The sequence below is a fragment of the Macadamia integrifolia genome, chromosome 13 (genome assembly GCF_013358625.1).
Source record: "Macadamia integrifolia cultivar HAES 741 chromosome 13, SCU_Mint_v3, whole genome shotgun sequence".
In the NCBI taxonomy this organism is placed as follows: domain Eukaryota; kingdom Viridiplantae; phylum Streptophyta; class Magnoliopsida; order Proteales; family Proteaceae; genus Macadamia; species Macadamia integrifolia.
This window is the reverse complement of record NC_056569.1, coordinates 15,649,020-15,793,198: the sequence shown is the minus strand read 5'-3', so window position 1 is coordinate 15,793,198 and position 144,179 is coordinate 15,649,020. Positions and strand designations below refer to the sequence as shown.

At 41.4% G+C, this 144,179-nt stretch overlaps 1 protein-coding gene across 1 annotated transcript; it reads left to right on the top strand.

Annotated features, from left to right (window-relative positions):
- The first annotated feature begins 36,049 nt into the window (after positions 1-36,049).
- On the top strand, positions 36,050-106,514 carry LOC122059206. Its single transcript, XM_042621893.1, has 10 exons — positions 36,050-36,595; positions 36,746-39,501; positions 39,604-39,708; positions 39,807-39,959; positions 65,441-65,604; positions 65,718-65,865; positions 66,718-66,840; positions 66,963-67,050; positions 105,682-106,100; positions 106,225-106,514. The coding sequence occupies exons 2-9, from the start codon at positions 36,973-36,975 to the stop codon at positions 105,846-105,848; spliced, it is 3,477 nt and encodes a 1,158-aa protein (XP_042477827.1). The 5' UTR covers positions 36,050-36,595; positions 36,746-36,972; the 3' UTR covers positions 105,849-106,100; positions 106,225-106,514.
- Positions 106,515-144,179: the final 37,665 nt, after the last annotated feature.

Genomic DNA, 144,179 nt, shown 5'->3' with positions numbered 1-144,179 from the left:
CATACATTTCCATACAATTCATATCATGATCATAATATGACAATTTCAATTAGACATATAATTCTAAGCATGTGAGCAATTAAATAATTAATAAATATTTAAAAATAAACATAGTCCATCCCTCACCTATTTTACGATTGGTCACGTTTGGGTTCAAGTATGGCCACCGATCGATCAATTCAATTCTGGCTTCAGGGCACGTGCACATCACTATCCTAGACACAGGGGAATCTTACATCAGTACATGTCAGAAACATCGAGAGGGACCCCCACAGGTCACCCCCAATGTGTACAGACACTGTCTCCCAATGACAGTAATGTCACCGAAAACAACCACCGAAAACAGGGCATTTCCTTAAAAAATATCAGACCTATTTCTAGTGGAGGTAACAGAGAGCATATAAAGCTCACATGTTCACCAGAAATATGCCGCAGGAAATAGATCCAGTGGATCCGGTGGGCTATTTTCGGTGGAGGTACAGGGTACTCCAACCAATTTAGGGCTTTTCGGCTCGGGCCAGATTACCGGGATTTATTCCATAGAGTTTGTAGGGGATGTTCCTAGCATCATTCTAAGCCAATAAAATCTCAATTCCACCAATTTTTTTGGGAGATACGTCGATCGAATGATCAAAACCCTAGTTGGTCTTTTGGCATTACATGTTGCCATAGCTCACCAGGCTTGATTCAAGCTCGACAACAACACTGGGAGGGTAGAACACCCATCCTACAACCCTAACATGGTATGTACACCATGATTCCATCCATACCTAGCTTTGTCTAGGTCAAAATAGAGAGAGAGAGTAGTATGGGAGGTTGTACCTACCTCTGGCAGCGAGTCCAGCAACAAGGCAGCAGCCGGCACCAAGGTAGGCCTTCAATCCCCTTCTCCTTCCTCTTCTTCTTCTTCCTCTCATCTTTCTCTCCTCTCCTACGTTGGGCACAAGGGAAATGAGGAAATGAATCCTCATTTCCCAACTTATAACTTAATTTGGGGCCTTAGGATCCATTTGGTTTGGGCCTCTTTTGAACCAATCGGTTCAAAATGAGTTTTGGGGCACGAGGACCGGCACATTTAGGTCCATAAGGTGTTCACACCAAGAGGAAAGTGAGGAGGATGATTTGGGATCATCCAGAACCATTTGCAATGCGAGTGGCGGGACCCACGAGCATCAAAACCTCGACAGTAGCCTGTGGACCCATTAAAAATAGGCATCGGATTCATACCTAGGATGCTTCCGGTGGGTTGTTTTCGATGGTCAAGATAGCCTACTGTCTTGACAGCTTGCTATCCCAGGGTTGGTCTTGCATGGGTGGTTACCCTCGGACATGCCCAAGGCTTTTCGACAATTATGATGCATGCCAAAAATCAAGTGTGGGGAGTCGGGTCACTTACCGTCTGGGATCAAAAGGTATGAGTCCTCTCCAATTGGACAGGCACGCGATACATGAATATGTGGGGTCATCTCTACCCCTTCAGCAATGTGCAGCCGCAAGCCAAAACCTGGTTGTACTTTTGATCTTTGATCCGAGGCCTATCACAGTAGTTCAAATTTGACCGGATTAGGGCATGGGTGTAACATCCCCCCCACTTTACAAGAATTTCATCCTCGAAATTGAATATACTTAGAAAATCAAACAATCTAGGATACTTCTTCATCATTTCATCTTTTCGCTCCCAGGATGCTTCTTGTTTGGGGTGTTTCATCCATTTCACCTTGACGAAGGAAACGGTGCGGTTGCGAAGAACATGATCCTTCCGATCAACAATCTTCTCTGGATACTCCACATAGGCAAAGTCCTCATCCAACTCATGGGGTATGTAAGTTAAGATGTGAGTCGGGTCAGGAATGTACTTCCTCAACATAGATACATGGAAGACATTATGTGTACCTTCCAACTCTGGCGGTAAAGCTATCTGGTAAGCTACCAGTCTGATCCTCTCCAGTACATCATACAGTCCCATAAACCTTGGACTAAGCTTCCCCTTCTTACCGAACCGCATCACCCCTTTAACTGTGGAGATCCGCAAGAAGACCTTGTCTCCAACACCAAACTCCAGATGTTTCCTCTTAACATCCGTGTAGCTTTTCTGCCTGGACTGAGCTACCTTGATCCTTTCTCTAATCACATTCACCTTCTCACTAGTAGCCTATATCAATTCCAAACCCAAAATATGCCACTCACCAACCTCATCCCAATAGAGTGGAGTCTGGCATTTCCTGCCATATAGTGCCTCGAATGGGGATATCCTGATGGTGGCCTGATAACTGCTGTTGTAGGAGAACTCAACAAGGGAAATATACTCATCCCAACTATATCTCATATCTAGGGCACATGCTCAGATTAGGTCCTCCAATGTCTGAATAGTCCTCTCTGACTGACCATCGGTCTGTGGGTGAAAGGCAGTGCTGAAAGCCAATTGAGTGCCCATGGCCTTTTGCACACATGTCCAAATCTTGGAAGTGAACCTGAGATCTCGATCACAGATGATACTAACTGGTATACTATGCAACCTGATGATGTTATCGACATACAACTTGACCAACTTGTCCATAGAAAATGTGATCTTGATTGGGGTAAAATGAGCTGCCTTAGTCAAGCGATCCACAACTACCCAAATGGCATCCATACCATTCTATGTACGGGGTAGGCCTGTGACGAAGTCCATGGTAATATTCTTTCATTTCCACTCCAGAATAGGCAGGGACTATAATAACCCATGAGGCCTCTGTCTCTCAGCCTTGAATTACTGGCATGTGAGGCATCTAGACACATACGTGGCCACATCATTCTTCATTCCTCTCCATCAGTAGGATCCTTTGAGCTCCTTGTACATTTTATTGTTGTCGGGGTGAATGGAGTATGGAGAGCTATATGCCTCTCTCAAAACCATGTCTCTCAAATCACCATCACTGGGCACACACAACCTCCCTTTGAACTTGAGAATCCTGCTTTCAGTCATCGAGAAATCTGGGTCCTTTTGGGTTCCTTCCTGGGATTCTGCTATTAGCTCCTGCAACTCTATATCAGTAACCTAAGCTGTAGTGATCCCATCCACCAGACTAGGTTGTACCACCAATGCTGATAGTGATAAGGTGACACCCTCCACAAATAGTTCCAAATCTAGTCTCCTGGCCTCCTCTAAGAGATAACCCATTGGTGGTCAGTGATGCAAGAGTCAGTGACTAGGATTTCTAACTAAGTGCATCAGCTACCACATTGGCCTTTCCTGGGTGATAGTGGATAGTACAATCATAATCCTTCATCAGCTCTAACCAACGCCTCTGACTCATGTTGAGCTCCTTTTGGGTGAAGAAGTACTTGAGGCTCTTATAGTCATTGAAGATCTCACTCTCCTCACCATATGGGTAGTGTCTCCAGATTTTCAGTGCAAAAATAATAGTTTCCAACTCCAAATCAAGGGTTGGGTAGTTCTTCTCATAATCCTTCAACTGATGGGATGCATAAGCAATGACTTTCCCGTGCTGCATCAATACACAACTAATCCCAGCTTGGAGGCATCACTAAAAACAACCATGCCACCTGTACCGGTCGGAGTAGTTAAAACTAGAGCTGATACCAACTTTTGCCTTAGCTCTTTGAAGCTTCGCTCACAAGCATCAAACCACTCAAATTTTACACCCTTCCATGTGAGTCGGGTCATAGAAGTAGCAATGCGGGAGAAATTCTTGATAAACCTCCATAGTATCCGGCCAATCCTAGAAAACTACATATGTCTGCTACACTCTTGGGAGTCTCCCATTCTAGAACTGCCTTCACCTTGCCTGGGTCAACCTCTATACCCTTGGCTGAAACAATGTGGCCTAGGAATGCCACTTGTGATAGCCAAAACTCGCACTTGCTGAATTTGGCATAGAGTTGCTTCTCTCTCAGCTGTTGCAGTACTAACCTTAGGTGAACAGCATGTTCCTCTGCACTTTTGGAGTAGACCAAAATGTCATCAATGAATACTATCATAAACTTGTCTAAGACGTCCTGAAATACCCGGTTCATCAAATCTATAAATACAGCCGGTGCATTGGTCAACCCTTGACATCACCAAGAATTTATAATGTTCATACCTTGATCTAAAGGCTATCTTACTGACATCACTATCCTTGATCCTGAGCTGGTGGTAGCCCGATATAAGGTCGATCTTGGAGAATGCCTTGGCACCCTGCAACTGATCAAATAAATCATCTATCCTTGGCAAAGGATACCGGTTCTTGATGGTTAGCTTATTAAGCTCCTAGTAATCAATTCATAGTCTAATACTTTCGTCTTTATTCTTGACGAACAATACCGGTGCTCCCCATGGAGACACACTAGGTTTAATGAATCCCTTCATCAAAAGGTCCTGAAGTTGCACCTGTAATTCCTTCAATTCCATAGGAGCTATGCGGTAAGGAGCTTTTGACACTGGTGCTGAGCCGGGGAGTAGGTCTATGGTAAATTCCATCTCTCGGTCCGGTGGTAAGCCTGTCAAGTCATCCGGGAATACATCAAGAAATTCCCTCACCACATCTAGCTCGGTCAATGGCCAAATCTCTACATCAGTATCCATCACAGATGCTAAGTAGCCTTGACATCCCTTATCTAGTAGCTTCTTCGTCTGGAGTGCGGATATGATAACTTTCTTGGGTTTCTTGGGCTTATACCCTTGGAACACAAACTCATCATCATCACGAGGTCTGAAAATGATAGCCTTCTCTGCACATAGCACACTGGCTCTATATGCGAACAACCTGTCCATTCCTAAAATCACGTCGAAGTCGATCATATCCAACTAGATCAAGTGAGCATTCAATTCATGATCACCTATGGTCACTGGGAAAGGCTCATAAACATAGTTCAAACCCACTACACCTCCTGTAGGGGCTGCTCACAACCAAACATTAAGTCAGTCCCTCAGGTGGAATTCTCATCTTCTTCGCAAATGTCGGTGACACGAACGAATATGAGGCTCCTGAGTCAAATAACACATGTGCAGGTAATAATGATATCAATAATGTACTTGTCACTACACCAGGAGTAGCCTCAGCATCCTCCGCCGTCATAGCAAACTGTCTACCCTGTGGTCTCTGGCCCTGTAGGGGCTATGCTGGCCTAGGGGTTGACTATGTCTGCTGGGGCCAGGTGGCAAAGTGTAGGGTGCATCACCTAGCCTTCAGTGGGGGCATGTGCTCGCCATGTGGCCCGACTGATCACAATGAAAACATCTTGGGCCCGATCTCAAAGACTAGGATAGTGCACTAGTTTGGGAGGATTGGGAAGTCTGACTAGCATCAGGCCTCCTAAACTGCACTAGAGTTGGGTTGACATAAGGCAATCGGAAATGTTTACTGCCTCCCCTACAATCATTAGATCCCATTGGCCTCTTTCCTGTTCCTTGTTGAGCCGTGTAGTTATCCCTATGTCAGTCCTCAATTGATTTGGCCACTTGGACCACCTCAGTATAGGTTTGCAGTTTCAACCCCACAATGGTTGACCCAATACCTAGCCTCAACCCTTTCTCAAACTTCTTTGCCTTGGCACTATCACCTTTCAGATGCTTAGGAGCAAAATGGAATAGCTCCTCAAAGCGTTGCTGATACTCGAGGACAGACCGGGAACCTTAAACCAACTGAGAGAACTCACTCTCTCTCCTATCTCAGTAGCTTTCCTGAAAATAGTTCTCAAAGAATGCCCCTTTGAAGTCTGCCCAAGTAGGGTTCGGGTTACTAGCCCTCAGAATAGGCTCAGTGGCACTACACCAATCATCTGCTTCATTCTGTAATTGATAGCCCGCACATAAAATTTTCTGCTCATCGGTGCAGCCCGTCAGTCTAAAAACCTTCTCCATTCCACCAATCCATCTTGATGGATACAACGGGTCTTGCCCCACCTTGGAGAAACATGGGAGCCTCAGCCGTTGAAACTTCCCCATCATCTTTGTCAAGTCTGTCTAGCCCTCTACATGGGGTTGGGCTTGATCCGACATCCGGTCCTGCACATGCCCATGCCCTTGTGCCCCACTAGATGTTTGAAGGGTACCCGATCTAGTTGGTATTGGAACGGGTGCCGGGGGAGTAGGAGGTGCGGGTGGTGCACTGCAGGCTTCCATTGTCGCTTGGATTATATTATTAATTCCAGCCATAAACTAATTTTGCCTTTCTTCCACTTCCTATTTTGCATTATGTTATTCCTGATGGATGCCACATCCTGGGCCATAAGTACAAGAAGGGCCGGTGGCATATTATGGGGTCTACCTCGATTCCGTTTAGGGGAAGCGGGAGGTGATGGGTGTGATTGGGAGTGGGATCAAGTGTTCCGGCGTGACATGATTCCTATGAAGGAATCTGATTAGTACACAAGCATAAATAAGATTACATGTAATTGGAACACATGCATACATAGTGGGTCCCACATGTACACAATTGGCAAAATTAGGGTTAGGGCATGCATAAGTGTGGTCCACACATATTAAGATCCAATCGTGCACCCATCCCAAAGAGGCACACCATCAAAGGAACCGAATTAAAACCTTAGATTTGGAAAAATAAATTGACTTATTTTTTAAAAGAGTCCACCAGAAATAGGGAGTCAAACCATTGGAAATATGTATTAATCCACCGAAAATATCAGTGTTTCCAGTGACTTGTTTTCAGTGGCACCAAATCGGCCATAAATAGGCTCGGGCATTGGGTTATTCACACAAAACCCTATTTTCTCTTGTGAGAAAGGTGTGGAAACAGCCAAGGAGTCTCTTGCTACCCATTCCCTACCTTCCTCGCACAATTTCAAGATCGATTGGTGCCACATTCGCATCTAAGGTATGTTTTCTCCCTCTGTAACCTAGCTTTTGTGATTTTCTTCTCTTTGAGTTTGAATGCAGCCATTTAACTAGGTTTTCCATTCCAAATCCCTAGAAATCATCCTGCAACAATGTCTGGATGTTGTGTACATTCCCAACGTGTTACACCAATGCCCTAATTTGGTAGAATTTGAAACTGTTGTGATAGGCCTCATATCAGAGATCAGAAGTACGATCGGATTTTGGCTCACGGCTATGCATTGCCAAAGGGGTAGGGATGACCCCACATGTTCATGCATTGCATGCCTATCTAACTAGAGGGGGTTCACACCTTCTGATCCCAAATGGTAAGTGACCCAACTCCCCACACTTGATTTTTGGCATGCGTCATAATTGTAGAAAGGCCTTGAGTATGTCCGAGGGCAACCACCTGTGCGAGGCCAACCATAGGGCAAAAAGATGTCAAGACAACAGGTTGTCTTGCCACCAGAAACAAGCCACTGAAAGTAGACTGGGTATGAATCCGGTGCCTATTTTCGATGGGTACACTGGCTGCTGTCGAGGTTTTGATGCCCGTGGGTCCCACCACTCACATCGTAAATGGTTCGGGATGATCCCAAATCATCCTCCACACCTTCCTCTTGATGTGAACACCTTATGGACCTCAATGTGTGGGTCCTCGTGTCCTGAAACTCATTTTAACTGGATTGGTTCAAAAGAGGCCCAAACCAAACAGACCCTTAGGCCCAACTTAAGTTATAAGTTGGGAAATGAGGAAAGCTCATTTCCCTTGTGCCCAATGTAAGAGAGGACAGAAAGAGGAAAGGAAGGAGAAGAAAAGGAAGGAGAAGGGGATTGAAGGCCTACCTTGGTGCTGGCTATCGCGCTATTATCAGAATCACTATCGGAGGTAAGTGCAACCTCCCATACCACTCTCTCTCTTCATTTTGACCTAGACAAAGCTAGGAATGGATGGAATCTTGGTGTATACACCATATTAGGATTGTAGGATGGGTGTTCTACCCTCCCGGTGTTGTTGTCGAGCTCAAACCAAGCCCAATGAGCTCCAGCAACATGTAATTCTAAAGGACTAACTAGGGTTTCGATCATTTGATCGACGTATCTCCCAAATGGCTGGGTGGAAATGGAATTTTCTTGACTTGGAATGATGCTAGAACCATCCCCTACAAACTACACGGAATAAATGCTGATGATCAGGCCCAAGCTGAAAAGCCCCAATTCAAGTTAGACCTTTCTGTGTCCACTGGAAATATAGCACAGGAAGCACTGTAGCTATTTTCGGTGGATTTTTTCCATTGGATAAATGAGCCTTATGTGCTCTCTGTCACCTCCACCAAAAATAGGACTGATATTTCCGGTGGAAATGCCCTGTTTCCGGTGGGTGTTTCCAGTGACAGTACTGTCACCTAAGAACTGTGTCTGTACCCTTTGGGGGTGACCTGTGTGGGTCCCTCCTGATGTTTTTGACGGGTACTAATGTACGATTCCATTTTTTCTAGGATAATGACGCACATGTACCCCGAAGCTAGGTGAGGGATGGACTGTGTTTATTTTTGAAATGTTTATTATTTATTAAATTGCTCACATGCTTAAAATTATATGTTTAATTGAAATTTTCATTTCATGATCATGATATGAATTGTATAGAATGTATAATGGGATCCAATGTGGCCGAGGTGGTACTGGTACCAAGATCGTCGTATATATGTTGGATGTATGTGTGTGTGTGTGATAGATTCCAACGTGGTCGAGGTGGTACCGGTGTCGTGATTGCCGTATGTATGTTGCATTTATGCATTAATTATGTGTATTAGAATTAGTTGTAGTCTCGGGTTACACTTTATGGCCAAGGTCTCACTGGTATCATGTACCTTGGGACTACATTTGGAAATGGATACACTTCATGGCCGAGGTCTTGTCAATGTTGCGTAGTCCATACTCAACTGTGATATGTATGTTAGATTAAGTAAACGGTCTCGGGTTTCACTTTGTGGCCAAGGTTTCTCTGGTATCGTGTACCTGGGACTGTATTTGGAGATGGATTACACTTTATGGCCGAGGTCTCTTAGGTATCGTGTAATCCATACTAATTGTATCATTATGAAGGCATATAGTATATATGTGGTTAGGTATCACTCCCTATGCTACGCACCCTTGCCAACAGGGGTTGAGGTGTTAGATAACCCATTGTGGTATGTTTGATGTGTCTTTCCAAAGTGCCACTCCCACGATACGATGTGATTGTTACCGGAGGTGGGAACCTGTCCCGCGTGGCCGATGTCTTACCGGTGCCGTGACTGCCAGGATGGGGTTATCAAGGGTTTTCTGGGTGACCCATGGACGCATACGGGGACCGACAGGCTTCTAATCATAGCTATGGTTTGTATCACTACGTAGTCGATGTCGTTTCTGAGACAAGGGATACAGCCTAATGCACCGTAGCAGCATTCACCAGACTTAGTTTGTATTGTTCGGTGAATTATAAATAAATGAACTGCATCACGAGCATTATGGACTATGTGTTTAATTTTCACAATCATGCATCATAAATTACTACTGCTATTGACTTTCTTGGATGTGCTTGACCCCACCCCTCATTGAGCAAGTTGGAAATCTCACCCTATGTATACACCCCTTCTTAGTTGATGATGCAGGTATCGTGGTGCTGATGGCAAGTGATCCAGTATCTTCTGGGTCGAAGTACAGTGTGAGCGATTGGTGGATGCTAGAAGCAGAAGAGCACGACCAGGATTGTGCTTGCGACCACTATGTTTACGCCACACCGTGAGATTGTATATCATATTTTGATATTTTTGGATAAAGTTATGGATTGTATATATTCTTGAGGTTATAATTATATGTCATGGATGGATGTAATAGAATAACTTGGTTATTGCTATTATATTACCATTAGATGTTTCCCCATTTTACTAATAATTGAGCTACTATACTCTGATTCTGCTACTTATATTGGTCTGTGATGTGAGATTATGAAAATGTTAAGGTACTACTATCAAAGATCCTAGTCGGTTGTAAGATAGGTACGTGTCTTAATCACACAGTCGGTATTCCTAATGGTAAGTTGGGTCTGCCAAGAGTGGGTCTGCCTTAACTCACAATCTCAGCCAAACCATGATTTTGGGGAATTTAGGATTTAATAAAAATCTCAAGACAACAATAATAGAATTTGCACAATTAGGAGACAAGTATAGGTGTTAAAGCCATTTCATTATAATGAAGAACTTGAATACACAACTTACACTTTTTATAAAATTAAAGTACGAAAAGCAGGAAATCCTAACTAGCCTAAGACTAGGAAATTAAACAACTAAAGCATATGACATAATGAAAATGTTCAACTAAACCTAAAACAACAAACTCAAATAAAACATAAAAACGGAAATCCTAAAAACTACAATGGCAAGCATGCCACTACTCTTGCTGCTGCTGGTTTTGTTCTTGACCCTAAGCCTGATTCAGCCATGAGTTCCTGTAGGAGGCACGGGGATACCCAGATGGAAGACCATCGCCTGCATCTGTGCCTCTAGGGAGGCCACTCTATTGTCCATAAGACAATAGGTCCTGTCCATGCTCTCGAGGCGGCTATCAATGCTCCTCATCAGTGACATAGTGGTGTCCAGTCAGGCCATAACGTCATTGAGACCATAAGGTCTCACACCCCTAGTGCTCTGAGATGTAGAAGTCACCATAGAACCCATAGCCTGGGGATCAGGTGGTGGAGCCCCACCAACCCCAGCAGCTTCTCCTCCTACGTCATTGGCACCGCCACCCTCTACCTCCATAGGCTGCTGACCCTCTCCTGGGATAGGTGTCACCTCCCTCAGATCTATGGTTATCTTCCTCAAGGAGTCTTGGTTGAAGTCTGTGACCTCTTCACCTAAGTGTGCCTCGCCCTCCAAGTCTCCCCCAAAGTAACGAAAAATGTCGGTCAATATCCTCCTGTAGCATAGGTTCCCTACCCGGCGATCTTGCCCTTCAGACCGAGTTACCATGGTCCACATTACGAGGTAAGGCAGACATATCTACACCCCCATGTACATGTAATATCTCACATAGGCTTGCAAAGTGGATACCTCATTATAATGTCCACAAGTGGGGAGGACATTCAGCTGAATTGCACGGTAGACAACCTTTGGAGTGGCAAAGTAGTTAACTGAATGGTTTCATCCCTGGGCTTCCTTACTCAGCATGTCATTGATCTCCTAGAAGGTGTCGGGACTCTGAAATTCATATGTCAGAGTCCGACGTGGGCAGTACACTAGGTCACCGACATTGCTGATCATCAAAATTTTTGCCAACTGCCCCATGTCAAAGGAGATCTCCACCCTCTTCATATAGGAGGTGATCCACATCTCTTCAGTACCCCAGTTCACGCATTCCATGTTGGAGTAGAATAGCCTGACCAGGGTGGGGTAGTAGTATCGGTTGGGTTTTAGGATGCGGTACCACTCAATCTCCTCAAACCATTGACGAAGATGAAATGCACAGAAGTAATTGGTCCTCACATAGACTCCTAGGTTGACATTGAGGTGCTCAAAGAACTCCCAACGGTCTCGCTCAACCATAGAACGAAACAGGATTGGGTTGAACTGCTCGGAAGCATCTTGCTTCTCTTGTTTAAGAGCACTTCGGGTATATACATGGCATCCAGACATTGTTGCAAGATGATCCCTAAGGATTTGGAATGGAAAACCTAGTTAAATGGCTACATGCAAAACTCATAGATCTTAATATGTGTGGATCCCACTTATACATGCCCTAACCATAATTTTGACTATGGTATACATGTGGGACCTATTGTGTATGCATGTGTTCCAATTACATGCAACCTTATTTATGTATGTGTACTAATCAGATTCCTTCACAGGAATCATGTCACGTCAGAACACCCGATCCCGATCCAATCACGCCCATCACCTCCTGCTTCCCCTACACGGAATCGGGGTAGACCCCACAATACACCTTCGGTCCTGCCTGTACTTATGACCCAGGATGTGGCATCCATCATGAATAACATGATGTGGGAAGTGGAAGAAAGAAAAAATCAGTTTATGGCCGGGATCGATAATAGAATCCAAGCGACAATGGAAGCCCACAATGCACCGCCCGCACCTCCTACTCCACTGGCACCCGTTCTAATACCCATTGGATCAGCTACCCTTCAAACATCTGGTGGGGCACAAGTGCATGGGCATATGTAAGATCCGACGCCGGAACAAGCTCAAGCCCATGTAGAGGGCTGGACACACTTGATAAAGATGATGGAGAAGTTTCAACTGCTTAGGCCCTCATATTTCTCCAAGGTGGGGTAAGACCCGTTGTATCCATCAAGATGGATTGGTGGAATGGAGAAGGTTTTTAGATTGATGGGCGGCACCAATGAGCAAAAAATTGTGTGCAAGCTATCAGTTACAGAATAAAGCAGATGATTGGTGGAGTGCCACCGAGCCTATTCTGAGGGCTAGTAACCTGAACCCTACTTGGTTAGACTTCAAAGGGGCCTTCTTTAAGAACTATTTTTTAGAAAGCTTTCGGGATAGGAGAGAGAGTGAGTTCTCTTAGTTGGTTCAAGGTTCCTGGTCTATGCTCAAATATCAGCAACGCTTTAAGGAGCTATTCCATTTTGTTCCTGAGCATCTCAGAGGTGATAGAGCCAAAGCAAAGAAGTTTGAGAAAGGGTTGAGGCCAGGTATTGGGTCAACCATTGTGGGGTTGAAACTACAAACCTATGCTAAGGTGGTCCAAGTGGCCAAGTCTATTGAAGACTGGCATAGGGATAACTACACAGCTCAGTAAGCAACGAGAAAGAGGCCAATGGGATCTACTAATTCTAGAGGAGGCAGTAAACCTTTCTGAGTGCCTTATGCCAACCCAACTCCAGTGCAGTTTAGGAGGCCTGATGCTAGTCAGACTTCCCAATCCTCCCAATCTAGTGCAGTATCACAGTCTTCGAGATTGGGCCTCAAGATGTTTTCATTGTGATCAGCCGGGTCACATGGCAAGGACCTGCCCATCGAAGGTCAGGTGATGCACCCTAGACCCCAGTAGACATATTCAGCCCCTAGGCCAGCATAGCCCCTACAGGGTCAGAGACCACAGGGCAGAGTGTTTGGTATGACTACAGAAGATGCTGAGGCTGCACCCGATGTAGTGATAGGTACATTATTGATATCATTATTTCCTGCACATGTGTTATTTGACTCAAGAGCCTCACATTCATTCGTGTCACCGGCACTTGCAAAGAAGATGGGAATTCCACCTAAGGGACTGGCTCAATGTTTGGCTATGAGCACCCCTACAGGAAGTGTAGTGGCTTTGAACTATGTTTATGAGCTAGTGACCATAGGTGATTATGAGTTGAATGCTCACTTGATCGAGTTGGATATGACCGACTTTGATATGATTTTAGGAATGGACTGGTTGTCCACATACGGAGCCAGTGTGCTATGTGGAGTAGGCTATCATTTTCAGACCTCGTGATGATGATGATTTTGTGTTCCAAAGGGATAAGCCCAATAAACCCAAGAAAGTTATCATATCCGCACTCCAGATGAAGAAGCTATTGGATAAGGGATGTTAAAGCTACTTAGCATCTATGATGGATACTGAGGTAGAGATTAGGCCATTAACTGAGCTATATGTGGTGAGGGAATTTCTCAATGTATTCCCAGATGGCTTGATAGGTTTGCCACCGTACTGAGAGACAGAGTTTGCTATAGACCTACTCCCTGGTTCGGCACCAGTGTCAAATGTCCCTTACCGCATGGCCCCCATAGAGTTGAAGGAATTACAGGTGCAACTTCAAGACCTTTTGAAGAGGGGATCATTAGACCTAGTGTGTCTCCATAGGGAGCAAAGGTTTTTTTCGTCAAGAAGAAAGATGGAAGTATGAGATTGTGCATTGATTATCGGGAGCTTAATAAGCTAACCATCAAGAACCGATATCCTTTGCCAAGGATAGATGATTTATTTTATTAGTTGTAGGGTGCCAAGGGGTTCTCCAAGATTAACCTCAGATCGGGCTACCACCAGCTCAGGATCAAGGATAGTGATGTCAGCAAGACAACCTTCAGATCAAGGTATGGACATTATGAGTTCTTGGTAATGTCATTTAGGTTGACCAATGCACCGGCTACATTTATGGATTTGATGAACCGGGTATTCTAGGATGTCTTAGACAAGTTTGTGATAGTGTTCTGACATTTTTGTCTACTCTAAGAGTGCAGAGGAACATGTTGTTCACTTGACGTTGGTATTGCAATGACTGAGAGAGAAGCAACTCTATGCCAAATTCAGCAAGTGCGAGTTTTGGCTATAACAGGTGGCATTCCTAGGCCATATTGTTTTAGCCAAGGGTATAGAGGTTGACCCAAGTAAGGTGAAGGCAGTTCTAGAATGGGAGACTCCCATGAGTGTAACAAATATACGTAGTTTTCTAGGATTGGTCGGATACTATAGGAGGTTTATCGAGAACTTCTCCCATATTGCTACTCCGATGACCCGACTCACATGAAAGGGTGTAAAATTTGAGTGGTTTGATGCTTGTGATAAAAGCTTCAAAGAGCTAAGGCAAAAGTTGGTATTAGCTCTAGTTTTGACTATTCCAACTAGTATAGGTGGTATGGTTGTTTATAATGATGCCTCCAAGCTGAGATTGGGTTGTGTATTGATGCAGCATAGGAAAGTCATTGCCTATGCATTCCATCAATTGAAGGATTATGAGAAGGACTACCCCACCCATGATTTGGAGTTGGAAGCTATGATTTTTGCACTGAAAATCTGGAGACACTACCTATATGGCAAGAAGAGTGTGATCTTTAGTGACCATAAGAGCCTCATGTACTTCTTCACCCAAAAGGAGCTCAACATGAGACAGAGGCATTGGTTGGATCTGATGAAGGATTATGATTGTACTATTCACCATCACCCAAGAAAGGCCAATGTGGTAGCTGATGCACTTAGTCAGAAATCCTAGTCACTGACTTTGGCATCACTGACCACCAATGAGTATCTCCTAGAGGAGGCCAGGAATCTAGACTTGGAGCTGTTAGTAGAGGGTGCCACCTTGTCACTATTGGCATTGGTGGTACAACCTAGTCTGGTGGATAGGATCACTGCAGCTCAGGTTACTAATGCAGAGCTGTAGAAGCTGATAGCAGAATGCTAGGAAGGAACCCATTTCTCGGTGATTGAAAGCGGGATCCTCAAGTTCAAAGGGAAGTTGTGTGTGCCCAATGATGGTGAATTGAGAGAAACAGTTTTGAGAGAGGCACATAGCTCTCCATACTCCATTCACCCTGGCAGCACTAAAATGTACAAGGACCTCAAAGGATCCTACTGGTGGAGAGGAATGAAGAATCATATGGCCACGCATGTGTCTAGATGCCTCACATGCCAACAAGTCAAGGTTGAGAGACAGAGGCCCCATGGGTTATTATAGTCCCTACCTATTCCGGAGTGAAAATGGGAGAATATTACCATGGACTTCATCATAGGCCTACCTCATACACAGAAGGGTATGGATGCTATTTGGGTAGTTGTGGACCGCTTGATCAAGGCAGCTCACTTTATCCCAATCAAGATTACATTTTCTATGGACAAGTTGGCTAAGTTGTATGTCGATAACATCATCAGGTTACATGGTGTACCAGTTAGTATCATCTCTGATCGAGATCTCAGGTTCACTTCCAAGTTTTGGACATGTGTGAAGAAGGCCATGGGCACACAATTGGCTTTCAAAACTGCCTTTCACCCTCAGACCGATGGTCAGTCGGAGAGGACTATTCAGACATTAGAGGACCTACTCTGAGCACGTGCCTTGGATATGAGTTATAGTTGGGATAAGCACATTTTCCTTATTGAGTTCTCCTACAATAATAGTTATCGGGCCACCATCGTGAGGTCCCCATTCGAGGCATAGTATGGCAGGAAATGCCGGACTCCACTCTATTGGGATGAGGTTGGTGAGCGGCATATTTTGGGTCCAGACTTGATACAGGCTACTAGTAAGAAAGTGAATGTGATCAGAGAAAGGATCAAGGCAGCTCAGTCCAGGTAGAAAAGCTACACAGATGTTAGGAGGAAACATCTGGAGTTTGGCGTTGGAGACAAGGTCTTCTTGTGGATCTCCCCAGTTAAAGGAGTGATGCGGTTCGGCAAGAAGGGAAAGCTTAGTCCAAGGTTTATGGGACCATATGATGTACTAGAGAGGATCAGACTAGTGGCTTACCGGATAACCTTGCTACCAGAGTTGGAAGGTACACATGATGTCTTCCATGTATCTATATTGAGGAAGTACATTTCTGACCCGACTCACGTCTTAACTTACATACCTTATGAGCTGGATGAGGACTTTGCCTATGTGGAGTATCCGAAGAAGATTGTTGATCGGAAGGACCATGTTCTTCGCAATCGTACTGTTTCCTTCGTCAAGATGAAATGGATGAAGCACCCCGAATAGGAAGCATCCTGGGAGCGAGAAGATGAAATGATGAAGCAGTATCCTGGATTGTATGATTTTTCAAGTATGTTCAATTTCGAGGACAAAATTCTTGTAAGGTGGGGGGATGTTACACTCGTGCCCTAATCTGGTATAATTTGAAACTGTTGTGACAGGCCTCAGATCGAAGATCGAAAGTACTATCGGGTTTGGCTCGTGGCTGCATATTACCAAAGGGTAGGGATGGCCCCACATGTTCGTGTATTGCATGTCTGTCTAACTGGATGTGGTTCATACCTTCCGATCTCAGACGGTAAGTGACCTAACTCCCCACACTTGATTTTCGGCACGCATCATAATTGCCGAAAGGCCTTGAGCATGTCCGAGGACAGCCACCCGTGTGAGGCCAACCATAGGATAGGAAGCTGTCTTGACCACTGGAAACAAGCCACCGGAAGCAACCTGGGCATAAATCTGGTGCCTATTTTGGGTGGGTACACTGGCTACTGTCGAGGTTTCGATACCCGTGGGTTCTGTCACTCACATCATAAATGGTTCTGGATGATCTCAAATTATCCTCCATACCTTCCACTTGATGTGAACACCTTATGGACCTAAATGTGTGGATCCTCGTGTCCCGAAACTCATTTTAACCCGATTGGTTCAAAAGAGGCCCAAACCAAACAGTCCCTTAGTTCTAACTTAAGTTATAAGTTGGGAAATGAGGATTCATTTCCTCATTTCCCTTGTGCCCAATGTAGGAGAGGAGAGAAAGAGGAGAGGAAGAAGAAAAAGAGGAGGAGAAGGGGATTGAAGGCCTACCTTGGTGTCAGCTACTGCCTTGTTACCGGAATCGCTACCGGAGGTAAGTGCAACCTCCCATGCCACTCTCTCTCTCTCTCTCTCTTCATTTTGACCTAGAAAAAGCTAGGAATGGATGGAATCTCGGTGTATACACCATGTTAGGGCTGTAAGATGGGTGTTCTACCCTCCCGATTTTGTTGCTGAGCTCGAACCAAGCTCGGTGAGCTCCAGCAACATGTAATGCCAAAGGACCAACTAGGGTTTTGATCATTTGATCAATGTATCTCCCAAACGGCTTGGTGGAAATGGAATTTTCTTGGCTTAGAATGATGCTAGAAACATCACCTACAAACTCCATGGAACAAATCCTAACGATCGGGCCAGAGCTAGAAAGCCCTAATTCGAGTTGGACCTTTCTGTGTCCACCAAAAATATGGCACAGGAAGCACTCTAGCTTTTTTCGGTGGGTTGTTTCCGGTGAAAAAATGAGCCTAATGTGCTCTCTATCACCTCCACCAGAAATAGGACTGATATTTCTGGTGAAAATGTCCTGTTTCCAGTGGGTGTTTCTGGTGACAGTACTGTCACCTAAAAATTGTGTCTGTACCCTTTGGGGGTGACTTGTGTTGGTCCCTCCCGATGTTTCCAATGCACCCTTTCCAACAAGGGTTAAGGTGTTGGATAACCCATTGTGATATGTTTGATGTGTCTTTTCGAAGTGCCACTCCCGTGGTACGATGTGATTGTTGTTGGAGATGGGAACCTGTCCGACGTGACCGATGTGTTACCAGTGCCGTGACTACCAGGAGGGGGTTATTAGGGGTTTGCTGGGTGATCCATGGACACATACGGGGATTGACAGGCTTCTAATCTTGGCTAGGGTTTGTATCGTTGTGTAGTCGATGTCGTTTCTGATATGAGGGATACAGCCTAATGTGCCGTAGTAGCATTCACCAGACTTAGTTTGTATTGTTAGGTGGATAATAAATAAATGAACTGCATCCTGAGCATCATGGACTGTGTTTAATTTCTGTAATCATGCATCATAAATTACTACTACTATTGACTTTCTTGGATGTGCTTGACCCCACCCCTCACTGAGTGAGTTGGAAAGCTCACCCCACGTATATACCCCTTTTTAGATGATGATGTTGGTATCGTGGTGCCGATGACGGGAGATCCAGTATCTTCTGGGTTGGAGTACAATGTGAGCGACTGGTGGATGCCAGAGGAGGAGCACGACCAGGACTGTGCTTGCGACCACTGTGCTTACGACACACTGTGAGATTGCATATCATATTTTGATATTTTTGGATATAGTTGTGGATTGTATATATTAGACCATTGGGAGTTCTTCGAGCATCGCAACGTCGACCCGGGACTCTATGTGAGGACCAACGACTTCTGCTTGTTTCATCTTCATCAATGATTTGAGGAGATCTGGTGGTACCGCATCGTGAAACCCAACAGATACTACTACCCCACATTGGTCAGGCTATTCTACTCCAACGTGGAATGCATGAACCAGGGTACCGAATAGATGCAAATCACCTCCTATGTGAAGGGGGTGGAGATCTCCTTTGACATGGGGCAGCTGGCAAATATTTTGATGATCAGTAATGTAGGTGATCTAGTGTACTGCCCACCTTAGACTCTGGCATATGAATTTCAGAGTGCCGATACCTTCCAGGAAATCAATGACATGCTAACTAAGGAAGCCCAGGATGGAACCGTTCAGTCAACTACTTTGCCACTCCAAAGGTTGTTTACCGTGCGATTCAGCTGAATGTCCACCCCACCTGTGGACATTATAATGAGGTATCTGCTCTGCAAGCCTACGTGACATACTGCTTGTACATGGGAGCGTAGATACATCCGCCTTACCTCCTAATGTAGACCATGGTAACTCAGTCTAATGGGTAGGATCGTCGAGTAGGGAACCTATGCTATAGGAGGATATTGACTGACATCTTCTGCCGCTTTGGGGTGGACTTGGAGGGCGAGGCACGCTTGGGTGAAGAGGTTACAGACTTTAACCAAGACTCACTGAGGAAGATGACCATAGATCTGAGGGAGGTGACACCTATTCCAGGAGAGGGTCACAACCTATAGAGGTAGAGGGTGGCGGTGTCGATGAGGCTAGAGGAGAAGCTGCTAGGGTTGGTGGGGCTGCACCACCTTATCCCTAGGCTATGGGTTCTATGGCAGCTTCTACATCTCAGAGCACTAGGGGTGTGAGGCCCTATGGTCTCAATGACGTTATAGCTCGTCTGGATACCACTATGTCATTGATGAGGAGCATGGATAGTCGCCTCGAGAGCATGGACAGGACCTATTGTCTTATGGACAATAGAGTGGCCTCCCTAGAGGCACAGATACAGGCGATGGTCTTCCATCTGGGTATCCCGGTGCCTCCTCCAGGAACGCATGGTCCAAACTAGGCTCAGGGCCAAGAACAGAACCAGCAGCAATAGCAAGAGTAGTGGCATGCTTGCCACTGTAGCCTTTATGATTTCCATTTTCATATTTTTATTTGAGTTTGATGTTTTAGGTTTTGTTGAACTTTTTCATTATTTCATATGCTTCAGTTGTTTGATTTCCTAGTCTTAGGCTAGTTAGGATTTCCTGCTTTTCGTACTTTAAATTTTTCATAAAAAGTGTAAGTTGTGTATTCAAGTTCTTCATTATAATGAAACGGATTTAACACTTATACTTGTCTCCTAATTGTGAAAATTCTATTATTGTTGTCTTAAGATTTTTATTAAATCCTAATTTCCTCAAAATCGTGGTTTGGTCAAGATTGTGAGTTAAGGCAGAGCTTCACACTCAGATACTATAGCCGTCACACCCCCCTCCCGGTCTGGATACCCATCATCCTCTCGAGAATCAGAGTCATCTCCATCCTTCTCATCTTTATTTTCATCCTCCTTGTCATCATTATCATCCTCTGTGTCGCTTCCTATGTGGATTAAGGAAGTGTATTCCTTAATCTGCTCCTCTATGGCCAATCTGATTACTACTCTGAGAAGATCAGCTATAATCTCTTCAATTACTTCTGGATTGTCTTTTGAGGCTACAACAGGCTGAATTAGAGAAGTGGGATCACTGTCCTAGTCTTCCCCTAATACATTTACTGACCCTGTTGATGAAGTCATCTTTGGGAAAGCTGGTAGTGCAAGCATATCCTTCCAATCGTACTCATCCGCCCATCCTTCTTTTGGGTATACACCGAACCTTGAGAATGGGATTAGTATGAGGGTGAAGAGTGATATGAAGTGGGATGGTATGAAGATGATGTAATGTGAGGGTAGGATATGAAGACTGTGGGTGATAGGATGAAGAGGTTCCTCCACTTTGATGGTGGGGGAAAGGTTGATGATATGGCGAAGGTTGATAATATAGTGGACATTGATAATATGGTGGAGGTTGATAATAGGGTGAGGGTTGGTAATACAGTGCAGTGGACCCTTCTATGGATGAGGAAGGATGAATGGTGAGCGTATGATCTTTTGATTCTTCTTCTGAGGGTCCTTATGACTCTAGCCTTTTGACTCATGACTCTTTTTTAAGCAGGGGCATTCATATGATTCTTCCAGGCTCTAGGTTGAGTGGGGTCACTCTCTGTAGTTTCTTCATCCAAATTATTGACATGATCAGGGAGTGGATTGGTATTAACATTGGGAGTTTGTTTGACCTTGACCTCAATGGTTCCATTGTCTACCAAGTCCTGAATTGCATGTTGTAAACCCAAACATCTTTTAGTGTTGTACCCCTTCTGAGTGTGGCAGGCATAATACTCATGATCCCTATACCAAGCTGGAGGAGGGTTGTTGATCACTCTTGGAGCCACTATCCCTAGCAATCCTTACTTCTTTAACTTCTTATATGTGGCCGTTACTGGAATTCCCAAATCAAAAAACTGCCTTCTTGGGCGAGGGGCCTTTTGGGCGGGTGCATCTGCTTGTTTTATGAAGGGATGTGAAGAAGAGGCTGGTGAGACTGACTGCTGAACTACACTCACCACATTAGTTTCTAGACCTTTTCCCCATCCAACTCGGGTATTCTTACTTGCATCTTGGGAGGATCCTTGATACTGGGCCTCTCTCAAAATTCTATTCTCCACACGCATTCTAGTGCCTATTAAGGCATCAAAAGTTTGCAAATGCTAATAGTAAAGAACATCATAATAGGGTTTTGACAGGTTTTCTATCAACATCTCTATATGCTCTGCTTCTGAAGGCCTATCTACCATCTTGGCGGCCTTGTCTTTGAATCTCATAAGAAGGTGGTGAATCCTTCTTTAAGTTGTTGCCTTAATGTCTCAAGCTCCCAACGTTTCACATCCACCTTAGTATTATAGGAGTACTACTTGGTGAAGGCTTTCACTATCGTTGCGCAGTTCTGAGTTTGTGATGGCTCCAACTATGTGAGCCACCTCAGTGCTGGACCTGATAGGGTTAACATGAAGGCCTACCCCATCTGGTTATCTGCAAGTTGCCACGACTTGGCAATGTGAGGAAGACTCTGAGATGAGCCTTGGGGTCTCCTGACCCATCAAACCTATTAGCCTGCCACTTGAATTTTTTTAGAATTCTTACCCCAGAGAAAAAACTCATTTCCTCAGAATCCACTGCTTGGCCTTCTGAGCCTTTTCCTACTCGAATCATGTTCTCCAACTTCTCTAATTTCTCTCTGAGTTTCTTTTCTTTCTCTCTCTCTGCAGGCTCAAAGCGGACGTGTGCTGCAAATTCCTCTTCTTAATCTTTGATCATTACCTTAGGAGGAGGGACCTTGGAATAGGCCCCTCGTTGACCATTTAGACGAGTAGGTGAAGATCCTCTCTGACCATTGGTCGGACATGCTCTGGTTCTTTTGAGTTAACTCGGGAAGAATTCCCACGATGACCTATAGCTCCATTATGTTCCACATCTCCCGTAGTCGATGTCGGCTCATTCCTGGGATCGGCTATGGGAGGGTTCTGAAGTGTATATAATATCGGATCTATCCCTCTCTTGACTTCAGATATTTTTGTCTACAAGGCCTCTACAGGATAGACCCAGGCCTGTTCGGGTGTTTCCGTGTTGGGTCGATCCATGCTTACGAGGCTATAATCACCTAGTAGTTGACAATCTCGAAGAGATGATGGAGGTGATTCTAGACTTAGGTGAGTCAATCGATTACCATGACGCGTCCAAAGGGACCACGGAGAATACTTAAGGTGTGGAATTATGCCTGAACCAAAAGTGGTTTATTTTAGGATTCTTGAATTCCCAACCCCTTGTTCATACATTCACTAAATTAACAACCATTGATTCATCCAAAGTTAGTCGGCTTAATGATAGGGGGTGGATAATGTTTGATGCCCTGGTCCACCCAATGTCATAAGTAGGAGGTTCATACAAATGGCTTGTTGAGAATATTCCGATATGACATTCCATATAATAAAGTCATGCTTTCCTTGCTCTTTTCCCACTAGGTGTCCTTCCTCTTGATTTTTCTCGGGACTTCTTGGGACTTAACGTGACTGCGACGGGATTGCCCCTGAGTCACATATTTGGACATTCTTCTTAAGGAGGAGGGACACCTTTTATCCGAAACCCACTTAGGAAAGAAATTCTTTATGCCAAGAATATAACATAGGAACATTCCTTTTCAAGACCACAAACAAGTCCTACAATTAGTTTGTGGCGCTCCTAGCTTCTTCATCTATTTTTTACATGATGCGAGCATGCGGTGGATGCAATAGGACCAACAAGGCTTCCTTGATAGGATCTAAATACGCAAGGTACGTGATCTTTTCGATATACCCGTAGGTACGAGATCAAGGGGGTGAGCTAAACATGGGGTTAGCCAAACATGTTTTCAAACAAATGTGGTGGAAAATATTCTTGCATTTAAAGGTAGCATCTAGTATCGGAAGCTTGACATTTATCCTCAGTGGAGTCACCACTGTGAGGGTAGCAGCCAGAGAAATGGGCTATGCCCCCGTCTTCTCTCCTCTCTCCTCTCTCCTCTCTCTCTCTCTCTCTCTTTCATATGAGGGGAGGGGTTCCTGTCGTGTGTACTTTGCTTGCGGGCCCCGTACCACCGTATCATCGCTTGGAGATACATGGAGCCCTATTTCACAAGAGTGTAAAATTCCTCATTTGAGACGAGGGTTTGATGATGGTCCAATTCGGGGATCAGGATCATACAAATGGGGTTTGGAGTCACCACCTAGACCTAGGACCCAGGGGTGGGCCCGATTCCTGAGAAAATTACCCAAATTTTGGTCTAGTCTAGAGATTTAGGGTAAGTGTTGGGTTATAGAATTGGAAAGGTGTTAGGCACCCAATCTGCCCGGTTCAACCGGTCTTCGTGCTAGATGCTTGAGAACGAACGTTTTCCATAATTATTACTATTCCACATGTATGGCTAAGTTATCACACATATATACATTAATTGAATTCAAACTAATATATACACTAAAACAAAGTATGTATAAAGTCTACATTATGACAAGTTGGTTGAGAAATTATACCTGAACATAACCCTTGTTTCGGGTCATGAGAGGTGGACCCCTGATTAGTATCGGCTCGGACTGTCTTTCGAATTCTCTTGGCTCAGGGGAAGATGGTCTTCACCTCCAACTTCCTTTCTTGAGAGATGCTGATTGTGATGGCATGCGGATAGGGTTCCGGCTAGGAATGGTTACTTTTGGATTGAGATTCGGATAGAGCTTCGGCTAGGGAAGGCTATTTCTGGATTTAGATTCTGACAAAGCTTCACTAGGGAAGGATATTTCTGGATTTAGGATGAGGTGGCACTCCAACAAAGCTTCTACTGGGGATAGGCTAAGGGAGGGCTAGGCTAAAGTGGCACTTTGGCAGAGCTTCCGTTGGGAATGGCTATTTCTGGAAAGATTCCAGGGACACTTGGACAGGGGTTCGTCTAGGAATGGCTATTTCTAAAAAGAAACAGGTTGACCTAAAAATGGATTGAAGAACTCCAAAGTCTCAAAGAACACTTTGAAGATCTGAATAGAGTTTCAAATCTTAACAAAGATCTCTTCGTAGACCCGAAGAACCTCAAAATGGGGGGGTTTCTATCTTAGGAACGCTCGAGAACACTCAAGAACACTCAAGGAAGGTGGCTCAAGAACTTACAATTTTTGACTAAAAACTGGATCTAACTAAGAATTTGGATTGAAGATCTTCAAGATCCCAAATAACACTTCTAACATCCGAATGAGTTTTCAGATCTTGACGAAGATCACTCTGAAGATCAGAAGAAAATCAAGAGGGCGAGGGGAGGAAAATTTCACTATAAAAGAGTGAAGGGGGATTCTGGTGTATTATTTTTTCTAAGGGAGGGGGGTATTTATAGTTTTTTCCGACCAAATAGGAGAGGGGGGAATCCCTTTATCCAGTGGACGAAAGGGGGGCTCTTACCTAAAGTGAGGGGGTAGGGTTTTTATCCAGTGGGTAGAGGGGGGAGTTGAAGGCAAAAATGGGTGGGGAGGGCTTTCCTCCAGTGGGTTAAAGGGGGTTTTCAAAAAAATGGGAGGAGAGAAATTTTAGCTGAAAAAGGTAGTTTTTGAAAAAATAGGAGAGAGAAATTTTAGCTAAAAAAAGGGGCTTTTCAAAAAAACGGAAGAGAGAAATTTTATCTGAAAAATTGATTTTCAAAATAATGGGAGTAGAGAGGAACACCAATCCCAGCCACTGATAGCGCCACACAGGACCAAGCCAAAATGGTCGAGGTATGGTTAGTTTAGGCAGGTAGTGCAGGTGACGTCATGGGTGTGCGACGGATGAAGTGCATGTAATGGCCAAGGTGGTGCGACCATGGGCAGTGGGCGCGTGCATGCATGGGTGTGCAGGCAATGTGCACAATGTGTGCGGATTAGGCTGGCATGGGTGTGCGGGCAACATACGCACGGTGCAGGTAAGGTGTGCACGGCCATGCAGTAAGGGCACGCACAGCGTGCGGCGGGGGTGCACAAGCCATCTAACAGAGGTGCGCAGGCTGTGCAATGGGGGTGCATAGGCTGTGCAATGGGGGCACGCAGTAGGCAGCAGGCAGCAGGGGCACGCAGGCCAGTGGCGGGAGCGCTAAGGCTGTGCAGCTGGGGCAGGTAGCAGGCAACAGGGGCACGTAGGCTATGCGGTTTGGGCACAAGCATACGGCAAGGGTGTGCAGGCCAGGCTAGGCTGGTTGGGCTCGTTGGCTGGCTGGGCTCGCTGGCTGGCTTGGCTGGCTAGCTGGCTGGCTTGTTAGTTAGTGTGCGCAACATGCGCATAGAAAAAATGTGATTTTCGAGGGAAGATTGTAGGCAATCCAAAGGTCCGATTTTGGCATACCATATACCATTGGAATCGTATTTCTGAGCACTATCCATTTGTATGGTCATCTTGACCGGATTTCTTCATATATAAAAAGCCAAAATTGGACTCCCTCCTCTCTCCTATGCAGGGATTTCCAGGGTTTTGGGTAGGGGAATGTTTCCATCATCATCTCTGTTGGTCAGAAGCCGGAAGTCGTGTCCAAGATCCATATTTCATTATAACCAGAGGAGGGTGACAAAATTGGGTGTCTACACATGGCTAGGGAGGGGCAAAGCCAACACATGCATCTAGCCAAGGACCTTGGGGGAAGGGAAAGCATCAAAGTAAAATTAAAAATTAAAATCCTAAATTAAGAATGTTAGGGTAGCCAGAAGAGGGAATTAGAGGGGGGATGAGAAGACTTATATAGAAGTCTACTTACCTGAACTTCAATCCTTGAATTAAACTTGATCAACTTGAAATACTACCAGTCCTAAAAACCAAATCTGGAATAAACCAAATCTGAAATTACTAGGCCTGGAGAAAACAAATCTTGAAGAAAAACTTACACTTGAACAGAGATGCTTCAAAGTTTGGGTCTTCTAACCTAAATCTAAGCTTTGAACTAATAAATTGAAATTATTACACCTTTGAATAACTTGAATTGCATGAACAATAACAACTTGAATAGCATAAACGAAGACTTACATTAATAAATAAAAAAGATTACAAAAGTACTTGGAATAAAAAAAATAATAAGAAGAAGAAGAATAACTAAAGAGAGAGAGAGAGCTCAACTAAAAACCTAGAAGAAGAAAACTAGAAAAAGATAATGCCTTAGGAGAGGAGAATGATCGATCCCCCTTGGACGGTTTGTATTTATAGGGAGAGGGGAGAGAGATAAAATAGGAAAGAGAGGGCGACTTTTATTTCTTACCTTTTTCTATATTTTTTTTCTCTTTTGTGCACAGCCTCTTGGCCGAATTTGTGTGAAGAGGTGGAGGGTAGGAATTAGGAGAAAAATAGGGGAGAAAAGGAAAGAAAAGGATTTGATTGGTGGGTTTCCTATTTGGTGTATATTGGGAGAGATAGGGAGATAAAATAGAAACTTTTATTCCCTTCTTTTTCTCTTTTTTTTTTTTTTTTTTTTTTTTCTTTTCTTCAAATGTGGGCAGCCTCCTCTCTTGGATGATTTTCCAAGATTTGGACAATCTTCTAATTTATTTGGAATTTCCATCTATGCCCCTTGTCTTTAATGGGAAATTAGGAGAGAGAAAATCTTTACAAAATCTCCAAAAAAAAGAGAATCACCCAAGGTGAGAGAAGGTGGCACCCAAGGTGGGTCCCTCCTACTTTGTTGACATCTAAAATATTCTCTTGTAACCCTGGGACAACTGCAGACGGGTTGGGCCTGCAACTCTGTTCTCTTCTGGTCCATTATTCTTTATCTGGCCCGAAAAGAATAATCGCATGTATAGGTGTCACAACGAATGTGTACTTTTAATGCAACATGTCCATCTTGCACAAAATTTTATCCTCTTCGCAGTTATGAAAAGAAATGGGACCTCTTTACGTGTAAAAATTGATATATGGTACTCGATAGTCCCTAAGGCCTTTAAAATACAAAACCTGCAAAAAGAGAGTAAAACCCAAGGTAGTTCCATTCTAAATATGTAAAATGTATGCTTTTTACCCTAAGATTTCACACATAAATGTGCTCATCATACTTGCGTGCACACTTATTAGTCAATGCCTGAAAGAAAATCATAAACCACAACACAAAGAGATACGTGGTTTGACAATGTGCCCACATCCATGATGCAAATGACCGTTCGAGCTATGACTCAAATCCGGCCTCAATAATTCGAATGCACCCACAATCAGGAGCACCAACCCTAATTCGTATTGCACCAATAGCACTTATCATGCTCCCATGTAATAGCGCTTAAAACCAATAGTATAGGTTTACAGTAAAAACCTAGTACATGTAGTCTAGCCAAATCCCCGAGCAAACATACATGAAAAGTTAATGAAAAAATAAAATCAGAATAAAAAAATGCACCAACTGATTCCTTTGTCTTTAGCCTATAAACACCTTATCAGACAAGGTGTATCAACTTCTCCAATAAGCAAGATGAATATCAGATATTGTATGGCGCAGCCCCTTTCTCCATATATAAGCCATGATAACCAAATCTTCAAGCAATTCCAATTCTCATTCAATATGCAGCAGTAGATAACTATACATGGCAGAAAAACAGTGGCAGTAACAAAATATAATTGATCTCAATGAATCAAAGAGAAACAATGCTAAGCAAGGGCAGCATATGTACACACCTGGAATTCTTTTATTATAGCAACAATGTGAACAACCTTAACCCAACTCTATACTCAGAAGGATCTTCCATGGACAACAGCAATATAAAAAGGAACTATTTTGATCTTAACTCAAAACTTCACAACAGTGGCAGAACAAAAATTCTTCTAAAATTCAGATGAATATAGAATGCATCAATAACAGTAGCAACACAATCATCTTCCTTCTTCAAATTTATGCAGCACCACTTTCGTTCTTTGAATCTCTTTTAATAAGACATTGCATCAACAATTCGAACCATCTTCCCCTTACAACTGATGGGCTTGGTCTCTCAGTTTCTTTTTCTCAATACCTTTTGGTCCTCTAGAGTTCTGGCTATTTGTCCTTTTAATACCCCTTTTATACTAGATAAACTATAGTCATGATTGAGCTCTACTTGTTGCCCACACATAAAAGAGATTAATTCCTTATTTGACTCCAACTCTTGGAAATACAATAAACCTCCTTCTTTCTATAGAGAAAGGGTAACCACGCAAGATATCTAAACAGATCAGGATAAAACAAAACATTACCTGCTACATACATATTAGAGTCCTATTTAAACGGACTTGTTGTAACAGTGCTTGAGGGAGAATTTTAGAAACCAATAACTTCTTGTTGAGTTTGTTTCTTTCTTTAGACTCCATAGGTTTTTGTAGTGCTACCATACTAGATCATAATCAAGGACTTGTTGTCTACTTTCCATATTTCACACATGAAATCTTGTTGGCATTCCAGTAATTTTCTGTCCACCTCAACAAGGAAAATATTCCAGCCGAACCGAATCACTTGTTGACCAACAGGAGATGTTAGTTATGCACTCCTAGAGAGAATTCCTACTCCACTCAATCCTCTTGCATAGCTGGCTATTTTAATGTAAAAAAGAGTTAACATAAGACTTGGACTCAACCTTGGTAGCCAACACTTATGAACCAGTGATAATTGTTGCTGAACTATTTTATTGAAACATTAAATTAGTGTTCCAATAAACCAGCATTGAACCATGTACATCTGAACCAAGTGCATAATAATATCTTTTTGATCCCCCAAGAACCACATTAAACCAGAATTGCCCTTAAACCAAACCATTTCCCATTTAACCTGCATTCATCTTGAACCATATTTTGATGAACCGGCACAATAACCAAACCAGAATCAGATTTGGCTCAAGACTGAACCCAATTGAACCATCAATTGCAGAACCAATGAACCAGTGATTCAACCATCAATTGCACTTGTGTTGCCATCAATTTCAATAAGTAATGTACTGCTCAACACATTGACAACAAGCGTTTCATTTACAGACGGATGGTCAGTCGGAGAGGACTATTCAGACTCTAGAGGATATGCTCAAGGGTTGTGTCCCTGACATGAAATGCAATTGGGTTGAGCACATGTCACTTATTGAGTTCTCCTACAATGATAGCTACAAAGCTATCATCGGCATGGAACCATTTGAGGCTCAATTTAGTAAAAAAAAATCAGACTCCTCTTTATTGGGATAAAGTTAGTGGCTGACGAACCTTAGGCCCAAAATTGATGTAGGTCACAAGCCCTAAATTCTGAAGCCATCTAGTCCCAGAGATGGAATTTGACTGCGAAAAAGAATGCTAAATTTTAGATTATGGACCCCATGAGTACAGTCATACAGCTGTGTAGGGAAGGAACAGGCAAAGAAGAGGGCCAAGTAAGAAGGGTGAAATGACCTAAGGGTGTGGGAAGGTCCCACAAAGAGTGGACTACACTAAGTAGGGGGTTGGATAACTGGGAAGCCAAAGCAAGGGCAACCGACAGGTTGCCATCTGACCAACCAGCCAGCCGGTTGCAGCGGCAGAATGCCCAAAAATGACTCTGTGGACCCCACTACTTTGAAGTGTAATTCCACCCATTTCCACCATGTGTAGGGGCATGTTGAGGGGTAAGGGTGTTAATCGGTTCGATTTTGGTTTAAATGGTTCGGTTTGGTTCGGTTCATATATATTTTGGTTGAAACCATAACCGCACCATTTACTAAATGGTTGCACTTTCTGAAACCGCAACCATTTAGTAAATAGTTTTGGTTTCCATGGTTTTTAAATGGTTTCGGTTTTGTGGTTTTAAATGGTTTCGGTTTTGATTTATTCCATATCCTTATTGAGGGGTTCTAATGGACTTGGTTGCATGTCAAACCCTATACTATATAATTAGTTATTTAATTTTAAAGACGTAGGAAAAATGATTTTTTATTTAAGTGCAAAACCAAATAGAACCTAAGGTCAGTTTCGGGTTTTATAAGGGGGCAAAGGTCGACTACTATTCCCTTTTCTCTGCTGATGAATTTGATGAAAACAGAGAAGGGGAAAGGAAGAAGGATATGGAAGAGGAAGGAAGGAAGAAGAAGAAGAAAAGAAGAAGGGAAGGAGACAGAGTACAGAAGCCCTCTCTGTTGCTGAACCTATTGTTGCAGCTTCTATTGTTGCTATCCATACACCCCCACAGGCTACCCATAGTAAGAGGAAGCTGCTAGAAGGTGCTACCATGGCTGAAAATTGAATCTGAAGTTGGACAACTACTAGTGGACTTGCCTGCACATCCTAGGAACTCTGGAAAGGTAATTACCCAACCCATCCCTATGATTTTGAGCTAGGTTAGGAATCGGTTAGGGTTAGGGATAAGTCATTAAGTGAAATTGGGTGAGGGAATTTGCTGGTGGGAACTCAATGCAACCTCCTACAGCAAAAGCCCCAATTTTCTGGACCCCAATTGGAACCTAATGGGTTGTAGAGTTGTCTTAGAAACCCTAAACCATAGGGCTTTTCCCAATTAGGTAAAATTAACAGCAATTGGTGGTGGTATTTGCCCCCACATAATTCCAATTTTGCCCAGGGACAGTAAGAAAATTTAGTTGGTACACCCAGGGAGCAAATTGGGTGAACTGAGACCCAATTGACCGAATAAGATGTAGAAAATTAAAATGAAATGGGTAGGATGTAATTCGAGTGCTAGAATTGCTCAGAGCACATCTCTCCTAAAGAGGAAGCAGGGATGTTGGGCTAAAATGGCCTATTCTGCTAGGGAAACGGCCCAGCTGATTGGGCCCTAACAGAATAGTGCTGTTAGGCTTAAATTAGCCCCAAATGCCCGACAGACTGTGGGTATGTAACCCAACCTGCCCGAAAATGATTGTACAATGTAAGAGCATGGTTCATGACTTAAGTAGGAAAGAAAATGCAAAAAGGGAGTTATTTATGAAATGCAAGTATTGACCCCATTTGTGTATAGAAATACTATCCAAGTGTATTTAAGAACCAAGGGCAATACAGACAAGTCCAATTAGGTAATTATGGTTTAAATATCTATAGGTCTGTTTCAGTAATCCAAGAATGAGCTCAAATGGCTATGTAGATTGAGTGTATAACCTACACAAACATCAGGAGTTGGATTAGTATGTTAGCTTGGTCAGCTAGAGAGGAATATTAACCTGAGGACAATGTACCCCTTATCAGCTGAGTGTGGATTCTGGTACGAGAATTCAACTAAGATATGAGAAGCAAGATTAGTAAATGATTATTGAATATAAAAATTTAACTTAATATGAATTGGTTACTTAAGAACCTGAAATGTACCAGGTAAAGATACGTGTGATCGGGAATTCAGCGAAAGAACACCAGATTGGGAAATCAGGTAAGTGGGTGTTTGATTTATTTTATCGAGTATTTTAATATCTTCAGTTATGCATGCTCGTGTGGAATGTGATGAATACTATGTTATGACTATATTTTATATAAAACTATATATTTCACATGTTTCATGATTTCATTGACTTGGTTGTGATCAAGGTTTTGTGGATGTTTAGTATGATAGTTGTGTGGAGATTGATGTAATATTCACGGTATAAGGCAGGATGTGGCTGAGGTTCTTTCTGGTACCGTGGGCTCAGAGGTCACTCTTACAACTATGACCACTGATATATGATTCGATGCTATGGATGTTATAGATGCATGTAGATGCATATGATAAGGATCACATTCTAGTGCTATAATCCCTTGTCAATAGGGGTAAGGTATTGGCTAATCCCACTCGGTGGTAGGTTGCAGAGAACTACTATGCTTGGATACAACATACTGTATCTTGAGAGGGCATAGCGTGGTATGACGTACTATACGCATGACTGTCAGACAACATAGAAGACCGAAAATGGAGTGGGATTCCAGGACCATAGCTGTCAGGGGTTACTATTTAAAGGTTGGCTGGGGGGACCAAGGTTCTTTCTGGGACTGGCTGACTCCTGCTTGCAGCTAGCTTGTATCGTTGAGACCTGACATATTAGGAAAGGGATACCACCTACGCTGCTTATATCACTTATACCCATACATATTGAGACTTAATAATTAGAATGGATATTTAGAAACAAAATGGACCATGTGGTTTTGCATTTGAGAGCATTGTTGTGAGACTATGGGTATCATGATGTTGTGTGTGTCTGCATGCTCACCCCTCACTGGTCTGTATAACTCACCCTTCGTTGATATTTTTTTTTAGATGGCAGAACTGGAGCTAAGATGGACTGAAGATCAGTACAAATGTGCGGTTGTGTCTGTGAGACACCTCATAGTTGAATGGATATCTCTACCATTTGTTCTTATCTTTGTATTAACAATGGTTATAAGATTATTATTATTATTATTATTATTATTGTAGTATATGGATTTTTGTATATTGGGTCTATAATTATAAATATCATTGTAGTCTGATCACCACATATATGCTTCCTATGGATTCCTATATGCGTACTTTGATTGTGGTAGATATTCTCAAGTGGTTGGTTTGGCTACAACAGATCATCCGTGATCCTGGATATTGGCAGGCTAACTAGGTTAGAAATCCAATGTCACATACCTTAGCCATATTTGGGGTAGGGTGTGACAGAAGGTGGATGCAATCAGAGAATGGATCAAAGCAGGTTAGTCCTGGTAGAAGAGCTATGCATGTGTGAGGCGAAAATACCTAGAGTTCGATGTTGGATAGAAGGTGTTCCTTTGGATTTCATCGACTAATGGGGTGATGCGATTTGGGAAGAAAGGGAAGTTGAGCCCCAGATTCGTTGGGCTATATGAAATCCTAGAAAGGTTTGGATTGGTAGTACAAATTGGCATTGCCCCCAACATGTTACGGTGTCCATGATGTATTCCATATGACTATGCTGAGGAAATACTTTTCCAACCTAACAAATATCTTGTCTTTCGAACCACATGACCTTGATGATGACTTGGCCTATATAAAGCAACCTAAAGAGATCCTTAATTAGAAGGACATAAACTCCACAACCATACCATCTCTTTCGTGAAGGTACATTGCAACAAGAAGCATCTTGGGAGTGTGACGGTGAAATGCGGAAGAAATAATCACAAATATTTGGGTTGCCAGGTATGCTAAATTTTGAGGCTGAAACTTCTTATAAAGTGGGGAAGTGTTACACTCGAACCCAAATCTAATCTAATTTAAACTTTTAATAATAGGTGGCACACTAGAGAGTGTCAACACCGGTGACTACTGGATTATAGCAATTTACTGCTTGGAGGGAAGGAATGACCCCTCGTTAGTGTAGGCACTGCGGATCGTATTGGAAGGGTTTCAGACCTCTGAAACCTTGGTAGTGAGTATCCTAATCTTGTTATTTTACTCTAATTAAGTATGATGGGTATACCCTAATTGATGTGCACAAAATCCTATGGGAATGCCCTCCCCTCCCCAAATGGGCAAGGGCATTGAAGAAATCTAGTCAAAACAACTACAACATGTTTTATAGGTTGATTGACTTACCAGTGAATGGTGATCTACCTGTTAGAAATACCGATGGATCTATATAGTCCAAATTGGGTTATTGGTTGTGGGACCTTGAAGTCGTACTGTCCGATATGTTTCCTATGTGTGGAGCACCACTCCCAGTATCCAAGTAATGACTTATGGAGTTAAAATAGTGGGTCCACATGGTTCAACTAAGGAAATAATGAATTTGGGTATTTGTCCAGGCCAAAGGCGAACAAGCCTTAGTTGCCTTTACCTATAATTGTGTGTATGTGTGTGTGTGTGTGTGTTAAGCTTTAAGGCCCATTTATCACAAACCAAAAATGTGGGAGGGAGAGAGAGAAGGTGAAGGAAGGAGAAGAAAGAAGGAAACAATGTTTCGAGTTTGGTGTTGCCATCCACATTTACTCACCCAAGGTAGGTTGTTCATCTTCACCTCCCTCTCTTCATTTTCATGTTCTAAGTAACCTAGGTTTCGGGTTTTCGATTGGGTTTAGGGCTAAAACCTAGTGTCAGAGCTTCGGATCTAATTAACATACCTCCTTGTGTTTGTGGAATCCTAACTCATGAACCAAGCTTGACAAGCTTAGGATAGGTGGTTTGGGTGGAAAACCCGCCTTTTAGTGTTTTAAATGGAGATTCGAATAGATCACCCGATTTCACCATTAGAAATGCGATCTGATAGATTCAAATGAAAGGTAGAGTGACCCTCTACAATCTTTATGGACAAAAAAATGGCCTTATATAGGTGTTGAATGGATTTTTGACCTAAAATGCAGTTTGCAAACTGCTCGGTCAATCACCACCGATAGATCTTTGATCCACTAGTGAGACCTACTGGTGGACAAGTCAGCAGACTAAAGCATTGATGCATCCACCGATAATACCTACTGGTGGGACTTGATCCATCGGGTGCATCTACTAGTGGGTTATGCTATACTATTCTCGTGAGTAATTTAGGAACTTTTTTAGGATATCGTTAAGAACCCTTAAAGACACATCTTAACATTTGAATTCCTTTTTACCTAGGCTAGAGATAATCATTCCGGTGAAGCCTATCAGGGTACTTTTTGGGTGTTGAATTTCGGATTATTTCTCACCTAGTCAGCGAACAAGGTGAGTGGTGGCCTGAATTATTTTAAGGAGTGTTTTAATTTATAGAATTGTTTCCTTCCATGTCATACCTGCGTATTTAATTGATTATATCATGTATGCTTTAGTTATTTTTGATTAACATGGTTTTATAAAAATCTTGCTACTATAGTTGTTGTTGAAAGAATCATGCATTATGTGTAGCCGATGGTAATTTCGGTACTGTGTACTCGGTACAACAGCATGTATGCTAGAGCTAGGCTCGGACATGGGATGCGGTGTGACTGATGGTGATTCTGGTACTGCATTAGCTATACAAAGTATAACAATATGAAAGGCATTTATACTTCTGTGGTTTAGAATAACTACCTTATGCTACGACCCCTTATGAATAAGGGGTGAGGTGTTGGGTAACCCAATGTTGTAGGTTCGATGAGACTTTTCGGGATAACACTTCATAGCACGATGTGATTATTGTCTGAGGAAGAAACTAGCTTGATGTGACCAATGGTAATTCCAATGTCATGGCTGCCAAAATGGGTTATCAGGGATTTGTTGGTTGACCGAAGGTGCATTCTAAGACCAACAAGAACCACAGCTAAGATTTATATCACTGGGTGAACAATGTGCGATTTTTGAGACCAGGGATACTACGTAATGTATTGTAGTAGCATTATACCTAACTTAGTTGTATGTTAGGTGGATAATAATAAAATGAATTGTATCATACTCACGTCACAACCTATTTGTGGTTGCTTGCATGAACCCCATCCCTCACTAGGGTTAGTGAAGGTCACACTACTTGTGTGCTTATTCTTTTAGATGATGATGCATGTATTGTGGTGCCTATGAGATGTGGCATGTCATCTTTCATGGTTGAGTATGGCAGGGATTGGTGGACATCAGAGCTTGTGGAGCATGACATAGACTGTGCAAGTGACAACTATGTATAACGTGCACCGTGACCGAGGACTTTGCTATCGTCATCATTTTGTACTTCTTGGATGTTATAGACTTGGGGATATCATTTTATATGTCTTGCATAACTTTGGAGATAAACTTGTCTAAAATTATATTATCACTCGTTAGTCCTCCCCAATACTTGAACTTGATTTTATGTATTATTACTATTCCATTGCATCGGATCTTAAATTGATTTCGATTATGAATTGTGATGGTTAAGATCTTGTTTTAGATATCCTTGCAATGTTGTAGGATGGCAATAAATGTCCTAATCGCAAGTTCGATACCTAAGAAATGACAGGGTGTGAGTCGTGTGACGAACTAGGTACAATGATAGAGATTGAACAATTAATAAGGTGGTGGTGTAGGAGATCCCATCCTCCTCATGCCCAGAGAACCTCTCCCCATAAATATTATACTATGATAAAGTGTGAGATATAAAGAGAGATAATAATAGTCACAGAGAGGGAGAGAACCCAAAAAAAAAAGAAAGGAGAAGTATGAAGAGACGGGGGGAGAGACAGAGAGGTGGAAAATGCGAATGGATATAAATTGATGCTCTCCTCGATGAACGAGGTCCTGCCACATGGACCCGACAGACCTGGCAATGCGACAGCGCATCTTGCAACTGCAAAACGGGACGAAGGCGGTCATTCATCATCATTCCTTCATCACCTCACAAGCTTACAGGCACATATACGCAGACAGAATGAGAGAGAGATTTCATTGCCACAAGATGAGAAGAGCTTCAAACCCTTCCATGATTTAAACTAAGAAACATAAATTTCCATATCTTTTAAGTTTTTAGTTGGATTTCTTTATATCTGAATCTACAGCGATATCTCTGTCTCTCTTGACTGTTATGTTTTTGTGCTCTTTGTTTCAAAGAATCATCAGCTAGACCAGAGAGAAAGAGAGAGAAGGCGCGTTTAGCTGATAAGATTCACGGTTGGTCTTGTTTGGATATCGAATTCAGCAATTCTTTGTTGGCACTGGAATCGGTGCCTCAGGTATAATACTCTGTTCCAATTCTATTGTCCCCCCACCCCACTTCGATCTGGATGAGAAGATGGGGTTTTGGGGCATTTCTGAATTACCTAATTGGACAAGGCTGATTGATTTTTCGACTTGTTATTTATTTATTTATTTATTTTTTTCAGTTTTTTAAATGGAAGAAATGGTTTTCATGATTACTCGGAGTAACCATGGCTCCTGATGTTGGAAAAGCAAGTTCATTCGTTCGGATTTTCGTTTCTGGGGAAGAAACGGATTGCCTTTTATAGGTTCCCCAATGGAGAACCTCTCGATTTGGTTTCGAGAGCTTCGATTACTGGGTTTTGGATTGGGATATATGAAGCTTGTTGGCTATTGGTTGTGAATTCTCCTCATGTGTAATCAAGGAATTGGGAACTTGGAAGGATCGTGTTCGCAATCTGATAACCTCTTTGATCAGCAGGAGCAGCAGTACCAGGCTGTGTACGGGATGGAGACGCCTGCCACAGCCCAAGCAACGCAGCAGTCCCCGGGTTCTAACGATGAAAGTCCTCGTGTCAAGTTCCTGTGTAGCTTTGCAGGTAGCATTTTGCCTAGACCTCAGGATGGGAAGCTCAGGTATGTTGGTGGAGAGACTAGAATTGTGAGCTTGCCTAGGGAGATTACTTATGATGAGTTGATGGCTAGGATGAAAGAGCTTTTTGAAGGGGCGGCTCTGCTGAAATATCAGCAGCCCGATGAAGATCTTGATGCTTTGGTTTCGGTTGTTAACGATGATGACGTGACGAACATGATGGAGGAATATGATAAGTTGGGATCTGGGGATGGGTTTACCAGGCTCAGGATATTTCTATTCTCACACCCTGATCAAGATGCTTCTTCACACTTTGATACAGATGAGAGGGAAACTGAAAGGAGGTATGTGGATGCATTGAACAGCTTGAATGATGGTCCTGATTTCAGGAAGACACATCAGCAAGAGTCTGAATCCCCTACAATGACTCCTGTAGTGGCTGAGCAATACTTCAATCCAATCAGCCTTGAGGCCGGTCTCCATAACCAGCGGAATTGTGAGATGCCCGTGCAACAGTTTAATTTACATCATCTTACCATTCCTCATCTAGTATCTGGATCACATCAACAGTCCCATACTCAGAGATACAATGAAATGGAGGCTCCTTGGAGCCCTGCATACTATTCTCCCAGACATCATGGAAACCATGATCCTCGGCCTGTGCCAGAGTACCCATCTTCGCCATCTTCTGGCCGATATAGAATGACATTTGGTGAGTTACATGATAAGGGTTTGGATAGGTTGTGTGAGGAATATGCCCGGCAACAAGTGAGTCATCAGGCCCAATATGATCATCAACCACAATATGTTGACAATGTTCTATGGCTTCCTCCTGGAGCTATACCTAGTGATACGGTTGGTTTTCCTGGTAACTTGGCCCATTCACACAATGTTATGGAAGGAAGTAATATCTGTGAGCACTGTCGAATGGCTTTCCAAAGAAATCAAACTTCATCGGACGCTGCTCGTTACCCAGATTCTCGCTGGAAGCACAGTGTGCAACCACATTTGGAGCAGCCAAGTACAGGGAATGAATTCCACCAATTTGCTAACCCGTGTGCTGATTGTGCTTCCAGTAGGGATTACACTTTGAATATGGAGCAAAATGAGGCTCGATCGTTCTATAATGAAGTTCACAGTCATGAACGAAGTTGGGTCCTACACCACCAATTAAACCATCGGGCTGAGGAACCTAGAACACTTGTTTCTGGAGCTGGACGAATCAGTGATCACTACATTGTAGATGGGACTGCTGGTGTGAATTTTACTCTTTCACATGCTAATTGCTGTGATGGTCATCATGTGTCTTCCAATTGTATCAATCATGAAGACCCACGATATATTCTATCTGGACCTGAAATGGGGAATGAAGGGTTTCTTGACCAAGCTATTGGAGCCGGACTTCACATTCATATTCCGGCACCTGAAGACCGTGGAGTCCGTTATGGGAACTTTGCTCCTGCTTATGGAACAGAGAACCTTTATCAGGTGTCACCTGCACCTGCACCTGCACCTGCTTTATGGAGGAAAGTGCAGAACCCACTGCATGTTGCATCATCTTATGAACCTCCAGCCTTGTTGCCTCAAGCTAATGGAACGGTTAACTCGGGATTTGTAAGGGGAACTCAAGAGGGTAGTCCCCAATTTCGTATTGCAGTGGATAATCCAAATTCTTGGGCTGGGCCATCTCAAAAAGTATATGCCTTTGATGGATCTCCATCATCGGAATATCCCCATGGCTATCTTTCAAAATTTGATGCAGACACCCTTAGTCATGAAAACCAGAATGTTGCTCTAGATCCTGTTCGAACCCAACCTGACATGGTAAACCATGCCATTCCAATGGAACCTGTGCAGATGGTGTCTTCACCCTTGGCTGTGATTGATGGTAAGGTGGGCACTTCAACTGCTTCAGGTTGCAGTCCAGGGCCAAGAGATAATAGTACTGTAAGAGAAGTGATGGCGGAGAAAAATATTCTTGGAGAGAGTTCTGAACAAAAGCATAGGGGAACTGCTGGCAACTTAGCTCTTGCAACTAGTTTTTTAAATGAAAACCTAGAGCCGAATGAGAAAAATGGTGAAGAAGATATTGTTTCAAGTGACATTAGGCCTGCTGAAGAGCATGGTGGTGTTGGGAAGCATGATGAAACTGATGTTCATGCTGCAGTTGAGAATGAAGACCTTTCAGCTAGACGTTTGAGTTACTTACCTGAGTTGATTGCTTCAGTAAAAAAGGCTGCCCTAGAGAGTGTTGAGGAGGTGAAAGCTATAGGGCAAGGAAGTGTTGATGGTGATGTTTTGCATGATGCAATGGCAAAAGAAGAAGCTTTGTATAAATTAGAATCTGCGGTGAGAATTAACCCTGCCACAGTTCTTTTTACCGTTTTGGAGTGGATGTTCTTTATGATTATATTTATTGACAATCAACTTCATCTATACTTTGGTCATAAGGTCAACCATGTGGATTTGGAGCATGATTCTGATAGTGACCATCCAAAGAATTCCAAAATTGAGCCAACTAAGGCAGAGGAAGAAGCTTTGGCAAAAGGATTGCAGGTATTCTTTTATAATGTCTCCTAGTCATTAATATTATTCTAATTTATTTCTACCTTTTCCTATGCCCAATTTAAAATATTTTCCTTTTTCCTGTATAGACAATAAAAAACGGCGACCTGGAGGAAATCCGAGAATTGGGTTCTGGGACATATGGAGCTGTTTATCATGGAAAGTGGAAAGGCTCTGATGTAGCGATAAAAAGAATAAAAGCGAGCTGCTTTGCTGGAAGACCATCTGAGAGAGAACGCTTGGTAGTCTCATTTGTTGTTTATAACTGTATTTTTTCCTGATAAAGTGATGTTTATAACTGATTTCTGTCATGAAATGCTGTTTCTTTAACCTCATCATTGGGAACTAGATTTATCTTCTCACTGCAAGTTTTTTTAGAATCTTTTTTTTTTGGATGAATAAATAAATTCATTATCAAGAGGAAAATATATACAAGGGAAAAGTGGGGGGAGGGGACCACAAAGGCAAAAAACCAAAAGGAATTTTTGGGAGGGGGGAGCAATGCCAAGAGGGCTACAATGCCAGGAAAGCTATAAACAAAAACCAAGATAAAGGAGCAGGCTAGGGAGGGGGGAGGCTAAGTGAGGGGAGGGGAGGGGAGGGGAGGGGAGAGGAGAGAATGGTAGGCGGGAGGTCTCAGGAGGCAACAATGAGCTTGTTCCTTGGGGAGTGCCTGACAGGGTGATGGGGGAGGGAGGCTATCTTGGAGGAGATATCGAAATAGATGGATTTTAAAATATTGTCAAAGGAGCGAGAGTTGGAAGTCCATTTACGAAGATTTCTCTCCGTCTGGATGTGGTTGATGGCGACATAGAAGGCGGGCTTTCTAACAGTGTCACAGATTGAAAAACCGGTAAAGGTCATATCAACCCAAATCCATTCTCTGCTAAGGGGGAAGACTCTTCTAGGGGAAGGCCAACAATGCTTAAAGACTTTTTTCCAAATTGAGGAGAAAGGGCAGGATAAGAAGAGATGGTCCGCATCTTCAGTGCCATTCCAACAGAGACAACAAGAAGAGGAAACCGGGATGTGCCGATTGGTTAGGAAAGACTAAGTAGGCGGAAACCAGGATGTGCCAATTGGTTAGGAAAGACTAGGTAGGCAGGCAGTTGGATATGGCCCATCAGGCAGTGAAACTGTGGTAGGGTATGTGACCCTTGAACCAGGTGATTTTATGCCAAAGAACAGAAGGGCGTTTACGACGAATGAAATTCCACGTAGAGGCGAAGCTGAATAAACTTGAAGGAGAATGGATCCAAGAGATTTTTCCCCGTCTACCCCGGTGACCAGGGGGATGGGAGGAAGGGCTGACCAGATATTAGCAAGGGGGAGAGTTGGTGGGGGGGACCACGAGCCATTTCTAAGGATGACATCGACTATGGTAGAGCGGCTAAATCCAGAGGAGTAAATGGATTTGGGGCTGACAATGGACCTTTGTTGGTTCCAAGGATCAAACCAAAGGGAGTTATTGGATTCTTTGCCAATGGAGTAGCGAATAGCCTCCAGAGCCTTGGGTTTGAATCTGAGGATGTTGCACGAGACCCAAGAGGCATTGGAGGAGAGTGAGGCTGTCCAAAGGGAGTTAGCCTTGAGGAGAGAAGAATAGACCCAAGAGACCTATATACTGGATTGTTTTGAAACAATTTTCTAGATAAGTTTGAGGATGCCAAAGGAATTGACATCTTTTATTCTTCTAAGGCCCAAACCTCCTTCAGATTTAGGAAGACACACAGAATCCTAGCAGATGGGGTGAAGAAATCTAGAGCAATCAGCTCCTTTCTAGAGGAAGGAACAGAGAAGGGACTCAACGGCCTTGATTATAGAAGAAGGAAGAACAAAGATGCCAGACCAGTAAAGATACATGGATTGGAGAACAAATCTAGCAAGCTGAAGGCGACCGGCATAAGAGAGGAGTTTGCCTTTCCAAAGCTGGTGCTTTTTCCTCATTAAGTCAAGCATAGGAGTTGAATGGTGGGAAAAAAGCTTGGCAGTGATGAGCATGGTTTAAAGTATCTCCGATATTGATACGATACCCTCCGATACGTATCTTAAATTTGGCCGACCGATACGATACATAAAATTTTTAAAATCCTTTTGTATTGATATATATCCTACGATACATACCGATATGCATCAATATACCACCGATACACATCGATACGATACGATATGCACCAGTACGACTTTATGAAAAATATAAAATCGAGGTGAAATGTACGTTTCGGTATGTATCGGTACGTATCGGTGAGTATCAGTGTGTATCGATCGGTACGAATTGGTGAGTATCGGTACGTATCGGTGAGTATCGGTATGTACCGATACAGTGCGCTACGATCATATAATGGCCAAGATGGGTAATTTTTCAGAAAGATACAATTTTTTGAGGGGTTTTTGTTCCAAAGTTGCTACCAGCCATATTTCTCTCTAATTAAAGTGGAAATCAAGGTTGGGAATAAGGATTTTACATTTATGCGATACCCTCAATTTAGTGTTTATGCATAATACATGTTATCAATAGCTTTTTTTAACAAATTCTTTATGCAAAAGTGTTTAAAAAAATGTTTCCTATCCATTTATGTGTGTATCTTTAGCATATCTTAGCGTATCTCTGATACGATACGATACTCTTTGATACGTATCTTAATTTTGGCCGATCGATACGGCGACCGATACTGATACTTTAATCCTTAGTGATGAGGGGCCATTTAAGTATTTAACAGGGAGTTGACAAAGGGAGAAGCCAGCTAAAAGCAGAAGATTAACTTTAGAGGTCTCTGATACACCTGATAGGAAGAGGTGGGACTTAAGGAGGTTAATTCGGAGGATCGAGAGGTTCTCAAAAAGGTGGAGGGAGGACATAATAGATGAAATGGAGACAAGGTCCGCTTTTGAGAAGATCATAAGATCGTCGACAAAGGCTAGGTGGATGAGCAAAAGAGATTTACATTTAGGAATGGGGGAGATGGGATGCAGATCATTTTTAGATTGGATGGATCTAGAAAGAACCTCAAAAGGAAGAGAGGACAGAAGAGAAAGGGGAGAGGGGCATCCTTGAATGCCCACAGAAGAATGGAATAAACTAGCCAGGCTACCATTGGCCAAGACAGAAAAGGGAGGAGAGGAGATACAAGAATGGATACAATAAACAAAAATAAGAGGGAAAGCTATCTCAGGACATTAGAGATGATATCCCATTTAATATAATCAAAAGCTTTATAGATGTAAATGTTAAGAAGCGTGGTAGGGGAGTGGGATTTTTTGTCAAAACCTCTGACAATTTTATGGCATAAGATAATGTTATCTGCAATACTTCTCCTAGCAGTGAATGCAGACTAATTTGCACTAACAAAGGAGTCAACAACCGATTGGATGCGGTTGGCTAGAATCTTGGCAATGAACTTGTAGAGAAGATTACAGAGGGATATAGGATGAAAATCAACCATGGAGGAGGCTCCATCCTTTTTAGGAATGAGGCAAAGGAAAGTTTGGTTGACACATTTGATTTAGGAATGGTTGAGGAAGAAGTTGTGAATGGCAGGGATGAGGTCAACATGAATGATGTCGCAGCAGGAGAAGAAGAATCCCATACTAAACCTATCCGGACCAGAGGCTTTGTTTGCTGTGTGGAAGAGGATGGTAGCTGGGATTTCAGCATTAGTGGGAATGGATTGAAGGTTAGGTAGGAGATAATCATGTATGAATTTGTTGAGGGGGGGGGGAAGGAAATGATTAGGGATGGATTTGTTGAGGGGTTTGGGAGGGGAGGAGGAAGGGGGATGGTGGAGAAGTAGTCCACCGCTTCAGCTTTGATGTCAGAAGAAGAAAGGAGGATGGAATCATCCCTGGAAGTGAGCATTGGAATAGAATTAACATTTGTTGTAACCTTCAAAGATCTATGGAGGAAAGTAGAGTTGGTGTCACCTAACTGAAGCCATTTAATCCTGGATTTTTGCCGAATAAAACTTTTTTCCTGGAAAGGTGGGAGGAGAGCTCAGCAGAAGTGGAGGATTCTTCAGCCGCAAGAGAGGGATTATGCAAGTTAGATTGGAGTCTGTCCTAAATGGCCTCAAGCTTATCTTTGCAGATAGACACACTGGAGGAGATATAGCCAAAGGAGGAAATGGTCTAGGATTTTAGGGCATTTTTAACAATGCGGAGCTTCCTAGCAAAGGTTAAGAGAGGGGAGGAGAAGGCTCTCATAGGGGTGTCCCAGGCTCCTTTGACAATATGGAGGTAGTCTTGGTGAAGAGTCCATATGTTGAAGAATTTAAAAGGCTTGGGATCAAAGGAGATGAGAGGGTGGACATGAAGTAAGATAGGGTCTGATCTGAAATGCCAGGTTGATCGAAGATAGCATAGAAGGAGGGGAAGGAGTTGTGCTAAGATTTATTCACCAAGGCTACATCAAGTTTGCAAACAACTCTAATAGATCGTTGGTGACGGTTGTGACAAGTAAGATTGATCCCATCTATCTTAGATCACTTAAACTGATGTCGTCAATGCACTCATTGAAGGAATCGAAAGCAAAAGCATCAATTGGATCTCCTCCTTGCTTTTTGTGGCTAGATCTAACGACATTAAAGTTGCCAGCAATCTCCCAAATAGGGGAGTCAGAGAGGGGAGAGAAGGAATGAAGGTCATCCTAGAGTAGGGTCCTTTTATGGGCACGATTGAAGGCATAGAAAAAGGAGAAGCAGGAATAAGGGCCAATGGGATCAAATATCGAGAGGTGGATGCATTGAGGAGAGGAGGAAATGGAGGAGAGTTGGATCTTGAGAGGATTCTAAAGGATCCAAATTCGATCATTAGTACAATGGGAGTAGTTGGAGATGAAGGACTAAGAAGGGGCTTTGGAGTTGGCAATGCGGGAGGCATTGGGCTCAAGGACTCAAGTTTCCAGGATGCGACAGATGTCAGCTGAGGAGGACCAAATGCGGGAGCAGATATCGGCATGATTTGCCGGGGAGTTCAGACCCAGGACATTCTAGATGAGCCAGATAGTCATGGAGAAGGATGGGGGTGTGACTGCAAAGTCTCAGAGGAGCAGGTGGGGGAATTAGAGGAAAAGACTCTTGGTTTGGACCTTTTCCGGTGCTGATATTCTTTAAAAGGAGATGGCTGGGTACAGATGGGGTTCTTGGGCAGGGTGGGGAAAGATTTCTTCAAAGGCTTTCTAGTGAGGCTAGTGGACGAGGCAAAAGGCAGGTGATGAGCTAGGAGATTTTTAAAGGTAGGCTTGGTAGGGGCAGTAACAGTGGTTGGATGATGAGGGTATGGAGCCAACAAGTTGCACACTAACAGGAAGCCGTAGTTAGCATGCTCAATCTGCAGGAGGGCTGCAGCAAAGGGGGTGCAGGATGGACCTAGTCAGACCTAGGGAGAACAGAAGCACCATCCAAGTTGTGATTGATTGACTGGGAAACAATACTTGCAAGAGGGGAGCTGGAATTACCGAGAGCGAAATCGGGCAACAAGCCTGAGGATTTAGAACCAACAGCAAAAGGGTTGGCAAGAGGCCAATGGTAGAGGGGAGCGCAGGAGGGACACCTTCTAAGGCATGTTCCGACAGACGACAGTGGCATTGGTAGTGGCAATGTCAAGATGAGAGGCAGTGGCAAGTGGAGGTCCTAAGTTGGGACCAGTCGAGAAGGGTGGCAGCAGAAGGCCAACAGACGAGAGAGGAGCCTGTCGGACTGGAGAAGGGCAGCAACAAGGAGGGGTGCAGGAGGGGCGCAGGAGGGGCTTGCATGGACCAGAGTGTCAATGAAGCACCTTCAAGGTGGGAGCCGACGGTGAAGGAACGACAGCGATAGATGGACAACAACTAGAAAGGGTGGAGTTGGGTAAGGAAGGAGTAGACAAAGGGAGGGGGAGAATACCTAAAAAGGGGGTGGAAGGGTGCAGGTTGGGTTGGATGTGGTGATGATGATGGATATCCATGAGGAACTATGGACGGGTCAGATGGGGAGGTGGAAGGGTTAGGAGGATGGATCGGGTTAGAGGAACTGGTTTGGTTTAAATGAGAGGGGAGGTTGAACCAGGCTAGAGTAGGGTGATGGTTGAGAGGAGAGAGAAGGGTTGAGTCGGTGATAGGGAGGGTGCATGTTGGAGAGTCAGCTGGAGGAGGGCCCAAACAAAAGGCAAGGAGGGCCATCTGGCCTGATGGCAATAGAACAAAGGTTACCGTGAAAAGGGGGCAAAGCAGAGGAGCAGAGGGGAGAAAGCGTTTCAGGAGCAGAGTGGGCGGAGGTCAGGGCACAAGAGAGATAGTGAGGGACAACAGCATCAGCAAAGGGCTTCGATCGAGGAGGGGCATCTTTCGGCGAAGCAATCGTAGAGGAAGTCTCGGCATTCAAACCCGAATCATCAGATTGCAAGGATATCTCACCTTCTTCACAGTCAGACAGGAGCAGTAGGATTGAGTATCAGTTGTGCCCATCGACTAAAGATTAGCGGTTCAATGGATCCAAGGAGGAAGGTCTGATATGTGCAGAGGCATCTTCGGCAGTGAAGGGGTTTGCCATAAGGCTACACTACCTATAATGACGACGATTATTTTTCTAGCCACGAGTGGTCGGAGGAGAGGGGGATCTAGCCAACTGGGCTGATTCTTCAACCAAAGTAGGGGTTACTTCGGAAGAGGGGCGAGGATCGCTTAAGGAGACTACGCACAATTCTTGTAATGATTGCCAAAAGTTTTGCAAAAAACACACTGTGGGGGGAGCCACTATAATAAACTTGCTGATCGAATGAGTATCCTTCCTCATTTTTTATAGTTACAGAAGATGGAGGAATATGGGTAGTTGAAATTTCAATGCAAATTGGGCAAAGACCATCCTGTCCATAGTTTTAGTTCTTAGATTTGAGAACAAAGGCTTGCCAATGATTGACCCCTTTGACCAATAGTGGATAGGAAGGTTAGGGAGATCCACCCAAACTGGGATGGACTTGAAGTCGACCTTGCTGAAGACAGTGAACTGATCCAAGATCCTCATAAAGATGGGCTTTTTACATACTAGCCAAGGACCTCCTTCCAGAGCAATAAACTTGTCTTCTTTAATGTACTATATTTGAAAGAATCAAAATAATAGCCAGTTGGCAAGGATCTATACTCAAAGGATGGTCTAGATGCAAATAATGAAGACTAGGAGTAAAATAAGACATCAACTATGGAGGAAAAACAAAACAATAACCATGAGGAGAAAAACAATAATTTTCAGCCCAAAATTAGGGTTAAGAAATTAGGGTAATAAAGTGCAAAAAATTTCTGATTTCAATAGTTAACTTGAATCAACAAACGGAAGCAAAACAGTAACTATTTGAACATAAAGCAACAACTTTTTCGATAAAAAATGAGGAACACAAGAGCCACTGGCACATCGATGCCAGCCTGGGAAGCGATCTGTAAAATTAGGTTTTTCTAGTGAAGAAGGTTCTGTTTAACACATCGAAGAGCAGGCAACGAAGTTGTGAGTCGAAGGTGCTCTCTTCTCTACTCCGTCATATTGGATAGAGGCTCGCTCTGCATCTATAGTTTACTCTGTTGGGGCTATTAGGACAGAAAAGGCTACCATCCTGAGTCAAAGGGGGAGTTTTTGAACCTTTAGTGCAGCGAGGGCGCTTGAGTTCTTAAGACTGGGGAGGGGCACCCCCAGGCATTGATTAAGGATCTTGAGAAGGGAAGGGCAGAATTGCTATTTTTCAAATATCTCAAGATCAAGCCATCATAAAGGGGCCAAATTTGAATCGATCTCCAAAAATTAGTGTTCTTGAATACATGGTCAAAATTTGAGTTCGATCGGATGGTTGAATTGCTTAATGCGAAAAACCGTGTGACATCCAACCTTTTATAAGGCTTGAAGAAATTCAAGGAAAACTTGGAGAACAATACTTGTTGGATGGAGAAGATGATAAAAGAATAAATCATAAAAGAAGAAGGCTTGAGATGGGATACGTGTGAATGGGATGGTGGGACGTGGGATGGCTATCTCAGCCTAGGCCTCTCACCCATAACTGTCTCAGTTGTTGAAGAATTCTTTCTCAGAAGTTCGGGAGCACAAAGATGCATTTTCATTCATAAATTCGTGTTCAATGCTAAAGCCCCTTAGGATGCTAAGGGTCAAGCCACAAGCAAGTAGAGGATCCATCCACAATCTGAGAGGAGATAGCTGCAGAGGCTAGAGATCTAAAAGAGAACATTTTTCGCCATACCCAAGAAGCATTCGATTGAGTTCGTAATGACCAGAAAGTGTTAGATCTGAGAATAGAAGAGTATGCCCAATGAACACAAATACTTTTCCCTAGCTGATCGGTCTAAGAAATTTGGAGCATTCGGTTCCTTTCTTGAGGAAGGAAGCAAAGATGGATTCAAGCTTAGGGGTGATGGATTTAAGCAAACCATATATTCTAGACCAATAGAAGTAAGAGGCTTGAAGAATAGATCTAATAAGCTCTAACCGACCTGTATAGGATAGCAATTTTCCTTTCCAAAGTTGAAGGTGCTTTATAATGAGATCCAACATTAGGGTGCAGTGCTGGGCGGTGAGTTGTGCAGGGATCAGGGGCAAACCAAGGTAATTGACTGGAGCTGGCCTAGGGTGAAACAAGTCATCTCAAGGAAAGAGGCCCTTAACATTGTTAGAGACTCTAGCAATGAAGTTGAGAGATTTGCTAGGATTGATTCGATGACCAGACATGGAAGCAAACTGATTTAGACAATGCATAATAGACTCCAAGGAGGATGCATCAACCTTGGAGAAGATCATCAGATCATTAACGAAAGCCAGGTGGGTGATCTTGGTAGCCTTAAACCTAGGGATAGCTGAGATGAGATGCTGGTTAGTAGCAATTTGCAAACTTCTGGATAGGACTTCCATAGCTAGACAAAAATTATAGGGAGATAGGGACAACCCTGGCAAATTCCCACAGAGGAGAAGTACCCAGTCTGGCTGCCATTCACTAATACTAAGAAGCGAGGGGAGGCAATACATTAGTGAATCCAATTGGTGAACACAGGCGGGAAACCCATCTTGCACAGAACTGGAAGAATGAAGTCCATCTTAGGAAATCAAAGGCCTTGTGAATGTCAATCTTCAAAAGGGCATCCAAAGAGTGGGATTTTCTGTCTAATCCTCTTACAATCTCATGACAAAGGAGGATGTTGTCCCCAATACTTCTGCCCGGTATAAAAGCCGATTGATTATCACTAACCAAAGAAACAACCACAAGCTTGAGCCTAATGGCAAGGATCTTGGAAATAAAATTATACAGGAGGTTGCACAGAGAGATTGGCATGAAACCATTCATAGTATCGGCTCCCTCTTTCTTAGGAATGAGGCAGAGAAAAGTGTGGCTGATTCCTTTGATCTAGCTAGGTTAAAGAAGAAGCTCTTTATTGCCTTGATCAAATCCTCTTTGACAAGATCCCAAGAGGAAGTAAAGAATCCCATGCTGAAGCCATCAAGGCCAGGAGCTTTACTTGCTTTATGGGAGAGAATAGCAGCTGAAATTTCCTCATCAGGAGGAATGGCCATTGGCAAATTGTTCAAGTTCTCCGGGATGAATTTGTTAATGATGCCATCAGGGAAAGGGTAGGACCGGCAAGGGGTCTAAAAAAAAGAGCTTCCTGAAGTAATCAACATGAATCTCTTTAATCTTATCCACTTTGAGGACTTGAGAGCCATCTGGGGTGGTAAGCATTGAGATGGAGTTGTAGTTTTTTCTGAACTGCACTGGAGTTGGGCTAAGATAAGGCCCCTCTGGAAGCCTTGCTGGGTCCTCTGTACTCCTGTGGTATCATCGGTCTCTTTCCCATGCTGTGCTGTGCAGTGAAATTGTCACTCTGTTTGTCCTCAATCGACTTGGCTACCTGAACGACCTCAACATAGGTCTGTACCTGAGCCCAACTATCACAAAATTGATCCCGGGCTTAAGCCCCTTCTCATACTTTCTCGCCGTCGGCCTATCCACTTTTAGGTGCTCAGGCGCAAAGTAATAAAGATCTTCAAACTTCTGCTGGTATTACAGCAGTGACCTTGGCCCTTGGACACGCCCAATAAACTCAACCTCTTTCCTATATTTGAAGCTTCTTGGAAAATAATTTCCGAAGAATGTTGTCTTGAAGTCCTCCCAAGTAGGATCGAGATGTGTAGTAGTCAGAATGGGCTGAGTAGACCTCCACCACGCATCCGCTTCATTTTGAAGCTGGTAGCCCGCACATATGATTTCTGCTTATCCATGCAACCCAAAACTGTAAAAGCCTTGTCCATGCCTTGGATCCATTTTGTCGGCTTTAGCAGATCCTGACCAATGCCCGAGAAGTACGGGGGCCTGAGCTTCCGGAATTTCTCCATAATCTTAGTCAAATTTGTCCACACGGGCACCGTCACCTAGTCCTGTGGTGTATGAGGTGTAGGTGGTGTGGGTGGAACAAGAGGTGGCTGAGTTGGCCAGATGGTGTGGGAGGAGCAACAGGTGCCTCCCTTGCCTGCATGGTGGCTTGGATCCTTACATCCACATTGGTCATCATTGCTCTTGCTGCTGCTGTTGCTGCTGCATACCTTGCATTATGTTACCCATTGTAGCGGCAACATCCTGTGCTGTAAGGACAAGTGGGGCAGCAGGAACATTAGGTGGCCTGCCTCTACCTCGTGTTAAGAGGAATATTCAAATTGGATTGGGTACTCCGATGTGACATAATTCATGTTTAAGGAATTAAAAGTTACCACCACAAGCAACATGATGACAGGGGTTACACAGTTGCAACTAAGGGTGTTAATTTGGAATCAGAATAAAAAATCGAAACCAGGACAGAGCTGAATAAACCAAACCGAGTCATGCTGAATTAAATTGGGTTCAATATCGGTTCTAATAAAGGGTTTGTAATTTGGTTCGGCTCAGTTTTAATTTTAGCTTAAGAACAGTCGGTTCCAACCGAAACCAAACCAACTCATTAAGAGAGTTTCTCACGTCCTTTTCTAGTTATTTTATGATAAAATACTGGAGAAGGGTTTTGAGAGGAGGCAATATACTGACAAACCCATGTGGGCTGATGGGACTATATCCTTTTTCCTATTAAAATAATATAAACAACAAATTGATAGGACTATTGACTAATATAATACATATGGGAAATACTATTGGGTCAAAACAAATTGGAAAAGTAAACTACCCAGGGAATCGAACTGGAGTGAGTATGCAATTCCAAAGTGAAAGGTAGCTGGGGTGATTCTCAGTGGAGTCTATATACAGATGATGGCAACCCAGGGAACCGAATTGGAACCAGAAGCGGTAGATCGATTTGAGTATGCAATTTCGTAATCGACTTGGTTCTCGATTCTCAGTTCGGTTTCGGTTCACACCATCAAGTCCTTGAACCGAATAGCCAAAACCGAGTCAACTGACAAGCTTAGTTGCAACATGCATAGATAAGGTGTCTACGCAAGTGTATAGATCATGGTAGTAGCACTAAAAAAATAGCAATTTTCATCCAGTGGAGCTATCAGTGGGACCTACCGCTGACCAAAATAGAATCTTCTTCTGTCAAAATTTCTAACCAGTAGATGTGCACTGTTCATGGATTTCCTCGAACCAGCTGACCGGTGGGGCAAAAATCCATGATAAATAAGCCTCTGAGGGTCACTTTCTTCATCCTAAAATTAGGTTTTTGCTCTCAAGAAAGGAAGGAAACGATCAGAGAAGCTTTCCCCAGCCATTCCGCCACAACCCTAAGTTTTCAGACTTGCGATTCATGTCATGCATCCATACAAGGTGAGTTTCTCTTCGTTTTGACCTAGGTTTTAAGATTTTTCTCCAATTCTACAAACCCTAACTTTCATATTTCTTTTCTAAATCCTAGGTTTCTCGATTTCTTGTGCCAATGTTGTCTTCTCGCATCCATCAAACTCGAGGAAAGCAATTGGCAAACAAATGCCCTAGGGCTGCACCGAAAGAGTGGTATGGCCATGAATGGTTTCGCTTTCATAAAAAATAAAGGAATTGGAGTTGTTTTCCAACAGGAAGGTGGATCTGGGCAAGTACATGACTTCAAGGGATTTTTCCTAGTTCAAAATCCAATAGAAGTTTGAGGCAATGGGTTGGTATCGCATCCTGAAACTAGAGAACATGTGCTTCCCTACCTTGTGAAGCACTTCTACTGCAATCACCGGTTTGAGAATAGGGATGGGACGACCTGCATCACCTCTATAGTGAGGGCCTTTTATTATGACTGGGTTGGCCATGATTCTGAGGTTGGTTTACATAGGGGAGAAGGCACGCTTCCAAAATTTGGAGGTCTAAAGGAGATGAGCCTCACACTCACCAAGGAGGGAACCAGATGGGCACAGGCTAAGAATATAAATTTTATGCCTAGGATCATCCGCTGAATGTCCTGCCAACTGGTGGGCACTTTGATGAGGTTTCCATTGTATAGGCTTATGTAACGTAAGGTTTAAGATCTCGTTCTCACCCCCCATCTCGTTAATCTAAAAAAGAGAGATCTCGCCGAGATCATGTTTTTTTCAGCAGTCGTGTCGGTGGTTGGTCTCAGTGGCCATACAGTCTTTGTAGTCCTTGAACTAGGTACGTACCTTATTTTAGGACTTCTAAACACAATGGAAACATCAGTTTTTTAAAAATCAAACTTAAAATGGTACTTTGACTTTGTACCTTAAGTAAGTAGTCTTCGACTCTTCGGACCCTAGGCTAGTATGCTCTATTCCACAATCCACATTTCACAATCAACACATGACACACCATAATCATAAGAATTTAAAAGACATTTTAGATAATTACTTAATTGATTCACAATTAGCATTGATGATTAATGAGTCACATTAACATACATTGAAAATTTGAAATGACATAAGATAAGCTACATAACAACATAAGGTCAGTATGCATCATTTATTCAAACAGAAAAATAAAACCATAAAAAAAATTTAAAAGTAGAAAAATTTATTTCCCTCCATGAATCCATAGATCAGTGATATGCATCACATATAAAAAAAACCAACATAAACCAACAATTATTGATAATGTTTCCATGAAAAAATGGGTTCTACTATTTAAGCTTCAATGAGTGTAGGAATTGAGATCTTCAAGTAAAAGCACCAAAATTCTTACTCCTTGGTGCTTTTTCTTCAAAAAAGTAGAAAGGCGAGCGATCTTGTCATTTTTACACCTCGCTTGTGATCTCGTTTCGCTAAATTAAAAAAAAAGAGATCTCAGTGAGATCTTGCCGAGATCTTGAACCATGATGTGATGTACTGCATCTATATCGGTAATCAACTTAACTTGCTTGCATCCTCATACAAAACATGGTCAACAAGGTAGATGACAATGTGGTAGCTTGTGTTAAAGGAAGCTTTTGACCAAGATGTTTGATTACTTTGGGGCGAAGCTTAAGGGGGAGGAGTCAGCAGGATTGAACTCTGAAAAATTTGACTCTGCCTACCTTAAAAAGATGAAGGTGAATCCGAACGAGGCTACCACTAAGGAAGAGGATGAGGATTAGGAAGAGGAAGGGGTGGGAACCTATGAATGTGGAGGAGAATGCCGAGATGTGTGCGGATAGGATGATATCCCTCCACCATTCCCTAGGGATCCTACACCACCATTGTACACGGAGTTCTCGCCAGTGCCTACCACATACTACCCACCACCTCCGATGGGTGCATCTGAAGCTTCCTCGTCTTAGGATCCATATGAATATGGGTGGAATGATGTTGTCGGTCGTCTGGACATAATGAACACTCTCCGCCATTCCCTAGGGATCCTACGCCACCACCGTACATGGAGTTCCCACCGGTGCCTCTCTCATACTGCCTACTGCCTACCACCTTCGATTGGCAAGGATTAAATTATCTATATCAGTCGTTGTATCAGTCGGCCAAAATTAAGATACGTATTGGAGGTATCATATCGCATCGGAGATACATTAAAGATACGCACATAAATGGATAGGAAAAACTTTTATTATACATTTTTGCATAAAAAAATAATTAAAAAAAGCTATATATATAACATGTATTATGTATAAACACTAAATGGAGAGTATCGTACAGAGAAACAAGTATATTCAGTTGAAATTGTTCAAAAAAATGTTCTTTAAAAAAATGGAGTTGAGGACGTTGAGGCTTTGAATCCTTGCTTTAAACTTTATTAAATCCTTGCTTTGTAGCTGTTTATGGCCAGTGTATGGAATCCCAACCATAGTTGTCATGGTGCCAAGGCAAACCAAGGCGACCAAGTGTTATTTTTTATTTTCCTTCTTAGTATGCTACATATACCTTATATCTTAAAAGACCAACATTAAGCCACAATAAGTCATCAAAAATCAACATTGAGCCACATAAGTCATCAAAAATCAACATTAAGTCACATTAAGTCATAAAAAATCAACATTTAGAGAAATGTTATTGTTCTATAATAGAACTATGGAGATCAACCTTGGAAACAAGATGCTTCAAGATTAGTAGAACGATGATGGAGTATATAATGTGTAAATTTAGTAATCCCATGATGTATGATGACATGGTGAGAATTGATGAAACAGAGATACTGCAAAGTGACTCCTTTAGGTATTTGGGATCAATTATAAATAAAGACGGGGACATAAAGGATGATGTTTCACAGAGACTTAAAGTGGGATGGATGAAGTGGAGAGGTGCAACTGGAATACTATCTCACCGACGTATCCCTTTAAAGCTCAAAGGAAAGTTTTATAAGACTGTTGTACGATCGACGATGATGTATGGAGCAGAATGTTGGGTAGTCAAGAAGTGTCATATTGCAAAGATTTGTGTAGCTGAGTTGAGGATGTCAATGTGGATGTGTGGAAAAACTAGGAATGAATGTATTAGAGCTGATCTAGGAGTCGCCCTAATCAATGACAAGCTTTGAGAAAGTCGTTTGAGATGGTATGGTTATGTTTAATGAAGGCCTAGAGACGCCCCAGTCAGGAGAAGTGATATGTGCCGAGTGATGGAGCGAAAAGAACTAGGGGTAGGCCTAAAATGACCATAGGAGAAGTTGTGAGAAATGACATGCATAGTTTCGGTCTTATACCGGATCTCGGATAGAGCCTATTGGAGAGAAAGGATCCATGTTGCCGATCCCATTTAGCGGATAGTCTTTTGGCTTGCTGGGTTGTGCCTCTATCATCTTATTTTCCTCTTTCATTTGTCCTTTTCGTCAATGTTGGGTAGTCAAGAAGTGTCATATTGCGAAGCTTTGTGTAGCTGAGTTGAGGATGTTAAGGTGGATGTGTGGAAAAACTAGGAATGAATGTATTAGAGCTGATCTAGGAGTCGCCCTAATCAATGACAAGCTTTGAGAAAGTCGTTTGAGATGGTATGGTTATGTTTAATGAAGGCCTAGAGACGCCCCAGTCAGGAGAAGTGATATATGCCGAGTGATGGAGCGAAAAGAACTAGGGGTAGGCCTAAAATGACCATAGGAGAAGTTGTGAGAAATGACATGCATAGTTTCGGTCTTATACCAGACCTCGGATAGAGCCTATTGGAGAGAAAGGATCTATATTTCCGATCCCATTTAGCGGATAGTCTTTTGACTTGCTGGGTTGTGCCTCTATCATCTTATTTTCCTCTTTCATTTGTCCTTTTCGTCAATGTTGGGTAGTCAAGAAGTGTCATATTGCAAAGCTTTGTGTAGCTGAGTTGAGGATGTTAAGGTGGATGTGTGGAAAAACTAGGAATGAATGTATTAGAGCTGATCTAGGAATCGCCCTAATCAATGACAAGCTTTGAAAAAGTCGTTTGAGATGGTATGGTTATGTTTAATGAAGGCCTAGAGACGCCCCAGTCAGGAGAAGTGATATATGCCGAGTGATGGAGCGAAAAGAACTAGGGTTAGGCCTAAAATGACCATAGGAGAAGTTGTGAGAAATGACATGCATAGTTTCGGTCTTATACCAGATCTCGGATAGAGCCTATTGGAGAGAAAGGATCCATGTTGCCGATCCCATTTAGCGGATAGTCTTTTGACTTGCTGGGTTGTGCCTCTATCATCTTATTTTCCTCTTTCATTTGTCCTTTTCATCAATGTTGGGTAGTCAAGAAGTGTCATATTGCGAAGCTTTGTGTAGCTGAGTTGAGGATGTTAAGGTGGATGTGTGGAAAATCTAGGAATGAATGTATTAGAGCTGATCTATGAGTCGCCCTAATCAATGACAAGCTTTGAGAAAGTCGTTTGAGATGGTGTGGTTATGTTTAATGAAGGCCTAGAGACGCCCCAGTCAGGAGAAGTGATATGTGCCGAGTGATGGAGCGAAAAGAACTAGGGGTAGGCGTAAAATGACCATAGGAGAAGTTGTGAGAAATGACATGCATAGTTTCTGTCTTATACCAGACCTCGGATAGAGCCTATTGGAGAAAAAGGATCCATGTTGCCGATCCCATTTAGCAGATAGTCTTTTGACTTGTTGGGTTGTGCCTCTATCATCTTATTTTCCTCTTTCATTTGTCTTTTTCGTCAATTTTCATTTTCACTTCTCTTCTTATTCCCCCCAGTTATGTGTCTCTTCATTCCCCATTTCCCTTTTTAAACTAAAATTTTTCCTACTTTGTTTTGTGGGATCCATGTAATCGTCCACATTAAGTTGGGATAAGGCTTAGTTTGTTGTTGTTGTTACTTTTGTTTTATAATAAGCCTGATTGGTCAAATGATTTTATTTTTACATGAGACTTTTTGTATTAAGTATAGCATAAAACCAGCTTTCTAACAAGTCTAAGATTACTTAAATCTGAGTTGTAATGACAAAGTTATGTTCTAGTCAAACTTATTTTAAATTACGAGATAATTGTTTTCATCTTTTGAATGAAAATAATTTTATGGACATTAAACAAAAGAATATTTTACCGGACTTTTTGGTTTTTAACAATGTTTTTCTATGATAAGATTTATAAATTATCAGGATTGAGAAAAACCCTTGCATTTGAAAGTTGAAAATCATTCATACAACCAAAAATCTGATTTTGTTCTTAGACTCAGGGGTTGACTTTTTATCATTTTGGAATTTGATTTTTAAACTACTTTTATTGGATTTAAATAAGTTTTTTATTTTTATTTTTATTTTTTATGTGGCATAAATGATTGCTCAAATATAAGGTGATATGTAATGCATAAGGCGACAGTATTGTACCATATTAGTATGTATCAGTCGATACATAGCAATGTGTACTGATACTCAGTGGAAAATTAATAATTGAGGAAATGTACATTTTGGTATGTATCGGTACGTATCGGTATGTATCGATACGAAAGGACTTAAAATTTTTCATATAGTGTATTAGTGGTATCGTATCGATAAAGGCCAATACCAATAAATATTAACCAATATGGTAGGATACGTACCAATACTTTAAACCTTGCCGATGGGTGCATCTGGAGCTTCCTTATCTTGGTAGCTATGAATATGGGTGGAATGATGCGGTCGGTCGTCTGGGCACCATGAACATACTACTCTATAGGATGGATGGACGGCTCAACAACCTGGACGGGCAGGTCTGGACTATAGAGTAGTAAATGGGGGGAGTGGTCCCCATTTTTCAGGCCAGCCATAGCACCAGTAGCACCACCTGCGGAGAAAGAGTGATACCAGGATGCCCTTAGCCTTTAGTCTTTCTTGCTTTCTACCTTAGGTTTTATATTTCTAGCATTTATCTGTTTTGTTAGTTATGAAACTTTTATTTCCAGTTATACTTTCTCTTTTCCTTGTTAGATGCACTTCTTTCTGTTATTTTCTTTTGAGAACCGAAGTAAAAGTTTATGTACTTCAATTACTTACTGATGAAATTGGATTTTACATCTATCTAAAGAAGTTGCCTTATTTGTGCACGGTTAAACACTTGTCGGTTGGTTAAAGTTTTGAAGTTTGGTCCTAATCCTTAGTAAGCCTAGAGTGTTGTTTGATTTTGAGTCAAGGTGCATCATGCTCTGATACCAAGTTGTTACACCCTACCTCGCATATGATGCCAGTGATGTGACGAGGATGCTTGGCAGCCATCATCCAACACTGCCAGGATCTCTGAAGCAGTACCGTACCCTCACAATCCATAGCAAAAATCAATCTAAATCAGATGTAGCTGAATATAAGTATATATTTTAAGTCTCAAGTACTGGGGAGACATCTAAAAGTGATAAAAATAATTAACAATTTTATCCGTATTCAATTACAAGACATAACAGTATTATATCACAAAAATATAACATCCAAAAATATAGAAATGACAACGGACAAACCAGTCCTCAATCACGGCGCATTGTAGCCACAAGTATCATAAGCACAATCCATATCGTGCTCCTCGACCTCTGGTGTCCACCTATCCTTACCGTACTTAGCCATCGAAGAGGATGTGTCACTGCTCATAGGTACCACTGCACCTACATCATTATCTAAAAGCAACATGAACGTTGTGTGATCTTTAACTTGCTCAATGAGGGATGGGGTTCATGCAAGCAAACACAAATATTCCATGATGCGTATATAATGCAATTCATTTTATTATTATCCACCTAGCAAGAAACTAAGTCTTGTAAAATGCTACTACAACACATTAGGCAGTATCTAGTCTCGGAATTGCCATCGGTCACACATCAACCCTAGTTGTAGTTAGGAGCTTGCTGGTCCTGGAATGCACCCTTAGTCACCCAACAAACACTGATAACTAGTAGCCAAGGTTCCAGAATTATCATCGGCCACACCGGGCTAGTTTTTGCCTTCGGAAATTATCACATCGTATTGCGGAAGTGGCATTATGGAAAGTCTCATCGTACTTACTATAATGGATTATCCAACACCTAACCCTAGTTGGCGAGGGGTTGTAGCATAGGGTTGTTATTCCTAACCACAATAATATGCATGCCTTTTATATTGATACAGGTAGTATGGCTAATGCGATACCGAAATCACCATTGGCCACACCGCATCCTAAACCCAAGCCTAACACTAGCATACTTACAGCTAGTATGGCATATATGCTACTGGAATTACCATCGTCCGCATTGTACCCCATGTCCAAGCCTAATTTTAATGCACACACAATGTATGATCATGCAATCAATGTGGTGATCATGGTACCGGAATTTCTCTCGGCCACACCGGATCACACCTATTCAAAACAACATACAAACGATTGATATAATTGAAAATAAAGCATAGATGATTATTAAATTAAGGCGTAGGTGTGATTTGGCATCATCAGTTCTATAATTTAAAACACTCCAAAAGAAGTCAAGACCCCCACTCATCTTGTCTGCTGACTCGATGAGGAAATTCCCAGAAAGAATGCCCAAATAGTGCCCCGCTAGGCCTCACCGGAAGTGATTGTCTGTGTCTTAATTATAGGGATAAATGGTGTCAAAAAATGTCTAAAAGGGTCCCTAGAAGTTCTCTTAAAAATCCCCAAATTTGCTCAAGGACTATTTAGTAGGGTCCACCGGTAGATTTCATCAGTAGATCATATGATGTCCCCTACTGGTGACATACATAGAGGCCAAATCCAAATTCTACATTTCAGACAATTCACCGGTAGATGTCACCTATGATCTACTAATGGGGATCTATTGGTGACCTAAATAGAGGCTGATTTCCATCAGATTATCCATCGGTAGATGGGCACTGGTTGATAGCTGATCTACTGATGGTATCTACCATAGTTGGCACGACGCCAAGGAGAACCAAGGCGTTGGAGGGTTGTCTAAGCACTTAGGCGACAAGGCATCCGCCTTACGGCAAACAATTGCTACTTTTAATTTTTTCTCTTTTCAAACATTATTTAGTATGCTACATATACCTTGTATCATCAAAAATGAACATTAAGCCATATCAAGTCATAAAAAATCAACATTAAGTCACATCAAATCATACAAAATCATCATTAAGTCACATTAAGTCCTAAAAATCAACATTTAGAGAAATGCTCTTGTTCCATAATAAGTTTGACTGGTCAAATGATTTTATTTTTACATTAGACTTTTTTCATTAAGTATAGTAGCGCAAAAGCAGCTTTCCAACAAGTCTAAGATTACTTAAATCTGAGTTGTGTTAACAAATTTATGTTCTGGTTAAACTTATTTTAAAGTCCGCGAATGCTGTTAAAATCGCATTAACGAAAATAATTTTATGGACATCAAAACAAAAGATCAGTTTACCGGACTTTGGGTTTTTAGCAATATTTTTCAATAATAAGATTTATAAAATTTTCAGAATTGAGAAAAACCCTAGCATTTTAAAGTTGAAAATCGCCCTACAACCAAAAATCCAGTTTTTGTTCTTGGAGTGGGGGCTGACCTTTTATCCTTTTGGAATTTGATTTTTAAACTATTTTTATTAGGTTCAAATAGGGGGCATTTTCTTATTTATGAATAATATCTATTAAAGTATTTGCTTAAATGATATTTGGCATAAAGAAGTGCCAAAATATAAGGAGACATGTAGTATAATAAGTGACAGTCGCCTAGGCTCAGGCAAACCGCCTGGACGCCTTGGCAACTATGGTATCTACACAACCCAAAAAGTGTTGTACACTTAGTTGAGCCACCTCATGTCTGATGGCCATGTTTAGTTCTGTGGGGTTTGTAGCAGGTCTTCCCACTGTCCATTTAAGTCTGGCTGATCATGTTTTCACCGGTTCAATCTAGAGCTCCATCGATTCTTCGACTGAAACCCTAAACCCATTTTGAGCTAAAAAATGCTCCCTGAGCTTAGGAAAGGTGATGTAGACAAGTCACTTGGGCTTATTTTATTGCAAATAAGCCTTGGATTGTGTTATGTATGTGTTGGGCCTTTGATTCCATGGGTTTTCTTTGAAATGGGCCACTTTAATAGGCCTAAAATATGGGTAGAAGGTAGGAACACGGGATTTTATTCATTAGTTTAATTAGTTGTTATTTAATTCAATAAAGGCCCATTAGGCCATTAGTTGGTTGTAAAGTCCTATATGGACTATTAGTTAGTTAGTCCTACTCCATGTTGGAGTCATGAAGTCAAGTCCTAGTCCTATTTTGAATTCCTAATTGTTGTAGGAGTGTCTAGTCCTATTGGGAAACTAGCTCCTAGTATTAGTATGATTGTAAACTTTTCCTCTATAAATAGAGAGGCATATGTCCCATTAGTGGGGAGATTTGAATGAAAGAAAGTTTGCATTTATGAAAGAAAGTTTGCAATTAAATACTTTGTGCAGCTGAGATAGCTGTGGGTGAGAAGCCCAGGCTGAAATAGCCACTTCCTTTATTCTCTTTCACCCTTCTCAACCCCCTATCTATTTTATTCTTCTTTTTTTATTTTATTTGTTGTAACAAGAGATATAATTCAGATTCTGATAAAAGTCTGCAGAAATCATAACCGATTAGCAATCCTAGTGGGAATAGGAGAGAGATCGATCTCCTCTCTTTCTCTCTTCTGTACTCTGTTCAGCCAGGTCTTCAATCAGGGTATTTCAGGCCTTATAAGGGTCCCACGATCCTTACCTAGTCACTGTTGGAAGCATTCAGCTGCTGTTCTTGAAGGTTCTTCTCAGTTTTCTCTCCTAGGTCAGAAAATCAAGAAAGCTTGTAACTTCACGACCAGCTGTCAGAATCCTCTCAACTTTGGGGGTTTTTGTACCCTCCCTAGGGACTATCTACGTCCAAGAGTGCAACTCAATCGGACTCCTACAGCCCTGGTCGCACCTCTCTCTCTCTCTCTAGCTCTATAACAGGTCTTTCTCTCTCCTATCGGGTTGGGTTTTGGGTTAGTTTTGCTCCTATATGGGTATTGTATCCTTGGGGATTTATTTGATGGTATTATTTCTTTGTTTCTTGCTCCTATTTGTATTGTTTGGGGTTATAAACTGCGGAGTTAGTTACTTGTAATCTAGCCTTGCATTAAAAGCTACGAGGGAGTGTAATGTACACTACCCCAGCTAGCCAAAGTCATTGGGGTTGAGGTGTACCCCTCCAACTTGGTAAAACCCTGAAATTTAACCTACCCAAACCCAAAATGGAGGGAGGAAAAGGGGTTAGGGAAAATCCCCCTTACCTAAAGAAGTGTTGGTAACAAAGGGCCGAGTATCTGGGACTTTCCTCTTTTTCCTTCTCCTTCTTTTTCTCCCTCTCCCACGTTTTAGGGCTTATGAAATGAGCTCACAAGCTCCTAAGCTCATATCTTTCTATTTATAGTCAAGACTCACTAGGGCCTATTTTTCACCCCAATGAATCTTACCTAAATGACTTAACCCATGTGTCGAGCCACGGGGATCCACCATCTTGGGCATACAAGTTGTATGAATGAAGTAGGTAGGTCCTATGAGGGTAGAGTAGTCATTACGCGTATAGCGTGTCCCTTGGGAAAAAAATGCAATTTGGGACTGTCAGACCACCAATTGATGGTCACTGGTACTGACCAACCAGTGAGATTTACCAATGGTCAGTTTCTACTGCTGTACTTAGTAAATTCCCAAGCCCTTTGGCCTACACCTAGGTTGGTTCCCTAGGGGCTTGTGCATGGTCATATAGAGAGTCTCTACCATGCAAACAAGATGAAGGGGTGTTTACTCACTCACCACCAAGGCATAGGAGATCTGACCCCCTTCCAATTTGATCATTAACATCTGCATTGGCACGAGGGGTCATCTCGTCCCACCAAGCAGTAGACCATTGCTATCCACATGTCACCGATACTGACACTCTTCGATGCGTCACCTGTTATTAAAAGTTTAAATTAGACCGGGTTTGGGTACGGGTGTAACACAGTATATCTTTACCAAATTAATTGTCTAACTTATCATCTTGGACCACCCAGGCATAGGGGATCTGACCCCCTTCCAATTCGATCGTCAACATTTGCATTAGCACGAGGGGTCATCTCGTCCCACTTAAGCAGTAGACCATTGCTATCCATATGTCACCAATACTAACACTCTTCGATGCATCACCTGTTATTAAAAGGTTAAATTAGACCGGATTTGGGTACGGGTGTAACACAGTATATATCTTTACCAAATTAATTGTCTAACTTATCATCTTGGTTTTCAATTGATTGGGTTTGTTTAAATCCTAAACCCTTAATCTTCTCCTTCCCCATCTCTTCTCCATAATTGCCAATCTTTGCAACCGGAACCCACATCTCCAAAGTAAGAGGTAACCAGAAAAGCAAACCAGAAATAACTCGCTCCTACAGACCATGAATGAATCAACACAAGACTTCGGGAGATTTTTGTTGTTGTTCTTCTAAGGTCGATGTCAAATAGGAATTGTTTTCTTCTTCTTCACGCATAGACCCTCTTTCCGCTTCCTTGTTTTCTTCTTTTGTTTTTGTCTTCGATTGTCAGCGATTTCGTTGTGGATCGCTTCAAATTCGGGAGTTCATAGAAAATTTGGAGGTTAGGTTTGCATAGAATGAGATTTAAGGAGATTGATTTGGATATCAGAAGTGGGACACAATGAAACAAGAATTGCTCATCAATTTCGTCTTGCGGAAGGGGTTCTACTTCTCAATCACCTGCTTCAGATTCTCGAGTCTGGAAGTGGGTTTTCCAAGGAGAAAGCTTGTATTTCTCTTCAACCCCTTGGCTTTTCAAAGGAGAATGCCTCTCCGTCTTATCAAACAACGAATGACCCACTGTGCTAACTTTCCGAAATGACCTATAAATACTAGTATCGTCAAAGCCCATTTTGCTTTTGCACAAAGGATGAAGATGGGGTATCCACTTGAAGATAAAACAGGTAGGATGTTCTCCTTCCATTAAAACCACTGGCTAAGAAGTAAGAAGAAAGAACCTTCCATGGGTTCTACAAGAAAGCATGTGTCGACAACATAGTTGTCAAGGCGTCGCCTAGGCGACAGTCGCCTTATTGCACTGCATGCCGCCTTGTGTTTTGGTACTTATTTATGCCAAATATCATTTAAGTAAATGCTTTTTATATTTGTTACTTCATTTACTTAAAATATTATTCATAAATAAGTAAATACCCCTTATTTGAATCCAATAAAAATAGTTTAAAAATCAAATTCCAAAAGGATAAAAAGTCAACCCCCCATTCCAAGAAGAAAAATTGGATTTTGATTATAGAGGCGATTTTCAACTTTTAAATGTTGGAGTTTTTCTCAATTATGAAAATTTTATAAATTCTATCATGTTAAAACATTGCTAAAAACCTAAAGTCCGGTAAAATAATTTTTTGTTTTGATATCCATAAAATTATTTTCATTCAGGCGATTTTAACAGCATTCGTGCACTTAAAAATAAGTTTGACCAGAGCATAACTTTGTCATTACAACTCAGATTTAAGTAATCTTAGACTTGTTGGAAAGCTGGTTTTATATTATAACTGATACAAAAAGTGTCATGTAAAAATAATATCATTTGACTAGTCAAACTTATTATAGAACCAGAGCATTTCTCGAAATTTAGATTTTTTATAACTTAATATGACTTAATGGTAATTTTTTATGATTTAATATGGTTAAATGTTGATTTTTAATGACTTGATGTTGCTTAATCTTAATTTTTTATGATACAAGGTATATATAGCTTACTAAATAATGTTAGAAAATAGGGAAAATAAAAAATAACAATTGGTCGCCTTGTTCGCCTCAAGGCGTGTGCCTTCTCGCCTAAGCTCTTAGACAACCCTCCACCGCCTTGGTTCGCCTTGGCGCCGTGACAACTATGGTCGACAAAGTTTTCTTTTAATCTTCCTGAGGGTGCAGACTCTAATATGGTGAGGTGATCTCTGGCGGTGGAAAGGTAGAAGAAGAGTTGCAGGTCTTGGGATTCAAGGGCAGGTTCTCCGCAGCTTAGGCAGTGACTAAACAATTGAAGAAGATGAATTGCAGGAGGTTCTCAGCAAAGGGCAATGACAGTTGAGGGGTTTTGAGTAGTAGGGTAAAATCATCACGTCACCCTCCCCTTAAGGGTAATTTTTTCAATTATGATTTTATGCCATGATGATGTCATCATGTAACAGCACTCAGCTAACGGAGTGGGCTTTTTCGTATATATGTATAGTAAGGGAGGTCCAAGTAAATTCTCCAAATCGTGGGTAGGGGTTGAGATTAACACATAATCCAGGGGAGGTCTGAGTAATTTGCCCTAGATTGAAAGATAGAAGAGATAAATAATACAATAGGAATCTACCCGCGGTGGTTTTGGAATCCACCAAAACCCTTGAATGGAATCCACAATTCCACTGAGAAATCCACCTTAGCCTTCACCTGGAATCCACCAAGCACGCTACTGAATCCACAACAAAAAAATTTAGGAAATCTGAACTGGTATATTACTTCAAATGGTTGGGGAGGCCATAGGCCCTTATGTATATTTATAGTGTATGCTAACCCAAAATAGGATAGCTTAGGGGCTATTTACTGTTTGTCAAAAGACTGACTCTGGAGATTAAGATAAGATAGAGATAAACTGGATTGCTAAAATCAACAGTAAAAAAAATAAATAAACCTAGTTTCTGCATCACTGTGTCCCACCTTTCTGCTGAACTTGTAGCTGTGGTTGACCTCATTTACTGGCAATTTACCTCTGTATTTATGTTGAATTGCTTTTCTAACTTTATAGAAGTAACCTTTTTGTAGTACTCTTTCTATGAAGCTTGGCTTTCTATTCACTGGTCTTGTAACTTATGCCTAACTTTCGAAATTTTGTCATGGTACTCTTACTTTGGTAGTCCATGCTAAACTTCTTTTCTGTTATTTGTCCCTGCTTGGTAGATTGCTGATTTTTGGAAGGAGGCTTTGATATTGAGTTCATTGCATCATCCAAATGTTGTATCTTTTTATGGTATAGTTCGTGATGGTCCTGATGGATCTCTAGCAACTGTGACGGAATTCATGGTCAATGGATCTTTGAAGCAATTTCTTCAAAAGAAAGACAGGTAGATAGTTTGGATGGTCATGAATAAAATTCTCACATATTTGGAATTGTTATTGTTGACTGATTTGTGGAGCATGTAAAGGGGCACGTTGACATCATGGTAACTTTGAACAGGACAATTGATCGTCGTAAGAGACTCATCCTAGCTATGGATGCTGCATTTGGAATGGAGTATTTGCATGGAAAGAACATTGTTCATTTTGATTTGAAGTGTGAAAATCTGCTAGTAAATATGAGGGATCCCCAAAGACCTGTGTGCAAGGTAAGTGTGTCAAGGATTCCTTTTTGTTTTTGGATTTCTCCCTTTTGTTAGTTATGTTTCCATTTATTACTGAATTATGTTGAGCTGTTGTAATGAAAGTCTTTGATTTATTTCAGTTCCAGAATTATTCTGGAATAATTTAGTTTTCATCAGTGGAGTTGTGGTAAGGAAGGAAGCTCATGACCCACATAGTAAGGACATTGCATATTCTAAAATTTTGTTAAGTCACTATCATATGCACATTAGGACAATGGTGGTCTTCAGAGAAAATTAATTTATAATAAATATTCCTTTTATCCAATTAGCATCTTACTCTTTTCACAGAACTTTAATGATATTATCTCTTTTAGCCAGAGCTTTATGACGTTTATCTCTCCTTTTTTTATATGCATCCTCCTTTTTCTGCATGCTACTTGAACTAAATTTTTTTTCAGTAACATGTCTATGATGAATGAAGCCTACTGTGCAGATCTGTAGGTATTTCTATGTTTGTTGTGACAGTTTGTATAATAGCATATCTGTGCCCAACATGTTTTCATGTCCAAGTTCCGCAACCCTTTACATAATTTTGGTTTGTGTGTTTTCTTTACTATTATTTTCTTCTTTTTATTTTGGGTGGGGGGTGAATTTGGTTGTGTAGGTGGGAAAGGGGTCGTGTATTAGGGCCATTTGGTATGTGTCTCACTACAATGGGTCTGAGTTACTTTGCTGTTCTTCTGTATGTACTCTTGCAATATTCGTTCTTCAGCTGGTTCTGTTGTAAATTATTTGGAGTAGTTACTGATACTGTATTAGATCATTGAAGGGTGTGTGGTACTGAATCAATTTTATATTTTTCATGTTCTTGTTAAGATTGGTGATTTGGGCTTATCGAAAGTAAGACAACACACCTTAGTGTCCGGAGGCGTCCGGGGAACTTTACCATGGATGGCACCTGAACTCCTTAGTGGAAAAAGTAACATGGTAACAGAAAAAGTAAGGATAATCTTAGCATGGTTGTGAAGTTTTCGGATTATATTTTGTATCTTGTCTATTATATTCTGCTGAATTTTATGTGGTATTTTGTCTTACATTTCTTTCATCCCCTGTTGTTGTAGATTGATGTCTACTCATTTGGGATTATCATGTGGGAATTGCTTACTGGGGAGGAACCTTATGCCAATATGCATTGTGCCTCTATCATAGGTAGGCAGTATTTTGTTGAAGTTCTAATATTTTAACTTACGGGTATGAATTGCCACCAGTCTCTTTCATTTTTAGCTACAGAAGGGTCACTAGATCACAATTGTCTTGCTTCATAAGAAAACTTGGACATGCCTTGTTTTTTGTTGTGTTGCACATGTGGTGCACTAAAACAAGTGTTTGTGGTCTGCCCATATATCCACACATAGATCTCCTATTATCAAAATTTATTTAATTTAGTGATTGCAGCTATCCAATCCATAGTCCCTCCTGCCTCTTGTGGGTAAACCTTCTGTTTTTTGATGTCTAATTAATTTATCAATTGCTGGCTATCTGGCTGGACTGATTTGTGTCTAATCATAGTTTTCAAGGCACCAAGACGATCTGAGGTGGTGGAGCCCTAGTGTTTTTCCCACTCTCCCATGTACTATTATAGACACATCATAAGCATCAGAAGTAAATTAACAGCCAATTAAAGAAACCAGAAATTACATATAAATTAACATCCATTGTAAGACTGGACAATTGTTCACAAGAACTAGCTGTAAAAACCAACAGTTGCATATAAATTGAACAAAGAAGATATTTCAGTAATTCAGTTCAATGATATTTGATATGTCACTAGGATAAGAATTGATTCTAGCAGAGAATTAGCAATAAACTGTAATGGTATACCCAGACACAGCAGTATAGCAAGGTGTAAGATTCAATGATTCCATGTATTGCAAGCATTATAATCCTGTACACTGCCAAATTAAAAAGGTTGGGAAAAGAATCTATATTATATAACCCCAAAAAAAGTGTAAGGCGCCCTCCCAGCCACATAGGCGGACAAAGGCTCCATGACGATGGTTGGGTGGTGCCTAGCTGGCCAAGGAGGCTGCCTTACCTACATCCAATAAGGAGAGGCATCGCCTTAACACCGTGAAGGTGCCTAGATGCCTAGCGGTGCCTTGAAAACTGTGTCTAACTATAAGTTTCCCTGCTTCCATGCCTCAATTAATGGTTAAGACAATATTCGCATTGATGATAGTATAAGATGTTAAGCTTCATCCTGTCAAGTCCGCTTTGAAAACACCCAATCTTGAGCAGATAACTGTATCTAGCTATTTAAGGTTTTTGGTCTGCTATGCCACAGTTAAGCCACCATACTATATTGGTTTGTTTTGCTGCCCACTTACTTTTTAGACCAGTTCCCAATAGATTGAGGAATTGTGCAAATTGACTTTACTTCAACCTATGCATGCTCACAGTGGATATCATCCCTTTAGTCGTTAAATTCTTTTTGTTTGTTGAATTGTATTTTCTCAGTATATACACCCATATTACTATATTAGTTTCGTGTGCCTGTTGTTCGAAGGGTGTAATTTTTTTCAGACATGTAATTTTAGTGCTCATTCAATTTTTATGTTGATATTGCAACATTTGAAGTGGGGGAGGTTGTGCTAGAGGGGTGGAGCTTATTAACAGTTAGAATATGTGAATGGAGAGGAACAATGAGATGTGAGAAGAGGAAGAAGATGGAGAAGTAGAAGAGGGAGAAGAGAGGGAATCGATGATATGTTGGAATAGTGTGTTGTGAGAGAAATCTCACATACACCAATATATCCTTTACTAATATATTTACAACGTATTACACAAACCTCCCTAAGGAGGGAAATTACACATACCTCCCCAAGGAGGAAAAGGAAAATAAAACATAATGAGATAAATTACAATACTGCCCTTAGAGTAATATAACTAATATCTCTAACACTCCCTCTCAAGCTAGAGAATAAATATCATGCATTCCCAGCTTGGACAGCAGAGAACTGAACTGATGATGAATACCCTTTGTGAATATATCAGCCAACTGATTTCTAGTCCTCACAAAAGGTGTGCATATGTAACTAGTGTCAATCTTCTCTTTAATGAAGTGTCTGTCCACCTCTATATGCTTCGTCCTGTCATACTGCACAGGGTTGTGAGCTATACTTATGGCAGCCTTGTTGTCACAATAAAGCCTCATAGGTTCCTCAGTATCAAAACCCAATTCTTGGACCAGCCTTCTCAACCAAAGAAGCTCACACACTCCCTGAGCGATGGCTCTAAATTCTGCCTCTGCACTAGACCGAGCCACCACAGATTGCTTCTTGCTCCGCCGTGTAACTAGGTTTCCACTTACAAATGTTCAATAGCCTGATGTAGATCTCTTATCAGAGACTGAGCCAGCCCAATCTGCATTAGTGAAGCCTTCTATCCTCATGTGGTTATGCTTGGCAAAAAGTAGTCCTTATCCTGGAGAGGACTTCAAGTACCGGAGGATGTGGTAAACCGCATCCAAGTGCCCACTCTTGGGAGCATGCATAAACTAACACACCACCCCCACTACATAAGTAATGTCTGGATGAGTCAAGGACAAATAAATAAGCTTCCCAACTAGCCTTTGATATTTCCCCACATCAACAAGAGAAGGGCCAGCATCTTTCCCCAGTTTATGATTCTGCTCAATAGGAGAACTTGCAGGCTTGCAGCCCAACATTCCTGTTTCTTACAAGAGGTCTAGAATAAACTTCTTTTGGCATATATTTATGCCTTTCTTGGATCTAGACATTTCAATCCCCAGGAAATACTTTTAAGGATCCTAGATCCTTAATCTCAAACTGTTGGGCTAAGTAGTTCTTCAGATTAACTATCTCAGTTCTGTCATCTCCAGTTACCACAATGTCCATCAACATGGACAATCAAAGCTGTGATGGTGCCATTACCACACTTAGTGAATAAAGTGTGGTTAGCCTGACTTTGGGAATAGCTATTCTTCAGGATGGCCTGGTGGAACCTTTCAAACCAGGCCTTTGGAGATTATTTAAGACCATACAGAACCTTCTTGAGAAGGCACACCTTTCCTGGAGCTGAAGGGAATTTAAATCCAGGAGGAGTTTGCATATACACTTCCTCTTCTAAGTCCCTATGTAGAAAGGCATTCTTCACATCCAATTGATACAATGGCCAAACCTTGTTTGCTGCCAGAGATAAAAGGACCCTTATGGTGTTATGCTTAGCCACAGAAGCAAATGTCTCCTGATAGTTAATCCCATACACTTGACTGTATCCTTTTGCCACCAGCCTTACTTTGTACCTCTCAATACTACCATCTGACCGGTACTTGATTGTGTAGACCCACCTGCATCCAATTGGAGTTCTCCCCCTTGGAAGGTCATTTCCAGGTTTTATTGAGAGCCATCATTTCTTCAGTCATAGCTTGCTTCCACTTTGGGTCAGACATAGCTTCAGAAACATTTTTGGGAATAGAAGTAGATGTAGAGCAATAATAAATGCAACACCTGTAGGGTATAGAGTCATAGGAAACAAACTGGGCGATAGGATTAGTACAAGCTCTCTTTCCCTTCCTAATAGCAATAGGAAGATCTAACTTTGATGTGGAAGGAAGGATATTACTTGACTGAGGAGGGTTGATCTCAGGAGTTGGATTCAAAAAGGACTCTGGCAGGTCTTCTTGTTCCTCCTTGTGTACACAATGGTCTCTTTTTCATTACCTGAACCTGAACCACCTCTTGAATGATCACCAACATCAATAATATCCACCTCTTTTTGTTTCCCAATGTCAAGCATAAAAGGAGAGAGAGGCAATGGGGAAAGAAAAGGGATCTCATCAGTAGCCTTTTCACCTCCATTATGCTCCCCCTGAAAAGGATGCTGAGGAGAGACAGAAAAAGGTGCAGACTTAAGGAATGTGACTTCTTTAGAGAGAAGCCTTCGTCTGGAAGAAGGATGATAGCACTTGTATCCCTTGGTAGTGGAGGAGTAGCTAAGAAAGATATATTTAAGTGCCTTGGGGTCCAGTTTAGTCCGAGAAGACTTATCAACATGGACATAACAGATGCACCCAAACACTTTTGGTGGAAGAGAGAAAGAAGAAGACTGAGGAGACATGATGTCCAAGGGAGTTTTGGAGCCAAGGAGTTGTGTTGGCATACGGTTAATCAAATAAGCAGCAGTAAGAAGAGCATCAAACCAAATAGTTTTAGGAACATGCATGCCAAAGAGTAGACTCCTACTGACCTCTAACAAATGGCGGTTTTTCCTCTTAGCTACCCCATTTTGTTGGGGTGTGTCAACACAAGCTAGCTGATGGATAATGCCATAGTCAGTGAAAAAGTCTTGAAGATCACCATACATATACTCCCCCCTTTGTCAGAACGATCAATTTTAATTTTGGTGTCAAATTGTGTACATACCATATGATAAAAATTTTTAATGGCATCATACACATCACTCTTGTGCTTCATCAGAACAGTCCAAGTAATACGGGAAAAATCATCAACAAAAGAAATAAAGTAACGAAATCCGAGTAAAGAGGTAGTAGTAGAGGGCCCCCAAACATCAAAGTGCACAATGTGAAAAGGAACAGTAGATTTATTACCATGATAAGGATAAGAAGAACGATAATATTTAGCAAAGATACATGGTTCACAATGAAAGACATAGAATTGGGAGCAGAAGTAAATAAATGAGATAATTGTTTCCTCATAATAGCAAAAGATGGATGTCCTAAACATTGGTGCCACAACATCACAGAATCCACAGAACTGCTATTAGTACGTCTACACACATAAGACTGAGCTGTAGCAAAAAAAGGTGATTGAGGTTCAAGTAGGTAGAGTCCTTTCTCTTCACGCCCACTGCCAATAATCATCTTCGTCGCCAAATCCTGAAAGAGAAAATGAGAAGGAAAAAAAGTGACAACAGTTTTGTCAGATGGCTCACAGACAAGAGATTATGGGTAAGGTCATGAACGTGAAGAACAGAATCAAGTGAAATGGAAGGAGTAATAGAAATGCTACCTTTACCAGAAATGGAGGAAAGGGAGCCATCGGCAACCTTGACCTTATCTCTACCGGAACAATAGAGTATGTATCATAATAATGGGACGTACCAGTCATATGATCCGTAGCACCCGAATCAATAACCCAAGATGGAGCTATGGAAGGGGCAGATGAGGAAACCTGTAATGCGGAAGCTGAGGACTCTAGCACTATAAGGGAAGAAGATGATGAGCCTCCCAGTTGAGACATGACCTTGCGGAATACTGTAATATCCTCCATAGTAAGGGAACTATGCTCTGGCTGTGGGCTAGAAGCAGACCCTATAGTAGCATGCTCAGTCTCAACGCTGTAGGCTTTAGCTCCCCCACTACGAGCACCACTAGAACCACCATGCATGCCAGGAGGTCGACCATGAAGAACCCAGCATCTCTCTTTAGTGTGCTCAGACTTCCCATAATGATCACATCATTTGTCATCTCCTCGAGGTGGGTCTTGGCCTCGGCCGCCACCACACCAATCCTTTTGAGAGCTAGTAGTAAGAGCTGACCGCTCAAGAGAAGGGGTATGTTCTATGGCCACCTGCCTGGTCTCCTCACTCTGCAAATAATTACACACTTCAACAAGGGATGGAAGAGGAGACCGACCCAAAATTTGTATCCGGATTGGCTCATACTCGGGATTCAACCCACCAAGCAAAATAAGAACCTATTCCTTCTCAAGTGTCCGATAAACCTTAGTTTCATCATTAGGATTAGACAATTGGAGGTCCTTATATTAATTATACTCTCAGAGACTAATGACAGTGTTGTAGTACTCAGAAATGGTCCTAGTCCCTTGCCTCATGCTAATAACCTTCTGAAGTAGTTGATAAACCTTGGCCGAGTCACCCACACAGTCAAAAGTCTTAGTAACACTATCCCAAATATCCTTGGCAGTTTCTTTCCTCAAAAACCTTCCGATCTTAGGTTTTATGGAAAAAATAGCCATGTCATAACAGTGGAGTTCTCAGTCTCTCACTTTGGATATATCGGGTCTTTTGGGTTAGGATCCTTAATGGTACCCGTAACATACCCTAGCTTTCCTCTACTTTGCAAGGAAAGCTTCACAGAATGAGCCCAATCCAAATAGTTGGTGTTGTTCAACTTCACAATAGAGATATGGGTATGTGGGTTATCAAAAACCATAGGAGGAGGAGGAGCACCACTCAATACACTGGCTGAAACATCACCAAAGAGGGCTCCAAGGCCACTATCTTCAGACGTATTGTAGATAAAGGGTCACACACAAGGTGGGGAGTACAAACTCTATCCAAAAAATTGCTTTCCCTGAACCAGAAAAAAACTAGCCATCAATCCAAGCATACACTTCAAAGAAATTCATAGAATTTACCTCCTTCAAGGTGTAGGATCATAACATAGGAGCTAAATAGCCCTAAACATCATACCTCACAAGCAAATAGCAGTTGGAAGCATCACAGCCGACAATGTTTTAGAAGTAAAAAACAGCAAAACAGGGCAGGCGGTACCCTATATGGACTGATATTTTTGAGTTGTGGCTGCCCAACTCAAGGAGGCTTGTAACGAGACCGAGAGGGTTAATACTACACCCTAGGGCGATCCAAATGGGCCTGGTTTCCGCCCTAAAGCTGACCAGATGAGAGAGAAAAGGGAAAAATACTCCAGGGTTGGCGGTGAGCTTACCTAAACCTGGTTTTGGTTCTTGCAACCTGCAAGTGTCCCTTTCTTCAAAGAAAAACTCCCCTTGGTGTCTCTATGGTCTCCTTGCATGCCTCCCTCAAGGTTTCTTCAATCTTCTTACATAAAAGTCCCTTTCCTTAGAACCCCTTTGTAACCTAGGGTTCCAAAGAGAAGAGAAGAAGGAAGGAGACAAGTAGTTTGACTCTCAAATCAACCTTACAAGAAGCTCTGATACCAAGTTAGAATATGTGAATGGAGAGGAACAATGAGATGTGAGATGAGGAAGAAGATGGAGAAGTAGAAGAGGGAGAAGAGAGGGAATCGATGGTATGTTGGAATAGTCTGTTGTGAGAGAATCTTGCATACACCAATGTATCCTTTTCTAATATATTTACAAGGTATTACAGAAACCTCCCTAAGGAGGGAAATTACACATACCTCCCTAAGGAGGAAAAGGAAAATAAAACATAATGAGATAAGTTACAATACTGCCCTTAGAGTAACATAACTAACATCTCTAACATTAACCTCATCCTTTTAGTTGATATAATGCTTTTTGTTTTTTTGTTGACTTTTTTAATCTCATCTTAGTTTCCTTCCTTTGGTTTCCCTTGGGGGTTTTCATGTAGGGATGGCACAATGGAGTAGGCTCAGGACACATATCACCAATACCATATTGGACCCTCTTAAAATATTGGAAAACCATACCCTACCACAATAGATATGCATGGACCTCACAAAATTTATAAGGTAACCAGGGCAGGTACCTGTTGGGTAGGGCAGCTACCCTGGATTTTTCAATTACCATACCCAAGCCATTAAGTGCAAAGCTCTTTAATAACTAAGTTTAAATTTAAAACAATAAAACCAGTGGAGATTTTTTTTTTCTTGTCACATCACTCACATGTTCAAGTGATACCATGTTCTTATTACATAAGCTTGGAGCATCATTGTTAGGTTAGATAGAATGTCATCATAAGTTACTTTTTTTTCAATAAATCCTTATTACATTCATCCTATGTTATATGTTCTTGGAATATGCTGTATGCATCAAGGGGAGATTAAGGAAAGTCACTCCACTCCATAGATAGAACAGATTCTTGTTTCATTTTCAATTCCTTTTGGGTTGGAAATGCAGGGAGCTGGTGGGGCTGTGGCCATTCTCCCTCTTCTTCCACTCTACAATGGAATAAGGAACCTTAGAATTCGCCCTACCTTTTGATGGAAAAATGGGATTGAGAGGACCAGACCACCTGCTAGTGGATATGCATAGTTTTCAAGGCGCCGCCTAGGTTAGATAGATAGATAGATAGATGCTCTCTAACTGTGTCGAGCTGACATCCGTGTCAAGGTCTGAAGCACATCAATCCTGAGAAACAATAAAAAAAAAAAAAAGTAGTAAATTTAGTAACTAAGTTCAAATTTAAAAAAATAAAACCGGTAGAGATTTTTTTTTTCTTGTCACATGTTCAAGGTGATAGTTCTTATTAGATCATCGTGGAGCATCATTGTTAGGTTAAATGGATTGTCATCGTAAGTTACTGTCTCGTTTAAACCCTCATTATATGCTTTCTATGTTATATGTTCTTGGGGTATGCTGTATGCATCAATGCATAGTTCTCAAGGTGCTGCCTAGGTGTCCAGACAGATTTTCTAGGCCAAGGCTAACCCACGGCTTACTTGAAGTAGGAAAGCCGACTGCCTTGGTCACCTGGGTGTTGTCTTGGACACCTTGTGGTTTGGATGAATGCCTTATAGTTTTATTTTTTAATATATTATATGAGATAGATGATAGATGAGGAGAAGAAGGATTAATATTACATGCATTCAAGAGATTAGATGGAAGGGTAAAAAAAAGCTAAGATGTTGGATAACTTCAAAACTCTAGTATTTGGGAGACCAAAGTAGTAGAAGTGGAGTAGGCATAGTAGTGGACAAAGATCTAAAGGATGACGTTTTGGATGTTGAAAGATTGTAGATAAGATTTTATCTATTATGCTTGTGTTAAAGAAAGTGGTTGTAACATAATTAGCGTATATGCATCCCAAGTAGGGTTGGATGAATGTAGTAAGTTACAATTCTGGAATAAGGATTAGTGCAAAGTTTTTGTCCAGTTGAAAAGATTATGGTACGAGGTGGTGACCTGTACAGATATGTTGGAAGAGATGGGAGACTGCTTGGTCTTTAATGATTCATATGCATGTTCCCAAAAGGTTTAAGTGTGATGCAATTTTCACTGCTTGTTCTTGATTGGCTGAATGCCCTTTTTTGTCTTAGATAACCGATCATCCTTTTCTGCTGTGTTTCCAAATTACCCCTTATTTCCTTTGCTGCCTTGGGTTTTTGGTTGTGTGCTTTGTTTATAATTTGCATCCTCCAGATGATAAGTTGTCTCCTAGGGCTGTCAAGTGTGTTTTTCATGGTTACTTGAGAACTCAGAAAGGGTACTAGTGTTATGATCCTCTTAATCAACAACAATTTGTTAGTGCCAATGTTACATTTTGCGTACTCCATATTTTCTACCTCCTCCTACTATCTTTTCTCTTGACATTAGATGTTGTTCGCACACCTATTCCTGCTCTTGTGCCATTTGATGGTGCTCCACTTACTACCTCATTTGCACCACTGTTAGTGTATTAACGACATAAGATGACTGTGTAGCTTGCGTTGGTTCTACCAACTTCTCAGTCCACCACTTGATTTGATCCTCCAGCTGGAGATCCTATTTTCTCATCATCTCCTAATGACTTACATGTTTCCCTTCGCAAAGGTACCCGTTTTTCCACCCAAAAATACATGATTGCTTATCCTATAGAAAATTTTTTTTCTATCTCACCTTACATCTCTCTTATATAGCTTTGCTTTATCTTTTTTTTTTTTTTTGGGTGAATAATAAGTGCATTACCAACGTGGAAGAAGGGTGGAGGGAATGACAGCCCCTAGGGGAAAGAAGTCAAAAGACTGTGAACAAGGGAAGGCCCGCAAAACCATTACGGGTGGGGTAGGGGGGAAGATGATGGAGGGGGGGAGATCCTAGGAGGCAACAATGAGCTTGTTCCTAGGAGAGTCGCGGATAGCTCGAGAGGGAAGCAAGCAGAGCTTTACTCCAACATAAAAAAAGATGGCATTCCAAATCTTACTAAAGGAGTGAGAGTTGGAGGCCCATCTTCTAAGGTTCATTTCCATCCAAATGTGGGAGATCATAGCACAAAAAGCAAGCTTACCACCAACATCATAGATAGAAGTATCAGAATAGGTCATATCAACCCAAATCCACTTTCTATTGAAGGGAAGAATACTCTGATTACCAGGCCAACACTTGTTCAGGACTTTCTTATAGATGGAGGAGGCAGAGGGACAACTAAAGAGATGCTCAGAAGATTTAGATCCATTCCAGCAATGACAACAAGCTGGGTGGACATTTAAATGATGGTGAATTGGGAACGCTTGGGTGGGGAGGCAGTTGGAGAGGGTCCTCCAAGCAGTGAAGCTATGGCAAAGGATATGGCCTTTAAAACCATACAATATTTCACCAAGGGGCAAGATTTCAAAGACGCAACCATCTTTATTTACTCACTCCATTTTTAAAAGTCATTATAAGGCTTTATTTCATCCTAGGTGGACTGTGGCTATAAAAACAGAAATTGGTGCTTTGATTTCTTGCCAGACATGGACCTTAGTGGATTTACCTCTAGGTAAGAACCTTATGAGGTGTCGTTGGGTGTACACCATTAAGTATAATCCAAATGGCTCAGTTTAACGTAATAAGGCTCATTTGGTAGCCTATGGTGTGGATTACTCTGAGACCTTTTCTCCTGTTGCTCATCTTAACTCAGTGTGTGTACATATTTCCTTAGTTATGAATTTAAATTGGCCTCTTTATCAGTTGGATATCAATAATGCCTTCTTATATGGTGATATACATGAGGTGTATATGGAGCAACCTCCATAGTATGTTGCTCGAGGGGATAATGGCACATTGTTTGTAAGTTACACAAGGAAATTAATGGTTTAAAATTGTCACCTAGAGCTTTGTTCGATAAGTTCAGTTTGATTGTTACTTAGTGCGGATTCTTAGTGTTATTCTGATTATTCTATGTTTGATCGTGATCGTGGTTCTAGGGTGATTGTATTAGTTATGTAGATGATATTATCATATCTAGGGATGATACATCTAGTATTATCTGTAATAAAATTTTCAGATGAATGACTTGGGTGCCCTTTGGTATTTTCTTGGTATTGAAATGCTTCAATGTAATAGTTGTCATAGAGAAAATATGTGTTAGACCTTCTGTCTGAGATTGATGTACTTGCTTCTAAACCAGTTGATACTCCTATGGATCCACACAAAAAATTTGGGACAAATTATGGTGCGATGAATTTGATGACAAGCGCCGGTACAGGAGATTAGTAGGGAAACTTATTTATCAAACTATTGCTAGACCTGATATATCTTTTTCTGTTGGGGTTATTATTTTATGGAGTCGCCTAAGAAGATACATTGGGAAGCAACATGTCGAATCTTAAGGTACCTCAAGGTTCTCCAAGGAAGAAGCACATTTACCGACCTCACCAATGTATGGATTCGGTTGGATAGTTTATGTAAACTAGGCTGGTGCTGACGGTGATAGAAGATCTATTACAGGTTATTGCATGTCCATTGGTCGTAATCTTGTGATGTGGAGAAACAAAAAGCAAATGATTGTGGCTAAGATCCAATGTTGAGGTTAACTATAGGGCCATGGCTCATACTACAACTGAGTTAATGTAGGTGAAAAATATTTACTTCATGAATTGGGGTTTATTGTTACTAAACGATGAAGATGTTCTATGATAATCAATCTACTATCTACATCGCTAGTAACCCAGTGTTTTATGAAAGGACCAAGTACATTGACATTGATTGTCATTTTGTGAGGAATGCAGTAGTTAAGAAATTAATTGATACCCTGTTTGTTTCTTCTGCAGATCAGTTGGGTGATATGTTTACTAAGCATTTGTTTAGTAAAACAGAAATGAACATTAATTTGTTAGAAAATTAATAGTATTTCAACTACTACCCACCAACCGTTTTTCAACTAAATGGGGTCGGCTACATAGATCTGTGGGAGGGAAAAATAATAATAAAGAATAAAACGAAAGGAGCACATCAATGCGGCAAAAAAATCCCAACAAAATGGGGTTGGCCACATGGATCCTTGCCCTTCTAAAGGCTAGCTCTATTCAAGGTCATTCTAGGCGCAAGACCTGAATTCTGCATGTCTTTCCTCACTACTTCTCCTATTGTTTTAGGCCTATGCCTAGATCTTTTAGATCCTTCCATCTGAATCCGATCACTCGTCCTTTTTGTTGCATCCCAAGTCCTCCGTTGAACATGGCCATACCACCTTAAGAAATTTTTTCGGAGCTTGTCATGAATCGGGGCAACTCTCAAATCAGCTCTAATATGGTCATTCCTTATTTCCTTCCTAGTTTTTCCATGCTTCCATTTCAACATCCTCGTCTCTACTGCACTCCTTATATATTACGCCTCTTAACTCCCTAACATTCCACCCCATACATTATAGCCTGTTTTACAGTTCTCCTATAGAATTTTCATTTAAGCTTTACAATATGTCGGTCACACAACACCCTAGATGCACCGCTTCACTTCAACCATCTAACTTTAATTCTCTGGGAAACATCATCCTCTATGTCACTTTATTTATGGTTGACCCCGGATATCTAAAATAATTAGTTTGCGGTATCTCTCTCTTCAAGTTTCACTATTTTGTTATCCGTCTTAGTGTAACTAAAGTTACACACCATATATTCCGTCTTCGTTCTACTATTAAAATGATTAGTATTTAATGGGGAGTTTAATGTTTTTCTACTAATTGAAGGAAATTGTAGTTTATGGGTTCAACCATGTTACTTAGCATTGGTTTTGTCTTCACTATATTAGTAGGAACATTAAGGTGCCAGCTAGTGCAACCGGTAATGGCCTGGGCTAGGATTAGCCAAGTTTTGGGATCAAATCTTCCTTTCACCTACTAGGGGGTGGGGTGGGGGTGGTTATATAATGTAGGCTTTCCTGAAAAGGAACACAATTTGGGGGACATTACATATTTTTCTGATAGCTGCTCTTTGTGTTGCAGTCTGGAATGCTTGAATCATATCCTTGGTAGCAAATAGGGAGCCTAGGCCTAAGACCTAATAGTGATCAAGCAGTCATTACATAAATGGGGTGTAATGATGAATCAAATGACTAAATAAATCTTGCCTAGTTCGATCATAATTTCATAATAACTATCTATTTTCACCCCTTTGTATGACTCTTTATAAGTGTATTATCTCTTATGTTTAGGCTTGCACTTGAAATACAAAACAAATAATGTCATTCTATTTCCTACAAATTACCTTAATTACAATATTTCTGTCTAGATTGGTTCTTTTGAACAAACGACCAATCATAGTTTTTAAGGCACTGTGATGCGGTCTAGAGATGATAAGGCAGTGCTCTGCCTTACGTGAAGTGGCTATGGCGGTCGCCTTATAGCATAAGGTGCTATAAAGCATCTTAAGCGATGCCTTATGACGACTTATGACAAAGGCGGTTGCCTTATGGGTTTTTTTTTCTAAAACACAATTTTAAAATTGCTTGATGAAGATTCCAAATTAAATTTTCTCATTGGCAGGTGTATAAGTTTTGATGCATATGTGATGCATTGGATCAAAAACTTTATAACTTAAAAGACAAAACCCCAAATCGCATCTCTCTATCTCCACTCCAAATCGCAAAACCCCAAAGCCGACGGCCTCACTCCCTCGTCCCTCCTCCTTTGATTCTTCTTCGGCAACTTCTGCAGCGACTATTATTCTCCTCCAGCAGCCTTCGGCGACCTCCGGCGAAGGTTTCTTCCACTCTCTCCAGGTATGTTATTGTTTATTTTTCTATTTTCTGATTTTTCTTATCTTCTTTGTGTGCTTTTTTTTTTCTCTCTTCTTCTTTCTTCTCCCTTCTTCCTTCTTCTTTCATCTTCATCATACACCATATGGTGAGACTTGAGAGTCGTTACATGAGAGTCGTATGACTGTAACGACTCTCAAGTCTTTAAAAGTTTTTTTTTTTTTTTTTTTCTTCCTACGGTGAGTCTTACGAGTTACGACGCTATGTGTTTTCTCCCTTCTTCTTCCTTCTTTTTTATTTTTAATTTTGCTTTAGACTTTTAGTGATAATAATTGTATTCAGAGTTCTGGCTTATTCTTTCCGATGCAATGAAGTTAGCTAACAAGCTTTTTGCAGTTTTTCTTAAGTATTGTTTTCACTTTTCAAGAAGACAAGAAGTGGCTAATTGGTTATCTTTAGACTAGAAATAGTTAACGATAGCCTCCAGCCTCTACTCCCTTTAACACACACACACACACACACACACACACACACTTTGATCTGTTATCTGTAATTCTATAATATGTATGCAATTCTTAGATATGTTATTGTTTGTTTTTGTATGTTCAGTATGTTGAGTATTTTCTAATTTTTTCTTCCATACTTCTCTAATTTGTCTTCTAATTTTAAACTGAAAACTAGGAACTTGAATGGAGTTAGCTTCTGTATTCAACTGGATGAGTGGATTCTGATGTTATCATGTTAATGTCTCCATGTGTTTTTTCTTTTTTTTTCTTTTTCTTATTCCGTCTTCTCAATTTCTCATTATATGTTAATATGTTATGATGATTGATGATTGATGATTGAATATTGATGATTGATGATTGATGAAGATGAACTTAGTTTATTCACTTTATTGATTTGTTTTCTTGATGAATATCTTACATTGGTATGAAGTATGAACTTTTAATATTTATTTAGCATATGAGTAATAGGATTCAACTAGGATTTTAGCCAAATAGATTGGTTTTATAAAAAAATTACACAAGAACGCTTGAGTCAATAAGGCGACGCTTTATGCCCGCCTTATAGCTAAGGTTCTCTGAAAGACCCTCAAACGCCTCCGTCGCCTTACAGCCTTAAAAACTATGCGACCAATGCTATACCTTTACACTACCTTTCTTTCATATTGAAGCTCCTCATTCTTTTGCTTTTAGTTTTTATTTGGTTTAGCCTACCAAGTACTAAGACAAATTTTAACCCATTTTCCTACCACTTGCCCATCAACTGCATCAGTATATGACTTCAATTCGTTGCATCAGTCTCTATACATGTGCATGAAATGAGCCTGATTCTGGGTCTGATATGCATTGGCCGATCTCCCAAATCCATGTCCCCTTGTGAATTTCATGGGTTGGCATTATTGCAAATATTACAAGAAGTCAGAACTTGAGTCTTTGCAATGACCAACTAGTTAATTCCATGCACTTCTGACATTAGGCAATATAGATTTCGGTACATTATTACAATTGGGGTTCTTAATGTCATTTTGGAAGTCCATAATTGCATCTCTTTTGTTGTTAATGTTTTCTTTATTGGATATTATATTGTTTGAAGTTCCTAATGTCATTTTGTGAATTCATAATTGCATTTATTATATTGCTTTTATGTTTTCTTTATTGAATATTAATACAGTGCCGTATGGATTATTACTTATTTAAAATTTTGATGATGAATGATTATTACTTAAAACTTGATTGTGAGCTATATGTTAAATTATAGAGAGAAGGAAAAGTAATTCTCTTCTGATCGGTGCACAACCTACAGTTTGAAAACCAAGATGCCATTGTTCTCAAGGAAAAGCTAATGGTTGTGTCATAGCAGATAAATATATAATTTTTTCCAACTAGGTTGCTATACAAAACAAAGAAATATAATATATATATATATATATATATATTTCAGTATGATTTGAACATTAGACTTTCTACTTAACGATTAAAAAACCGAGTAAGCTGAGTATAGCTTGGAAATTGTTTATACTTGTAAACATGCTTAAGCTGATCACTGACATCCACGCAACACAAAAACACGAATACCCAGCTTGGTATGGCTCATTGTGCTTGCATGCATGAATGAAAAGCACTTTGCAAAAAAAAAAGTGTCCATGCACCAAGATCTTGTTGGCATTGATATATTAGTCAAGTTCTTATATCCTAAGAATTAGGGTCTTTTGCATAGACATCTGTTTACTACATCTGCACTCATAACTGTGTAATATAGTTGAAGCCTTAGCCACCACTATAAGTGTTGTAATATGGGTACAAGGGTTAATTAGTCATTAAGGGTATTTTTGTACTTGTACCTATTCTAGAACATTCGCTTGTCCATTATAAATTAGGTGGGGCTGCTGTCATATTGACACAAATCATTATTCCCTAAATTCCATAATGTTATCAGAGCAAGGATCATCGAGATCTGAACCCTAATGCACATCGTCGCTGCCCCCTCTTAGCGCCATCTCTCTCCCTCTGCCTTCTTCTAGCTCTCCACCTCTCAGTTCCTTTCCATGATCACCCTTAGTGGTGATTTTCTCTCCCTTGTTATGTCCTACCCAAGGTTCAAGATCTTGTTTCGTTTCAGTATTTCCGTGGGTTTTTTTTTTTTTTTTTTGGTTGGCTGTTTCGGTGGTCAAACGGTGGTATTTTGACCTGAAACTTGGTGGGTCGCCTATTTTAAGGTTAATAAACATGCTAAGAACATAAAAATGCAAAAATATTAGAACATGACATTGTTTTAGAGTTGTACTTTTGTTTGGCAGCAACCGTTGAACTGTTCTGAAAATTGTACCTACTTTATTGCTAGAACAAGATATAATATGATAGTAAAATAAATAAATAATGCATCTAAGCCATGATAAAACATACATCAGCTAATATTTAGAGTATAAGAGTAGTATACTATACGACTCCCTAATCCACAAGTCCCAACTAAAGTCAAACACTGAGCATATAATTTACACAACAGTACAACAATAATCATAATGACTTTGTAGTATATACTATCTATTGGAAAGAACTATGACGGCTTGGCTGGATTCCACGCTTAGTACGATGGAGTCAGTGTGCATTTTCCTCTAACTGCACCACAAATGCATGCCACGTCATAGTCTGAGAGAAGAATCGAACGTAGTTCTCCACAACTGCTAAAAAGACTGAGTCATCTACATACTGAAGGTGACCTATCCGAACGTACGTATCACCACCATAGTATGAAGAAGAAGAATTACTGTCAATTGATGGTTCTGGCAACATATACTGGTTGGCTGAGTATGAGAATAAACTATCCACAAAGCCACTACCATGTGACTGGGTTTGGGAGCCATAGTCAATACTACTACTAGGAATGGATGAACCAGATGTATACCCCATCCCAGTGAATTGACCATAAGGTCCATGATACTCCGACCAAGTGCTCCCTCCAGTAAATGATGGGGCATGCCATTGCCCACTCCCTCTACTCTCACTGTGAGGATGACTATCCCCTCCACTCAAGCTCATTCCGCCAATAGAAGTAGATAGACTATCAATATCCATACAATCTCATTGTCCTCCACCGAATTGGCGATGAGGCCCTCTATTAAAACATGATGGATGTGCACCATGATTAGAATCTTATGTGGCATACTCAAACTGACTCTCCCTAGTGAATCGCACCGGCTCCGACTGTGGATTGGCTTGCTCATATTGCTCTCGAACTCCTTCAAATCTATCACCACCACCTCCTCCATCACCATCATCACTATTATCATCGTCATCACCATCACCATCACCGTCACCATCACCATCACCATCACTATCACCACCATCATCATATATCTGTGTATGTGGCTGTGTCTGAGTCTGGGTGTGGCTACAACCACCCGATGAAATGGACCATTCATCTTTGTCATCATCATCATCCCTACCAGGTGCAGGCTTGAATGGTTGAGGGGTCTCTGAATGTATCCTTCCATCTGTAACCATATAATCATCAACATTGACGGCCATCTCTCGCACTAGATATGGGTCTGGCCTACCTCCTGGCTGATCCATCAACGGCTCGCCTCTATCCCTCACCCAGTCCACTAGAGGATCCTCCTCATCTGAGTCGATCTGGAAAACATCAGCCAGCTCGATCTGGCCCCTATCATTATCTTAACCCATGTATATGTGCTGCATCCTCAATCTCATATTATAATGCACATACACCAAGTCATTCAGACGTTGTGAACCCAATCGATTCAGCCTCTTCAAATGTATGATTGAAAATGTGCTCCAATTTTTCTCACAACCAGATGCAGAACATGTCTGGGAGAGTACTTTGATAGCAATCTTCCTCAATTCCGGCGACGAACCCCCATATAACACCCACCATTTAGCTGCATAATAAGTTGCAAGTTACAACAAGTGTAAAAGATTATTTATGTTCCAAAACACTTAACACTTGTATAAGTAACATACTAAAATTTGGATTTCATACCAGGATCAGTACTCGTACGAACAGCATATGCGACGAGAGCCCCAAAGCTGCCTAATGCATCCTTAAATTTTTCATCTATAACAAATTTACAAATAGGACCCTAGTTAACAACCATTGTACTGAAATTTAGATACCTATAGTAATAGTAGTACCAAACTAACCTCAGTATTGGCTTTGGCTTGTAGATCGGGGTTTGATTGCAACTTGGCAATCACCTGCTTCACTGCTTCTAGATGATCCAGATCCAATGCAAGTCTCTTGCTGTACTAATACCTAGGGTTTAAATCATATGCTGAAATGTGACAAAACATATTATTGTTAATGTTAACATTAATGAATTTTTATATCACATAAAAGAATGCCTTCAACTTTGCTTACCAGCCTTATGCAACGATGCAAAAGCTGTCGCTCCCAACGGTCTTCTGTTATTTCCAAAAATTTCCTACTTTCACGTGGGTTGGTAGTATAGACATTTTCCTTCATTGCAATAGCAGCCCACAGGCTTGGCAAGGTGGGTTTGAAAGTAGAATCCACCAACTTCAACATGCCAACAATTGGTGCCAAGATTTTAACCACTTTACCTGACTATGTCCAAAACTCCTCTGATGAAATGGTTGCCTGTGCCTCCCTACCACCAACTGATCCTGCTTCCCTCCAACCAAACCACTCCTTAGATGCGAACATGGATCGAAGACCAACTTTCTTGGATTCAAAACTCTGGAGTGCACTATAGTTGGTAGCAAATCTTGTGAGACCGGGCCTAACCAAGTCACCTCCGCACTTCTTCCTCAATAGGTTCAATGAAAACCCATGATTATAGACAAATGTGCTCACTTGCCTAACCCTTTCAGCCACAGTTTGCACAATTTTCAGTTTCCCCACGTCCTTCAACATTAGGTCAATGCAATGTGCTGCACAAGGAGTCCAAAAAAGTTGGAATCTAGAGTTCATCATTTTAATTCTGGCCTTCTTGTAGTTACTGACATTGTCAATCACAATCTGAACAACATTTTGTATCCCAACTTCTTCCACAACATCCTTCAAAAGCTTGTAAATATATTTTGCATAATTTCTTTCCTTGGGTGCATCAATAGACTTCAAGAAAATGGTTCTACCATCACAATAAACCATAAAATTGATGATAGACTTTCTCGTGGGCCCTGTCTAACCATCACACATTATGGTTACCCCATAACTCTTCCACATAACTTTTAACTCATCAATATATGCTTTCAACTCAGCCTTCTCCTCAGGAAAATATACATTCATCACCTCAAATGCAATTGGCCCCTTTATCCCTGGACCAGCCTCAGTCACAGCATCAAGCATCGACTGGTAATAGGGACTTGTGGTGGTGTTTGCTGGGATGTCATGAAATAGCATCCACTTAGACACAGCCTCCCCAACATAAGCCTCATGTCTCCCCACATCCCCTTTATCTTACGCTGCTTACTACCCTTTTTCCTATACGCACGGGGATCCTATTGTAGAACGGGGTTCACCCGAGGTGGAAGTGGAGGTGGAGGTGGAGGTGGAGGTGGAGGTGGAGGTGGGGCTGTCCTTGTACTCTATGATCTCCTAAAGGGCAAAGGGATATGTGAAGATCCACTACCTCCTGCTCTAGATGGACCAACTCCTCCATGTCTATGCCTTTCTGTCTCCTCATGAAGACTTTGTCGGCTCAATGCTTGCACCTATCGCTAATCTCTAGCCTTTTGCTCAGTTTCTATGTCATTAGGCACATACACCGGGTCATCACTGTCATCATCACTATCATCATTATATCGATGCACGGGAGCATGTAGTGCCTCCTTAAACTCTATCCTCGCCTTCTCCTTTGCAGCTTTTCTCTTATTCCCCCCTCTTCATGTCTTCAACTATGGCCTTGGCAATATGATTAGGCACTTCACTGCGCCACATCTGAGGAATTTCCAACCAGATGTTCTCTTGTGACCCCACCCCCTATAAACCTCTTATGATAGTAGTTGCATTTTGTATGCCTCTTATCGCCATTAATTGGCTCTCCGTGTTTCCTTGCAATCTTCCCACCTCCTCTCCCTCTTCTCCCGCCTTCTTCATCGCCTCCTCTAGCCATTTTATGTCACCCTAATGTTGATGCATAGAAAAAAGAATGTAATTATTAACTTACAAGTATATGGTAGCTGCTTATATTTTATTCTTACATAAAATTATTTTTTAATCAATTTAAAAAAATATTTTAATGACATAATACAACAAAATCAAAGATGTTATAACATAACAAGCATATAGTACACTCCCAAACACTTTAATATTAATCTCCTATTTTTCTTTTATTTTTAAAATCAAAACAGAATTTTTTCCCTATTTTTAAAATTATTTTTCAATTATTAATCTCTTTTTCATATTTTTTGAAAATTAAAATAAATAATTACTGGCTGAAAAAAAATTTCACTCCGATGGAGTTGTAGAAAAGCCATTGGTGACTAACATATATATAGTTGACAACCATTAAAGCAATATTTATCATAAAAAGTAACAATTTATGTTAATGAAAAATGAATTTTTAAACCAGAAAAATAAAAAAAATATTTAAGTACCAAAAAAAATTTCGACTCCGTAAAGTCATAGATCAGCCTCTAATGTCTAACATATAAAAAATCTGCAAGCATCTAACAAGTATTTATGTATTATTTAAAAAAAAATGGTTTTAGAGAAAGAACTTTACTTCTTTAAGCTTTGAATGTATAGATCTTCTTGTAGGAGTCCAATGGGAGTCAAAGAGTGTGATGATGTGGCTAATTAAAGGATAGATGGAGTGTTTTTCCTTCAAAATAGGCTCCTTGAACTGAAACCACTAAGACAGCCGAGATAGAGTCAAAATTTTGACTCTATATCGACGAAATGGTGTATTTATAACACTTGGTATGTACCGTTTCGGCGAGTTACCGAAATAGTACCGAAATTTTGGCTAAAATACTAAAATTTTGACCGAAATTTTGTACAACTCTTATTTTGTGCCTAATTTGGTGAAAAAAAAAAAACTACTGAAATTAGATTTCGAACCATGGTCCTACCTTATCAATTCTATGAACCTTAATATTGCAAGGGGTTGTCTTTTGTTAGATACAACATCCGAGATCTAAAAGTCTGCCAAGGATACCTATTCTCAGGTTGGCAACGATGTACAAGTCTATGAATTGAGAAAGAGGATCCATGAAACTAAATAGAAGGAGATGACGCTGTCCCAATATTATTCAGAGTTGCGAGGAATGTGGCAAGAATTAGATTTTTCTGAAGATTTTACTGCTACTTGTTCCATAGATGCCATGACCTTCAAGAAAGGGGAAGACAAGCTTCCGATATACGACTTCTTGGCTGGTCTCAAGTCTCTCAACATCGTGTCTGATCAGATTTGGTCACACGTTCTTAGTTGTGACCCCTTTCCATCATTGGAGTAGCCTTATTCCATGGTTTAGTTAGAGGATGGTTGGCGTACCACTATGTTACAACTCGTCTCATAGGATTGATCGACCCTATATTTTGGTTTAGGATCTTTATCTCATGGTGGTTTTTCTCATTCCAGTGATCGATCTGCTTTTGACAAGGAACCTGTGAAGTGTGATTACTGTAGGAAGGAGTGTCATACCTAGGAGTATTGTTGGAAGCTTCATGGATGTCCTAAAAATTCTTACAGCTATGGTCGTGGTCGATCCACTCCAACCAAGGCCAATGCTCACCACACTGAATCCATTGATGCTGCCCCCACAGGGGCATCTTTATCTCAGGAAGAGTTGCTGACTCTCCGACATTTGATGACCAAGCTTGAGACCTCTCCTCCATCACCATCTGCTGCCTCAATTGCATCTTTACCAAAATTCCAATTTCTCTCATTCAGGTATTTCTTTTGGTGGCCATTGTGCCTCTATTGAACCCGTTCCTTGGATAATCGACTCAGGTGCACCGACCATATGACCGGTCTTTTAATCAGTTTTGTAAATATTTTCCTTGTTTAGTTAACAACAAAGTTCATGTGGTTGATGGTTCTCTCTGTCTCTGGAAAGGGTTCTATTAAGTGCTCTTCTTTGTTATCTTTATCGTTTGTGTTTCATGTTCCTGCTTTATCTGCTAATCTTCTTTCTATTAGTAGTCTTGCCTAGGATTCTAAATTGTAAAGTGACTAAGTGACTTTTTTCCGTCTCATTATAATTTCTAAGACTTGGTGACAGTGCAAACGATTGGCAGTGGTAAAGTGTTTAGTGGTTTATACTTGCTTGATATTGGTCTTCCTTCTTCTATGACTTTACTACTCAGGCTTCTCCACTTGGTTCTTATGTGGTCACTTTTATATTGTGGCACTTCAGTAAAAAATTTCCCTAGTTTATTTGAGCAATGTAATCGGAATCCTGTGTCTTCCCCTAATGTGACTCTCTTCCAGCAGGGCCTTGCCACGCCTACACCACCTAAGTCTTCAGCCTTGAAGATCCCCCATCTATGTCTTCCTCTTCTAAGAGAGCTCCCCACCAACCCCTGCCACAAATTGAACCCTGCCTCTTCTAAACCTCTCCCCTCCACTACCAAACCTTCTTCTAAGCCCTCCACCAAGAAGTTATCTATGTCTAAATCCCCACCCCGTGGCATCACCTCTCCCTCCCTCTTGTTTCCTCCTCCCTTGGATCACCCCTTATTATTCATTAAGGAGTACCGTAGGCGCCTGCGAAGCAAGTCTTCCTCTCTCCCTTCCCCTTCCCATCCCCTCTATGGGTCCTTGCCACCCTTCCTCCCCTCTATGAATTGCTGGTCTAACTTGAATGTTCAGGGCCTCAACTCCCTTGCCATGCATTCTGAGATCTGTTCCTGTCTCAAGGAGACTCGCTCCATCCTTTGCTGCCTCCTTAAAACCAAAGTTTCTGAGGAGAACGCCCCCCATATTGCCTCTTCAATTGCCCCTCCTAGTCCTTCCTCTCTAATTATTCCTCCTATCCTAACGGTTATATCTGGATTCTGTGGAACCCCTCTAAGATTCAGATCTCTGTTATCTCCTCCTCTCTCCAGCTCATTCACCTCTCTATCTCTGACCCTTGTGGGGGCAACCCTTTTTTCTTCTCTGTCATCTATGGCCTCAACCGTGCCCTGGATAGGGTCCAACTGTGGGATGATCTCCACCTCCTCACCCCACAAATTAGCTCTTCCCTATGAGAATGTGGTGGAGACTTAAATGTGATCCGCTTTGGCCATGAAAAATTAGAGTTATCCCCACTAACCCATCCTTTGTAGAGGCCTTCAATTCTTGCTTAGAGGACCCTGTCAAGATTGCAAGCAATTCTTTCAGGGCCAAATCTTTTATTGTGCCAAGAGAATCCTTGTCAATGAAGTTTGGCTCACCTGCTTTCCTTCCTCCCATGCCACCTTTGACCCCCCTTCCATCTTTGATCACAGCCCCATCTCTCTCTTCATCCAGCCCTACATCTCCTTCAGTCCCAAACCCGTCAAATTTTTCAGCATGTGGACCTCCCATGTTAGCTTCCTCTTTATTGCCCAAATGGCTCGGAACAAGCTGTTTCATTACTTATCCTCCCCCCATTGCCTTTGCCTGCAAGCTAAAAAATGTTAAGTTTGATCTTAGAGAGTGGAACACTTCCTCTTTTGGCATCATTTCTTCTTGGGTCTCTTCCTGCTGAGACTAGCTCGCCTCCATCCAATGCCGCCTCCAATCGGACACTCCTCTCTTGCCCTCGATGAAAAGTCTCTCCCTTATGCTTTCCTCCCTTCTCGCTCAAGAAGAGAGTTTCCTCAAGCGGAAATCCCCTATCAAGTGGTTGGAACTTGGTGATTCCAATTTTGCTTATTTTAATAAATCCCTTAGAGCTAGAACCAACTCTAACTCTATTCTGCTCCTTACGTTTTCCAATGGGTCTTCCCTCTGAAGCCTTGAGGACATAAAAGTTGAGGCTGTGTCCTACTTCTTGAACATCTTCCAGCCCCCCATTACCTCTTCCACGATCCCCTCCCCTCCTCTCTTGCTCAAGAAATTCATCCCTAGCAACCTCCTCCCTCTCCTCCAACCCATTCCGTCCAATTCTGAGATTCTAGCTGCTGTCAACTCCCATAAGCTAGCAAGGCCCTTGGGCCTAATGGCTTCAATATAGGATTCTTCTCCTCCTGTTGGGGGATTGTTAGGACCGATCTCATCTCTACCATCTGCAACTTCTTTCTCGACCCCTCTCAAATTCCTGTTGCCAACCACGCCTTCCTCTATCTCAACCCTAAGAAATAGGAAGCCTCCTCCATGTCTGATTTTCGGCCCATTTACCTATGCAACCTCCTCTACAAGTTTATTGCCAAGATCCTTACCTCTAGAATCCAATTGGTCATTGACACTCTCGTTAGTCCCAATCAATCTACTTTCATAGGGGGTCAAAGCATCAAAGATAATATCATTTCTTTGACGTGAAATTGTTCATGATTTTGGAAAAAAAATCTTATTCCCCCCTGCCCTTCTCAAGATTGACATTCACAAAACCTTTGATTCGATCCAGTGGGATTTCATCTCTAAGGTCTTGCTCTCTATGTCCTTCCCCTTGTCTTTGTCAAGTAGATTCTTATATCTCTGACCCCAAATTTTTTGTCTTGGTCAACGACTCTCCGGCTGGCTACTTCGGGGCTTCTATTGGCATTAGGCAAGGTTGCCTCCTTTCCCCCTTCCTCTTCTCCCTGGCTCTAGAAGTTCTTTCTAGATCCATCCAATCCCAAACCGATGATCTCCTCATCTCCCCTATTCTCAAACGCAAATCTCTCAAGCTCACTCATCTGACCTTTGCTGATGATCTCATGACTTCTCCAAAGCTGATCCCTTCTCCATCGAAACCATTCTCTCATCCCTCCATTCAATCAAAACCCTCTTCGGTCTCCGCATCAATCTTCTTAAGTCCAATATCTTCCTTTCTGGGGTCTCCATTACCACCAAAGCCCGCCTCCTTGAGCCTACTGGCTTCTCCCTTAGTTCTCTTCCTGCCAAATATTTGGGTTATCCTCTTATCTCTGTTTGGCTCATGGCCCACTATTGTACCCGCATGCTTGACAACATTCGGAAGCGGCTCCAGCTATAGAAAGGGAAGCTCTTCTCCTATCCTGGTAGGTTGGAGCTTATCAAATCTGTTCTCCGATCCTCCTATATTTACTGATCTGGCATCTTTACCCTTCCCAAAGCCACCATCAAGTCTATTGAATCCCTCTTTTGCTCCTTCCTCTGGAAAGGGGCAGAAACGACAAGATTCCTCCGTCCCACCAGATGGTCCTATGTTTTCCTCCCCAAATCTTAGGGAGGCCTTGGCCTTAGCAGGATCAAGGATGTCAACTCAGCTGGCACCCTTAAGCTTGCCTGGAAGATTGCCTCCAAACATAACAATATTGGAGTCTCTTGGGTCTACTCTTCCCTCCTCCGCAAAGACTACTTGTGGACTACCTCTTTGGTAGCTCCTCTCCTATGCTAATAGGTTGGAGCTTATTAGATTTGTTCTCCAATCCTCCTACATTTACTGGTCTGACATCTTTGCCACTCCCAAAGCCACCATCAAGGCTATTGAATCCCTCTTTTGCTCCTTCCTCTAGAAAGGGGTGGAAACAACAACATTCCTCCATCCCACCAAATGGTCCTCTGTTTTCCTCCCCAAATCTAAGGATCCTTGGCCTTATAGCAGGATCAAGGATGTCAACTTAGCTGGCATCCTTAAGCTTGCCTGGAGGATTGCCTCCAAACATAACAATATTAGGGTCTCTTGGGTCTATTCCTCCCTCCTCCGCAAAGACTCCCTGTGGACAGCCCACATTCATTTTGATGCATCTTGGGTCTAGCGCAATATTCTTGAGGCCAAGCCCCTTTCCATGGAGAACATTCACTGTAGGATCGGTAATGGGCTTTCCACCTCCTTTGGCTTGACAACTGGCATCCCAATGATGTGCTTCTTTTGAAAGTGGGACCTAGAAACATCTACTCCTCCGATCTATCCAAAGACATTATCTTTTCGTCCATTATCTCCAATGGAAACTGGTCCCCCCAACTGCCCCCACCTCCTTGTCTACCATGTGGTTCACCCTCCCCACCCTTCCCTCATCATACGGGGAGGATAAAGTTATATGGACTTCTTTCTCCACTAGCAATTTCTCCGCCTCCTCGGCGTGGAACATTGTCAGAACCCATGGACCCCCTTCTCCCTAGAAAATACTATCTGGTTCAGATTCCACATCTCTTGCCATAGTTCCATTGTCTGGAGAGCCCTCTCCAACTGTCTTCCCACCTAATTCTTCCTTATCCACTGCCACATTCCAATCTCTCCTACTTGTTGTCTCTGTTGGAATGGCTATGAAGATATCAACTATCTCTTCTTTGAGTGCCCCTTCTCCAAAGTCTGGAAAAGAGTCTTAGTCTATTGTTGGCCTTCGAGGAGATTCCCCTCCCATTTTCTAGAGAATAGATTTGGCTTGACATGACTTTCACTGGAAAGTCCATATATGACACTGCTGGGAAGCTCGCTTTTAGAGCGGCGATCAATCACAATAGACCTCCAACTCTCGGTCTTTTGACAATATTTGGAATGCCATCTATTTTGAGGTTTCCTCCAAGCTCTCTCATCCATGCCCTCCATGTTGTAAGTTCCCCTGGGAACAATCTCATTGTCTCCTCTTGAAGCTTACCTCCTGCTATTTTTTCTTCTCTCTCCCCTGGCCCTCCCAGGTTGTAGCATCTTTTGATAGATTTTTCTATTTTTTCTTACCCTTAGGGATTATATATTCCCACCCCCCCCTTTTCTTTTCCTCTCTTTGGTATTAATTCTTAATTCACCCAAAAAAATGTAATCCGAATGATTTCTTTTGTGCTGTTTGCATTTTTTCCAAGCAAACTGATGAACTGGCCTCATTACTGAGAGGAGGGGTGAATAAGTAGGCACTAATATTTCACCTGTATACACTGTTGGCTGGGGTAGTCCCAATTTTGCCAACTACAGTTCCTGTCCACTCCCATCTTCTACTAGAGATGGTCAGGCCTACCAAGAGTGTACAACCACTCTGCAGAAACAAGCCACAACACTTTTATCCACAACTAAGGTTCAATATCAACAAAACAAGGGGGTGGTTTGGCAATGAGCCTACTCCACGAAGAAAATACCTGCACGGGATTTCGTATATTGCTCAATACGCTACTCTTGGTTTGGTATTTGATAGTACAAAACCCGCCACCCACAATTGCAACTGTCTTCCTAGATGTACTAGACAATTTAACAAACACCTTGGGAGCACTACTCACAAGCCCTTACAATTTCAAAATGGAATGTAAAGATACAAACCCCCACCCTTACAATGATTGGTTAGGTCAATCAACACAAAGACCATGACCTAAAACAAAAGGGTTTGGGACAACACCTTCCTTTTGCTCTTGTGACAATACATAAAAAGTGTTCTGAATAAACTAATGCTGTAGTGCGAGATTCTTCAGCATAAACCTCCCATTAATGATGGATAATCCTCTCAAAATGTGCTCCAACACATTCCTTTTGCTCTTGTGAGAATTTCCCAATTTGAATCGCCTAATTCTGCCCTAAAATGAAGAAGTTATGCCCAAAATTCAAATAGAGACACAACCGTCATTTTCTGATTTGTTTTAGGGACTTAATGGTCATTTACAACGGAATCGTGACGATTAGCAGAGCACTACTAAAACCCGTAGAAAGTGGTCTGTCATGAAATGGGAGGATAAGATTTGGACCATCAGATCACCCTCAAAAGGGCAGGTTATGTCCTGACCGTTGGATCTGTTCAAGAGATTTTGGTGCACCAGATTAGAGGAAAAAGCATCTTTGGCGACATGGATTCCATGCTGCCGCTACATGCAATCAAGGGAGGCCATTGTGAAGCGCCACAGAATGAGACTCAATACTCTGCACCAATAGAAAACGCTCTCCAAGTGTTCTTCCCTCAGCTACCTGAACCTTTTTATAGGGACTGAGGACCAAGTTGGCCTGCAGAGGAAACCTATCTCCATAGGTTCCTTTAGATAAGATGGAATATATCTCTCGAACAAAGGGACTGCGTACTCCTTGTAGAGCTCACCAAGCCCTTCGAGCAGTTCGTCGACTTCTACCCATCGAGCTATCCATTGGTGCATGTGACCATACTTGGAAGAAATTCTGAAATTGAAACATAAACAAGCTGTGGCCACCATGGCTTGGCTCTTGACCATATTATTTCACACTATGCTCTCATTCAACCCATCATCATCTTTATGATGTCATCATTATCATCAACATTATGATGTTATCATTAACATCATCACATTATTAACATTGTCTTGTATCACATGCTTGCATCACCATCACATGCCACCATTTTGCATCAACACCATGCATCATTGTTTTTGCATCACCATACATAGCATCAACAACGCATTGACCATTACACCAATGCCATCTCATACCAATAGGCCACATCATCACCCACATAATCGACCACCATGGCATGACCCAAACGGAGCGTACAAATACACTACTCAACCAAATGCACCTGAGCTTATTGAACACATGTCCAGCTATATCCCGAACAGAGCGTACATGTACACTATGCCTCCAAATCCATCTGAAACCATTGGAAAGCATTGCACAAGCTATGTTGCCAACAATGACAACAATGCCACACACCGAACCATTCCGCCAATACTACCAACACCACGACACCGTGACACCAACGCCAAATGTCTACCACAAACTTGGTCTATTTATTCCCAAACTGATAATAGAAGTTCAACGCCATTTTCTTTGATCCATTCTGATGTATGGGGCCCTCCTATTGTGTTTTGGTTTCTAGTTATCGGTGGTTTGTTACTTTTATTGACTTCTATGCCCCGACTCTCTTGGAAATACTTGTCACGTTAAAATAGTGAAGTCTTTGCTATTTTCAGCTGTTCCATCGGATGGCCACGACTCATGTAGCGAGTCCCATGGGCAATGAAGGAAATTCGGCGTAGAAAGACCCATCGGTTGATGGCCATCGATAGGTCACTGCCTGTGGGTTGCTACCAATGGTCAGTATAGTTGTTCTACTTTGTTGGTTTTCAGCCTCTTTTGGCAATACCTAGGGATTTTCCTAGGGACTTGTGCAAGGTCTTTTCATGTCATTCCTATCAAACAAGGGAGTTAAATGAGGAAGTGTTTGGTCACTTACCACTTAGACTTGGGATGTTTGTATCCCTTCTAGTTTGACCGGCAACACCTGCACTAACATGTAGGGTTGTTCCTCCTCTCCATGCAGTAGATTGCTGCAAGCCAGTAGTGGCAATGCTGACACTCTCAGGTGCATTACCTATTGACAAAAGTACAAATTTGACCATATTAGGGCATGCGTGTAAACAATCTCTCTCTCTCTCACTCTGTTGGATATAGCATTTGCTCCAAGTCTGGTAAGCCAGTACATGCATGATCCCACTCTATGCACTTGGAAGCAGTGTTTCAGATTTTGAGGTATTTAAAGTTTGCTCCTAGCAAAGGTGTTCTCTTTTCTCTACATGATCATATGTGCATTAAGGCCTTTACCGTTGCGGATTGAGCTGGTTCTCCTAATGATAGGAGGTCTACCTCTAGGTATTGTAGTCTTGCTGGTGGCAATCTTGTCACTTGGCGAAGTAAGAAAGGCTGTGGTTGCTTGATTCAGTTGAGAGGCTGAATTTTGGGCTGTGGCCCATGGTATTTGTGAACTCCTTTGGCTCCAGGGTCTCCTTTACGATCTTGGTGTTTCGGTTTAACTTCTAATGCAACTTGGTACATACACAGACGTGTATTACCCATTTGTTGGTAGATGAGTTGGACAATGGAGGTAGGAAAGATCGGCTACTAGGAGAGAGAATAGGGATAGAGTTGGCTTAATAGAGGACGCTGACCTCCTTGTAAGAGAGTATAATTACATCAAAGTTAAGCTTCTTCCATTTCTCATTCAATAAATCCAACTAAACCACTTACCCATGACTAGATACTCCTCCCATATTCATCACTACTAACATTACTTCCACTAACATTTAACAACTACTGCAACTTACTAAACTACTACCACATACATGCAAGATATGGTAAATACAGAAAGAAATAAATAACGAGAGAAATAATAGGGGTTTTATCCACTCTCCTCCACATGCATAGTCTTCCACATAGGAGTCCATACAAAGCCAAAGCCATGCAAGGAGTCCTTATGCTCCACATGTGACATTTCCTCCCTTTTTGAAATGGGTCTTGTCATCAAGACTCAGTGGAAACTGGGTATTTGATGATCGTTGCATCCCTCAAGTGGTCTCTACTGCAGAAAGGCCCTTCCAGTGAATCAAGACCTGCTGTTTGCGCTTGCGCACTCAAGCATCTAACACCGCTTGAGGTCTTGGACATAGGTAGTTGTTGTCCTCATGAACAGTAGGAAGAGTTGTTACCACTTGATGCTTTTTTCCTAGTGTCGTCTTGACGAGTGACGTGAAAATGGGATAATTTCATGACTCCATCTGCAGTGATAGTCAATATGCGACTTTCCCAATTTGATTTGTGATATGATATTGTCCATAATAACAGGGCGATAATTTCTGAGACTTCCTTAAGGATAAGGATGCCTTCCGATAGGGCTGTAATTTTATATAGACCCGATTGCCTACATCGAACTCCCTCTCCTGGTGCCATGAATCCTAAATCCTCTTCATCCAATTTTGTGCCTCAAGAAAGGTTGCCCATAGCTCGTGTAACTACTTATCATGGTCCACCAATTTCTGATCTATGGCTTCAACCCTTGCTGTTCCCGATACATACGTGAGCAAGGTAGGTGGTGAGCATCCGTATACAACCTCAAATGGAGTTATCTTAATGGCATTATGCCAACTTCAACTGATATTGTAACCATACTTTTTAAGGCGGTAAGGCAACGGAGGCGTTTGAGGGTCTTTCGGAGCGCCTTAGTGATAAGGCGGGCATAAAGCGTCGCCTTATCGACTAAAGCGTTCCTCTGTAATTTTTTTATAGACCAATCTATTTGGCTCAAATCCTAGTTGAATCCTATTACTCATATGTTAAATAAATATTAAAGGTTCATATTCATACCAATGTAAGATATTCATCAAGAAAACAAATCAATAAAGTGAATAAATTAAGTTCATCTCATCAATCATCAATCATATTAACATATAATATAAATACATAATTATGAAACAAAATTATAAATATAAAGAAAAGAAGACATAATAAATATAAGTATTTATTATACTTACCTCTACGATGCCAAAATGAGTGCCTAAGCCCTAAGGTCATCCACTATATTTCTACTCCTGTCAAAGAAGAATGAAGCTCACCATTGCCAGAGCAAAATGGTTGCCTGGATCAGTGGTTCTTCCTTGTTCCGTGATTCCTTCTCAAAACCCTTTCTTAAAACCCTTGACAAAATCCAAACCCTGTTTGTGAATTTAGTTTTTATTTTGTTTGTTTTGGTTATTTTTGGTGGAGTAAAGCTGATCCCATACATCTCAAGTGTTAACAAAACTATATACCTACCAATAAAAAATCTATATTTGGAATCTTCATCAAGTAATTTTAAAATGTGTAAAAAAAAAAACCCGTAAGGCGCCACTTCACATAAGGCGGAGCACTGCCTTACCATCTCTAGACCGCATCAGCGCCAAGGCACTTACCAGTGCCTTAAAAACTAGGGTAATTTACAACGCCACCCCCTGGAGAATACCAATATTAGAGGGACACCCCCTCTCTTTCACCAAATTGGACTTAGCTCAGTCAACGTTACCTAATATACCAAGAATGCTGACATCAGCAGTTAATATTTTTTCTAAAGTCCATTTTGCCCTTCAAAATAATGGAGTACCAAAATTGCCCTTAATGGTTCTATTCCCAAGTCAGCCTCAATGAGTTGAGAAGAAGAACGGGTAGGCTTGCAGATCGGCGACTGCGAACACTCTTTCGACGACGGCGACGACGGCGACTACGGCAGCGAACCCCCTCCAGCGACTACGGCAGAAAAATGTCTAATTTATTAGTTTTTACTCATAAGGGCAAAAACGTCATTTCAAAGCATCATATAACGTTGACTGACGGTAGGGGGTCCGAGTCTAATTTGGTGAAAGAGAGGGGGTGTCCCTCTAATATTGGCATTCTCCAAGGGGTGGCATTGTAAATTACCCTAAAAACTATGATTGTAACAAAAATTTTATCCATGCTAACCACATGCTCCATTCTTTGGGATTTGTACTGGTGAAGCACTCTAGATACATCACCAATGTGCGGTTCACAACTTCACTCTGACCATCCATTTGAGGATTATAGGCTGAACTACCAGTTCCATTTAGCCGGAATAATTCATGTAAAACATTGCTCATGAACATTGGATCTCGATAACAAACAATTGATTTTGGCATGTCGTATAATTTGAATAAATTATCAAAGAATACTTGTACAATGCCCACTTCCGTGTAAGGGTGTGATGGAGGGATGAAATATGCGTACTTTGAAAGTCTATTGACCACCACGAAGATAACCATTTTTCCCTTGGAGTTCTACAACCCTTCCACAAGATCTATTGAGATGTCTTCCCATATTTGCTCGGGAATGGGTAACGGTTGCAACAACCCCCTTGGAGAGATTTGTTCGGGTTTATGATGCAACAAGTGTCACAAGCGGCTATTTTGTGAGGATTTTCTCCCGCATTCCTGCCCAAAAGAAGGTGGTACGCAACCTTTGACAGGTCTTCTGAAAACCTTCAGGTGTGCTATTATGGAATTAATCAAGAATTGCTCCAATGAGATTAGAGTCCATTGGTAGATAAATTCTCCATTTGAAGTAAATTAATCCTTAATGGTCTATGGCCCAATGGCCTCACCTTCTTGGATACATTTAATGAGTTTGTTGAGCTTCTTTAGAGGACTCGCTCTTCCTAAACAACCTCCACCCAATTAGTTAGTGGCTGAGAGAGTGCATCTATTTTGTAGCTGGCTCCCTCCTTATCTTGCCCATTTTCTGCTCTCCTTAAAAGTGCATCGACCATGATGTTCTCCTTGCCCTTTTTATATTCCATGAAGTCATAATTCATAGGCTTGTAAAACCACTTCTGTTGTGATGGTGTCGTGATCTCTTGGTTCCACAGATATTTCAACTCCTCTAATCGGTCTTGACTTCGAATTTTCACCTAATAAGATAGGAATGCCACTGTTGCACGGCCATGACAAGAGCTAATATTTTCTTATAAGTGGACAAAAACATTAAATTCTTACCATTTAATTCTCGACTAAAGAAGGCGATGGGTCACTCTTATAACAATACTGCTCCCACACTGGATCTACAAGCATCAAACTCCATCGTAAAGCCTTTAGAGAAATCGGGTAGAGCTAATACTAAGGCGTGATTATTGCTTTTCCTTCAATCTACAGAATGCATCCTCAGTGGATGGGGTCCACTCGAACATATTCTTCTTTAACATATTTGTGAGCGGGCCCGCAATCTTCCATCATAGCCTTCAAGGTTTTGGGTTTTGGCCAGCTTGTTATTGTCGCAATTTTGCCGAGATCTACTACCACACCTATGTTTGAGATTATATGGCCCAAGTAATGGACACTTCTTTGACCAAAATTGCACGTCCCATGTTTATGAAACAACTGATTAATCAAGGATTGAAATGAAGGTGCATTGGTGAGGCCCAATGGCATTACGAGGAATTCATAATGGTAATGGCCGCGGTGGGTTCGGAACATCGTGTTCTCTATATCTTCCGGCACTATTATATGATGATATCCCAACCTTTGAGAAAAACGTGCACCGCTAAGCTCATCCAGAAGTCCTTCGATCAAGGGAATGGGAAACCAATCCTTGGTGGTCATCTTGTTGAGGGCCTAGTAATCTACGCACATACGCCATAACCCATCTTGCTTATTGACCAGAATTACGGGCGAAAAATACAGTCTATTACTCCTTGGTTTGGTGAACACTTCCTTGAGTTTCTCCAATATTGCTTGAAATTGCATTAATGGGGGCTCTTGTGATGAGGTGGAGAGAGAATACAATTTCTCTCCTTGTTTAACGATTTGGTTTGTTCACAACCTTCTCAGGCTTGATAGTTGTTCCTTTCAACTCGAACTTCTTGTCATCCAACACAAACAACAACGTTAAGTTGGAGAAATCCCAAAGGATTGGTCCGAGTGTCCGCAACCAATGAGCTCCCAAGATGATTTCATGTCTTCCATGAGGTAAGAGGAAGAAATTGGCTATAAATAAAACTCCCTTTACAATTAATTTAACATTAGAACATACCGAGACTGGCTATTTTTTCTCCCGTGGCCACCAGGGCATAAAAAAGATATAGATCTGTAGGTTGTAATCCCGCTAGCCTGGCAATCTTCTTTCTCATAAAATTGTGGGTGCTTCCCGAGTCTATTAAAATTGTAAGTGCCACCCAATTCAAACTTCCAGTCACTTTCATGGTTTTTGAGGCCTTAACTCCATTAATGGCATGAAGAGAAATTTCAGGAACCTCTGCACCTGCCTTGGCCATGTTATCTTCAGCTTCTTTTGTTGTATCCACTTGTTCGCCTTCATCGTAGTCCTCGATCAAGTACAAATTCTTACACCGATGGTCGGGAGTAAAGCGTTCATTGCAGTTGCAGCAAAGGCCCTCAGATCTCCTTTCTTGCATTTCATAGGACGTCAACCTCTTAATTGGAAGAGATGAACTCCCTCCAACTGTCTCCTTGCTATTAGGGATTGTTTTCTTGATATCATTCATTGATGAAATAGTTGTCATGGCACCAAGGTGAACCAAGGCGCTAGAGGGTTGTCTAAGCGCTTAGGCGAGAAGCCTCCCGCCTTAAGGTGAACAACGCGGCCAAGTGTTATTTTTTATTTCCCTATTTTCTATCATTATTTAGTAAGCTACATATACCTTGTATCATAAAAAATCAACATTAAGCCACATCAAGTCATTAAAAATTGACATTCAGCTACATCAAATCATAAAAAATCAACACTAAGTCATAAAAAATCAATTTTAGAGAAATGCTCTTGTTCTATAATAAGTTTTACTGGTCAAATGATTTTATTTTTACATGAGACTTTTTGTATTAGGTATAACATAAAACTAGCTTTCCAACAGGTCTAAAATTACTTAAATCTGAGTTGTAATGACAAAGTTATGCTCCGGTCAAACTTATTTTAAAGTGTGCGAATACTGTTAAAATTGCTTGAATGAAAAATAATTTTATGGATATCAAAACGAAAGATTATTTTATCGGACTTCTGATTTTTAGTAATGTTTTAACTTGATAGGATTTATAAAAGTTCATAATTGAGAAAAACCCCAACATTTAAAAGTTGAAAATCGCCCCTATAACCAAAATCCAGTTTTTGTTCTTGGACTGGGGGGTTGACTTTTTATCCTTTTGGAATTTGATTTTTAAACTATTTTTATTGGATTCAAATCGGGGGTATTTACTTAAATTATATTTGGCATAAATAAGTGCCAAAACACAAGGCGACATGCAGTGCAATAAGGCGACTGTCACATAGGCCCCAGGAAAACCGTATTGACAACTATAGATGGAACCCACCCGCCATTGAGATGCATTCTTGGCTTTGTAAAGCCAACCCAACCCTATTGCTGCAGATAAGGTGGTGGGGTGGCCACGAGGACATCTTCCTTGATATGCTCCAACCCGTTGATGAAAATACTAACTTCCTAAGGTGGCGATAGGTGCCTAACCTTAGTCAACAACTTTTCGAATTAGGATTGGTATTCTTAGACAGATCCTTGTTGTTTCAACTTTGTTAACTAACCGAATAAGTCCTAGTAGAGTGTAGGTCCAAAGCATGTATGTATGCGTCATATAGGGCATGTCACGTCACCACCTCCTCATCCTACTTGGGAATTTGGTACCATAGTTGAGCATCCCCTTCTAAGTGGAAGGAGGCTAAGGCCACCCTCTCTTCTTCTGCAGTATAGTTGAATTCAAAAAATTGCTCGGCCTGACACCTAACTAGTGGTGTCTATGTCCCCATTATAATGTGGGAAGTCCAACTTGAGCACCTTGGGAGTGAAGCCTTGTTGCGACGTCGCGGTCTGAGGATATGAATTGTGGAGTGGGATTTTTTCTCCATGGGCTCGAGCTCTTGAATTCTCACCCACCTCGTGTTGAGGACGGGATGAGCTAAGCTTCTCAAAGAGATCATTAAGTTTGGAGAGAATTTGTTGCTGCTTATGAAGAATACATTGTTGTCCTTCATTGAGGGTATTGACCTCACCTTCAAGCCTTTCAACTCACTCATCCTTGTTCTGGCTCTAGTACCAGGCTTGGTACATACACAGACGTGTTATGTTTACCTATTTTTTTGGTAGATGAGTTGGACAATGGAGGTAGGAAAGAATGGCTACAAGGAGAGATAATAGGGATAGAGTTGGCGTAATAGAGGATGCTGACCTCGTTCTCATAAGAGAGTATAATTATCTCAAAGTTAATCATCCATTTCTCATTTAATAAATAATGCTCCAAGTAGTTACATCTAACTGAACCACTTAATCATGACTAGATAACTCCTCCAATATTCGGCACTACTAACACTACTTCCACTGACTCCCACGTACATGCAAGATATGATAAATAAATAAAGAAAATAGATAACTAGAGAAATAATAGGGGTTTTATCCACTCTCCTCCATGTGCATAGTCAATCGTCCACGTAGGAGTCCATGCAAAGCCCTGCAAGGAGCCCTACAAGGAGTCCTTATGCTCCACACATAACACAACTATATTGTGACAGCAAATCAGCCATTAACATTGCTCACAATTCAGTTCACCATGATCGGACGAAGCATGTGGAGATCGATCATCACTTTATCAAGGAGAAGTTGGAACAAGGGATTATCTGTCTTCAATTAGTTAAATTTGAGGAGTAGTTAGTAGATGTATTCACTAAGAGGTCTTAGTAGTAAACTTTTTCATCCAATTGTTTGCAAGTTGGGCATGTGTGACATCTATGCACTCACTTTTTTTTTTTTTGGGGGGGGGGGGGGGGGGAGTGTTGTAATATGGTACAAGGGTTAATTAGTCATTAAGGGTATTCTTATACAGTTGTACCAATTCTAGAACATTTTCTTGTCCATTATAAATAAAATGGGGCTGCTGTCATATTGCCATTATTCCCTATATTCAGTCAATAAGTTAGCCCAATATTCATATGCCAAAGTGTACTTTTAGCCGTTTCCTTCATTTGTCATAGGTTGAGCAAAAGAGCACAATCCACAGAAAAATATAGGGAGTTTGTGGTGCTTGAATATGAACATGTCTGCCTTGTTACCTTTCAGGTAATTTATTAAGTTTATGCGTAGTTATCCATAGATGTGCGATACAACTCAACTCAACTCAACCTAACTAATCCTCTTGGAGCCTATGGAAGAAAGAGAACACTTTTCGAAGTTTTTGGCATTTGATATTAAGTGGTCCATGGTTAAATACTGGCAATATTTTGGGCTGTTCAGAATGTTTTGGGGTTTTTGTTGGATGGCTTTTCCTGGAATGCAATTTCCTGGGTCACCCAGCAGAATTTTTGCTTAATATGAGTAAAGGATATCACACCAAAACAAAGAATATAATGAATTTCTATTTATTGGTGCTGTAGGAATATATTAGCTAGTCCTCTATAATAGTTATTATTTGTCCATTTTACTGACAGATAAATAATATAACTCTTACCAGATATGCTACTAATTGATAGAATTTTTTTTTTTTTTTTTGATTTTGAATATGGTTTTGATTTAACATGTCCTATTTAACAAACAAGTGAACAGACCATGTAAGCGAAGTCTTTTACAAAATGTATATATTTGTAACAAATTTAAACTTATTAGACATATGCATGATACAACGCATGGAAACACACATGCACAGTTCGATCTAGGTTGTTTTGCGCACATGCAAGTATGATAAGCACCCATTTGAAAAAAACAGGACATTGTTAATTGGTATTCATTATAGGCCCATGGAATTGTATCCAGTTGGGAGAGATATATTAGTCAAGTCCTTATGCCCTGAGACTTGGGTTCCTGTTGGATCCTACATTCCTACTTGATTGAGAAAACCCACCATGTCTTTGTCACATAGGTCTTCTTCGAGCCTTAAATGCTGATTGGGAGATCAGATCTTCGATATAAGATTGCTATTTATTCCTGTGTCCAAGTTTACTTTTTTTTGCTGTTTCCTTCATTTCTTACTAAGTTGTAGAGTGAACTGTGGTGCTTGAATCTGAAAACGTATTGCTAGTGACTTTTTATGGTACTTCATCATATAGTATGCTTAGTTGCTCGCAGGTGTTTCTATACAACTCAATTAATCCTGATTCCAACTTAAATTAAAAAAATAAAATAAAATAAAATAAATCCTTTCTGAACTGCGTTGACATTTGAAGTGATCCAATTTGGATAAGTACTGGCAATATTTTGGCTGGCTGGCTTCTGTAATTCTAATGGAAATGGTTTTGTGGGTAACACGCTATATTGTACCACAAGAAAGTCCTGGTGATATAAGTAAAGGATATGATGAGATGAGAAATAAATATTTTTCTGTTTCTTTTCTTCATGCTGTCGGAATATGTATGAGCTAGTACTTTGCTATATTATATTTATTATTAGTCCATTGCTCTCACCACCTTGATCATCCTTGTTGCTTCTGTTTCCTTCGTAGGGGGAATTGTGAACAACACATTACGGCCACAAGTTCCAACATGGTGTGATCCTGAATGGAAATCTTTGATGGAAAGTTGTTGGGATTCTGATCCAGCAGAGAGACCATCCTTCTCAGAAATTTCTCAGAGGCTGCGGAAAATGTCTGCACCAATCAATGTGAAATGATGCGTTTATTTTCTTGCTGTAAATAGCACATTAATGTTGTCTAGAAAAGAAAAAAGATGTAGATCATGCAGTTTTAAGGTAACCTGCTCTTTTTGAGGCGACGATGCATGCCTTGGTTAGCCATAGAGAACCTTCATAGTACTGCTGTACTTGGTGGTTATTTCTTGATAGAGGGCAATTATATGTGCTCTATATTGGAATCTATAAGGCTACACTATGCATCAAGGAGAGCTATGAATGCTTGATCAGAATGTGAGTGGTTCTATTTAAATTAAATATTTAGTAATATTCATTACACTTTTTATTTACAAATTTTTCTTCTGTATTGGATTTCTTTCTCTGGAGATGAAGTGGTTTTCTTGAATTTCTTTTGCAGGATGTCATTATTTTGGTTCTGCTTAGGGCAGAGTTGTATAGATCTTCTATTTCCAGCCATGGAGTTGAAACAGAACCGTCATGGGAAGTTGTAAATAATTTTGTGGTAGTTACAATGTTCTAAGCTACATATCAAAAAGGGAAAAATGAGGAAAAATGATTCGAAGGAGATATGCTAAGTGTTTTGGATGGAAACTTGGAACACGAAATTTTTGTTATTTCATTCTTTTTCCTTATTGGTCTCATTTTGTTACTATACCTGAGGATCTATATTTTTATATTTTTCTTATATACTCATATCTCCCATACTTTTAAACAAGAAATGATGGTAGTTATCTTGTATGTAGAACCTTACCAAAGATTAAAATCTTGTCTGTAGAACCATCTGTGCGGTGCTAGCTCTCGTGCTCCCAGTGGTTGGTTTGTGTTTGGGGTTAGGGAATTCCATTAAAATAGAAGACAATAATCAAGCTTACAGCATTTTCCAATTGTTCTCTAACTTGGAATAATCGTTTACCTTGCATAAGCCAAGTGGAATAACTCAAGCTTCAAATTACTAGTGTCTACTTGTGAAATATCTTGCCCTTAGTGGAGAAGATCGTAGGTTTGTCTTCCATAAGCATCGCAATCCATAAGCTCATATTGAAGTCAGTTTTTCTTATGTCGAAACCTCCCCCCCCACACCCCAAATCTTTCCATTTTATTTTTTATTTTTGGAATGAAATTAGGGCTCTAAAGCAATAAAATAAAAAGTGTTATGTTTTGTTCCATTTGCTTTCATTTTCAAAATGCTGATTGAACTAAAGTCATTTTTCCTACAGTCATTTTCAAACTTAAAGAGGAAAATTTTGTAATTATTATTCTATGTGAATGTATACATTAATTAAATATTTTATCATATTTAGTAATACATTTGACAGTAATTTTTATTTTATATTTTATACCTAAGGCTATGTTTGTTTGTAAGGGGAATTAAAGGGAAGGGAAGTGAAATTTTCATACTTAAAAATGAAATATATGTAATCATTATCCATGTGACTTTAACATTAACTTCAAACCATTCCATATTTGGTTATAATATGTAACCAAATATTTGATTCACTTTTCATCTAAAACCCTTTGCTATAATATGTAAAATAAAAATTACAGGTAAAATATATCATTACTAAATATGGTTATCAAAAATTAAGTAGTTTATACAATCATATGGGGTAATGATTATAAACATTTCTTTTTAAAGTATGAAAATTTCACTTTCCTTCCCTTTAAATTCCCATTGCAACCAAACGGAGCTTAAGGATTTTAAATGTGAAGTAAAGTGAAATTTAATAACTAAATATTGAATGAGTTGGAGTTAATGATACAGTTGTAAGAGACCAGAAAATACTAGGCAAATACTAGCATAGTATGGATAATTAATTAAGCAAAAAACATCTTCAAAACAAGAAAATGGCTTTGGCACACTTACAACTGACCGAGACCACCCAAGAAACCATAGGCCAGTCTGACATTAAGCCAAAAGATTCAACTCGAGTTTGACTCAGGAAAGTGCTAGATGCACTCTGGCCGACGTCTTTTGCATCCAGGTCGACATTAGCCAAATTTAAAATTTCAATAGTTAGGAGAAAAATTGTACTGGCTCTACGAATGTGTACGGATTTTGCATATTTTCGATCGTATCTTGGCCCAATCTCCTACTTTCCGCCCAAAGCATGCACTTGGACACATTCTAAGATCTCTAGAACACCCAGAAGATTCTAAAAAACCCATATGACTAATGTGACTATTTGGCCCCTTGGAAAATATATACTTCCCATATATAGACCACCAAATCTCTCTCCAAGGAGGAAGGGATCAACCCACATATGGAAGCATTTCACACCTTCCATGGTTGACCATGAGGTCCTAAGGAAACCCCAAAGTGGGGGTATTCGAGTTAGCAAGGGACTTGCGCCTCAAGAAGCTTGTGGTTTTGAGTTCAAGTCCTCTTACTTGGGGCCACTCAATTGGGGGTGTTTAGTTCTCTTCAGTGCTTTCAATGAAATTTGAATGGTTCTCATTCAACCCCGGTATGACCCAATCAATGCAGTGTGAGGGTCTTCATGGACCCACTAGACTAGTTAGGCCAAAGGCCCAACCCATCATTAGCTAATAAAAAAAGAGGTCCTAAGGCTATAAATACCAGAGCCCTCCAACATTTTGGAGACTTCGCAATAGTTCAATCCATCATTATCAATGACATCCGTGCACTAGAATCAAGTATAAGAGCTGTTTTGTTGTACTTCACATCAACTTGATTTGCACTTACAATGCCAGAGCTCATACCCTTCCAACCATCAAGCACCCCCTCAAGAAAGTTGTAGAGGGGTAAGTTCTTTTTTTCCATTTTACAGTTTCACATTTCAAGTTTTGGGCATTCAATTATCGTACTTTTATTTGCCCATCACTGCTGCCCTCAATCAAGCATAAGAGCTATTTTTTTTTATACTTCACATCAACCTGATTTGCACTTACAATACCTGAGCTCATACCCTTCCAACCATCAAGCACCCCCTTAAGAAAGCTGTAAAGGGGGTAAGTCTTTTGTTTCCATTTTACGGTTTCACATTTTAAGTTTTGAGCATTCAGTTATCATACTTTTATTGAGCACAACTCACTAATGTCCCCAATAGGGCAGTAGTGAAGGGAAATAGTGATGTGTAGTAGTGAAATGCAATCAATTATATGAGTTTTTGTGCATAATTTTGCAAAACTTCTTTCTTCAAAGTTGTAGATTAGGTCCTCCTCTATCTACTTTAAAATGTTTACATTTTTTAAATTTATTTTACTAATTTTCTTGGGTTTATTTTTTTGTTGGTATATTAAAGTCCTGAGATTTCTAAGCCATGGCTTCTCGCATTGTAGGCCATCTAAAGGAGTTTTCCTTAATGATTTTGAAAAACATTTCTTCTTCAAACTTGTACAAATATCCTCTTTCTAACCTAATTTTCTTGAATCTTTGTCAATATTCATTACATCTTTACTGATGGTTCCCTGTAGTCAATTTACTTTCCCTACACATTTTGCATTTTTTATTTCTATTTTAATATTATAATTACATTATTTCCCTACTTGTATGTGCATAATACACATGATATTCGCATTTAATAATCCCAATCCCCATATCCATGATGCCATATTAGGGATATCCTAGGCATGCCTTATAAGATAAATGCTAGGGCTAGTTATTTTCTCGATTTCTCAACTATTCATCATATCTACTTTACATTCGATATATTAACCCTACTAAGCAGTTGAATACGAGTATGTCAATTTCACTCTCTTTTCATTTCTGTTTGAACATCTTGTCCAACATGTTAAATGCTAGATTATAGGAATTACCATGCATATTCCATGTTATATCAAGCATGTTTGCTTACATTCTATATAATAACCATGTAGAGCAGCTGATACAAGTATGTGAATTGTATCCCCTTTCTTTTACGTGTTAGGTCATGTTCTCATTTCTATGGTATGTGATATTGATGAATGCATGATCAAACTTAGCTGGACCATTCAATAGTAATAAATGTTTTACGTAGGCTTGAATTCTGATTTCCACCGGGTGGACTGCGGTGCCTAACTGTAGACACCCGATTTTATCACCCACCCCCGGCAATGATGATTCATAGGATGTGGATGGGATCTATGCTTTCAATCAGAAGAGGAATCATTGTTTCAAAATGACCTGGATCCATCTTGAAATCTTAGTCCAACCCAAAACCCTAATCCAAACCAAAACCTAATGAACCCAAAACCCTAATCTAGCAAGAGACCCTTACATAGTCAAATCATGCATGATCTTATGCACCAGATATTAACATATTATATATTGATGAATTGACTCTAAGTACTCTCTAACGGTGCGAGATCAGCATGAAAAAGGATTGTCGGAAATCCCCATGGTGCAATAGGACAAGAGTCCTTCCTTGCAAATAACAAAAAAATTTGATCCAAAAAGGAGAACACAAGTACCATTGGAAAGTGCTCAAAACAACGATTCCAACAATATATAGTGCATAAAAATTGCACTACCAGATCTCCCATAATCGCACTAGGAATCCAGAAGCCCTAAGAGGGAATATTCCCTTCCCACGGGAATCTTGCGGACCTGCGAGAGGTCAACAGACCAAAATACCCCTAGTTTTTATGCAAGATTGCTAAATTTGTATATTTTGCACCTACGAGCCAATACAAAAATATGCCCTTTTCGACGGAGCTATGAGATTTCACCTTTTTTTAGGGGAACAACCTACCTTTTCACCTATGCCTTTCCTCCCCCAACCTAATCTTTCAAAGTGTATCAAATGCTGTAAAAATGTCCTTAGCCCTTAATTTTGATCTTTTTTCAGCCTAATCTTCTCCAACCCAAATTCTGCCGAAATAGTCGTCAGTCCCAACACCTTGATTTACATGCCATAACCAAAAATCTAGCAATATCCAAAAAAATAAAAACCCCTTTAAAATCCTTTAAGCCCTTAAGAAGCCTTACAAAACCTCCAAATGCCCTTCTAGAGCCCTGGATCAGCCGAATTTCATCACTTCGATTTGCATGTCAAAATTTGCCAAAATTTTGAAAAATATCCAAAATTTCTAAAAATTCCTTGAAGGTATAAAAGATCAAAAGAAGGCCAAATTCTCCAAAGAAAGAAAGTAGACAGTTAAATCCACCTTTAATTGAGTCAGGATACACATCGAATTTCATGTCCACAACAATAGGGGCCCACCCCTCTTGACTTGGAACAGGGGTCGAGCACAAGTATAACCCCTCAATTAAGTAGGAAAAATGTAGACATTTTAATCCCTATGTGGTTGTGTACATAGTAGCGTAGAAATAACTTAGTTATGCATTCAGTATAAGATTAATTAGGAGGGAATGTTCATTCCTAAGCATCTAGTAGGAGGACCAGTTCAACCGAGTGGAATGGGTGCCTAACACCTTCCCTAGTCAAAGCTCTACAGAAGTTCCGCTGGAGTATTAGCTCAAGAATCACATTCCCTTAGTCGAACCTTTGTCCAAATATCTGAAGGACCATCACAGTCAACATCTCTAAAGAAAGGAAGTTAGAGGCCAAAGCCACCTTCCCCTATGTTGGGAGAACTCATGAGACGATTCACATCTATTACAGTGAGGGGCCCACCCTTGACCTGAAACAAGGGTCAAGCTCAGGTATGATCACTCACTGAATTAACATAATATAATTCTTTCATTTACATTGTGGTAGTGTATATATGTAATAATTTAGTCACACATGTGGTGGGAATAAAAGTGGAAAATGTTATTCTTAAGCATCTAGTAGGAAGACTAGTTGAACCAGGTAGATTGGGTGCCTAACACCTTCCCAATTGTACAACCTGACATGTACCCTATTCTCTTGACTAGACCAATCTTCGGGCCCTTTCCGTAAGGATTGGGCCCACCCCTGGGTCCTTCGCTCATAATCCTAGGTGGCAACTCCAAATCCTTTTTTACATGATCTCAATCCCCACTAATGGACCATCATCAACACCCACCTCGGAGAGGGTATACCTCCACATCTGACCCCCTACAGCCCTGCGAAATAGGCCCCCCACGTGTCTTTGAATGAGGATGCACTGGTGCTAGACTTGCAGAGGCATGGGAGAGGGGAGAGGAGAAAGGAGAGAGGAGAGGGCTGCTACCCTGACAACGCGTAGCAAGAAGATTGGAGTTAAAGAGACCAGAGAAGGGCCCCCTATTTAGAGGGGACCATTTTCCCTTCATGGACCTGTGAGATATCCTCACAGGGCCATAAGGTTAATAAAAGAAAAAACCCTAGTGAGTCAGCCATGACAAAGGAAAAGTAAAAATGAAATGAAATAAAAAAGAGAAGCCAAACATGGTGCCCTCATTTAGGTACCGGATATTTAGGACCTTGTGGAAAAATCACAAAAAAAATTGTTGACAACTAGAATGCACGGTATAACCCAAAATTTTGTTTGACCCTTGGTCTTCGGCTTATTTACAGTAGGACACCAACGGGCAACCCTTCGTTTGATCGTTGGTCTCTAGCTTATTTACAATGGGACATCAACGGAAATCACAAAATTTACTTAGCTGTTGGCAACCATAATATTGTCTGACCCTTGGTCTTCGACTTATTTACAGTAAGACACCAACGAGTAGCCCTTTGTTTGATCCTTGATCTCCAGCTTATATACAATGGGACACCAACGGAAATCAAAAAATTTGTTTAGCTATTGGCAACCATAATATTGTCTAACCCTTGGTCTTTAGCTTATTTACAATAGGACACTAATGGGAAACCCTTTATTTGACCCTTTGTCTCTAGCTTATTTACAGCAGGACACCAATAGACAGCCAATTATTTGATCTTCGTCTCCAGCTTAGTACAGCAAGATGACCCTAAGGACCATTTGCAAGTTGAATTGTTGTGTACTAACACCTTGGCAGGAACTAAGCAGGGATTGCCATGCAGTGGCACCGGTAAGTTTTCAACCCCTCAATTTTAAATTCCTATATAAGGTCATATTAATTTTTTGCTTTATCAATGATTTAACCAATGGATTATCCATTTGTTTGCGCATTTGCACCTCCACCATCATTGAGCACAATGGCGACAATACATCCTCATGGTGACAAAATTTGGGGAGATCTTTTCTTTGCCCTTCGGCCTTGGCACAGGCCTCAGCCAAAGAGGGGCATTCTATAGACACCCAATTTTGTCACCCACCTAGGCATTGATGACATATAGGGAATGATCGAGGTTTGTGCTTCACTCCAAAAGGGAATTTAGGCCTTTGAAAATGATCCAAGTAACGGCAGTGACTCGAGAATCAACTCTAAATCCTAATCTAGTCTGAAACCTAGAAATGGCCCGAATCAGCTTAAAACCTTAATACAGCCTGAAACCCTAATCCGACCTTGGGTCAACTTCGGACCCGATCTTATGGCACTCAATTCTAGCATGTTATATATTGATGAATTGATTCTAAGTACTCTCTGATAGTGCGGGAACGGTATCAATAAGGATTGTCAAAAAAACCCCCAACTGGTAAAAGGGTAAAGTCCCCTCTTTGCTATTTTCGATTTTTTTGAGCAAATAAGGAGCTCGAAACCCACACTATTAGATAGTGCTCATAAAGACGATTCTGATGATATATCGTATGTGAAAATAAGACAATTGAATCTCCAGAAATTGGTCCTGGAAGTTAGAACAGGGATCGACATACCCGATTTGCCCCATTTTTCCCAGGACCGGGTTTTTTACCAGAATCTTAGGGGACCCACACGGGCCCGTCCAGGGTCCACATGGGCCCGCATAGACTCCTTATGGACCCACAGGGTTTTTTCCCAGAAAGGAAAGAAAAAGAAAAAAAAAAGAGAAGAAAAAAATAATAAAAATAATAAAAGTTCTTTTACAAATTAAATTTCCTGTTTTAGGAAAGATTTGGGATGGGTCCGTCAAAGCATTGACGGAACCACCAATTTCAAATGAAAATGGAAGGTTTTAGTGCATTTAAAACATGAAAAATTCATTTTTTAACATTAAAAATTACGGACCTGTGGAGCTTAAAGGCAGACCCATGGATTTGTTTTAGAGACCCGTAAGAGGGAGGGGTTAACACCTATAAATAGTGTCTTCCTCTCGCACATTAAAAACACCAAGGTATGACTGTAGACACCCAATTTTATCACCCTCCCCCCGCTATAATGACTCATGGATTGTAGACATGACCTTTCACTTTCGATCAACAGAGATGACAATTGATTGAGGTAACCCAGGCCCAAAACACTCCCTTCACCCCCAGAAATCCTAGAAACCCTAGAAGTCCCGGTGTCAGAGAAAAGAAAGGTCCAATTATAACCTCGCATATACAAAGGAATCCAGTTCAAAGTGATCATATGGGTGGAAAATGCTCGGAATCATGATTCAATGATATATGGTATGTTAAAATCAAACCGACGTATCTCCCGCAATCATCACTGGAAGATAGAACTCATGCACACACCTGCACACACCCATGCACACACCTGTGCACACCAATGCACACACCCATGCACACACCCGTGCACATACCCATGCACACCCATACACACACCCGTGCACTAACCCGCACACACCCATGCACATACCCATGCACACCCATACACACACCTGTGATCCCACCCACACACACCCATGCATACTTATGCACACTTAGGTACACACCCGTGCATACATCCACACACACTGGTGCACACACCCGCACACCCATGCCCCAAGGCCTCGTACCCCTGCTCGTGACCCCACCCCTTACCCACGTGGTCCCGCATAGCCATAGCCCCATGCCTATAAACCCACGACCTCACCCCATGCCCACGTGGCCCTGTGCACGAGCCTCGACCCTGCCTTGCTAGGCCCCACATCGCACACCCATCTCCCCACACCCCACGCCTAATGCCTGCGACCCCTTGCCAAGTGCAGATTTTTGGCTAAAAAACCTTCACCCTCTATTTGCATACCCCACGCCCCCTGCTAGTATACCCTACACCACTATACTCCATTGGCAAAAAAAATCACCTTTTTCACTCCATTGGCTGAAAAATCCCCCCTTTCACCCCATTAGTCCAAGAAACCTAGAACTAACCCCCTCTTTGAAATTTCACACTACCCTGCCCCTTCTCTCCCTCCCCTTCAAAGTTCTTCCCAATTCCTTCGAAGTTCTTCGAAGTTCTTTCCAAGCCTACCGAAGTCTCCTAAGCCCTCCTATAGCCCATCCCCAGTGGAAGCTCTGTCGGAGTGCCACCTCAACGTAAGCCCTCCTATAACCTATCCCAAGTGGAAGGTTTGCTGGAGTGCCACCTTAGCCTAAGCCCTCCTATAGCCTATCCCTAGCGGAAGCTTTGCAGAATGCCACCTCAGCCTAAGCTCGGAGGTAGCCTTCCCTAGCCCTTCTCTAGAAAAAGTTTTGTTGGAGTGTCACCTCAGCCTAAGCCCGAAAGTAGCCTTCCCTAGCTGAAGTTCTTTCGAAATCTAAATCTAGAAGTGGCCCCTCCCTGGCGGAAGCTCTGTCGGAGTGCCACCTCAGCCTAAGCCCGGAAGTAGCCTTCCATAGCCAAAACTCTGCCAAAATCTAAATTCAAAAGTACCCCCTCCCTTAGTGAAAGCTCTGCCGAAGTGCCACCTCAGCCTAAGCCTAGAAGTAGCCTTCCCTAGTCGAAGCTCTACCAAAACTCAAATCTGAAAGTAGCCTTTCCTAGTTGGAACTCTGCCCGAGTATTACCATAGTCAGAATCTCTCAAAAAATGAAGTTGAACGTCAAGACCATTTTCCCCTGATCCGAGAGAATCCACATGAAAGTTCATACTTGCACCAATCGGGGGTCCACCACTCTTGACCCAAAACAAGGGTCAAGCTCAGGTATAATCTCTCACCCAAATAAATACAATGTAGACTCTTTATTTTTCTCAATTTAGTGTACATATTTAATTATTTCTTTTATCAATGTATATATGTGTCATAATTTAGCTATGTATGTGGTATAGAATAATTTTGGAAAATGTTCGTTCTTCAAGCATATAGTAGGAAGATCAGTTGAACCGGGTAGATTGGGTGCCTGACACCTTCCCAACTCTATAACCTGACACATACCCTTTTCTCTAGATCAGACCAAAATTTGGGCTATTTTCTAAGGAATTGGGCCCACCCCTAGGTCCTAGGCCCTAGGCCCATAACCCTAGGTGGCGACTCCAACACCCTTTGTATGATCCCAATCCCCCGTATTGGACTATCATCAAATACCTGTCTCAATGATGACCCTTACACTTTTGCAAAATAGGCCTCCACGTATCTCTAAGCGGTGGTACAGCAGGGTGGGGCCCACAGAGGCACTACCTAAGAAAGAGAAAGAGAGGAGAGAGGACTGAACATACGTCTTTTTTCCCCCCACAAAGGGAAAGGGATTTCTCCGGCCACTACCATCACAGTGGCGACTCCGCTGGGGACTTGTCAAGCTTTTGACACTAGATGCTACTATTAAATGCAAGAATATTTTCCACCACATCTATTTGAAAACATATTTGGCTAACCCCATGTTTGTAATTGTATTCGCTAACCACATCATGCAACATGCTCAAAGTGAAATCATTTGACGAGGGAATCCCTGTCATGCCCACACCCTCGGGGAGGTCAGCACATGTCATGGAGAGCACTCTGAGAGTAAATGATAGCCACTTTCTATACAAGGGTGTGGGGTATTGTTAAACAACAAGGATGTTCGTAATTGTGCTAGCACCCTCGGGGAGGTCTATGCAGTTTATGACATTCTAAGATCAAATAATCATATTCCCATATTACACTTATGCACACAATCACTCACGGTTCCACCATCCCCGTGGCCAGTTGCTTAACGTCGTGTGTAGTTATGAATAATGAGCAAGGATGCCACCCCCTTGATCTCATACCTTCAGATATATCAAAAGGATCATGTACCTTGCATATATAGATCCTATGAAGGAAGCCTTCTCAATCCTATTTGCATCCATTGCATACTCACATTATGTAGGAAATAGAAGGAGAGTGCTAAGAATGCCACTAGTTGATCTATAGAACTTGTTTGAGGCCTTGAAAAAGAATCTTCCTATAATGCATTCTAGTCATAATGAAATGCTCTCCTAAGTGGGTTTCAGATGAAAGATGTCCTTCCTCCTTAGAAATGATATGTGGATGATTTGGTATACATGACTCCAAGGTCGTTCTCTTCAAAGTCTCGAAAAATGCCAAATTATCTAAAGATCCGAGGAAACTAGGAGGAAGGTCAGCTAGTGGGGTAAGATAAGGAAAGCATGAATTTATTGATAGAGAATGTCTTATAGGAATATTCTCTTCAAGCCATTTGTGTGTATCCCCCACCTATGACATTGAGTGGACTAGGGGCATCAGCCACTATCCACTCCCTATCATTAAGTGGAAAAATTTTGGATGAATCATTGGTTGATAATTGAATAAATGAATGAATAAAGGGATGGGAATGCAAGAATCCTAAAACAAATCAGGCACAATTCCACACCTTAAGTATTCTCCACGGTCTGTCTGAAAGCATCAGGGTAACCGGTTGACTCACTTAAGTCCAGTGTCACCTCCATCGTCTCTCAGAGACTGTCTCCTTCCAAGTGATTACAATCCAGTTCACATGGATCCACCCAACGCTAAATCACCTGAGCAAGCATGGGTCCACCCAGTAGTGACATTGCAAAGAGAAATGGCTGAAGTCAAGAATGGATTAGCTCAAGTATTGTACCTGTTACAAAACCCTCCCATGACTAATCCCAAGGCTGACACCACTCCGATCATGGGAGAACAAGAATAGAATAGACCTATGGGTCATTATGGGACTTCCCCCCGAGTTGACTCAGGAGAACCAAAACCAATTAGGCCAATCGGTCAATGAGGAGTTTCACCCACCCGTCCAAATGGTCAATGAGGAGCTTATTCCCGAGTTCATCCACCTAGGGTAGTGATCGATGATGAGGAAGAAGAGTTTATGGCACATGTCTGAATGGAACCTCCAGAGATGGAGAGAGAGAAAAACCAGAGAGCAGTTAGAAAAATTAGAGAATATGATCTGAGCAGGAAAGGGTTCAAAAAGTCAAGTAGTGGATTCTGATGAGATGTGTTTCTTTTCTGGGGCAAGGATTCCCAAGAAATTAAATTGGCAAACTGACAGATTTGATGGGTCAAGGGACCCTAAGGATCACCTGAAGGTCTTCCCCAACATCTACAAATCATGGCAGCTTGCTGATAATTAGATGGGTCAGGTATTCATGTTGACATTATCAGGGCCAGCACTGCGATGGCTCACACAATTGGAGTCTACACAAACACAGAATTGGATGTGAAGCATCAGGAGCTTGAGACCTTGAGACATCAGCCTAGATAAGAATTCACCACCTTTCTGATAAGATTTAGAGACAAGGCCGCCAAGATGGCAGATCGAACTTCTGAAGTTGAGTAGGTGGAAATGTCGATTGAGAACTTATCCAAACCATACTATGATGTTCTCAACTATCAGCATCTACAAACTTTTGATGCTTTGATAGCCACCGAGACACGTGTTGAGAATAGAATCCTAAGGGATGCATAGTATCAAGGAGCTTCTCAAGATGTGGGAAAGAATGCCAGAGTTGGGTGAGGAAAGAGTCCTGAAACTAATGTAGTAGGTGCGGTCTAATAGTTAGTGTCGCCTGTCACCTCTTCACAACTATTTGTGATACAAGTAGATGCACCCGCTTAGAAGGCTCCTCGCCCAAGAAGACAATTCACCGAGTTGGGTATGCCTATGGCAGCAGTATATGAGAAGTTGACTGTTAGGCATTATAGCTCGAAGGGCAATCAACAATCCTCCCCCAGCTTGGTATAGGGACTATGAGTATTGTGCCTATCATACTTAGAAGGGGCACACCACTGAAAGGTGCCTAGGCCTTCAACATACAATTCAAGGCTCGGTAGACAACGGGACTATTGAAGTTTAAGTCAAACAGTCTCCTAATGTCACTACCAATTCATTCCCAGATCATGGAACAGTCAACATGTTGGCTATGGTAAAAATACCCGATTCTACGATACAACTCACCTCATCGGGAACTCTAAGAGGTACCATATCTAGAAGTGACATGAATGGGTAGAGAAATTATTGCATGTGAAAAGGTTGTCTCTCCCCCAAAAAATAGTAAGGCGTATAATCAGCTTCATCAAGGCAGCTTATCAAAAGGAATGTGACTCTTTCCAAAGGGCCATTTATATGTACTATGCAGACAGGCACTTCTATTGTCCCATGTTCTATGGTTCATGCTCGAGTCATGTGTACAATCTAGAAGAGGAAACAACGGAGAGTGATCCCACTCAACTTATCAAACCTAGGAATCGAAAAAATCACTTGGATGCCACGCCTACCACAAAATTATGAGGCATAGGGCCAAAGTCATGAAAACTCCTAAAAAAGAAGAGTCATCAAAAGAACTAGAAAATGAAGATCAGGTATCTGCCATCCCTCCTTCATCGTTAATAGGAAAATCCACCGCACCATACCATCAACCTTCACCATACCACAAACCTTCACCATACCATCAAAGAGAAGGAGCCTCCTCATCATTATACTACTCACTGCCTTCATCAAAATACCCTACCTCCTACATCACATCCCCTTCATACCACCCCACCTCGTATCCCTCATCACCCTCATGTTATTCCCATTCCCAGGGTTCGGTTGATGACCCATTAAATCCAAAAGAAGGATGGATTGGTGGATACAATTGGAAGGATATGCTTACATTGCCAAAATCTGCAAAAGTGACTTCATCAACAGATTTAGTGAATGTTCTAGGGGAAAGTCAAGATATTAACCCCACTTCTTTGATTCAAGCAACTGTACCCTAGGGGGACAGTCCAGAGACAATTGAAGAAGTCATAGATGACCTTCTGAGAGTAGTAATGGCATTAGCAGTAGGTGAATAGATCAAGGAGCACACCTCCGTAATCTATATAGGGAGTGAAACAGAAGATGATGAGTTTGGTTTGATCAGGCTCCGAGCCAATAAGATCAAGTCTGGCCCTATGGAGATTTTCTGATCCATACGATCCAAAAACTATGAACGTTTGGATGTAGGAGAATTCGAGGGCCATGAGGAATCTGATGAAGAACCAAGTGAGGGGGAAATCAGTGAAGAGGAGGATGATGACAAATGACGATGAAGACGAGAATGAGGATTGGGATGATAGTGATGACTTTGAAGCCCGAAGTAAAGATGAATACAAGGACTGAGATGACAGTGACTACTAGGGACATTGGAATAATGATGAAGATGATGAATCTGGGTATTACTCACCAAGAATCCGAGAGGATACTTAGTGTATGCTATTAGAGGGGATGACCCTAGAATCAATCCAATAGATGCCATCCAATCAGCACTCACAATCCGTATGGTGGTGTATGAATCCACGTCAGTATCCAAAAGTAGTGAGGATCTTGAAGAGCTCAGAAAACTCTTTAAATTTAATTTGGATGATCCCGCGGTAATACTCAATAAATGCATGATTGACATCTATTGGCAATTATATACAATGGTGCAACATTTGGATTAAACAAGCAAGATGTTAGGAAAAGTAGTCATCAGTGAAGGCTACTATGCTGAACAATTGGAAAACCTTGAAGAAATAGGGGGAGAAGATACATTGGAGGAGGCAGTGGATGCAAGATTCAAATGTCTTTCCAATGCGGTGAAGAGATTGCAAGCTAGGGCTCTCGATATCTGTGGAGGACCTCAACTTCCCACCCTAAGCCGAGAGGGGGAGTCTGAAGAAGAAAATGATTCTATGGTGGGGATAATTACTATAACAAACAGTGATGACGAGGATCATTATCCCACAGAGATTATTGTGAAGAAGCTTGTCAGTGTAATGGAGACTAGAAGCAGAAGAGATAACCAAGGCAAGGCCCTAGTGTTAGAACAATCAAGGACCAATGGGGTTGGAACAAGTGACTCAAAGAAAGAACCTGAGAACCCGATTTTGGCCCAACTCAAGAAGGCCCAGGCTAATATCTCAATTTGGGGATTATTGATGGCCTCCCCTTCACCCCATGAAGCAGTCCTAAAGTCCCTCACCAATGTGCAAGTTCCTATCGAGATAGATCCAATGCATCTGTCACAAATAGTAGGGGCAACATATGTAGTGCACTCACAAATGTTTTCAGATTCTGAGCTCCCCGTCAAAGGAACCCAGCACAACAGAGCTCTACACATAATAGTGGAGTGCCTTGACAAGACTATTCCCCAAGTTCTCATTGACAATGGGTCTGCTCTGAATGTCTTACCCTTAAGATCAGCCAAGAGTATTGGTGCCAATATGGAGAAGATGAGGTCATCAGGCCAGACAGTGTAGGCTTATAATAATAACAAAAGGGAAGTTTATGGAATCCTTACCATAGCTTTTTTGATTGGCTCAGTGAGATTCGATGTTGACTTCCAGATCATTGACATAGCAATATCTTTCAACATGCTTTTGGGAAGCCTTGGCTGCACTAAGCAAAGGCAGTATCATCTAGCCTCCATCAGAAGTTGAAGTTCAATCATGAGGGGAAGGTGATCACTATCACAGGAGACCCGGAGATAGTGAATACTCTGGCCAACTCAGTGGATTTGAAATAGAATGAACTTGCACAGTCCTCACTAAAGGTAGATCAGAAGAGCGCATCTCGGCTGACTATGAAGCAATCTGGAGTCCCCTAGTTAGCCGAATGATGAAAAACATGTAATACTTCCTTTGAATGGGATTAGGGAAGTGTCATTAGGGTGTTCCAAATCTACCCACTTTGGTTGTGAGCAGAGGAAGAAGCGGTCTAGGGTACAATCCTCAATCCCCCAAATCAAGAAGCAATAATGTCGATAAGGGGTAAAAAGTATTGAGAATGACTAAGAAGATATCAGCCTCTTACTGACCCACTCTTAATGGGTAGTTTGTAAAGGAAGGAGAAAACTTTCCCTTCTATGGGAATATTGAGCCATGGTTCGATGAAACCGTTGCAAAGATGTAACCAGGGTTTGAAGTGTTCTTTCAAGAAGAGTTTGACTGAGTAACTCATGAGTTTGAACAACTAAAAATCAAGGAAGGTGATTAGGAAAGCTACATTACAGGAATAGCAGAAATTGCATTAATTGAAGATGAGTTCTTTGGCAATCCTATGATGTTGATCCGGTCCAAGGAAACACCAAGCCCCCGGGTTCTTCTGAAGAGAGAATGGGAAAAGAAGATAAGACTTGTCTAGAGTTTGTGTCTTCCCACTGATATGAAAAGCCACATTTGTTCCTTCCTGTAAGAATCACAAGCTCAATAGCTCCATGAACTCAAGCCTAGGCCCTTCAGAGGAAGGAGCATGTATGCAAAGAAAAGAAGAGCACAAAGAATGATGGTCTGCATGTACTGTGCCAGAATCAATTGCAATGGAAAGGTTCGCGATGGTGGTCAGAGGTGTGACTAGGGAGTAGGGATGGCCTCGATCAACGGGCTTAAAAAGTTAGATTTCATAGAGAGAGGGTTGAGCAGTCTCCACCACCTTTCGTCTCTTAGAAAGTTCGGCTTCAAAGACTATGATATTGAACCGTTTATGTTTGTAGACAAGCAAGAACCTACCAAAAAGGACAATGTCAGCACCACTAAAGAGATAGCAGTGACCTTCCTAGAAGAAGAAAAAGGCCCTTTGCCACATTTGCTCATCCATCAATCTGTTGAACCACTCCTGAACTGGATAAGAGTTGGAGAGAACTTCAAGTTTACTCATGCTGCTGAGTCAACCAACCCAAACACCACTGATAAAAGAATCAAGTTGGTCATCGAGTATATTATTGAGTCCTTTATTTATGATTACGTGTCTGTTTTCCCTCTTGAGGAAAGTTTAGAGTCCGTGCATGTTGAGTTTATTACTGCTTTTATGAATGAAATTTTTGATTCTTTGTACAACTTGCATCCTTTTTCTGATGATGATCTTAATGAATATCATAACTTAATAAAATACTGCAAACCAAAGAAAGCCCGACCCATCTGTGAGGATACCTATGAGGGTAGCGGCCAGAAGATGATATCTCTCTTCCCCTTTGGGGGGGGGGAAGGGACTTGTATCCCATCCTCTCTCCACTCTTTCTCTTTCATTGGGGAGGGGTGTGTCATGTGTGCTTACCCTACTGGCCTCGTACCACCGTATCACCACTCGGAGATACATGGGGGCCTATTTTGCAAAAGTGTAAAGTTTGTCATTTGAGACAAGGATTTAATGATGGTCCAATACTAGGATCGGGATCATGAAAAAGGGGTTTGGAGTCACCACCTAGGAATATGGGCCTAGGACCCAAGGGTGGGCCCAATTTCTAAGAAGAGGGCCCGAAAGTTGGTCTGGTCTAGAGATTTAGAGTAGTGTCAGGTTACAGATTTGGGTAGGTGTTAGGCACTCAATCTGTCCGGTTCAACCGGTCTTCCTACTAGATGCTTAAGAACGAAATTTTTTGACGATTATTCCTATCTCGCATGCATGGCTAAGTTATCACACATATGTACATTGATTGAATTTAAATGATTATATACACTAAAACAAGGGTTAATATAAAGTCTACATTATGCTAATTTGGGTAAGAAATTATACCTGAGCTTGACCCCTGTTTTGGGTCAAGAGGGGTGCACCCTTGATTAGTACCGGCTCAGACTGTCTTTCGGATTCTCCTGGCTTAGGGGAAGATGATCTTGACTTTCAACTTCATTTCTTGAGAGATGCTGACTATGATGATATATATTTGGACAGAGTTCCAGCTAGGAACGGTTACTTTCAGATTTGAATTCGGACAGAGCTTTGGATAGGGAAGGCTATTTTTAGATTTGGTTTTGGATAGGGCTTTGGCTAGGGAAGGCTATTTCTGGGCTTAGGATGAGGTGGTACTTCGATAGAGCTTCAGCTGGGGATAGGCTATGGGAGGGCTAGGCTAAGGTGGCACTTTGGCAAAGCTTCCGTTGGGAATGGCTATTTTTGAAAAATTTCCAGCGGCACTCAAGCAGAGCCTCCACTAGGAATAGGCTATGGGAGGTCTAGGCTAAGATGCACTCTGGCAGAGCTTCTACTGGGAATGGCTATTTTTGGAAAGATTCTAGGGGCACTTGGGTAGAGTTTTTGTTAGGAGCGGCTATTTTTGGAAATAAATAGAATGACCTAAAAATGGATTGAAGATCCCCGAAATCCCAAAGAACACTATGAAGATCCGAACAGAACTCTGGATCTTGACAAAGATCTCTTCGTAGACCTGAAGCACCTCAAGGGGGGAGGGATTTCTACTTTTGGTAAAAGCCATGAACACTCAAAGGAGGGAAGCTTAAAAATTGCTATTTTGGCAAAAAAATGGATTGAACTAAAAACTTAGATTGAAAATCTTTAAAGTTCCGAAGAACACTTCGAAGATTCCAAAAGGATTTTGGATCTTAACGAAGATCACTCCAAAGACCCGAAGAAACTCAAAGGGGGAGGGGAGGAGGAGAGAGGGAAGAGCTTCTCTCTCTAAGGATGGTTGTGGGGTTGTGATGATGGTGTGAAAAACCAAAGGGAGGGGGCTATTTATAGGATCCTTAAACCAATGGGGAGGGAAAGGGGAATTTCCTAGCCAATGGGGGAAAAAAGTAGTTTTTTTGGACCAATGGGAAGAAAGTATGAAAATTTGGACCAATGGTAGGGAGGGGGATTTTCTTGGGCCAATGGAGGAAAAGATAACTTTTTTGGGGCAATAAGGTAAAAAGATTATTTTTTGGGCCACTGGGAGGTTGCAGTGTAGGGTACGCTAGCAAGGCTGTGTACATACACAAGTGACCTACCGGGTTAGTGGAATACAAATCCCGGCCATTGATGGTGGCACACGAGGCTGGGTCAAGGTGCACGGGGCATGCACGTGGGCTAGCTTGTTGCTGCACACAAGTTGGCCTGCGCATGCGAGGGCTAGCCTATGCACACAAGCTAGCCTGTAGCTGCATGCAGGTTGGCCTGCGTGTGTGTAAGCTAGCCTGTAGGCGCATATGGGGTGTACTGCGAGGGCTGCAGGGTGTGCTGTGGGGGTGCATAGGGCTTATTGTGGGGTCACGTGAGGCATGTCCGGGGGCACGTGAGGCTTGCCTGTTGGATGGCTAACCAGCATGTGCAACATGTGTGCGGGTTGGCTTACTGGCTGACTGGCCTGCACGCAAAAAACATGATTTTCTAGGGATGATTACGGGAGATCCGACGGTCTAATTTTGACATACCATATATCATTAGAATCGTATTTCCGAGCACTATCCATCTGTATGGTCATCTTGACTAGATTCATCCGTATATAAAATGTCAAAATTGGACCCTCTTTTCTTTCGTGCAGGGTTTCCAAGGTTTTTTAGGTAGGGGATGTTTCTGGGGTATTTGGGTAGGTGGGGAATTTCTCCAAGTTTCCAGTAGGCTGGCCAACGTGTAATTTGCGCAGAAAATGTGATTTTTTGGGGACGATTGCAAGAGATCCGATGGTCCGATTTTGACGTACCATATATCGTCAGAATCATATTTCTGAGTACTATCCATCTATATGGTCATCCTAACCAGATTCCTCCATATATAAAATGTAAAAAATTAGACCTTATTTTCTTCATATGGGATTTTGGGGTTTTTAGATTGGTGGGGAATGTTTCCAGGTTTCCTTAATCAATCATCTCTGTCGATTGGTAGCAAGAAGTCAAGTCCAAGATCTGTAATTTATCATAGTCGAAGGAGGATGACAAAATTGGGTGTCTACAATATGCCCATCTTTGGCCGAGGCCTGTGCCAATAGTTGAAGGGCAAAGAAAAGAACTACCACATTTTGTCACCTAGAGCATCTACTATCGTCATCTTGTGCATAAATGATGGAGTTGAAAATGCAACAGGTAATATCTCTTAACTACTTTAAAGTTTAGGACTTACCTAGGCTGTCGATTGTAAGAAAGAAATTCGCTGCTCTCCCAATCCTACAAAAGATGTTAGTACTTTGATCTTTAATTTTTCCTAGGCCTGGCTCTATGTGCCGATCTAGGGATGTCTATTCTCCAAGCTAGGTCTTTCGAACCAGGCTGGGCTATCTGGTCTTCTAGGTGGGTTCTTTCGAATCGGGCTAGGCTATCTGGTCTTCCAGGCGGGTTCTTTCGAATTGGTCTAGGCTATCTAGTACTGTCAATTATAGGATAGAAGTTCGTTGCTTTTTCAACCCTATAAAGACATTAATAAATGATTCTTGATTTTTGACCTTTGATTCTTTGATTCTTCTTTGGATTTTTAATCTTTTGGACTTTTGAATTGGAATCTTGAATTTTGACCTTTGAAATGGAATCTTGAATTTGGACTTTTGATTTGGAATCTTGAATTTTGACCCTTGATTTTTGGATTTTTGATCTGTGATTCTTTGATTCTTCTTTGGATTTTTAATCTTTTGGACTTTAAAATTGAAATCTTGAATTTTGACCTTTGAAATAGAATCTTGAATTTGGACTTTTGAATTGGAATCTTGATTTGTTATTGATTTGGATTTGACTTCAAATTTGCTTTTCACATGAATTTTACTTTCCATTTGAATTTGATTTTCATATTTCACATGAATAAGATGTAAATTTTACCTACCACATGAAATTTGATTTGGGTTTTGTATTTTGTGGTAAGAATTTTTGAGCTATACCTTGGAATTGGAATTTTGACCTTTGATTCTTGACTTGATTCTTTTTTGGGTTTTGAACTTTGAAGTTTGATTTTTGATTTTGATTTTTTTTTTTGAATTTTGTATTGAGGGTGGGGATTTTCACAATTTTTTTTTTAATCTTTGATTTTCTTTTATTATTACTCTTTGCTTTGACCATTTTTTGTGCTTCCCAGGATGGGTGGATTGCTTCTTTGAGGGAATAGAATGCTGACCAGACTGCCCAGATTGAGGACCTCACAGCACAGTTGGTGAGTTTACGGTTAGCACATGATACTGTTACGTCTAATAACTTGATGACTTCCGTAAATAGGTCTGAGTATGGCACAGATGAGGATGGTGAGAGATCTGTTCCTATTGTTCCTACAAAACACAAATGTTGCTTTTTTCTTTTTCTTTTTCCCTCCCCATGTTCATTTTTTTGTTTTTACCTTTTTTATGGCCAAACTCGGCTCTTTATTTTAGAATGAAAACTTATTTCTATTTTTTTTTTTTGAGTTTAGGAGTTTGAATTTTAAGGCACGATTAATTCCACAACTCAAGTCTTCATTAGAATAACTAGAATGACGCTAAAATCCAAACATCACCTCATTCGGGAGGGAAACGACTTTCCTACTATAGATAAGATAGGTAAGTAATAAGGCGGGGAGACAACTTTTGGGGTGGGTGTAAGTTCACTAACTTCTCTAGGTTCATTGCCTCGAGCCCATATTGTCGACTGGTGTACATAGACAAATAAAAGGACGTGTGAGTCAATCCCATCAACCTGACATATTAGTAGCTAGGGGTTTTCATTAGAAAATCTTCTTGTGGCTTTTCTGGGGATTTCAATGCACTGTACTTTGTAGTTTTTCCTTGTAGGTACTCTTTCCAATTATCAATGAGTTTGAATTCTGGGGCTTACCTCATTTCTTGGTAACCAAGAGCCCCGAGTTGACCTCCATTTGATGGCCTGTTCAGCTTCAGCTTCTCAAGTAGCCAAATTTGGAAAATGGTGGGACGTCCTCGATAATGATCAAGTCCAAACTTGTGGCTATGGATCATGTCAACAAATCCTTTGAATGTCTTTGCAAGGACCATGGGAACGATATCTCTTCCTTTCTTCAACTGCTTTATCACTTCTATCAAGATAGTTGGTGCACCACGTCCCAGAGTTCAAAGAACATAGCGAGCTATCATGCATAGTAGATAAGCATCTTGTGACCTTTGCTGATGGATTCCTCCCAGTGGTAGGTATTGAATGAAGCCCCTGGCCACCTTAAGAATGTCAATCTTTCCATATCTAACAAATTGCTTTATTTTCTCTATTTCCCACCCGAAAAAGTCTTGAATCTCTTCTGAATGATCTTTCTTCAAATATGGTTGAATCAACTTTCCCTTCAGTGGAGATAGCATATAAACTCAGAATTCCTTGAGAGTTGGACAGATCTCCACCAGCCCAAATCGAAATATATGAAGATTGGAATCCCAATGCAAAGGCATCTGTCAGAGTAGATAGTGATGTAGGTCAATACACCCAATTTAGCTGAGCATTGACATATTCATGGATTCTAGCATCCTGGTGCCACTATGCTTATGTCCAAGGTCCATTTCCTCAATGTCTCATCCAAGGAGCTTATGACTTATCCTGTAGTTATCACAAGCAAAGAGAAGATGTGGTGATCTTCCAAGGCATTAGTCATTAACTACTGACACAACCAAACCTTTACCACTATTGCATCAAGTTCACTTTTTTCTTTTTTACCGATTAAGGATGGGGAATAATCTGACCTTGATAAACTGGTGTAGGGTGGTGATTTTCTAGAGGGATAGAACCTGGATAAGAATTTGACAGACCATAGGTGAATGCCAGATACCTAATGGCCTCACATGCCAAATGGCAAATCTTGGGGGATAGAATTCTGGATAAGAATTGATGGACCAATAGGCAAATGACAGATACCTAATGGCCTTGCATGCCACATGGCAATTCTTGGGGGACACAAACTTTGATGATCTTTAAAGATACCTTAATTATTAATTTAGGAACCTATTTATTACCTTGAGGTTGTTAAGACTGCACTTGCATATGTCAAGTTGCCTACGTATCCCTTCAGAGGAATCAGATCTGATGTAGTTCGGGCAATTCACCCTTTTAGACATAGTATCTCTTGAGTTGATCCATATTGACCAGTCTAGGTACTTCTTCACCGTTGTGGTCTAGGAGTCTTACAGCTTTACCTGGTAGAATTTCTTTGACAGTGAATGGGCCGCTCCAGTTGGGCCTGAATTTTCCCCTTGGATCATAAATTGGGGCTTTCTGTTCTTGAAGAACAAGTTCACCTTTTTCTATGTGACATGGCTTTACATTCTTGTTGAAGGTCCTTGCCATTCTTAGTTGATATTTCTTCATATTATCCATGGCCTTCATATGCCTTTCAACGAGGAAGTTGAGCTCCTTATGTCTGACCTTTACCCATTCTCATTCAGGTAGCTGATTATCCAAGAGTACTTTTAATGATAACACTAAGATTTCTACGGGTAGCACTACTTCAACCCATACACCAAAGAGAATGGAGTTGCCCCTGTCAAGGATCATAAAGAGGTCCGATATGCCCACAAGGCAAGGGGTAACTTATCTGCCCAATCCTTATCCATTTCTACCATTTTTTTACTGGATAACTTTGATGTTTTTGTTGGTTGCTTCTACTGCCCATTGGTCTGTGCCCTCTAAGTGGTAGAGCGATGTCTTCTGATACTGAACTTTGAGCAGATCTTGTCAGTTTTGCCCCAGAAGTGGGAACCCTGATCCGATATCAATTCTTGAGGTACTCCATATCAGGAAATGGTATTTTCTTGGATGAATTTGGCTACCTTAGCAAACATGAGGACCGCATATGACTGAGCTTCTATCCACTTGGTGAAATAATCAATGGCTACTAAGATGAACTCGTGACCATTGGATGCTTTGGGGTTGATCTTTCTAATAATATTGATTCCCCAAGTGGAGAATGGCCAAGGTGAAGTGAGCGAATGCAACTCTATTGGCGGGATATGTATGATGTTGGCAAATATCTACCATTTAAGGCATTTCTTGACAAAGCCCATGCAATCTGCTTCCAATGTGTTCCAATAGTACCCTAGCCTGAGAATCTTCTTAGCTAGCATCTTGGCATTCATATGAGGTCCACAAAGGCCTTGATGATTTTCCTCCATGATTGTTGTGGGTTGCTCCTTATCCGCACACAAAAACTATATTCCGTCATAGAATTTCTTGTATAACAAATCCTCTTGAAGAATAAATTGGGTAGCATATCCCCTTAGAAATTTCTTTTCTCTGTTAGTTGCTTCACTTGGGTATTTTCTTTCTCTGATGAAATCCACTATGTGAGCAAACCAAGACCGACCATTCACAGTGAGAAGGTTCATCGAATTCTGATAAATGGGCTTGCTTCTTTGTTCCACCAAGAATGGTTGGACCCTAGCTATAGGGTTGCATTCTACTATGGAAGCCAAGGTTGTAAGGGCATCAACAAACATTTTGTTATCTCTCTAGAAGTACTTGAATGAGATCTTCTCAAAGTGTTCAATCATCTCTTCCAGATGTTCTTGATATGGCTTCAGTTTTTCATCTCTGGTCTTTCACTTTCCTTGTGTCTGACAAATGACAATAGATGAATCTCCATACACCTTGATCCTTTTCACTCCAATAGTCAGGGCCGTTTCTAGTCCCAAAGCACAAGCTTCATATTCAACAATGTTGTTGGTACAGGAGAAATCAAGGGGGAATGATGAAGGAAAATAAAGGCTGTCAGGAGTGACAAGCAATATTCTCGCACCACACCCCTTTTGATTAGCCACTCCATTAAAGAATAATTGCCATTCATTAGCTGTGTCTTCTTCTTCTATTATTGTGATCTCTTCATCGGGAAAGGCATCATCCAGGGCCATTCCATCTTCCATGGGGTGTGCAGCCAAATGATCGGCTATAGCTTGCCCCTTGATAGACTTCTAAGTAACATAAGTGATGTCAAACTCTGATAGCAAAAGTAACCAGTGGGCCATTCTTCCAGTTAGGGCTGTTTTCTCAAAGAGGTACTTGATTGGATCCATGCTGGAGATTAAACGTACTGGATAAGCTACCATATAGTGTCACAACCTTTTTGTTGCCCAAATCAATGCAGCACAATTTCTTTCTAAAGATGTGTACCGGGGAATTTCTTGCTAAGGTAATATATGGCATGCTCTGCCCCCTTTTCTCTATCTTTTTATGCTAGCTCTTCTTGATCCTTTCAAAGAATCACCTTAATGTGGGAATATGCCCCTACCAATCTTTTGCCTTCACTATCATGTCGTCCACATAGACTTCCACGTCTTTGTTCATCATGTCATCCAATATGGCCGTGGATGCTCTTTAATAAGTTACCCTAGCATTCTTTAGCCCAAAAGGCATCACCTTGTAATAGTTGGTTCCCCATGGGGTGGTGAAGGCTGTCTTCTCACCATCTTCTGGGTGCATGCTTATTTGGTAGTACCCCAAGAATCCATCCATAAATGATAAAAAGGCATGTCCTACTGTGTTGTCTACCAATACATCAATGTGGGGTAATGGGAAGTCATCTTTAGGGCTTACCTTGTTAAGATCCTGGAAGTCCACACACATTCGTACCTTGCCATCTTTCTTCGGCACTGGTACAATGTTGGCCAACCATTGGGGGTATTTTACCACTTGTATAAATCTGGCATTCCACTGCTTCACAACTTCTTCTCTGATCTTCTCACTCCATTCTGGCCACATTCTTTGGATTTGGGTTTAGCCCTTTGCTCTCCTTCAAAACTGACTTATCTAGAGAAGGCGCCCAAGGACTGATATAGGACCGCAGACGGGGATCCACGAGCAATATGGGACTAAACGAGGGTTCGCCTGGATAGTCACGCAACTATTTACTAATTTTTCCCCAGGATAGGTTGGCAATCGATGTTGCACGATGTCAGGATTGATACTAGGCATATCCTCATAAGACCAAGCAAAGACCTCGGTGAATTCTTTCAGAAGACTAATTATCTATTCTGCTTCTTCATCGTCAAGGTTAGTGCCAATTTTTACCTCTTGAAGGCATTGGTCGGTTCCTCGATTAATAACCCGAGTATCCTCACGGATAGGTTGGGCTTTCTTTGGTTTACATTGTTTTATTAACTCTTGATATTTATTAAGATCATCATTAGAAAAAGGAAGCAAGTTATAATCAGAATCAAAAATTTCATTCATGAAAGAAGGAGTAACAGACTCGAAATACACGGACTCTGGACTCACCTTGAGAGGGGACGCCAACACGAAATTATAACAACAGACTCAACTACTGACTTGATGACTGACTCGATGGTGGACTTGACACGACTTGAGGCTTTTATCAGTGGTATATAGGTTGGTTGAATCAATAGTATGAGTAAACTTGAAGTCTTCTCCAATGTTAGTCCAATTCATGAGTGGTTCGTTGGTTCGATGGATCAGGAGACGTGGCAAAGGGCCTTCTTCTCCTTCTGAGAAAGTTGCTACTATTTCTTCAATGGTGCAATGGTTCTTCTGGATAGGTGCCTGCTTCTTTACAAATACTAGTTGATATACCTTGTGCTCTCGGAAACCGAACTTTTTGAGGGGTGAGGATTGGTGAAGGCATTCTTAATCTTCTTTCTATAAAGTCCAACTTTTCAAGCCTATTGATTGAGGCCATCTTGGTGCCTCGGTCACATCTTTGACCACCATTATGGGTCTTCCCATTGCAGTTGATTCGGGCACAGGGCATGCAGACCATCATTCTTTGTGCTCTTTTTTGCTTTGCATATATGCTCCTTCCTCTGAAAGGCCTAGGCTTGAGCTCATGTAGCTCTTGAGATCTTGATTTTTGTAGAAACGAACAGATGTGGTTCTTTAGATCGATGGGAAATTGTAAACTTCAGATGAGTCTTATCTCCTTTTCCCATTCTCTCTTTAGGAGTACCCAAGGGCTTGGGGCCTCCTTTGACCAGATCATTGTTGTGGGGTTGTTAGAGGAGAACCCATCTTCAATCAGTGCTACATCCACTATTCTAGTGATATAACTGTCTTGTTCTCTTTCCTTGATGTGTAACTATTCCAGCTCAATTTCTGATGGAACCTCCTCTTGAGGTGTGTTTGACTGAATCAAAGATGTAGGGTTATTCTCCTGACTTTCCCCCAGAACATTTACTAACTCTGCTGATAAAGTTATTTCTAGAGATTCTGGCAACATAAGTATATCCTTCCAGTTGTACCCACCAATCCGTCCTTCTTTTGGATTTGATGGATTGTCTACCGACCCCTGGGAATGGGAATGATATAAGGGTGATGAAAGATATGAGGTGGGGTGATATGAAGGGGATGTGATGTAGGAGATAGGGTGTTCTAATGAAGATGGTGGATGATAGGGTGATGAAGGGGTTCCTGCTCTTTGATGGTATGGTGAGAGGGACAACAATGGCAAAGGTGGATGGTATGAGGTGGTGGATTCCTCTTTTGGGGTTGGTGGTGAAGGAGGGAAGGTGGGCATCTATCCTCATCTTCTGACTCTTCACCTGATGGCTCTTCTTTCCCAGGAGTTTTCTTGACCTTGGTCCTATCTCCCATGACATTTAAGTGATCTCTTCGAGCCTGTGGCTTGATGAGTTGAGTGGGGTCACTTTTTGTTGATTCTTCCTCTAATACACTGACTGTTGCATGATCAGGGAGTGGGTTGGTAATACCATTGGGAGGATATTTGGCCTCGACTTCAATGGTCCCTTTGTTTATCAAATATTGAACTGCATACTATAAAGCTAGGCATCTTTTAGTAGTTTGTCCCTTTTGAGCATGGTAAGCACAATACTCACAATCTTTGTACCAAGGCGGGGGAGGGTTGTTGATTACTCTTGGGGCCACTGTCCCTAGCAATCCTTGTTTCTTTAGCTTTTCATACACCGCTATCACTGGCATTTCCAAATCAGAAAACTGTCTTCTTGGGTGAGGAACTTTATGGGAAGGAGCATTTAATCCTATTACAAATGGCTGTGAAGGTGAAGTGGTCGCAGATGATATTGACTATTGGACTGCACCCATCACATTGGTTTCAAGATTCTTATCTAGCCCACCCTTGGCATTCTTCCCCATGTCTTGATATTATGCATCCCTTAGGATCTTGTTCTCAACACGTGTCCTGGTGGCTATTAGGGCATCAAAAGTCTGCAGATGTTGATAGTAGAGAACATCATAATAAGGCTTTGATAAGTTCTCAATCAATATTTCTACTTGCTCTGGTTCAAAAGGTCGATCTGCCATATTGGCGGCCTTGTTCCTAAACATCATTACAAAAGTGGAAAACCCCTCCCTAGGTAGCTATCTCAAGGTTTTGAGCTCTCGACGTTCCACATCTACTTTAGGGTTATGGGGATACTATTTGGTGAAGTCTTTCATTGCTGTCACCCAATTCTATATCTATGTCGATTCCAACTGTGTGAGCCACCTTAGTTTCGGTCCTGATAATGTTGACATGAATACCTGCCTCATCTGATTGTTACCAATTTGCTATATCTTCATGATACTGAGAAATACCTCCAAACGAGCCTTAGGATCCCCTGACCCATCAAATCTGTCTGTTTGACACTTGAACTTTTAAGGGATTCTTACCCCAGAAAAGAAGCTAATCTCAACAGAATCTACTGTTTGACTGTGTTGACTTTTTCCTGCTCGGATCATATCCTCAAGCTTCTCCAATTGTTCTCTCATTTTCCTTTCTGTCTTTATCTCTAGAGGTTCCTTTGGAACATGTGCCACAAATTCCTCTTCTTCGTCATTAATTACAGCCAAAGGGGGATCCCTGGAGGAAGTCCCTTGATGACCTGCAGGCCTAGTTGGTTCTGGATCTGCTAAAGGAGGAGTTGTGTTAGCCTCGACATCAGCCCTAGGCAGGTTCCGTAACAAGTGCAACACTTGAGCTAATCCTTGACTTCAAAAACTTCAGCTTGCAATGTCTCTACTGGGTGGACCCACACTTGTTCCAGTATTTCCACATTGGGTGGATTCATGTGAACTGGGTTGTAATCACTTGGTGGTAGACAATCTCAGAGAGACAATGGAGGTGATACTAGACTTAAGCGAGTCAACGGGTTACCCTGACGTGTCCAAATAGACCGTAGAGAATATTTGAGGTGTGGAATTATACCTGAACCAAAAATGGTTTATTTTAGGATTCTTGAATTTCCAACCTCTTATTCACACATTCTCTAGATTAACAACTAACGATCCATCCAAAGTTAGTCTGCTTAATGGTAGGAAGTGGATAGGGGTTGATGCCTCTAGTCCACTCAGTGCCATAAGCGGGAGATTCATACAAATGGCTTGACCAGAATATCCCTATTAATACATTCTTTGCTAATAAAGTAATGCTTTCCTTTCTCTTATCCCACTAGGTTACCTTCCTCCTAGTTTCCTCGTGTCTTTTAGATAATTCAGCATTTTGTAGGGGTTGGATAGAAATCAGCCCGGATCACATGTGCCAAATCATCCAAATTTAATTTCTAAGAGGAATGACACCTTTTATCTAAAACCCACTTAGGAGAGCATTTCTTTATGACTAGAATATACCATAGGAAAATTCCTTTTCAAACCGTAAACAAATTCTACAGATCAGTTTGTGGTGTTCCTAACGTTCTCCATCTATTTCCTACATGATGTGAGTATGCAATGGATGCAATAGGACCGATAAGGCTTCCTTTACAGGATCTATATAAGCAAGGATGTGATCCTTTTGATATACCCGTGGATACGAGATCAAGGGGGTGACTTCTTGCCCATTACTCGTGACTACACACGAGGTTAAACAACTGGCCATGGGGTGGTGGAACCGTAAGTGATTGTGTGCAAAAGTGTAATGCAGGAATATCATTATTCGATCTCAGAACGCCATAAAGTGCACAGACCTCCCCGAGGGTGCTGGCACAAATACAAATATCCTCGCAGTTTAACAATACCCCACACCATTGTATATGAAGCTGCTACCATTTTCTCTTAGAGTACTCTCCATGACATGCACTGACCTCCCCGAGGGTGTAGGCATGACAGGGAGTCCCTCTCCAAATGATTTCACTTCAAGCATGATGCATGATGTGGTTAGCAAATACAATTACAAACATGGGGTTAGCCAAACATGTTTTCAAACAAATATGGTGGTGGAAAATGTTCTTGCATTTAATGGTAGCATATATTGTTGAAAGCTTGACATTTATACCCAGTAGAGTTGCCACTGTGAGGGTAGTAGTCGAAAGATGATATCTCTCTTCACCTTTGGGGGGGGGGGAAAGGGACTTGCATCTCGTCCTCTTTCCTCTCTTTCTCTTTCTCTTTCATGGGGGAGGGGTGTGTCATGTGTGCTTACCCTACAGGCCCCTCACTATCGTATCGTCACTCAGAGATATGTGGAGGCCTATTTTGCAAGAGTGTAAAGTTTGTCATTCGAGACGAGGATTTGATGATGGTCCAATATGGGGATCGAGATCATGCAAAAGGGGTTTGGAGTCACCACCTAGGATTATGGGCCTAAGACCCAAGGGTGGGCCCAATTCCTAAGAAGAGGGCTTGAAAGTTGGTCTGGTCCAGAAATTTAGGGTAAGTGTTAGTTTACATAATTGGGAAGGTGTTAGGCACCCAATCTGCCCGGTTCAACCGGTCTTCCTACTAGATGCTTAAGAATGAACATTTTCCACGATTATTCCTATTCTGCATGCATGGCTAAGTTATCACACATATGTACATTGACTGAATTTAAATAATTATATACACTAAAATAAGGTTAATATAAAGTCTACATTATGCTAATTTGGGTAAGAAATTATAATTGAGTTTGACCCCTGTTTCGGGTCAAGAGGGGTGGGCCCTTGATTTGTACCAGCTCGGACTATCTTTCGGATTCCCTTGGCTTTGGGGAAGATGGTCTTGACCTCCAACTTCCTTTCTTGAGAGATGTTGACTGTGATGATATTCGAACAAAGTTCCGGTTAGGAACGATTACTTTCGGATTTGAATTTGGACAGAGCTTCGGCTAGGGAATGCTATTTCTGGATTTGGATTGGATAGGGGTTTGGCTAGGGAAGGCTATTTCTGGGCTTAGGATGAGGTGGTACTCCGATAGAGCTTCCACTGAGGATAGGCTATGGGAGGGCTAGGTTGAGGTGGCACTCCGATAGTGCTTCCGTTGGGAATGGCTATTTTTAGAAAGATTTTAGGGGCACTCGGGTAGAGCCTCTGCTAGGAATAGGCTATGGGAGGGCTAGGCTGAGGTGGAACTTATGGCAGATCTTCCACTGGGAATGGCTATTTTTTGGAAAGATTTCAAGGGCACTCGAGTAGAGTTTCCATTAGGAACGGGTATTTTTGGAAAGAAATAGGTTAACCTAAAAATGAATTGAAGATCCCCAAAGCCTAAAGAACACTTTGAAGATCCGAACAGAACTCCAGATCTTTGTCAAGATCTCTTCGTAGACTTGAAGAACCTCAAGGGAGGAGGGATTTCTACTTTTGGTAAAAACCAAGAACACTTAAATAAGGGAAGCTAAAAAAAAAAATACTATTTTCACCAAAAAATGGATTGAACTAAATACTTGGATTGAAAATCTTCAAAGTCCCGAAGAACACTTTGAAGATTCCAAAAGGATTTCGGATCTTGACGAAGATCGCTCTGAAGACCCCAAGAAACTCAAAGGGGGAGGGGAGGAGGAGAGAGGTTAGAGCTTCTCTCTCTAAGGGTCATTGTGGGGTTGTGATGATGGTGTGAAAAACCAAAGGGAGTGGGGTATTTATAGGATCCTTAAACCAATGGGGAGGGAAAGGGGAATTTCCTAGCCAAGGGGGCAAAAAGTGGTTTTTTTGGACCAATGGGAAGAAAGTATGAAAATTTGGACCAATGGGAGGGAGGGGGATTTTCTTGGGCCAATGGGGGAAAAGATAACTTTTTTGGGCGAATAAGGTAAAAAGATTCTTTTTTGGGCCAATCAAAGGTTGCGATGTAGGGTACACTAGTAGGGTAGTGTATATGCACAGGTGGGAGAAGAGGTTCACCCATTGGGTTAGTGGAATACAAATCCCGACCATTGACGGCAGCACAAGAGGCTGGGTCGAGGTGCATGGGTCATGCATGAGCGTATATTGGCAACTGGCAGAGGGGGCACAGTAGATGGCAAGGTGCACGGGGCATGCACATAGGTTGGCCTGCTATTACGCATAGTCTGGCCTATGGCTGTGAGCAGACTAGCCTGCAGGCACACATGGGTGTGCTGCAGGGGCACGGGTGCATGCTACTATGGCATCGGGGAGTATTGTGGGGGCACGCAAGGCTTACTGTGGGGGTGCGTGAGGCTTGTGCAGGTGCGCACAAGGCTTTCCTACTAGCCTATTGGCTGGTTGGCCAGTGTGCGCAACATACGTGTGGGTTGGCCTACTAGCTACTAGGCCAGCGCGTGCAGCATGCGCATAGAATACATGATTTTTCAGGGACGATTGCAGGAGATCCGATGGTCTGATTTTGACGTACCTTATATCATCGGAATCATATTTTCGAGCACTATCCATCCATATGGTCATCTTGACCAGATTCCTCTATATATAAAATGTCAAAGTTGGACCCTCTTTTCTTTCACGTGGGGTTTTCAGAGTTTTTTAGTTAAGGGATCTTTCCGGGGTATTTGGGTTGGGGGGGAATTTCTCCAAGTTTCTAGCAGGCTAGATAGCGCACGCAGCACATGCACAGAAAATAAAATTTTTTAGGGACGATTACTGGAGATCCGACGGTCTGATTTTGACGTACCATATATCATTGGAATTGTATTTCTGAGTAGTATCCATTTGAATGGTCATCCTGACTAGATTCCTCCGTATATAAAATTTCAAAAATTTGACCCTCTTTTCTCTCACATAGGATTTTGGGGTTTTCAGATGGGTGGGGAATGTTTCCAGGTTTCCTTAATCAATCATCCTTGTCGATCGGAAGCAAGAAGTCACGTCCAAGATCTGAAATTCATCATAGCCGGAGGATGATGACAAAATTGGGTTTCTACAATACCTGGGTTATCAATTTGGGAACTGATCAATGCCTTTGATAGGTAAAAATTGGTACCACCCTGGATGATGAAGAAGTAGAGTAGATGATCAGTCTTTTGAGGAGTTCGCTGAAGTCTTTGCCAGGTCTTATAAGGATTTGCGTAGGATAGACCCCAACATCGTGTAACATGGTTTGCTGGCCTACCCCAGAGCAAAGCTAGTCAAACAGAAGCTCAGAAGAATGCGTCCAGAATGGAGTGAAAAGATCAGAGAAGAAGCTATGAAATAGTGGAATGTAGAGTTTCTACTAGTGGTGAGGTACCCCCAATGGTTAGCCAATATAGTACCGGTTCCAAAGAAAGATGGTAGGGTATGCATGAGCGTAGATTTCCAAAATCTTAACAAAATAATCCCAAAAGATGATTTCCCACTACCTTACATTGATGTTTTGGTCGACAACACAGCAGGCCATGCCTTGCAATCATTTATGGATGGATTCTTAGGATACAATCAAGTGAGCATGCACCCAAAGGACTGTGAAAAGATGACCTTCACCACTCCATGGGGAACTTATTGCTACAAGGTGATACCCATTGGATTGAAGAATGTTGGGGCAACTTATCAGAGAGTAGCTACAGCCATACTACATGATATGATGCATAAGGATGTGGAAGTCTATGTAGACGCCATGATAGTGAAGTCAAGGGATCGGCAGGGGCATATTCCTGCACTAAGGCATTTCTTTGAAAGGATCAAGAAGTATCAACTGAAGTTGAAGCCTCAAAAGTGTGTATTCTGGGCAACAATAGGGAAATTATTGGGATTCTTAGTGAGTCAAAGAGTCATCAAAGTCGACCCTATCAAGATCAAGGCAATCCAAGAAATGTCTACAACTCACACTGAGAAGGAGATACGGGGATTCTTAGGTCATATTCAGTATATCAGCAGATTCATAGCTCAACTGACTACAGTCTGCGAGCCAATCTTCAAGCTGCTAAAGAAGGATCAATCCACAGAATGGAACGACCAATGCCAACAAGCTTTTGATAAGATAAAATGATATCTTATGAACCCACCAGTATTGACAACACCGGTGGAAGGGGAACCACTTCTATTGTATTTATTAGTCGAGGAGTTTTCCATGGGCTCATTGCTAGCACAAAAGAAGATAAAGAAGGGGGTAGAGCAGGCCGTATACTACCTCAGCAAGAAGTTCTTGGAGTATGAGACATGGTACACATATTTGAAAAGAACTTGTGCTGCACTAATTTGGGCAACAAAAAGGCTGCGACACTACATGGTAGCTTATCCAGTACGATTGATCTCAAGGATGGATCCAATCAAGTACCTCTTCGAGAAACTTGCTTTAACAGGAATGATGGCTCAATGGCTACTATTGCTATCAGAATTTGACATCACCTATATTGCTCAGAAGTCTATCAAAGGTCAAGTCATAGCCAATCATTTGACTACCCACCCCACAGAAGATGGAAGATCCTTAGATGATGCCTTTTCGAATGAAGAAATCACAGTAATTGAAGAATAAGATACAGCTAATGAATGGCAGCTATTCTTTGATGGGGTGACTAACCAAAAGGTGTGTGGTGTAAGAATATTGCTTGTCACTCTGGATGACCTTTATTTTCCTTCATCATTCCGTCTTGATTTCCCCTGTACCAACAATATTGCTGAATATGAACCTTGTGCTTTGGGACTGGAAACAACTCTATCCATTGGGGTGAAAAGGATCAAGGTATATGGAGATTCAACCATGGTCATCTGTTAGACGCAAGGAAAGTGGAAGACCAAAGATGAGAAACTAAAGCCGTATCAAGAACATCTGGAAGAGGTGATTAGACACTTCGAGAAGATCTCATTTGAATATTTCCAAAGGTATAACAATCGGTTCCGATGCCCTTGTAACCTTGGCATCCATGGTAGAATGCAAACCTATGGCCTGGATTTGACCATTCTTAGTGGAACAAAGAAGCAAGCTCATTTACCAAAATATAGTGAACTCTTACATTGTAGATGGTCGGTCCTGGTTTGCTCACATAGTGGACTTCATCAGAGAAAGAAAGTATCCAGTTGAAGCTACAAATGGGGAAAAGAAGTTCCTCAGGAGATATGCTACCTAGTTCATTCTCCAAGGTAATTTATTGTACAAAAGGTCCTATGATGGGATACAGTTGTTGTGTGTTGATGAAGATCAAGCTAGAACAATCATGGTGAAAATTCATCAAGGCCTTTACGGACCCCATATAGATGCCAAGATGCTATCTAAGAAGATTCTTAGACTAGGATACTACTAGAACACAATGGAAGAAGACTGTGTTGACTTTGTCAAGAGATGCCACAAATGTCAGATATTTGTCAATATTACACATATCCCACTAACAGAATTACACTCACTCAGTTCTCCTTGGCCATTCTCTACTTGGGGAATTAACATTATAGGGAAGATCAACCCCAAAGCATCTAACGGTCACGAGTTCATCTTGGTGGCCATTGATTATTTCACCAAGTGGGTAGAACCTCAGCCATATGCAGTCCTCATATATGCTAAGGTGATGAAATTCATCCAAGAAAATATCATTTGCCGATATGGAGTGCTCCAAGAGTTGATATTGGATCAAGGATCCCATTTCTAGGGCAAAATTGATAAGATCTACACAAAGTTTGGTATCAAGAGGCATTACTCTACCACTTACATGCCATAAACCAATGGGGCAGTGGAAGCAGCTAATAAGAACATTAAGGACATCCTTCAGAAAATGGATGAAACACATAAGGATTGGGTGGATAAGTTACCACTTGCTTTATGGGCATATCGGACTTCTGTACGATCCTATATAGGGGCAACTCCTTTTTCCTTGGTATATGGGATTGATGTGGTTCTACTGGTTGAAATCATAGTACCAACCCTAAGGTTGCTCCTAGATAGTCAATTATCTGAAGGAGAATGGGTGAAGATTAGACATGACGAGCTCAATTTTCTTACTGAAAGATGCATGAAGGCCATGGATAGTTTGAGGAAGTATCAACTAAGAATGGAAAGGGCCTTCAACAAGAATTTGAAGCTCCATCACATAGAAGAGGGTGAACTCGTTCTTCAAGAACAAAGAGCCCCAATTCATGACTTAAGAGTGAAATTCAAGTCCAACTAGAGTGGCCCATTCACTGTCGAAGAAATTCTACTAGGCAAAGCTATGAAACTCATGGACCTCAGCGGCGGAGAAATTCCCAGATTGGTCAACATGGATCAACTCAAGAGATATTATGTATGAAGGGGTGGATAACACTCAAACTATGCAAGACCTGATTCCTCTCAAGGGATATGTAGGCAACTTGACATGTGCAAATGCGGCTTCAACAATCTCAAGGCAATAAGATAGTTCCTAGATTAATAATCAAGGTATCTAAAAAGATCATCATATCTTATGTCCCCCAAGAATCGCCATTTGACATACAAGGCCATTAGGTATCTGTCATCCACCTATGGTCCTCCAAATTCTTATCCAAAGTTTCATCTCCCAAAAGTCACCACTTGGCACTAGTAAATCAAGGCCAGTTCGCTCCCTACCCTTGATTAGTTAAAAAAAAGGATAAAAACCAAACTTGATGCAACAGTGGTAAAGGTTTGGCTATGTCAATAGCTAATGAGTGATACTTTGAAAAATCACATCTTCTCTTTGTTTGTAATAATTTTGGGAAAGGACATGGACTATTTGGATGAGACATTGAGAAAATGGACCTTGGACATAAACATTACGGTAGCAAGACTGCTAGAATCTGTGAGTATGTCAATTCTCAGTCGAATCGGGTGTGTAGAACTGCATCACAGTTTACTTTGACAGGTGCCTCAACACTGGGATACTAATCTTCATGTATTTCGGTTTGGGATAGTGGAGATCTGCCCGACTCTCGAAGAATTCTGAGCTTATATGTTGTCTCCACTTAAGGGCAGATTGATTCAACCATCTTTGAAGAAAGGTTACTCTGAGGAGATTCAAAGTTTCTTCGGATGGGGAAAGGAGGAAATGAAGCAGTTCATTAGATATGGGAAGATTGACATTTTGATGGTGGCTAGGATTTTCACCTAGTATCTATCATTGGGAGGAATCCATTGGCAGAGATCACAGGATGCTTATCTACCCTGCATGATAGCTCGCTATGTTCCCCAAACTCCCGGACGTGGTGCACCACTTGTTTTGATAGAGGTGGTAAAGCAATTGAAGGAAGGAGGTGATATCATCCCCATAGTCCTCATAGCGACACTTAAGGGGTTTGATGACATGAGCAATAGCCACAAATTTGGAACTGATCATTACCAAGGAAGTCTTGCTATTTTCCAACTTTGGTTACTTGAGAGACTTAAACCGGCCAAGCAGCTAAATGGATGCCAACTTGTAGTCTCTTGCTACCAAGACAAAAGGAAAGTCCCAGAATTCAAGCTCATCGTTGATTGAGAAGAGTACCTGCAAAGAAGAACTACACAGGATATTATATAGAGGTGCCCATGGTGGCCACAAGACGATTTCCTACTAAAGACTCCTGGATGCAACTATGTCAGGTTGATGGGATTGACTCGTACATCCTTTTACTCGCCCACTTACATCAGCCGATAGTATGGACTGAAAGCAAAGGACCCTGAAGAATCAATGAATTTCCATCCACCCCAAGAATTGTCTCCCCAAATTGTAGCCCACCTATCTTGTCTTTGGTAGGAAAGTTATTCCCCATTCCAATGTAATTCACTTGGTAATGAAGTGAGGTGATATTTGGATTTTTGCGTTATTCCAGTTATTCACTTAGTTACATGGAGGAGCAAGAAACAGGCAAACAGCAGATTGTAGCTAGATTTAGTGCGAAGGTAGATTACAAGGCAATGGCTCATGGAGTTTGAGAAGTCACTTGGTTGCAACAACTGGTTATAAAGTTGAGATATGACACTAAAGGACCTATGCAGCCATAGTTGTCATGGTGTCATGGAGACCCATGGTAGTAGAGGGAGGTTAATCGATTTGGCAGTGAATCACCTGCTATGGCATTGCCCTTATGTTATGTTTTTTTTTATTTCTCCTATTTTCTAAAGTTATTTTGTATGTTATATTCTATACCCTATGACATAAAAACCCAATCAACATTTAGCAACATCAAGTCATAAAAATCAACATAGTCACACTCACATCAAGTCATGAAAAATCAACATGACTTATTGACATTTAGAGAAATGCTCTTCTTCTATAATAAGTTTTATTAGTCAAATGATTTTTTTTTTCATATAAGACATTTTTTATTAGGTATAACACAAAACTAGCTTTCCAACAAGTCCAAGATTACTTAAATCTGAGTTGTTATGACAAAGTTATGTTTTAGTCAAACCTATTTTAAAGTGTGCGAATACTAATAAATCAACTGATTGGAAATAATTTTATTGACATCAAAGCAAAAGGTTATTTTATCGGACTTCTAATTTTTAGCAATTGTTCTACCATGATAAGATTTATAAAATTTTCAGAATTGAAAAAACCTTAGCATTCGAAATTTGAAAATTGCCCTACAACCAAAAATCCAGTAATGAAATACCAAAAATTTTCAGAATTTGAAAAAACATTAGCAT

Bases quoted from the DNA above. Each gene is read 5' to 3' on its own strand.
- LOC122059206 (XM_042621893.1), top strand. From the start codon at position 36,973: ATGTGTAATCAAGGAATTGGGAACTTGGAAGGATCGTGTTCGCAATCT. The intron at 39,709-39,806 runs GTATTCTTTTAT...TTTCCTGTATAG, and splicing joins CTTTGGCAAAAGGATTGCAG to ACAATAAAAAACGGCGACCT. The intron at 39,960-65,440 runs GTAGTCTCATTT...CCTGCTTGGTAG, and splicing joins CATCTGAGAGAGAACGCTTG to ATTGCTGATTTTTGGAAGGA.